This window comes from Mixophyes fleayi, chromosome 10 (assembly GCF_038048845.1).
Source record: "Mixophyes fleayi isolate aMixFle1 chromosome 10, aMixFle1.hap1, whole genome shotgun sequence".
Lineage (NCBI taxonomy): Eukaryota > Metazoa > Chordata > Amphibia > Anura > Limnodynastidae > Mixophyes > Mixophyes fleayi.
In genome coordinates this window covers 19,811,854-19,956,032 of record NC_134411.1, presented here as the reverse complement: position 1 = coordinate 19,956,032, position 144,179 = coordinate 19,811,854, and the positions used below count along the sequence as shown (strand labels likewise).

At 40.6% G+C, this 144,179-nt stretch overlaps 2 protein-coding genes across 2 annotated transcripts; both read left to right on the top strand.

Annotated features, from left to right (window-relative positions):
- Positions 1-994: 994 nt before the first annotated feature.
- Positions 995-22,050, top strand: LIN7C (lin-7 cell polarity scaffold C). Its single transcript, XM_075188010.1, has 6 exons — positions 995-1,101; positions 7,357-7,475; positions 9,087-9,158; positions 13,797-14,006; positions 16,588-21,148; positions 21,327-22,050. Exons 1-5 carry the CDS (start codon positions 1,065-1,067, stop codon positions 16,741-16,743), a joined length of 594 nt encoding a protein of 197 aa, XP_075044111.1. The 5' UTR covers positions 995-1,064; the 3' UTR covers positions 16,744-21,148; positions 21,327-22,050.
- A 30,525-nt stretch (positions 22,051-52,575) lies between these two features.
- LGR4 (leucine rich repeat containing G protein-coupled receptor 4) lies at positions 52,576-142,644 on the top strand. Its single transcript, XM_075188009.1, has 18 exons — positions 52,576-53,033; positions 84,479-84,550; positions 103,683-103,754; positions 104,882-104,953; positions 117,358-117,573; positions 119,042-119,113; positions 125,049-125,117; positions 125,586-125,657; positions 126,887-126,958; positions 129,352-129,420; positions 130,866-130,937; positions 131,036-131,101; positions 132,567-132,638; positions 132,987-133,058; positions 133,580-133,705; positions 135,372-135,493; positions 136,475-136,552; positions 137,676-142,644. The coding sequence occupies exons 1-18, from the start codon at positions 52,831-52,833 to the stop codon at positions 138,950-138,952; spliced, it is 2,874 nt and encodes a 957-aa protein (XP_075044110.1). The 5' UTR covers positions 52,576-52,830; the 3' UTR covers positions 138,953-142,644.
- Positions 142,645-144,179: the final 1,535 nt, after the last annotated feature.

Genomic DNA, 144,179 nt, shown 5'->3' with positions numbered 1-144,179 from the left:
AATCGCTCGGCATAAAAAGTTGGTTGAAATTTCTGTAGTGTGTAACCAGCTTAACCCCTGAAGTACTTTTCCAAAGATATGTTATAGACACCTCACTGATACTTCCTGATAACCAGGGCCGTAACTAGGGCTGTGCGACAGGGGGCGACCATCCAGGGCGCAACGCTGAAGGGGGGCGCAATTTAGGAATAATTTAAGTTAATTTAGTTAAAATTGAGGGCTAGGGGGGCGGCATTTGTCTTTCTCGCCCCAGGCGCTAGAATTCTAAGTTTCGGCTTTGCTGATAACAACATGGCTGAAAAGTGCAGTTCAGGTATGGAGTAGATTAAGGGGTTGTAACACTATACCTGTTATTTTACAGTGTACATTAGATTTTAGATTAGGGTGAAACTAGTGCAAAATTATGGGGTTTTTTTTATTTCCCATTAAATGTTTGCCTCTCAGTAAATACAGGGTCAATTCTTATCAAACCTGTTTGTCTAAAGTAGAAAATGTTTGGTTAAACTTTAAATAAAATGTAAATTGAAATCAGTAATTGTGTGGAGATGCATAGTGCACAGCCTGCAGTGAAGATCATTCCACATTAGCGTTTCAGGTCTGTGATTTGTGAACAACCAATTGGCTGTAATCAGCTTATATGATCTCACTGCAAACCTCTTCTCCTTCTGAACATAGAAACCATCAAATGCTCACAGATGCTGTTTTTATGTTACCAAGTTGTTCAAACTGTGGGGATAAGTTAATATAAGGTAAAACACAACCACAGTATTGTGGGACTAGAGTTAGCCCTGACATCACATGATATACACAATTAGTGCAGCTTCCTGGTGTCAGCCTAGAGTCAGGGCTCGTATGTATTTGTGCTTTCTCTTTGTCTAATTTGAATTTCAACACTAGGTCCTGAGTCATTAAAGCACACAAAGATAACAGATTATGCATTTTTTTTAAAAAAAAACAAACGCAATTTTGGAGCACGCACATAATAGGCAGACCGAGGGGGGTTTAATCTCAGCGCGTCACCTCCGCTCTGTGGCTTCCGCCCAGTGCTGTCTGCTGGAGACAAGATGGCGGTGTCCGGGGAACCTGTTCGGCTGGACAGAGGTGACTGTGTGGGGGGGACGGGTCGGTGACTGTTGTTATTATCTCAGTGACTGAGGTCTGTGATACTGAGCCCGGTACTAGCTGTCTGTGCCGGGTCTGGTCCCAGGTCCCGGCTGTCACCGAGCTGTGCGGGGTCCTATCAGGTGCCGCTGCCTCTATAGTGAGTGGTGGGGTCGGTGTAGTTATCCCTGGACTTCTCTTATAGGGGTGTGGGGGCTGTAATGGAGCCTCTGCTATAGTGAAGGTCTGTAACAAACCTGTTATTATTCAGTGATAGGGCTGTTTCTGAGCTGCTCTTGCTGGACAGTCTGTGCAGCTATCAGTGAGCCAATTATCTGGAGCCACCTCAATGTGGGTGTGCCACCTGTGCCCGTGGTCCACCTCAATGTGGGTGTGCCACCTGTGCCCGTGGTCCACCTCAATGTGGGTGTGCCACCTGTGCCCGTGGTCCACCTCAATGTGGGTGTGCCACCTGTGCCCGTGGTCCACCTCAATGTGGGTGTGCCACCTGTGCCCAGGGTCCACCTCAATGTGGGTGTGCCACCTGTGCCCAGGGTCCACCTCAATGTGGGTGTGCCACCCGTGCCCGGGGTCCACCTCAATGTGGGTGTGCCACCCGTGCCTGGGGTCCACCTCAATGTGGGTGTGCCACCCGTGCCTGGGGTCCACCTCAATGTGGGTGTGCCACCCGTGCCCGGGGTCCACCACAGCCGTGGGTGTGCCACCCGTGCCCGGGGTCCACCGCAGCCGTGGGTGTGCCACCCGTGCCCGGGGTCCACCGCAGCCGTGGGTGTGCCGCCCGTGCCCGGGGTCCACCGCAGCCGTGGGTGTGCCGCCCGTGCCCGGGGTCCACCGCAGCCGTGGGTGTGCCGCCCGTGCCCGGGGTCCACCGCAGCCGTGGGTGTGCCGCCCGTGCCCGGGGTCCACCGCAGCCGTGGGTGTGCTGCCCGTGCCCGGGGTCCACCGCAGCCGTGGGTGTGCCGCCCGTGCCCGGGGTCCACCGCAGCCGTGGGTGTGCCGCCCGGGGTCCACCGCAGCCGTGGGTGTGCCGCCCGTGCCCGGGGTCCACCGCAGCCGTGGGTGTGCTGCCCGTGCCCGGAGTACACCGCAGCCGTGGGTGTGCCGCCCGTGCCTGAGGTCCACCTCAGGTGTGGGGTGTGCCGCCCGAGCCCGGGGTCCACCTCAGGTGTGGTGTGTGCTGCCAGTGCCCGGGGTCCACCTCAGGTGTGAGGCGAGGCGCCCGTGGCCAGGGGGCTCATCTCAGGTGTGGGGCGAGGCGCCCATGGTCTGCCTCAGCTGAAGTGGTTAATGCTGCATTTCACTGTAAAAATGACATGTGTTTCTTTAACATCAATCACTCTGGTTACCTGTAACATTGATTTGTTCATTTCTCCTTAGTGCTTTGATTCAGGCTGCTATTACTGACTTACAGTTTGCGCAGCGTCCTCTAATTACCATGGTAACTACAGTCAAACTTCACATGATGTGGTGAGCAGAGAGGCTTTGGAATACCCCCCCCCCCCCCCTTCCACTTTCCCATCGTATGACCATCATGGAGCTCCGTGACTGACGCTGAGATCCAGTTACATTTTTTATTCATTATCTTCAGCTTTATGTTAAAAATGTACAAAATGCTGTTTAAATAATAATAGTGACTGTTTTAAAGGGGTTTATTAATTCCAAATCACTAATTTATTAGTTTAGATAAGCCACCTGAACTTCTTTCTTTGCTTTTCGGTCGTGTATTTATGTGAGGCAAGATTTATATATCCTTCTTTACCTGGGAAACTACACAAAGCTGGTCTTTTGATTCAATTAGGGCTGAGAGCACTATTTTATCTCAGGGTAGTGGAAATACAGCAATTCTTATTTCCTGTCTGTATGCTGGTTGGATACCACAGTTCGGACATTGTATGAAGACTTATGAAGTCAAATTACAGTTTAACCTGCAGCTGGATGTGCTATTTTCTGGCCAGCAGCAACACTGAGATATAACTACTGGAGGCAAAAAGACCTATTACACTTCTGCTGGATCGTAGAGTACTGTGTTTCTAATGGAACAATGCATGACAGGGCTCCATAGCAAAGCGGTCCTGACGTGCCAATTGGTCGTCCAACATGGGTGTAGGGATGAGACTAATCAAACCACCGGGTAGCTGGCTCCCACCAAACTTTCCCTGAGGCTAGCTGGTGCTCGAACTTTGTGAATTTGGCCATATAGTTATCGCCTCCCAACCCAACCCCACCTGGCTCTCTGTAGAGAAGAAGGGCACCAGGGAGAGGAGTGGGGGGTTCACCTCCGGGCCCTGTAGCCCACGCACCCTGTATTGTTACGGCCCTGATTACACTATGTACTACTAGTAGGCAGTACTTGTTTTTCCTTTGTCTTATGTGGAGAACCTCTTTAATATAAAACTTTTATATAATAAAATGAACACAGTACCCTTTGGCTATGTTTTATAATTTGTAAATAGTCGGTAGCTGCATTCAATGTAGAGTTAATTTCACCATCCCAAAGAATTAGTTTGGAACTATGTAGAGTATTTTCTGTGTGCAACAGATGGCTGCAAAATGAACAGATATTATGTGGGAGCTGTATGATTTTGGCCTGTGCACATGTAGCTAACATTATTGCATATTTTTATTAAGGAGATATAAGTTACCCAAAAAGCTAGTATGGGTGTCCTGCACAGAGTTGTTCCCAATTGCCTATGTTTAATTGTATTCTTCATTTACTCCCTTCTGAATGTCTGTCAAAGGGTGGTGTCGCACAATATTTTATTAATGAAGGGGGGGGGGGGGGGGAATTCTGCGTTTAAAGCTGCAGGTAATGTTTAGCCAGCAGGAAAACAGCTGAAGCAAATAAAAATAAGCCTCATAGAAGTAAATTATTTAATTTTTGTTACACTTTTGACACAAAAGGATAAACACATAAATATTAAAAGGTCCTTATTTTTTAGTTATACTGCTGATTGTAAACCGATTATGTAACGCCATCACGTGCTAGGGCCCTAGGTTCAATACTGACCAAGGTTCAGGAAAGGGCTGGCAAATTTTGGCCTGCGAGGGGAAACACAAGCGAGTAGCCTAGTCTCTTCTAGCAGTGCACTGCAATGGAAAATTGGGCGTGGCAAAAACCTTACGAACGTGGTTTGTAGTGGCTGTTGTTTTAATAGCCAATAATGTATCTGAAAATTTACGTCAGCGCTGTAAGCAAATACAACACAGCCCATTCAATGCAGAGATTATTCCAGTGATTGCTATACAGTACAGAGAGTATCCTAAAGCTACACTACTGCCTATGGAAATATTTATCCAGGGCTCCTCCATTCCTTTGAAAACTGGGAAAGGGGGGTGGGAGGACCAATCACAAACCGCAGTCTGTCGCACCCCTGATACGGCCTAATTTTTTTATTCTAAAACTTTGGGTTTTTTTTTTTAAATGGGAAAACAATAATAATAATATGGAATCTTTATATATTCAATGTCCTTAAGTCAATGAATCGCATTACAAATAACATCATCACAACTTTAAGTTAAACATATAACGGTATATTGATAATGATACCATAAACAATGGATGCGTTAACTTGTGAGAGGGGAAATCCAGCTTAGAAATTGTTTGAGCATATCAATCAAAATAGGTGTATTATGTGTGTAATGATGTATAATTATAATATTATGATGTATAAGAATAAAGGATTGCTTCGCCGTCAATTTAAAGATAGTAAGGTATATTGATTTGTTGTTTCTGTATTGCAGAACATGACCCCTACCCTAATCTTCCCTTTTTTGTATATTGTACTCCCCATCCTGCCATTGTCACAGATTAAGGTCCATATCCTGACTTCTCCACACTCGCTGCCCCGACAGCCCTCCCCTCATCAGTCCTCACCTTGTGCACCAGTGGCTCAATCCCAATTTCTCAGCGCAGGCTTGGATTTAGGGCTTGATCCATCAATAATCTGTTTTGCTGTTATCAATCATGTCACACTATGGAAAAGCATCCAAGGAAGTAGTAATGGTCATTCTAGAATGAGTATTTCCTACAGAAGTCACTATAAAGTTGATTTGTTTGAGGGGGGCAATATAAAAAATGGTTTTGTCCCTTTTAATGTTGCAAAATATATTGACATAAATGTCATGACTGCTAATACTATGTCGTTGAAAATTGATTGCTATTGTTAATGCTGTTTTAGTTGCATTATTTATTTTATGTGCTGGTCGGATCGGGCTTGTGACTTTTTAAGTGTGGATTAGGCACGTGAGTGGCTACTTTTACAATTTAAGCTGGGTACACACTACACCAGGGGTAGGCAACCTGCGGCTCTCCAGGTGTTGTGAAACTACAAGTCCCAGCATGCTTTGCCAGTAGATAAACAGCAGATAGGTGGCAAGGCATGCTGGGATTTGTAGTTTCACAACATCTGGAGAGCCGCAGGTTGCCTACCCCTGCACTACACTGTTTTCGTCCAATAATCGGCTCAATCAGCCGACATACGACCGCTCGTTCAAAAGTCGGGTCAGTGTGTGCAGTGACACGATGGTCGAAAGTCTGCCCAAATGGACGATTATCGCCTCATTTGGTTGGTCGTACCATTTAATATTTTCGTTCCAACTGGTTTTCGCTGTGTAGTGTGTATAAACTTCCGACCAATCCACAACAGTGAGTACGAAATTACAGTCATTGCTCACGACAACATGGCTGTAAAAAGTCGCTAAAGGGACGTCCGCTCTTCGCTTTATCGTCCTAAACAAGGCTAGTGTGTATGCAGTCCATGGACCGAGCGATCGGACCATCGATCGCATGTAAAATCGCTCAGCATAAAAAGTTGGTCGAAATTTCTGTAGTGTGTAACCAGCTTTAGTGTGCAGGAACAAGATTATGGGATTATTTAAATGAGATAAATGGATGGAGAAGGTATTTACAGGAGCTGGTCCTGATTACTCTGTCAACTAGGAAGTCCCGGAGATCAGATCTTGCGGCCATACTTCTAACCGGACACACTATGCATCTTCCAGCTTGTGCGGAATAGTGCATTTCTAGGTGCTCCTCAACCACTATAAAAACAATAATATCCCCTCTCACCTTATTAATTTAATTCTAAACCAGTATTTCAGGAGTAAACTAAAGTTTAAATGAATGAAGGGGAATCCTAAACTAGACACCCTTGAAATTACGTTTTTATTTCTACTGCATCAGCCAGTCTGGAAAACTGCAATCAACCCTGCAAGATCAGACTGCTCCCAAAGATCGTCCAGTTGGCACACGCCTTGAAATGTGCTTGTTGGACCAGTAGCCACACTTATACACATAAAGAATCATTGTGGTTATATTGAATTTGTGGTGTATAAATGCCCCTACAGACCTTCTCTTTCATCTTCTCTTCCCAGCCATGGGCTTTGGTGACTGGGGCAATACAAGAGTCTGACCAGGACCTGTGTGCATGTTCACCCCGTGTGTGCATAGGCTTCCTCTTGATGCTCCGTTTTACCTCCACAGTCCAGAAGCAGATTATTTGTAACAAAATTGACCCTAGCCTGTGTGTAAGCTACAATGAGGCAGGGACTGATGTGTATTTCTAGTACAGTGCTGCATAATATGATCGGTGAGATAGATATAGTGTTTGTAGGTATCGCTTCTGCCTCACAGCGCTGGGGTCATAAGTTCAATTCCTGACCATGGCCCTATCTGTGTGGAGTTTGTATGTTCTCCCCGTGTTTGCCTGGGTTTCCTTCGGGTGCTCCGGTTTCCTCTCTCACTCCAAAAACATACTAGTAGGTTAATTGGCTGCTATCAAAATTGACCCTAGTCTCTTTGTCTGTCTGTGTGTGTGTGTATGTTAGGGAATTTAGACTGTAAACTCCACTGGGGCAGAGACTGATGTGAGTGAGTTCTCTGTACAGAGCTGTGGAATCAGTGGTGCTATATAAATAAATGATGATGAGAGGTGGTGGAGAGAGCAGGGAAAGCAAAATAGTGCCCTCTCTAAAAGCAGGGAACACCTACTAAATGTGTCTCCTGTATCTTATCTAAATACACCCCATAAAAGAGTATGTATTCTCCTACTCCGCATTAAGCAAGGATTGCTTCCCATAAAATCGTGCATCCCGACTTATGCAGCATATTGGCCCACAAACACTATACATATATTAAAGATAAATTTTATAAAGTGTCTGCACAGCAGTAGATGTTTGGAAATGAGCCTTTTTAACTTCACTATCAACATCCTCTTCTATTTTTTTTTTTTCCAGATATCTCAAGGGCCATTGAGCTACTGGAGAAGCTGCAGAGAAGCGGGGAGGTTCCCCCACATAAACTCCACGCACTGCAGAGAGTCCTACAGAGTGATTTCTGTAATGCTGTGAGAGAGGTGAGAAGCACGAGCCTTCAGTGCTCTGTAAATGTAATGTGTGTCAGCTGTCCAACTGTTAATGTTACAGGAACAATAGAACAATACACAGGCGATCAAGCTCAGAAAGCAAACCGCTCCTGCAACAGGTTCTTGTGAGCTCACTGGCCCAGTAATCGATAAGAAAGCTGCCTGCTTGCCTCAGGCCAGTAGCGTTATCCAGTAGAGCACTGCAGTACCGTTTGAGCTTTCAGGGAACTCAGTGGATCTGGTCAATGTTGCATCAGAGTTTAGTTAGAAATAGCATTCAATATTTAGACGCTATACAACATTTCCAGTCAGTGGAGTTTATAAAGTATAGCCCATTAGGAATTTGTACTATTCAAATAATTTATACCATTTTTGTGGGGCATAGAATCCCATTCATACAGATATTTGTAACTTCAGTTCAAGGGCAACAAATGTAGAGCAGACAGGTTACTAGCCGTAATTATAAATAGTGATTGTTGTTTCGGCAGTCACACATGGTTTACAAGTGAACAGATCATCAAGCTGCCAGGTTGAATCAGATGATGTTACCCTACAGCATGTCATAGTTCCTACATGTAGAATGCACACTAGATCAGGTACGCCACATGCTGCCATATTGGGTGGGTATGTCAGAGTGCAGCTCTCTTTAACTTTCTTTCTGTAAAGTGGAATTAAACAAAAAAAATTATGAAAATACTGATATTAAGAAATCCTCAGAAAGGCTTTAATTCAGACACAGGGATAAATGGAAGATCTATATTGATTTGCATCATTTTTACAGTTTTAGCCTTTAGTGGCACGATAATGTCTCTAACATTCAGTGGTAAAGAATATATACTGACAGCCAAGACATTTCAATGATTATTGCTGCTAACGGAATAGTGTATTAATCAGTAGTCAGTGACTGGGTATGTGGGATGATTATCCATAGGAACTTGGTGGCACCCAGTGAGCAGCTGGTCTGTCATACAAAGAGAAGTCACATAATTCCGCCACCCTTTACAAAAACATTTTAAACAGATGACTTTTTTTTTTTTTTATGTCCTGGTCATCGGTGGTAATCACTTTAACGGTGCTGATAACACCGACAGTGACTACCACGAAGAAAAAAAACTAAACTAAACTGACTTGGCCGAATCCTAATAAATGAGGACTGACCTTTACAAAGAACGGCAGTCTGTTTTGACATCATTTTAAATTGTGATCTGTATGTCAGTATTTTTAAAGCGTCAATGCCGCTTCTCATCTGAGCAAAGTCTTACACTTAGCTTTACGTATAGGGTTAGGAATAAGGTTAGGGACCCGTCCTTGCCGCTTTAAAAATACTGACATACAGGTCGCAATTTAAATTGGCGTCAAAACTCACTGCCGTTCTTATTGGTGCTCGTGATTTGTGAACACACTGTCGGGGACTTGTTCTGTCACTGTAAAGGTCAGTCATCATTTATTAGGAATCGGCCAAGTCAGTTTCGTTTTTCTTTTAGCCCTACTGCCTGTCGCTTTTACCGCCTCCGGAAATTCGTACCCCACCCCTGGTCATTGGGGAAGTGTGGGGGGAGGGAACAGTCATGATATTCCTATTTTTATTTTATTTTTTTTCAGGTCTATGAACATGTTTATGAGACAGTGGATATCAATAGTAGCCCGGAAGTGAGAGCCAATGCCACCGCTAAGGTAAGACCCGTCAGACCTATGCGTACGTACTGGCACAGCAATGCCCCTACCTACAATCCTTTTTCCATCTAGATGCTTTACTGCAATTCATCTTCCTCCCATAGTGCGCTTTCACTAGGTCACCTCCGTACAGCCCTCTCTGCTCCATGTTGTCTGTATACAAAACTGTTTGGCTACTTACTGTTCCACTAGCTTACTCCTCCAGACCAGATATTAAAATCGCCCCCAATCCCATTATGCTGAATGTTTCCATGGTTGCAGGTGGGGCAGTTAGCTTTAACAATCTAAATTATCATTTATTTGTATAGCGCCAGCTATTTATATAGCGCCACTAATTCAGATGAGATTTGTCACTCCCATCCGTCCCTGCCCCATTGGAGCTTACCATTTAAATTCCCTACCAGACACAGATTAGGGTCAATTTGATAACAGCCTACTAACCTACTAGTATGTTTTTGGAGTGTGGGAGGAAACCCCTGCAAAGAAATAAATAAAATAATAAATTCAACCCGTTCCCTGGTCTGGCTATTACAGGGCATTGCACTACTTCCTACTACTGGGGCTGACATTTTATCATTAATACCCCATTTAGCACGTGGCCCTGCAGGAGAGACATTGCATGTTTAACTCAATACTGATGTTTACTAAGCTGAGCTGCAGTGTGCAAAAGCGATGTTTACCACCCTGTAGTAAGAGGACAGGAAAAACAGCTGTCATATTGTTAATTCTCCACTGGATGGCAGTAGGGTTTGTTTTCTTTAAATTTTCTACTGGATGGTCTATAGCAGTGTTGGCTAACCTGTGACACTCCAGGTGTTGTGAAACTACAAGTCCCAGCATACCCTTCCAGCAATAAGCTGCTATGTATTGGCAAAGCATGCTGGGACTTGTAGTTTCACAAACACCTGGAGTGTCACATGTTAGCCAACACTGGTCTATAGTTTTATGGCTGTATTGATTACAAAGTCACTAAACCTGTGATACTTTTTCATTTTAGAGCAACTTGTATCTTGTGACTTTTATAATGTATGGGCCTGATTCATGTCTGATCGCAGTTTGCACGCAAGTTGTGTTTTTAAAAGAGTGCGGGACTTGAACTTAGTTCCGGCCGTATTCAAATCCATGTCTCAAAATACATTTTTCTTTGAATCTTGGGGTACGTGCTCTTGGCCTCTGTGCTCGCTTTACGTAAGACCGAACTACATTTCTTTACATTAATTGCATAAAGATGACTTCAATTTGTACTGTACGTACAATGCGTTTTTATAGCCTATATTAGTTACATGCAGTTGTTCTGTGACGGCTATTGACATACATACGTGTCAGTCATCAGTGTTTCGGCCATGAACTGTGTTCCTTGGCATGATGTCAGTTTCTGTGCATGTGCAGATATATTTCATGCAAGGTATGTACAAATATAATTCAGGCCCTATATGTATAAACTCCCCAGACCATGTAACAACTGCAAACAATTCTCCTCTGTCATCTATTTTATCTTGCTTGTAGTTTCCTTCATTATGTTTGTAGACTACAAGTCTGCTGTGTGTCATCTATTTAGTCCCGATAAACTCCTGATACTGCAACATATTTGGAATTGGTCTGACTAGTGTTTAAGGTTAGTTAACCTTTAATAATTGTTTCTGTATCTTGGACCGTACCATTGTCCATTGCAGACAATAATGCCTTAACCTTGGGCGACCTGCAATTCAAGAAGGATTTTGGTTTCCAGCCAAATAGCAGCTTGTGATGCAATAATGGGTGCAGCTACACTCCTAGCACCTTGTGGTTGACAGGAGAAAGTATTTAAAAACAACTCCACAGTAATAACAGGATCTTATTAAAGCTTGGCTTTATTAGAATCCTAAGGTGCGGTTGTTGTAAATGTATCCTCAGATGTGGTACTTTTCCTGTGTAGTATTTAACGTTACTTTCATAAGTAAAGACTGCGCTGAGCCTGCTTAATATTAGGTATTTAATACAGTATCATTGGAATTTTTTCTACAAACAATATTACACTGTTTCTAGTCTGTTATCATGGACTTTAACCAACTCACTGCCACCAAAGTAGAATCTACTGCAGCACCTATGCTGCACACAGGGGGTCACTGATGTCGGTTTGAAATCTACTGGTATCTATTCCCATTACGCTGTTAGCAGCCTAGAACTTCAGTGAGCATCTGGTTCACATGTACAAAGTGTGATTTAATTGTTTTCTGAATATCTGATGGCTTCTCGGATATGGGAGAAAAGAGATTTCATTGGCATTGCTATCTCCGTGTATCATAAAGCATCTAGCGGTCTAGTATCATAATCCTCATCACCATTTATTTATATAGCGCCACTAATTCCGCAACGCTGTACAGAGAAGTCATTCACAGTCCCTGCCCCATTGGAGCTTACAGTCTAAATTCCCTAATACACACAGAGATAGAGAGAGAGAGAAACAGACTAGGGTCCATTTTGATATCAGACCTACTAGTATGTTTTTGGAGTGTGGGAGGAAACCGGAGCACCCGGAGGAAACCCACGCGAACACAGGGAGAACATACAAACTCCACACAGATAAGGCCATGGTCGGGAATTGAAATCATGACCCCAGTGCTGTGAGGCAGAAGTGCTAACCACTGAGCCACCGTGCTATAGCAATGAGAGTGTGTTCATAATCCGGCATCTGGAGGAGACTGTCTTGTGTATCAGAATATTAAATTACTGCTATTTACTTTATGCTATTTCTCGTTTAAAGGGCACATAACTCCTATTCAATATGATTCGGATCCTCTCTCTCCCTCAGTGCCCCTTGTGTTTTATGTGCTCTAACCAAACCTTTAGTGAAACTCAAGCAAGTAGCATTGCATGCTAATACTTGCTACACAAGAAAGTGTTTAAAAAGGTTTGATTTTATTCATATATTAGGAGCCAATACAAAAATACATTATACATATTCAGTGTCCCTGTAAACGTTAAAAGTAGCAGAATAAAATAAGGGGTGTATCTGGGTTTAATTAATCTTGCGAAAGGAGCTAAGACAAAAGTGCATTTTTAATAGAAGCAACAGGAAGCCACAGGCTGAGAATTGGATGGTGAAAGAAGCCAAGTCCTCCATCAGCACTTAGTAGTAAGAAAACTGTTGTATCAAATAAACTTCTAGATCGAAGGTCATGCATCACAATTGTTTCTATTCTTTTAATACCCAAACATTTAGCGCTGAGATTTAGCAGTGTAGCAAAGGTCCGTGGTGGGCAATTAAGAAACTGCAGTAAAGAAATGTTGGCGTTCTTTAAGAGTTCCATAATTGTATCTGTCAAACCCTCAAATAATACTCGCTCCTTAAGCTGGGTACACACTACAGAAATTTCAACCAACTTTTTATGCCGAGCGATTTTAAATGCGATCGATGTTCCGATCGCTCGGTCCATGGACTGCATACACACTAGCCTTGTTTAGGACGATAAAGAGAAGAGCGGACGTCCCTTTAGCGACTTTTTACAGCCATGTTGTCGTGAGCAATGACTGTAATTTCGTACTCACTGTTGTGGATCGGTCGGAAGTTTATACACACTACACAGCGGAAAACGAGATTGGAACGAAAATATTAAACGGTACGACCAACCAAATGAGGCGACAATCGCCCACTTGGGCAGACTTTCCACCATTGTGTCACTGTACACACTGACCTGACTTTTGAACGAGAGGTCGTATGTCGGCTGATTTAGCCGATTATTGGACGAAAACAGTGTAGTGTGTACCCAGCTTTAGGCTGGGTGCACACAACATTACTCCAGTTTTTCTTTAATCCGCTCCATAAATATCACTATTTGTTTTGGTTACTTCATCTGGCTCAGCTTTTATGTGGTATTTGCGCTGGAGTCTCTATCAGGGTAGTAGATAAAGGTAATCTTTAGATCTTTGATCTCCTGGCAGTAAATTTATCAAGCTGCGGGTTTGAATAAGTGTAGATGTTGCCTATAGCAACCAATCAGATTCTAGCTGTCATTTTGTAGAATGCACTAAATCAATGATAACTGGAATTGATTGGTTGCTATAGGCAACATCTCCACTTTTTCAAACCCACAGCTTGATAAATTTGCCCCCTGGACTCTCACTTAAACGGCTATTTTCATGGAGACCAGTTTTGCTTGAGAAACACAGACTGTCATGGACAAAATGGCACCTACACAAAAGTCAAAACGGAACCATAATCTATCCCCCATTGAAATCTAATGCTGCAGAGAGAGCTTAAGTTTTATTTATTTAGAGGGGGAGCAATAAATAGCGCTGCAGTAATAAATAGTTAGGGGTACCGCCATATTGTCTCTTTCTATTACCGCTGCATTACTGTAGGAGCTGTATATATCGCTCATCCCTACTAAGAGCTCTGTTTCTACATGCGCCGTCTGTGGATTAAAAGGTTTTGTATCGCCCACTGTACTAAACGGATTGCAGTACTCGATCATGTTAGACATACTGTTGTGCAGTGCATCCCAGGCCAAAGGGATTAGTGGCTAGATGGGACCTAGCAAATGCATGCTATAGTCAACCACCATCCAGACAACCTATTGCTGTATTCAGTCTAAAAGTGTGGTATATCTCCCTTTCTGTCTGCAATTCTGTAAGTAAAGTCTGACTCTTGTTTTGTAGGCAACCGTGGCTGCTTTTGCTGCAAGTGAAGGGCATTCCCACCCCAGGGTTGTTGAACTCCCCAAAACAGAAGAAGGACTTGGATTCAACATAATGGGAGGGAAAGAGCAAAACTCTCCCATCTATATTTCTCGTATTATACCAGGTGGGATAGCAGATAGACACGGAGGACTGAAGCGTGGAGACCAGCTGCTCTCAGTTAATGGTGTGGTAAGGAAGCTGCTCATACTCAGTCTTTTCACAATCCATGCGAAAGTTCTGCAATTAGAGGAACTAATCTCTGTTTGCTGTGAGTGTAAGTATATTAGTCGCAGCAAAGGTTGAAGAACATAATTAAACCTCTTATTCAATCGCAAGCTAATCCTTTTATATTAGAGGGTGACACTTGGCAATAATGCTTACTTGTTACACCCCCCTTACCCAACTAATTTAGGAGAAACTCACCACTTCAGTGCTGCAACTGATACTTATACTAGCCTAGTAACCGGCAGAGGTTTTAATATAAATTCCGGGTATTAAATGGTTGCTTATGCAATTGTTTAGATGTTGTGGCTTCTCCAATCAGCTCCATTGAAAACGATTCACTCTTTAATACATTGCTCAAAGGTGCAAATCTGCCCGAAAATCAGATTTTATCTGTCTAGTGCAGGCCCAGCCAACCTGTGACTCTCTAGGTGTTGTGAAACTACAAGCCCCAGCATGCCCAGCCAACTATTGGCTCTCTATCTATTGGCAAAGCATGCTGGGGCTTGTAGTTTCACAACACCTGGAGATCCACAAGTTGGCCAGGCCTGGCCTAGTGGAAGTTGGATCATGAAAGCAAATGTCTGATTGCTGTGTGTTTAGTGCAGATTTGCACATTTGGGCAATGATCTTGTAATCTGTTGAAGATGATGTTAATGGTGAACTGAAAGTTAAGCTGTCGCCCATGTTTTTAATCTGTTATTACAGCAGGATTTGTTTCCAGTGTAGCCACACAGAAAGTGGGTGAAATAAGTATTGAACACATCAAAATTGTTCTCAGTAAATATGTGGTTGACGTCACTTTCATGCAATACTGGGGGCTTGACTTCATATACAACCACATAATTGATTGGAGAATATCTGTAAAAAATTAAAGTGTATCGATTGATTCAATATAAATACACTTGTCAGTAAGAGGTCCCATGTTTGGTTAGTACATTGTCAAACAAGCTGTATCACAAGAAACAAAGAAAAGGTTAAAAAAGCAACAATCAGGGGGAAGAATAGAAGGATGATTTCAAAGACTTGTAATATCCTCGGACCACTGTGAAGTCCACCATAAAGAATAGGGAGAGCATGGAACGTCTGTGAAGTTGTTTATAACAGGCTGCCCTCCAAAGCTGAGCGTTCATGCGAGAAGGGCACTTGTTAGGGCTGATAACAATAGGCCTATGGACACTGACAGAATTAGTCTTCCATGACGAAGATGAGAAACTGTCCATCAACCAAAAATAGCAGAAAGCTACACTTCATGGGAGTGTGGCAAATAGAGAACCACCATGTGAGAGCCTCATACGGAGAGATATTCTGTGGTATGATGAGGCCAAAATGTAAAAGTAACCTGGGGGTCTCTGTGCTAGGTGCTGTGTTTGGAGTAAACTGTATATATACATTGCTCAGTGAGCAATGTCCAGTAGTCTCCCTCACCCACCCTTTAGTTTCCCTCACTGTTGACAACACTGCTGCTTGAAGTTTACTCCAGTTTGGACATTACTAATCCATTTACTCATCATTTCCCGCCTTGACTACCGCAACCCCCCTGTTTGGCTTTCCCGTCACATGTCTGTCCCTGCCTGGTACACTCTATCCTAAATGCAGCGGTGAGACTGACATGGCTCAGCGGTCACACAGATCTGCACTATTTTGCAAATCTCTACACTGGCTACCCATACCCCAGAATCCAACTCAGCCTACTTGCACTCACCTGCAAACCTCTCCCCAACAGCTCGCCCTCTTATATTTTTGACCTTGTTACCCCCTTTCTCCCTCACGCCCTCTTAGATTTCAGTGAACTGGGCCTCGCCTTCTCTTTGATAACCACCTCTCACGCCAACCTCCAAGACTTCTGTGCTGCTGCTTACTTATGGAACTCCTACCGCACCTGACCACATGCTCCACCAACATAACTAGTTGGCTGGCTCCCAAAACTAACTTCACAGTAGCATGCCCTACTCCTACCTGCTACTACTCCCCCTAGGTACAACCACCTACTGTCCCAATCTCCACTCCCAAGTTCCACTAGCTTGTATTGTTTTAACATTGCACTCTACATCTGTTAACCATCAAAAACAAGGCATTCTCTACCGTCTGTCTCATGACTTTTTGCATTAACATTATATGTACTTGTTATGTTTCTATATATGATTGTTTGTACAATTTGTTATACCACAACTCCAGTTTTAGAAGTTGCACACTTGTTGGTACTGGCTCCTAAATTTAGTTGGCTCTTAAACAGAGACTTAAAAGGGAGCTTGTCACAATACCCCTGTGGGTGGGCTAGGGGCAATAGGGAGCACATGGAGTCGTTTTGCGGTGATTGGGGCAGCCTGGAATTATAAGAGTCACTTTGGGAAAAGTTCCTCCCCAACCGTATCATTGCCCAGTATCAAATGTGTGAGGGAGCTGAACCAGCTGCTCCGCCCATTGCTAACCACTTGGTCACTGGGTGGGTGGGGAAATTGCCTGTGAGGATCTTAGAATGTACAGTTGTTAATCACGCAACACTGTGCCTAGACTGTAACTGTATGTCTTACTGTTTCCTGTACAGAGCGTTGAAGGCGAGCACCACGAGAAAGCCGTTGAGCTCCTGAAAGCTGCCCAGGGGAAGGTAAAGCTGGTGGTGCGATACACCCCACGAGTCTTGGAAGAAATGGAGTCCCGCTTTGAAAAGATGAGATCGGCAAAACGCCGGCAGCAGAACTAGGAGAGCGCGGTGTTCACACAAGACACAAACTTTCATTTATACTGTAGAATAAACGTAGTTCCCCTGTGAACTACCAATACAATGCTCGATCTAGGTTCAAGTACACAGCTGAGAATCCAATACCGTACAGGTTGTTCTCACAGGAATGTTCAAACGTTTACAGGGCAGCTTTTAATTACCCTCTTTTTTTAATCTCCGAAGAAGTAAAAATCAAAAAAACAAAACATTTTTAATATGGTGATGTAATTAGACATTTGTAAACTGTTTTTTCTTCAAACCTTATTCTGCATCATGTTATATTTCACTTTATTTGGAATAGGTCTTGTTATTTAAACCTTGTGATGGATGTAATAGAAGACATAGATTTAAAACAGTTGCTTTATTTTAAACCTTGTGTTGGTGGATTTGCAGAGCCCCATTCTTAACTTAAAGGGTAGCTCCAGGTAAAATGTAATTTCTACCCAACATTCTCCCTCCTCCATCTAGCAGAGTCATGGAGTCCCCACGATTTGGGAGAACTCTCCACTGCTGCAAACCATGAGCCGTACAGATTCTGCCATCTGTCCAGTCAGCACACGCTGTTTAACTGCCCGCTCCTAATGTCTGTTCTCAGTGCCAGGAGCGTTGCCACACTGGCAGGGGTGACTTCTGAACTGCGGGGGATCCCTGGTATGACGCCCACAGTTCTGCTGGTTGTAATGGGAATGCTGGTTAAAAATAACTTTTTAGCTGGAGTTAACCTCCAAGACATGGTTTGTACTGTGATATAATGTTTTGTGGGTAGAAGATGGTGCTGTGTTCCTTCCTGATTAGTGGTACTGGGCATTGATCATTTTTAAATGTTTTGTAAATTTAAATTGAAATCGAATGTAGTTTTAGTTGTTTCGTTGATGCGATCAGTAAACTATTTGTCACATAATGTTTTAAAGAATAATGAACGCTAAAATATATGTACGCCTTGTATCCTTTTTAGGTGGGTGCTAATGTCTCTGCTCTTTAACCTTTCTGCTGCTGGTGCTGAGAGGCAGTGGAAGAGGTACTGGCAAAGGTCTGGCCTTATAAGCATTATGAACGGGTTAAAAACACTATACTTCTAGGACCAAAGTTTTCAGAGTAAATCATAGTGAAGAAATCATTTGTACTTATTCATGCCTCTATTTTACTTTTGAGAAGGGCTTGTTCATACAGGTGTATTTGAATCCTGTGCGGTCCGTTATACTCTAGTGCATCTCTGAACAAGCCAAAGTGGTTCCTGTGTTTTATTCTGTATCTGTGCATTAACTACTAGGTGCAATGGAACTAGAGTACAAATATATCCATTGAGCAAGCTGCGCAGTTTGACACTTTTTCAGGAATTTGTACTCCTGCTTTGACAAGCGATGATAATATGGTTTAGGATACGGTTATATGTCCTGCCCTCTTTAGGGAGCAAGTGCGTCCAATATGAGATTATTTAGTAATTAAGGTGGCTATAAAAGTAAATTAACCCAATATATAAGTATGAAATGTCTAACAAGTGCAGAAGTGGATTTATCAGCAGTTCAGGAAGTCTGATGCAATTACCTGTGCTAATAATTAATCACCCTGCTCTTGTGAAAGAACATTATCTGCTGGCCTGATGAGGACTGGCTTATCATTGTCTGTTAGACTGAAGCTCCACTTTGAGCTTTAACGGACTAAGGGCAAACTTTAAACCCAAGTCTAAATCAGCACCTGTGTGGTCAAGTATAGGATGTTCCAGGCTGTTGTAAAGAAGCCCTGAATAAAAGTGTCTACTTTCACACATTTAGCTTAAAGTATATAAATATAGTATAAATGTTTGAGTTAATAATATCCTTTTTTGTAAAGACAACTTGAATTTTAGTATTGGCTTTTCTTTATTCCACAGTTACTATATGTATCCACTAGATGTCGCTCTTGCATCACAGTTTAATACACCTTGATAATACTATTCTACAGCTGGAAACCAGCTCTGATTTATAAGAGTGAAGCCTACCCATTAATTTGAAGCCTGTTACATCAGTGAGGAATGAGGCACTTTATACCTCTTGACTCGGTTGGGTCATTAGCGCCTAGTGAATTGATAGTCTGCCTATGTCTTCAGCCCAGTGAATGGATGTCTCCTCTGTGCGTAGGTGATTGGTACACTGTAGGTGTAGATTAAATTACATCAGGTACAAGTAAAATTTGTAAAGGTCTAATTACAAGTTTAGGATTTCAGTGACACTTGGTTTGAGAACTATACATTTTCGTTCCAGGATTATTTGCTAAATTTTAAATAAAATTTAAAAAAAAGCCATTCTCAAAAAAAAAAAAAACATAGTAAGTACAGCAAATTCTTAATATTAAAAGAGAAGTGCAATGTATTTTAATGGGAGAAAGTGTTTTTTTTGTTGGGTGTAGTACCTTTTCACTCCGTACAGGTGGCAGCGTTTCTCTGTGCTTATTATGGAGAATCTCTCATGTAGTCTCAAATCTTTGCCCTGGCATGTATTATGTAACAACACGTCAAATGTATTTTATTTAAAAAATAAAAGTATTGCTCTCCACTTATGAGGTTAATCAATATGAGTGAATCAATCAGCAATGAGGACACCCTCGTTTTAAAGAACAGCATTTGTTACATGCTTGGTGCTACATGAGAACAAGTTATTTAACAAAGACTTTCCAGTACTTCTCAGTTATATGGGTGTCACTTTTACATTCTGAAAGCTCCCATCAGCTCAGCGTACATTAGCTGAATTGAGTGAACCGCGTCAGATAAGCTTGTGAACATTTATCTGATAGCACATACTATATTGCGGTAAATTGACAGTGTAAGATCGCTAAGTGGTATTCAGATCTCCCACTGCCTGGCTGACAGTGTCATTTATTCACTACACACATACAGCAGGAGGTTTGAAAACTGTTCTCAGCCTGCACTGAATACCCTCTTGTCAGAGATGGCCTTGGATCGGGATCTCCCTCTTTGGGGGTTCAGAGGGGCTGTGCTCATTGGACCTCAGAGCTGATAGAATATACACATGGTACCAGTAAAGTGGCAGGGGTATCCTCATAAGACCTGGTGACGTTTTCTAATATTCTGTTTTAGTCATTCTTAGCCAAACACCAATTGGTTCGAGGAGAAGTGCAGGGTGTCACCAGGGGGTGCACTGAACTAGTGTTACTTTTCAGTGCATACTCACAGTTGACAATTGTTTAAATTTTACTTGGTTGCTCCAGTCCTCCACCCACTGCATGGCACAGAAAATGGAAATGATTGTGAGTTGAGGAACGGGACCCCCACCAGACTACGACTCCAGGGGATGGCTTCTATATTTTCTTCAAATAATGATGAAATTGAGTTTCTTTAAACACTGAACTAGGGTGTATGTTCTAGCCTATAGGCATTAATTAAGCCTATTTTAAATGAGAATAATGTATTATGTACAGTGATCTATTGCTTTTTTTCTTTGTGGTATGTTTATGTATGCCCACTGCTGTAGTGCTTATATATCGGTTCATATTACATAGAATGGTACTTTTGGGATCCCTGGTTTAAGCAGTTCATCCTGTACAGCTGTGTTTTTGTTTGTTTTTTGTTTATATGTAATATAGAATACTTGCCAATGTTATATACCCCCCCACACACTTCAATGTTTATATACCCTATACAATAAAATAATTCTATGGTTGCTGAATTGTTCAACATTTTAAGGCTTCTTTGTTTACAGTTTGTCAAACCGATCTTAGAGGATTATGTATGTTACAATATATCTAGAGGCAAACAAACCAACATATGCAAATCTGGTATTATTAAATGTACTTCTGTTAATGTCTAGGCAGTAAAATATGGACTCTTAATGTCATGGCTCCCTCATGCCTTTGTGTGAAGGATTGTATACTCCTAATCAACAGTGAGTGAATACTACTAGAAGTTATATCCCTATAGTTATTTTACAAGGTCAACTAATAAAGTGCACGGCAGTTGGTTAAAGGAAAACGGAACCGTTTCCAAGATTCTATCTCAAATATTTAAGCCAGGCCTGTCCAACCTGCGGCCCTCCAGGTGTTGTGAAACTACAAGCCCCAGCATGCTTTGCTGATAGACAACCAGTTGATAGCTGGAAGGGCATGCTGGGACTTGTAGTTTCACAACATCTGGAGGGCCGCAGGTTGGACAGGCCTGATTTAAACTATCATTTTTGTATTCGGGGATCACCTTTCTGGTTTCTTGTAGCTGGTTAGATGCTCTCTTTACTGCTGTGTTGGGTTAGTTAGTATTAAAATGGACCTGTCATCTACACGCAGTGGATGCATCCAGTTTGTGTGCTGAACAATCTACTTTGCTATGATCCAAGGCCTGATTTTGGTTCCTAGTGCATTGATAGGCTTCATTGTGTGTAGGTCCCAGGTACACATTAAGGCAGGGTTTCCCAAACCCAGTCTTTAGGGCTCCCCAACAGTGCAGGTTTTCCATATCTCCTTGCTGGAGCACAGGTGTATTCATTACTGACTGACACATTGTAACAGATCCACAGGTGGTCCTAATTATGTCACATGTTATCCAGAAAACCTGCACTGTTGGGGAGCCCTGCATTAAGGGGTATATTTACTAAACTGCGGGTTTGAAAAAGTGGAGATGTTGCCTATAGCAACCAATCGGATTATAGCTGTCATTTTGTAGAATGGACTAAATAAATAACTAGAATCTGACTGGTTGCTATAGGCAACATCTCCACTTTCTCAAACCCGCAGTTTAGTAAATATTCCCCTCCAGCTAGTAGAATGGACACCTTATTTTTCCAGCTCTCCAGATCTTAGCTTCTCATAGTAGAATAATTCTGCACTTTTCTGCCCACTAAGACTGGACTCCATCCTAGAACGGGCGCTGGCGTTATCACCCGCTCCATGTTATGCCTTGCTGCCCTGCTTTTGTAGTAAGAAGATATGTATTACAACTAACAAAGCAGGTGTTTCCTCCTGGGATAGAGGAGTTTCCATATTCAGAAGTATGAATTGCTACCTTCTATACAGTGTACGTTTGCAGACATTGTCATTGTACTAGTACCCATTGCCACCACCAAATTAATGCATGGCTTGTGATTATATGTATGTATTTGCAACTTCACAGTATTTTTATGTTATCCTAGCAAAAAAAAAATTGTGGATAAAGGGGTCACAAATTGAAGCAAACATTACCTGCGACCACTGTATGCTTCTATTGTCGTATTTATTTACATGTAGATTTGTTTTGTGATTATGTTTTAGAGCTTTTTATTATGAAAGGTATTTGGATAAAAATAAAGAATTCTAAAACTTCAAAAATGGTAAATGAGTGACTAACTTTTATCACCTAGATACAAATCATTGTTTGACTAATGACTGTTCTTATTTGTACGGTTATTTTAGTAACATGTTCTGCTAGACTATTTGTTTAACTCTTCAAGCTGCCCCAGAAAACACACTGATGGGTAACGTACCCCAAGAGGCCCCACAACACACTGTGATGACTATCCGTAGAGAGACTGATTGTAATGCTTAAACTGGGATACTAACTGCATGTGCTGTGTGTAGGATATATAATAATTGGTCAAAACACGACTGCAACATAGTTGCCAGCAAGCTTACTATTCCTCCACCAATTGATTATAGGTCTAATTCAGGCAGAACATAAGGGAAAATGGTCTGAATAGCTATACAGAGATGATATATTGGGCTCTATAAAAGAAGCAAATTCAGTTTCCCTAGACCAGGGGTCAGGGAACTGTTTTTACCTTTTGCCCCCAAATATATTTAGATACGCCAACGTTACCCCCTTGATTTCAAGGAAGGAAATCATATATTTATTATTGGAATTCAAAACTTTATTGAATCTATTCAAAATGTCTTTGAAAGCTTCAACTTCAAAACTTCAGGTTTTGGAGAAATGATGTTGCTTCATTTTTTTTATATGAGAGCATCAATATTGGGGCATTTTGATATCAGAATATCAGAGCAATTTGGATACGGTCTTCAGCGTCCGATTAATCTGCTTTGTTTTTATGTTCGTTAGAGTCGGAAATCCTTGTTCGCAAAGGTAGGTTGTTGCAAAAGGCAGCAACTTTTTGACTGCCTCCTCATGTGTAATTTTGAATGCCTTTGCAGCTGTTGACATCAAAAAAATATGACAGATCTGCTTTGTTTTCAAATGCAATATGGGCTTCATTATTGCATCAAAGCTCAAGAAGTGCCTCTGCCAACCCTTGAGGCTCTGCTGGTACAACAGCAATTTCACATTTAAAGGGGTCTACAATCCAACTGACAGCATGTGAATCGGCAGCATTAACCCCAGGAATTTCATTTTTACCCCATTTGGGGTAATTTACCCCTGTTACCTGACCACTGCCCTAGACACTCAAATTTGAATCAAAATAAGTCTGATCACGCGGTGAACATAAACCCTCTACTGATACAAGACAAGAGACAGTTATAGTGCATCCAGTAATTTTAATATACACATTTCGTCTATTCACATGCACATTTTTGTCTGTTATGTTTCGCTGGGTTTTTTTAACAAAGAAAATGATTTTAAGTACAAAATAATAAGTTAGATTTTAATTACAAGAAGACCTTCCACTTTTTTCAAAAATGTTGGATAAAAAAAAAACGGAGCAAGCTATGCATCATGACATAAAAAATCTCTGGGGTTTTTTCTGGAACTGATAACGTCTTGGTGCCAGATACCACAGGACACCTTCAGAGATCTTATTGAGTCCATGAGTCGACGAGGCAGAGCTGTTTTGGTGGCACAAGGGGGACCTACACAAAATTAGGCTGGTGGTTTTAGTTTGGCTGATCGTGTACAGATATAATACCAAAAATATTCCTTTGTGCTATACATTTGGGAAGATTATGAATAGAGACATACGAAAATGTACAGAGTGGCACAAATAATGAGCTTACAGTCTAAAAGGGTAAGTGTTGGACTTGTCGATCCACGCATGCTCAGTGATGACCCAGGCAGCTGGCGGGAGACTACATCTCCCAGCAGGCCAGGGAACTGAAAGAGGAAGGGGGAGCGTGGAGAGCCCATGCATGGAAGATAGATGTCGAGGCAGAGGAGAAAGTAGTTGAAGGAGAACAGAGGACAAAGACATGTCAGGATGATGAGAACTGTGATAGTGAAGCAGGGGGAAAACAAAACTAGCAGCATGCAATTCTTTGTGCCAACCAGAGTAAGAGAGAGTTTGAGTAAACTGCAGGAGAAAGAGCAGCCACTGTGATTTTGTGGGGATAGGGACGAGAGATTGAGCCATATCGGCGACAAATTGAACAAAGTGTTCTTTTGTCTAAATAATATTTGGAAAATAAGATATTTTGATTGACAAGGAGCATATTATATGGTTAACCTGGCATGGTTACTTTGATAATAGAAAACAAGTGAAGGGAAATATATAATCTAATATATAAATATCTAGTGGCGTGTGTTAGTCTGTCTGTGTGTGTGTGTGTGGAAAAAATAAAACCGAGCTGCAGCGCCACCTGCTGGGCGGAGTTATACACTGACCTACTAAATTCTTAGTGTGTGTGGAAAAAAAAATTCAGAAAGGGCTGAAATTTGGTATACTAAGATGTTTTTAATTTATTAATTTAATTTGTTAATTGTTAAAAGTGTTTATAAAGATTTAAAAAAAAATATATATATTTCTTGAAGGAGAAGTGACAGTTGGGAGTGGTTGGTGGTTGCCGGGGGTGACAGTTGGGAGTGGTTGGTGGTTGCCGGGGGTGACAGTGGGGAGTGGTTGGTGGTTGAGGCCTGGGCTATGGCCCAAATGCATGACAAGAACATTTTTAACACCTTCTGTAGCTTGATTTGACTAGAATGCATGAGTATCATGCACTGGTTAACTTGTGTGTGTGTGTATATAATATATATATATATATATATATATATATATATATATATATATATATATATATATATATATAATTTATTTATTATAGAATTAGCTTTCTCACAACTGTACTTCTACATTAAGTTGTGTGTATGTATGTGTGTGTGTGTGTGTATATATATATATATATATATATATAAAATCTCTATCTGTCCCTTTAGAAGCTAAGGCCTCAGCAATATATGTGCTGGTGTGGCTTTTAAAGATCACGTATATGTAATACTGATTTGTGTGTGCTTGTAGTCCAGTGAAGGGGGACGGAGGGGTCCTTGGTCTCTCTGTGCTGTAACTACATACAGAACAGTACCCAATGAAAACCCTTTGGTACCCAGACCAAGGTGGAGGCACTGCGCAACTCAGAATCAAAGGTACTGAATTAATTTGCAACCCACATACATACACATATACATACACATATACATACATACATATACATACACATACATACACATATACATATACATATATACATACACATATACATACATACATACATACATACACATATACATACATACATACATACACATATACATACATACATACACATATACATATACATACATATACATACATACATACATACATACACTTATACATACATACATACATACATACACATATATATACATACATACATACATACATATATACATATACATACATACATATATACATACATACATACACATATACATACATACATACACATATACATACACACATACATACATACACATATACATACATACATACATATACATACACATATACATACATACGGGGCTACGGACACCTTGTGGCGCCCTATAAATAAAAATTAATAATAATAATAATACACATATACATACATCATAACCACCAAAAGGGGTGTTGCATAAGACATGAGTACAGTTTGGGTTGGGTGGTATAAGTAATGGAGAGATGCGGTTGAGAGAGGATACAGAGACAGATGTAGGGTGGGTGAAGTATGCATGGAGTGAGAACAGGCTATAAACCGGTCATCTACACGCAATGGAGCCATAATTTTAGTGAGCTGAATCAATATGTGCTGGGAACTAGGGGGAACGCTGAGTCTCTGCCTGATAATTACTCATGAGGCCTGGCTTGCAGTCTTGAGACACTAATTGATAGAAAATATGATGGACTATATGCTCATGACTATTGGTTCAGCACAAAATGGCTGCTTCTGCTGTGTGCCAGGTATGCTTTACAAATAACTATCGAATACTTAGTTTCGTTGTAATCATAGTAGACAGCTCCTTATTAGCTGTGTACATATATAATTAATTTTCCTAAAGAACAAGCCCTTGCCTGATACTTTTCAGGATGGGTTATAAACGTCGATAATGCACTAATAGTATCACTAGGCCTAATATATTAAGTTTCCTCCTGTCTTGTCCCTGTGTGCATCCTTTGTTCTGACAAAATGTGCAATGTAAGCCTTTACATGACTTACTCTACACAGATTCCTTTATGGAATACCACAATAGGAAATTTAACCTCTCTCTCGATGGTGGGTTACAACAGCCCAACATCGAGAGGCAGGCCCAGTATGTCCAACTGCTACAACAGCTGGACACACTGGGCCTGAGTCATTAAGGAAAGTTATGCAAAAAAATGAGTAAGTTTTCTCCTGGACAAAACCATGTTACAATGCAAGGGGTGCAAATTAGTATTCTGTTTTGCACATAAGATAAACACTGGCTGTTTTTTCATGTAGCACACAAATACTTGATAGCTTTAATTGTACACAGAAATGGTATGTTGATCTAGAACATACCTTACTTACCTCGACTATAAATCTGCCATTACACTTTAAACGTACCTTCCCCTCCAATGCAACATGGTTTTGCCAAGGTGCAAAGTTACTCTTTTTTTCTTTTTCTTTTTTTATGCTTTGCTTTCCTTAATGACTCAGGCCCACTATCTCCATCTTCCATATGTGAAGGAAAATGGAGTGGGAGCAGAATTGGCTACTAAGGACGTCTTACGCCTGCCTGCTGTGGGCAAACAAATGCACATAAAAAATAGACAGCATTTTCACATTATATTTTCTTGCACACGACAAAAAACAAATAAAACCAATGTCCCTTTCAAGCAGTTTTATCACAGACAAAAACAATATTTTTCTAATGTGTCCCTTCTCCTAGCTGGTGTCCCAAGGGAATAGGGTCTATCTTACAGAAGCAGCAAATCAATTTAGTTCACCCATGGAATGGGTGTTAGTGGGAGAACTAATCACAAGCTGCAAGCAAGAGATTCACACCCCCCTCAAGGCGTACGGAGGAGCCCCGGGACAAACAGTCCCATGTCGCAGCCACTGGGGCTCTGGGTAAGAGGATGGGATATGTCGGTGGCAGAGCAGCTTTAATGAATAAGTACTCTTCAACAGGGCTGCCCCAGGTGCTGGTACAGATCACCCCTGCCCGGGCCCTCACAGCTGACTAACCATAGCCGGCTTGTGGTAGTGTGATGGCACAGGGTGCTTGTAGTATTGTGTGTGATGGCACAGGTTTCTTTATTAAATGTGACTGAATTAGTTAATGACAGTGATGGTTGTGGGGAAATAGGTATACTTATGAAATGTAAATACTATTAATTTATTGCTGGGGCTGTTTGGAGGGTGGAAAATAGGTTTATTTATTAAATGGGAATACTATTATTTTAATGTTGGGACTGGAGGAAGGCCTAATTATTACTCTTTGGTGCTATTGATTTAACGCCAGGGCTGTTTGGAATTTCCTAAATGTACCCATTTTTTTCCAAATAGGGCCCCCAACATTCCAGGACCCAGACAAGCTGCAACTAAAGAAAGCAGCAGCCACAGGTGGTGAAAGTGACAAGAACAGGTAGGAGAGAGCAGGAGAGTCTGTGAAATGTTGTGATTCTAATGGGACAATCCCTATTTTTGGTGAGTGTTCTGCCCAATGTAAGGGGCAAGTCAAGACTGAACTTTTTATGTACACATTGCATTCTTTCTTTACTACACTTTGGTGCTAGATGTCCTGAAAGTCAGGAGTGCTGGGACATATGTCATGCTCCGGCGAGCGGGCACTACACCCTTGTGGCAATGGTGTACACAATGCAGGTTTTTTTTCTTATAGGACAGTGACATAGCACTTTTCACCTACTTGCCACGCCCTTATGATGCATAGTCATGCCCCCAATTGTATGAATATACATAGTATAACCTTTATACCGCCAATTGCACCGTCAATTTTTTGACATGCTCAACTATAGGGGGAGGGGCTATGAACTTGTTGTACCGGGGCCCCCTGAATTCTACTTGGCAGCCCTGCTCTGCAAGTCTCTCAATTTTGAATCCATAAGAAGTTATTTTGTGATGCAAAGAGGTGTATTATGTACTGGAAATAATATTGAGCACATTTAACTAAGCTACCTTACGTAAAGTATTTACCTAAAATTGTAGACCCAATAGCCCTGCTATCTGATCATTCCTAGCAAAATCAAGTGAGGACTTCAGGGGAGTAAGGCTAGTTACACACTGGACCTTTTTCGTCCAATAATCGGACAAATCAGCCGACATACGACCGTTTGGTCGAAAGTCGGGTTAGTGTGTATAGAGACATGATGGTCATAAGTTGTTCCAAAGTGTCGATTGAAAGCTCATTTGGTTGGTCGTACGGTTTAATATTTTCCGCCCAATCACCTTCATGTAGTGTGTATACACTCATGCTCACGATCTCCATAGAGTTTACAGAGTGGGGATCTTGTCAGCGGATGTTAGCGATGAATGTCCCGGTGAATAAATGCAGAGAGTGCTGTACAAGGAATAATTAATTTGTTCGTTCTGAGACAGAATGTTTCATTTCAGAGTCTCAGAAGCTAACGAAATTCGTTAGGAAATGTGGACAGATATAACAAGGCGGATTTAATCAGTGTGACAAGAATGAATGAATGTAAATATCATGTCAGTGTGTACGCAAGAATCGCCAGACTGATCGGACCTTCAGTCGTAGGTACAATCGATTGTGATAAAACGTCAGTCGGAAAAAATTCTTCAGTAGGTGCCTAGCGTAAGCCATGGATGTTAGCTAACCTTTTGGAAAGTAAAATTGGCCATACAGTCAGATCTCTGTCCTTACATCTGGCCATACATGTACATAGACACTTGGTCATGTCTGAAAGATCCAGACGTTCATGGCCAGCTCAGACACACAACCATTATGACAGTCAGGTGAGCCACATACATGGACACAAACTCTGATTATCTATCTAAATTTACCGTCTGTCCCTACAGCTGATGCCTATGCATCAGGCGTTGCTATGGATCAGCTTTCTTTCTGGGCACAAGCTGCAGTTTGCAGTTATTTTGGCCTAAAATGGGTTCATTGGGTATTCAAGTCACAGTGTGTATGGGCACCTTAAGAGCTTGGCATGCTATGCATATTTTGTTCACACAATTAACAACTGTCTGGAGATCCCTTGAGCTTTTCAAGACTATAAACATATTCCGTGGCTCTGAGCTTTATAAGGAGACAAGATTTGGCCAATCTATGAATTTCTGTGTTTTACTGATTTTGAAGTATTTTGCAAATTTTGAGATTTTTTGCACAACAAAATGTAAAAATAAATAAATAAAATAAACTTGTATTTTAAAACGCATTTAAAACCTTAAAGCATTGGGATTCTGTGTTTAAACTGTTTACAAATGATTTGTAAATGAACTGATTACCTGAAAATAAAACCAGCTACCGCAAATCATTCTGATAAACAAACCACAATTAGTGCTTGAATGATCATCAATAGAAGTAAGTGATTTTTAAATCCTTTCAATAGGCATTTTGTTTTGAAGCCAGAGAGACATCTATTTATTTATTTTTGCATGCACAGTTTAAACTAGTAACCAATATTGCCACTTTAGGAGAACCACATTTTAAATATTTACATTAATCAGCAAAGTATCCACAAATTGTTCAGTCATAAATATCCACACAGAAGATTCAACTTGGATCTGGCATATTAAAATCACTGTTTTAAAACCTCAATTTGATTCCAAATTGATTGAAAACATTGTCCAATTGAACTAATTCATTTCCTGAGCAATTTGGTTAGTCAGATTTGATTGTGTTTATTGTATGTGTTTAATTTTTTTACAATTTATTTAAAAAACGATCACATTACATAAAACTTGATATGTTTACGGCATTGGTAATTAATCATTAGGCTTTTCTACAGGATCGTTATTTCACAGTGTCTGTAGCTCAATGAGAGGTAATCTGCAACACTAGCTTTTCTTTCTATTATCAGGAAAGATAAACCCATCATTGTCTAGAACAAAAGGATCTGGAATTTGGTTCTATTTACAAACCACTGTGAGACTCCCACAGCTCCTTATCCTAAATAATCTATTTGGATAAAGTGCAGAGTAGGGTGATGCTAGAGCCAGTATAGCTCTGGGGCTAAAGAGATATGTAAGTTGATCCTATGGGTCCTGTGTCCTGGAAGTCAACGGTCAAGTAAACAAAACAAAGCCCTGAAGTTTCTCACCGCTCCTCCAAGACCGCAGAGCTGAGCCAAGCACTTCTGAAGTCTTCACACGTCCATGTGCGCGTGTGTAACTGTGACAAATCCAAAGCTCCCGTCACCTTTATTTTTGCACCAAATTATGGGACCCCTGTGTATTTTTAAACATTTGCGACCTCATTTAGAGTCGGACGCAAAGTCTGTGTAAGAAGTGTATGAGTGGGAGTGTGCCGCAGCTTGGTAGGGTATTACTAGTGACATGCAACCCCAGTTGCGTCCCACTCTTAATACCCTATCGAGCTGCGAGCAGTTCCTGGAGCTAGCTAACCGCCTGCGCCACCTAATTCCTGCCGCACAGCTTTAGCCCTGTTTTGACGTGTGTTGCGTCTGCGCCTCACTGCGACTAGGATGTATTTACATGGTCACGCCTTCACAATTCCGTGTTCCTCGTGATTCTCTCGTAGTGAGTCGCAAGCTGTCGCAAGTGTTATTGTGTCAAAGATGCATGCGGATTTGGTGCTTTCTACACATGCGTGGTAGTGTTTTTATGCTGGATGCGCCTAAAACGGACTTTGCGTCCGACTCTAAATGAGGTCCTTGATATACAAACAAGTTAAGACATTAAAGGTCTGCCCTTTACTAAAAGGGCAGTCAATGACTTGCAAAAATAAGACAACATCAGGCGCTACAATAAAATGTGCTCACTTCCCTCGATTTGACTGCAGCTGGATATGGGGAAGTGATGACCCACAAAAAGGCTTTATTGCCAAGTCAATGACTTGTCTTGTTGCTGTGAACTTCTGAATCATTTTCTGAGTAAACAGCTGTTTTGGCATTCAAGGAAATGGGTTATAAGACTGTTCACCTTTCTCTACAATATATCAAAGGAAAAACTGTGAGACACAGCGTTGAAGGGTCAATCCAGTTTGATGCTCTTTCATAAACTTTGCATTGCTCTGCACAAAGAGCATATTGCAAATCACAATGCACAACCTAAGCTGGGTACACAATACAAAAAGTTACTGCAGATGCGATTACTGTAACGATGATCTGATGAGCATGCAGATTTATGTGTACATACCTACAGATGTCATAACCACCTGCTGAAAAGATGGTGACTCTGCACTCTCTGTAGAGATCTGCCTACACTGCTGGATGTGAGTGTGTACACACTGCCACATTTGCCCAACATCGTTCCGTCGTTGATAATGATATTTAATCAGTTTATAAAATCAAACGATACAGTGCGCTTTGGTATGATAAAACATGATACACCCTAATGCAATATCGGACCTAATAGTTGTTTATCGTGTGATTGGCACAATCCCCTGTAGTATGTACCCAGGTTTAGCAATGCAAGATTGAGTGTTGTGTCTATACACTTCCCTGATTGGTTAAACTGAATCAGCCAATCAGAGGTGCCCATCTGTTATATCACATATTTATTATTCCATTATTATTTAAACTTTGCCACTATTACATTATTTATTTTAACATTTGATATATTAAAGCTTTCATACTCTGTTTTTTCATTATGCTTTATGTATTTACTAATTTTCTGTTCCATTCTTATTTAGCTGACCTTATTCTAAGGTCCCGTGTTGCCAAAAGGCCAATTCTTTCTTATTGCAGTTATATTAGTATAATTAGTTTCAGGTTAAGTTCTATTTGAAAGATTACTGTTTCATTTCATAATGTGCAACTATTGTATTTCCCAGATAATGTGCATCTATTCCAGCATTTTCTTCCCTGTTTTGGGAAGCAGGAAGTACCCCACAGGTGCAGTCTTGATGTCAATGGTGTTGGATTGACAGAGGCCGAGCACTGCTGCTGGCTGGGGCTTTTAAAAAGTATCATGTACCACTTCAAAACTTGTCATGAAGCCATGATCTGGCCATTAAGCTCCAACAAGCCTTCCTCATGGCCCAAAAGTGTAAGGGAAAAAAAGCTGCTAAGAAAGTGGTTTTCAACAGCGAGGTTTTAGTTCAGACAACAGTTTCTATAGATCAGTGATGGGCAACCTGATACACTTCAAGGGCTGCATATTTGGCCCTCTGAGAACCGCATATTACTCTTAATTGTAATAAATTAAAACAACACATTTAAGTTAAAAATAAAAAGATACCACTCTGAAAAATGTGCCCCCCCTCCTGTATTAAATACACAATACATTTACAGTGGAATACAGATATCTTTAATATAGCGTTGAAAACATATATCATACTTACCTACTTTCTCCTTCCTTTTTCCAGGAGAGGGGCGTGGCCAATCGCATCATTTTGGCCACGCCCCCACTGCGGAAATGCCGTTTCGTTGCGGGGGCGGGAGATTTGCCAGCTCTCCCGGGAGTCCGTGAGACTGACCCGAATTTCGGGAGTCTCCCGGACATTCCAGGAGAGTTGGCAAGTATGACGTATATATGTCAATGCATCTCTGACATACCTGGCTCTTGTCCTGCTCAGTGCACCAGCCCCAGTGCTTGTGCAGGTTATCAGTACTAGTCCTAAAAAAATAAATAAAACAAATGTATTAGTGAAGTAGAAGGTCAGAAAATAATTGTATTACATAGTAATACACACGCACGCACACACACCTCCTCACTCTGCTCCCTCCCTTCTTCCTCCCCCCTGTGCATATCTCGCCTCCTGCAAAAATAAAAGATTTTTTTTTTTGAATGCCCAAAAATATCTCTGCACCCCACAAGCCCTCAGATCCGCAAATGGTATGAAATGCCCCTGCATGCCACTCAGACCCACAAATGCCCTCAGGTGTGCATATGCCACACATGCCACTCAGACCCACAAATGCCCTCAGGTGTGCATATGCCACTCATGCCCACACATGCCACTCAGACCCACAAATGCCCTCAGGTGTGCATATGCCACTCATGCCCACACATGCCACTCAGACCTACATGTTGCCCCCACATGCCCTCAAATCTCACATGTACTCCAAATCTCCTCACATGTCACTCAGAACCCTCTCCCACATGTTCTCACCCACTATGTAATAACTAATAACTACTAATTAAAAAGGGCAATAATTAACCATTAATTACCACTACACAATAAAGTTCACTTATGTTGTCAGTCAGAAAGATCCAGGTCTTTCCCGGGGAGCAAGGAGGGTGGTCACATGGTGCTGATTTTCTGCTGCGGCCTGATCTTCAGTCTGCACTGCCAATTCTTCCTGTGGTCACATTACACGCTGAGCTGAGGCTTCCTCCTATCAGCTCTTCATTGCACACAGCTACACCCGCGGATATAGGAATCTGTCAGAGCTGGGGCACCCCAGCAGCGGAGAGCAGCCCACATTGTGCCCACCACTGCTATAGGGTGTAAGCTTGCAAGCAGGGCCCTCGTGCCTCTTTGTCCATTTACTACCCAGTCTTGTTTTATTACTGTGTTTGTTCTTAATTGTACAGCGCTGGGGAGTATGTTGGAGCTATATAAATAAAGATTAATAAACAATAACCCTTATGCTACAGGTGATTGAAATGGTGCTCTGCACCCAAACATGCTCTAACTCAGAGCAACCAAAACAGGATTAGCAAACTACACAATTAGTGGGATGTTTGTTTATAGTACCAAATAGTTTGGATTGTTATTATACAAGCGTGTATCTATTAATGGAACCCCACTGATAACTCTGCTGTCAGGAAGAAGGTAGTAGAGTTAGAACCAATCATGAAAGACAAGGTGGGCATAGAGAAGATAAGGCTGGGCTAACGTGCATACGGGAGACAAGGGAGCAAACTACGGAAAGCCCCACTGAAGACTGGTGATTTCTTGCTGCCATGCAAAATGTCTCTGGACAAAGTCCGATGTGTGTGATGTTTGTGACAGCCATGTGTTGTTAATGGTGGGAAGATGTTCTACCACAGGCCCTATTTGCAAAACCTCAATGTAACATTCATCCCTATGTACAATATCTGTAACAACATTATCATTAGAAAATGATGAGTTTTGGGGCAGTCTGCATAGCAAAACCTCGTTAGTGACTCAGAATTGCTGATTAGACCATTTGTCATTTTTTTTAATGATTAAAAATAAAAGCAAATCACAGGTGTTCCTCTGTACGATATATGATAGATGGGGAAAGTGGCATCATTGTGGAGACAGACACAGTTTTGGAAACGACTGGAGGAGTTATAATTCACTGGTTTGAAAGGTAAGAGTAATGGCGACATTTAAATATCATAGAACACAACTGGAAGACATAACCCAACTTCAGCATAGAGCCCTTTTATCTTGTGTGTTTGACTTCCTGTTGCAGGAATTCCCTGAATCCTAATTATAGATAATTGTCCTCTGTATGTAAAGATTGATAGTAACACGGTAAGATACTGCTCAACGCACAGAAACTTCCTGGAATATAAGATACTTGAAGTCATTCTAAATTCTGACGTAACTGGAAACCTCATAATTATGTTATTAAAGGTCAATTACAGTAAAATTTGTCTCGGGGGAAAACATAATTGATTGCTTCCAATTGCCAGGTCAATTTCTGGTAAGATATAAATGTGCTCTTCCTAACCTTTAATCTGCTGGGTGAAGCGGGACAGGGGGTAACTACCCTAACTGCTTACAGCTATTAACCACAGTGGAGAGAACCTGACCTGTCATCTCTATTATGATGTCTCGTCTCCTGGTTGGTGTTTGACCTCACATGTGAAAATATCATAACGATGGCATAACCCCTTAATTGATCACCTAATTTCTGTCAGCAACAAATCCCCTGTTTAATTATAGGTTGAGGTAGCATGGGGGCTTTCTGCAGAAATCAAATACATTTTACACTATATGCAGTCTTTAAATTAAGGGGTTTGTAATTAAATACAGTGCAAAGTTTGTGGAATTAATAGAAAATGGATGTTGTTGATGACCGCACTTAATAAATATTCTATTGTATGTACTACATCATTGATAACTTTATTGTGAAATATATTCCTGAAAACACTTTATTTGATAATGTAAATATAAGGATATTAGAAATCACAAACAGTCGTGTGACCATATAAAGTCTCAAAGCCAGAGGTCGTGGGCTTTTATACATGTCACGGTAATAATAATATTTTTAATGATTAACAGTAGTGGTGCATTATTCTTTATAAGACTCCCAAATGAACACTGATTTATTACAATTAGAACCCCCGATTGTAAGACATGACATCAAAACCTTACATTTATAGAAGACCACCAGTCAAGACCATCTGTAAAATATTAACAAAAACTTACCTTTCAATATTGATGACCACTAGTGGCGTCGAGAGAAGGGAGCTGGGCACAGCTCAAGATAAGGTTAAGCCCACTGGCATTCCCTTTTGCCAGCCGCTGCTAAATAATTTATCTTAAAATGTATTACCCTATGTGTCCTTTATGTTACAAAAACACGGGTCTTTAAAGTGTTGCCAGGTGGGTTCCATATGTATAAATATATTAAATATATTCCTATCATTGGTACAGCATGTGATCCAGGATGAGGGGGGAAGGTATCACCAAGACAATTGCATTCATTCTGGGAGGGTCCTGAGTGTCTGTTTCCATATTTGTTAAAAAAAACTCATGGAGAAATATCCCAATTTTTAAGGTATTGTGTTAAAGCAGTTATTTTGGCAATCATAGATGCTGTATATTGTGTTTGAATCCTATTATTAGATAAGCATTACTCCATGTAACTAGAACCTCTGCTTTTAAACATTCATATGTAATATCTCTGTATTGTAAGTTCTCCTGTTGGCATGAACAGAGCTCTGCCCTCTTTGAAAGCCAGGGAATAAATGAGCTGGACATGCTCATAAAGTCTTTGCCCATTGGCCCAGTCAAATCTAGTCCTGATTGGTGGCCTTTGTATAGTCCCCCCACCACCAGATTGGCTATCCTGCTCAAACAACCACTAGGATTGGCTCAAGTTGCTCATTTGAATTTATGGCATGGGTGGAGACTGGCTTTGGCTATATATAAAGAGCACATGTTGTTGCATTAGGTGTGTACCATATCTTACTTCAGTACAACACTGACTAGAGGTCCTGTTGTGCTGGTCTAGGATCTCCAGGTCCCTGTGGGCTGTTGCTCTGTGTACCTGCCAGAAGCAGGAGGTCATCAGACTTGGTACCTGCCCGGCTAGCAGAGGAGTGAACAATTAGCTCAGTGACTGTGATGGTGCTCCAAGGGAATCCCACTTTGGATAGGGTTGTTCGGTAGGCTAAGTGTGCACTGAATCCACTGGCATTTATTTAGTGTCATTTATGCTTATTATTTTGTATGTGTATTATACAATAAAGTTCCTGTTGGACCCTTCCTTCCTTCTACGTGATTCAAACCTATAAGGAATTTGCAGGTGTCCTCAGCTAGTACATAAGGCTGCCTATGGGCAAACCAATTAGTCTTAGCAGCTAGAGAGCTGTTACTTCCATGGTATCCTGACACTAGGCTCCCACTTATCTCTCTTCTAGGAGTCCTATGCAACCAGTGGTTTCCAATGCAATCCCAAGGAAGCAACAGCTGGGTGCATGAATATTCATTAAGTGCCCAGCTGTCACTTGATCTAATTATTGGGCATGCTCAGTGTTGCTAGGTAACAAATTTCCAGGACACTGTGTGCGGAGTCTTGTGGATCTACTTGAACTTGTTGTCCAGGGGGGTGTGGTCGGTTACTCATACCAGCAGGTGAAGGATGTGAGCTGGTATAGAGATAGGTTATTCATGTATTAGTAGAGATGCAGAAAGAATGCAGCAGATGTTTATGGACATATGAATGGTAGTGAAAATAATCTAAAAGAGGAATATTAATAGAAACTACTTTTTCTAATTCATCTAGGTCAGTGTGGGCTAACCTGTGACACTCCAGGTGTTGTGAAACTACAAGTCTCAGCATACCCTTCCAGCAGTAAGCTGCTATATATTGGCAAAGCATGCTGGAACTTGTAGTTTTACAACACCTGGAGTGTTACAGGTTAGCCAACAGTGATCTAGGTGTAGGATTACCATGTTTGTAGTGCACACTAAACTTACACACTAGCAAAGTGCATAGGTGAACCCATTAGTAGTGTCTCTTTAGCCTTTGTTTGTCATTGGGCAGCAGAAAAAAATCAATACAATTGTTTGCAAATATTCCTATTATCAATTGGGGGGTTTATGCATTAAAAAAAGAAAACAAGTCACTTAGGCTAAAATAAAATATGCTCCCTTAAGAAAGTTATTCTAAGCCTAAAAACACATTGCACTATTATTTTTACTAATTTCGCTGTAGATCTCTGGGGAAGGGGGTTGCTTTAGTATTTAAAAAATATTGAACTCTGTATAAATGTGAGTAACCATCCAAGGCAGATAGATAAATAGTAAAGTATTATAATATTCCTTTATTTATATGGCGCCACAAGAGGTCCACAGCACCGAACAGTGGGATGAAGCAAAGAAATTACGCTCAGATTACATTCTACATACAGATTACACAGTGTGTATACAACAAACGAGTTACATAGTATGTTAGTGCAGAACAATACTGGTTAGGTAGTAGGGCAAAACAACTACCAAGTTACTATATATAGCTCACCAGCTACACAGCGCACCTCCTCCGAGAGCTCTCAGCCCCGGAGGAGGTGACTCCACTCCTCCAATGTCTTCGCACCTGTAAGTAGCTCTAAACCTGTTAGTTGCGCCCAGGACTGCCATCAGAAATTGTAGGGCCCAGTACAAATGTAACAGGCAGGGCCCCCTCCTTCCTTCTCTCACCCCACTCTCATTTTTAAATTATTCTCTACCCAATACTTGCCTGCCCCCCTCCCCATTCTCTACAGTCAGCCCCCATCCCTGGTTTCATCTAACCCCTGCAGTAGATTACTTACCTCTCAGAGTCTTCTTGCTTTTTCCTTTTTGAACTGCTCTCTATTGACAGCGCGGTGACATTATTAATTACATGATGTCAGCAATGCTGCAGGGAGTCTCTCTGCCTTGTTGTGGCTCTCTGTCCGGGAGCCGGGCATCTGGGGGCTGAAACTGGAGCAAATGGCGGCAGCTGTGGGTACCCAACACCTTGGGAGTAGAGGCAGACATGCTGCCTACAAAGGGGCCCGCTGACACATCCTTAATTACATGCACAGGTCTCTCCCCACACCATCACTCACATCTAAAGAGCAGTTGTTGCCTAGAAATAATGCCCCCTACCTCCCTTATTTCACATGGAGGCTTTCTCCCCTAATAAATATGTTTGGGCCCAGGACTGGTGGGGCCCCACTCTGCTGTTGGGCCCCATACTGCTGTACTCCCTGTACCCCCCTTGATGGTGGCCCTGGTTGCACCCACATTAATGGGCACAGGTTTCAGCTTATGGTGAATATTCCCTTGCACTTTATTACCCATCCAGGCTATCAGTAGCTTTGTTGAGATTTGAAGTGCTATTTGTTTACTATATTGTACTGTTATGCTATGTACTATCTTGTTGTTTGCCCTTTGAATGGCCCTGCTGGCCACATAAAGAAAAGGGATGCATGAGAACAGGGCATGCTTGAAGGCAAATGGGACAGTTCCAGAGGAGAAGGACAGGTTGAAGAGGTGAGCGAGGTGGAAGCAGGCATTGGGAGAGAGGGAATGGAGGAGATGTGATGGGATAGGGTTGAGAGAACATGGGGAAGGGTTAGAAGAAAAGAGAAGGGTACAATTTTTGTTCTCATATAACGGGTAATGAAGAAAAGCTGGGTAAGCTACTGAGAGAGTATAGAGTTGGGACGAGAGGAGCCTGCTGGCTAGAGATAGGGGGGGAGTAAGAGGAATCTGCTGACTAAAGGTGGGGGGAGTAAGAGGAACCTGCTGACTAGAGGTGGGGGGGAGTAAGAGAAGCCTGATGGCTAGAGGTGGGGGGGAGTAAGAGGAACCTGCTGACTAGAGGTGGGGGGGAGTAAGAGGAGCCAATTGACTAGAGGTGGGGGGGAGTAAGAGGAGCCTGATGGCTAGAGGTGGGGGGGAGTAAGAGGAACCTGCTGACTAGAGGTGGGGAAGGTAAGAGGAACCTGCTGACTAGAGGTGGGGGGGGAGTAAGAAGAGCCTGCTGACTAGAGGTGGGGGGGAGTAAGAGGAACCTGCTGACTAGAAGTGGGGGGAGTATGAGGAGCCTGCTGACTAGAGGTGGGGGAGGAGTAAGAGGAACCTGCTGACTAGAGGTGGGGGAGGAGTAAGAGGAGCCTGCTGGCTAGAGGTGGGGTGGAGTAAGAGGAACCTGCTGACTAGAGGTGGGGGGGAGTAAGAGGAGCCTGCTGACTAGAGGTGGGGGAGGAGTTAGAGGAACCTGCTGACTAGAGGTGCGGAAGGAGTAAGAGGAACCTGCTGACTAGAGGTGGGAGGAGTAAGAGGAACCTGCTGACTAGAGGTGGGGGAGGAGTAAGAGGAACCTGCTGACTAGAGGTGGGGGAGGAGTAAGAGGAGCCTGCTGACTAGAGGTGGGGGAGGAGTAAGAGGAACCTGCTGATTAGAGGTGGGGGAGAGTAAGAGGAGCCTGCTGACTAGAGGTGGGGGGGAGTAAGAGGAGCCTGATGGCTAGAGGTGGAGGGAGTAAGAGCAGCCTGCTGGCTAGACAGGGAGGGTGGAGATGGCTTTAGGGGAGCCTGTTGGCTAGAGAGGGAGAGTGGAGGTGGGGTGAGGGGAACCTGCTGGAGGGATAAGTTATTTCTCATGGACACGATTTTGGATTTGAACTGAGTAGCGAAGTCTGGGGTGGAGAGAGATGCAGACCTGTAGGAAGAGAGAATGAGTTTGAATGGAGGAAGAGCACAGGAACATAATTTCCACCAGTGATGCTTGGTAGTAAGAGCATTTTTAGATGTAGCGGGTCAGTTTGGAATGATAGGGTTGTGGGATAGACCAACGAAGGCTATGGTTGTAGAGGGAGACTGCCTGGTTAGTGCAGGAAAGTGGTGGATAAGTAAGAAAGAAGAGAGTCCAGTGAAGAGGAAAAGATGGCTGAGAGGAGTGCTTCAAGGATGCACTTGGTGAGAGTGGCCTTGAAAGAGGGGGAAGGTGAGAGGATAAAGGAGAGTAGATGATGGTCAGAGAGAGGAAAGGGGGAGTTAGCACAAAGGTGGCAAAAGAGAAGATCAAGGCAGTGACCGCTACAGTGGTAGGTGGGCTATTGATATAGTCTGAAAGAGGACGAGAGTGAGTGAATTTTGCAGGCAGCCACATCAGTGTGATTGTCAAGCGGGATGTTAAAGTCACCAAAGTAAATTGTCTAATAGGCTTTAAAGCAGTGTATATAACATATGACCCTCTAACTGTTGTGGAACTACAATTCACAGCATGCTCTGCTGGAACTTGTATTTCAACAAGAGCTGGAAATCAACAGGTTATTTTCATGGAATGAAAGTTATATATCTAGAACTGGGGTTTAAAACAAAGTGCTTGAGTCATTAAGGAGAGCAAAACATCTTCTTTTTTTTGCTTTGGTCTCCTTAATGACTCAGGACCAACGTGTTCTAAGTAACAAAACCAGCATTAAGTTTGATAAAAGTGTCAGTTCAAAATAAAAGCCAACCTTTCATCTAAAAAAACAAACAAAGCCTCTAATAATCAAACACAGTCATGAAAACATGGAACATTAAGTGGGGTACATACTGGTGCAAGAGCCTATCTGGACCTGGGGAACAGAACAAATGTTTCTCTGCCTTGCCTTTAGGCAGAACAAGACTAAAGAAAAGCCTTGGTACAAGTAACAGTTAAACCTACAATGCTTCATGCTGTGCAAGGAAAATCTAGCAGTAAAAAAGATACATGACCTGTGAATGAGTAATAATGTGATTCATAATGTAAAGTTAAATAAATAATAATAATTGGAAACAAAGAACATATTATGGGCTTGATTCACTAAAGAAATAGAAAATCAATGTTGCACAACTTTAATCCACTTCCAGAAGTCACAGAGTCCTTTAAACTGGTAGTTTACTACGGTATTTTACATACAGTCAGATTGTGCACCCTTACTGAAATTGCAAGGGTTTGTGATGTAAAGCTTAAAATCAAGATAGTTCATGTCAGACCTTTTCCACCTTTACTGTGAGCTTGCAACCAACAAAATTCAACTGAAAAACAAATGGACAATTTTTAGGAAGAGCAGTAAAAATAAAAATCTACAATACCCCAGCATAAGTTTGCACACCCTATTTCTGTAGGATTTCCTTTCAATTCCTACTTGGGATAGCCATGATCCACAAGGAGCTTTCAAAACATCTGAGGTCTCATTTTGAAATGTACAGGAGTATAAAAGAATAAAATAAAAGAGGTATAAAAGTGTACCATGGAACACTGAAGACTATAGTCAATAATTGGAGACAATGTCGCACAACAGGGACATTCATCATCATCATCATCATCATCAACATTTATTTATATAGCACCAGTGCTTTACAATTGGGAACAAACATTAATAAAACAATACTGGGTAATACATACAGACAGAGAGGTAAGAGAACCCTGCTCGCAAGCTTACAATCTTTGAATCTTTCATCATATTGCAAGGTAAAAGTATTGAGTGGGCTGTGTGTGTAGCAATGTTGGTCAGAGGGTTGTTGTCTTGTGTTTGCTGTGTAGAGGATGGTAATAGGATAACCTAGGGAGATTAAGATGCTGGTTGAGGAATATCATAACCTTGTCTGAAGAGGTGGATTTTCAGAGAACGGTTGAAGGTTTGAAGGCTAGAAGAAAGTCTTACTGTGCAATGGAGGGAATTCCACAAAGTGGGTGCAGCCCGAAAAAAGTCCTGTAACCGAGAATGGGAGGATGTGATGAGAGTGGAAGATAGACGCAGATCTTGTGCATTGAGGAGATGTATGTCGGTGCAATTCTGTTGACGACCTTGTATGTTAGTAGAAGAATTTTATATTGGATTCGTTGAAATACAGGCAGCCAATGTAGAGACTTACAGAGTGGCTCAGCAAAGGAAGAACGGTTTGCAGGGAAAATCAATCTAGACGCTGCGTGCAAAATAGATTGTAGGGCTTCAAGTCTGATTTTGCAAATACTAACAAATACTTGATAGCTTATTTGTACACTGAAATTTAAAGTTGGTATTTGTGTGCTACATGAAAAAACAGTCAGTATTTAACTTATGTGCAAAACAGAAAACTAATTTTCACCCCTTGCATTTTTAACATGGTTTTGTGCAGGAGACTTAAATAAGAAACTTCTTAATTTAAGTTCCTTAATGAATCAGGCCCGTAGTGTGTATGCACTCATGCTCACGATCCCCATAGGGTTTACAGAGTCGGGCTCTTTTCAGCCGATGCTAGCAATGAATGTCCTGGTGAATAAATGTAGAGAGTGCTGTAGAAGGAATAATTAATTTGTTCGTTCTGAGACAGAATGTTTAGTTTCAGAGTCAGAGAAGCTAAAGAAATTTGTAAGAACATGTGGATAGTTATAACAAGTTGGTTTTAATCAGTGTGACAATGTGACAAGAATGAATGAATGAATTAATATTGTGCTGTCATTCTCTGAAGACTAGGGGACCAGATGAAGGACCAGATGAAGAGCACAGATCTGAAGGTAAATCGTGTCAGTGTGTATGGATGAATCGTCAGACTGATCGGACCTTCAGTCGTAGGTACAATTGTTTGAGATAGCACGTCGGTCGGAACAATTCTTCAGTGTGTACTAATTTGGCTGCCACAAGCCCTCTATAGTCTGTGGTAGTTGCAGGCCGAGTGGATACAGCTGATCCTGTAAGGTGGGATGGGCTATTTGCAAGCACAGCTGTCCAGTGTTCCAGCCTGTAGGCCTCTGGCTCGGTGGGCCTGATTATATTGGGAATTGTACACATCCATTCTTCTGTTAAATGAGTGCCAGAGATTACCAGTAGCTGTTACTAATCTCCCAGGAGATAATAAAGCTACCCAGTTGTCTAAACAATTCTAAAATCACTTCAACATGACAAATCTGTTATCTTGGGTTATTTTTGATTCTGCTCTCTCTTCTTTGCTCTTCACATTTAAGACGTTTCAAACCAGGGTCACGGACATCTCTAAAATTTCTTTCTGCCCTGATCTCACACAATAACACTACTAATACCCCAATACATGCCCTCATCATTTACCATCTCAACTATGGTAATCCTCTGCTACTCCGCCTTCAATAAACCAAAATTTCACTCATATTTTGTGACAACTGTTAAACTGGTTTTTCTTTCTAATTATTTTACTATTTCTGCACAATCATTGAAACTACTGCAGTCGATACTCAAACCAGAAAATTCCCCACAGGCAGGTATCGCTCTTCTGCAATTGTCCCTGACACAACCAACACTCAACACCAAGGGGTAAATGTATCAAGCTGAGAGTTTTCCGGCGGGTTTGAAAAAACCAATCAGATTCTAGCTATCCTTTATTTAGTGCATTCTACAAAATGATAGCTAGAATCTGATTGGTTGCTATAGGCAACATCTCCACTTTTCAAACCTGCCGGAAAACTCTCAGCTTGATACATTTACCCCCAAATGTTCTATAAAGGATCAATACACTTAAAGGCAGTACCAATACGCAGCACCAAATCCCATACACAAGTCCACTCTCATTACTGAAATCAATCATTTGTGCATATCAGCTAAATACTTTACAACATTTATAATTAAACCTACAACCATTAACTTAATGATAGCTATAATTGATAATATCTTTCCCATACAACCATCTCCTGTTACCTCACTTATCTGTATACCGTACTGTCCAGCCACCATAACTACAATTGCCCTTCCAGCCCAGTATACCCCTTGCAGCTTGCAGCACGTTACCCTGTTTGACAGAATATCAAGTATCTGTTTTCCAACTTTCTTATCTCTATATAAACGGTGACAATCTGTAATAACTGTCAATCAACCAGTGTAGTACCCTATTGCCCATTTTCTGGTCTTCAGGACTTTGGCACTGATGTATGCAGGTATGAATGCCATACTGAGCACCTTCTATAGCTGGCAATTGTGGTTTAGTGTTAAGTGTATTTTAATCATACATCATAATCATGCTACATTTCTCAACATGTCTTCATATTGGCTAGCATGGCAGCCATGTTAACCTTTAATTTGCTGTCAACATGTTTTTTTTTTTCTAATTCTAGCCTCCCTGTTCGCTGGCCGAGTGGTGTATGTGCAACTCTCTGGCACCTACTTCTGGCTCCTTCACTTTCAGGCTACCTGAGTTCTCTCAGGGCTCTGGTAAGTTTAAACTGAACATGTGACCCTGCACAGAGGGGCGTTGAGAAGGGTGGGCAGGTATAAAGTACCCGTTCATTGGGGGCCTGTCGTGGCAAGATACTATCTTATTTGAGCTACGTTGAAGGCTGGGGAAAATGACTGCACAGACCAAATATTTCCTACGGGTCAGAATGTCCAGATACCTTCTAGGCTGTGTGCGCAAATTTTGCATTTGCGCACGTATATTTGGGGGACGGGTGTGCGTGCACAGTCACACTTCTTGAGAGCAGCCTGGGGGGACCTGAAAGTGGATGCATAAGGGCCCGAGATAACTCTTGGCAGACCTGCCTGCGAAGCCAGGTTTAATAACGTGGTAGTTGGTGAACATGCAGACACAGGTGTAGTTACAAGGTACAATCTGGGTTGTCAAAATTGGTGCCTGACCATTTTTCTTGATGAAAATATAACCCTTACTCTCTGCAGCACTGTTACCTGGTGAAGTATAATGATAAAGGTTAATCACACAGGTTGTCACTCTTTTCAGACGATGCCTCTCGACCACTCCTCTCATCACTACTAGTCTCTGTAGCTTAGCCATGCCCATAAAATACAAGGTTCTACCTACCTTTGGTTCTGCGTTAACCAGTTCCTGTGGATTCTCTCCAGGCTCTAGCGGTCCAGTGCTGTCATTGTTTGTCTTTCTACGCCAAAGCTTATTCAAACTAATATCTGCGTTGTCTATGGACTGCACCCATGATTTTCCCATACACATCACAAAACCAAAAACCACTAGAACAAGAGAACGCAAACAACGTCATTCCTAAGAATGATTGGATCTAAACTGATCAGTCACGTTCTCGTATGGCCAAAAATTCCAGTTGGCATTTTTGGCCATAGAAACATAGAATATGATGGCAGATAAGAATCACTTGGCCCAAATAGTCTGCCCTTTTTTTAACCAATGGTAACCTCCAAACCTATGGGTCAATAGATCACCCCAGTACATAGAATAGCCTTCTCCCCTGTTTCTTTGGTCACTCAAAGGGCCTCAGATTTTTTTTCAATACTTTGTGTTAAAGTAGTATTTATGATTTTTCTCACATGGATTGCTACCCCTCCTCCGATTCCTCCCACTCTGTCCTCCCTAATTCAGTTAATGTCGACAGCATTAGAGTCTGTAACCACAGTCAGTTAATGTGTGCAGTCATCTGCCAACCAGGCCACCATTACTTTTAGCTGCTCAAAGAGCTGAACAGCCAGATCTGTACATTTCCAGGCCACAAGCTTGGCAATATTTTGGAAAGGTCTCGTACCGCTCAGACTAAATAGTAGGACAGGTCTAGGTGTGGTCCGAATTACATACACTACATAATGAGCCGGGTGCATAAGCACATTTAGACTAGGGCGCAGAAAGTCATAGTTACGCCGTGAGTTTCATGCGCTGTATTTTTAATTTTGTTTTATATTCTTAAGTAACTTCTTTAGTGTCCTTTTATATCCTTGTATTTTACAATATAGTGTACATTATGGCATACTGTAGATTAAATTGACACATACCTAACATTGCTGGTGGTCAAAGAGGGACCCTGAAATTTGGCAGTAAACGCACACACATTTATTGTATTCACAGACACGCTGGACCCGACTGCATTGGTCTTTTAATAGCGGCATTGTGATTGTTGTCAATGTCGCCAATCACAATGACGACATTGTCAACCTGTCTGCATAACGTAAGTGTCGGCATTTAGCCCGCCGACATTTTCCTGTCGGCCGGTCAAGTGCCGAGATTAGCTCCATCGCAATTATATACCCTATTTATTATTATTATTATCATTTATTTATATAGCGCCACTAATTCTGCAGCGCTGTACAGAGAACTCACTCACATCAGTCCCTGCCCCATTGGGGCTTACATTCTAAATTCCCTAACACACACACACACAGACAGAGACAGACAGACAGACACACAGACAGACTAGGGTCAGTTTAATAGCAGCCAATTAACCTACCAGTATGTTTTTGGAGTGTGGGAGGAAACCGGAGCACCCGGAGGAAACCCACGCAAACACGGGGAGAACATACAAACTCCACACAGATAAGGCCATGGTTGGGAATCAAACTCTACCCCATACAAGCCTATACATCTCGCCACACTCTCAGATAAAAATGATCAGAAAACACAACTTATATACACAGTTTAACCTTACAGATTTATACATTAGTCACAAAGAAAATTGGAAGTAATGATGGGCTGTTGAGAGGCATGAACTAAAGTGTACTATTAAATCTTCTTTAAAATAGAAAGAACACATTCCTTTTTATCTCTTCTTTTACAGTAATGTATTTTAATGACATTTTGCTTAAATGGTATACACTAATATACTTCAACAAGGGAATAGGCTGACACTATTACTTAACTAGTAATAATTTAGCTGAAGAAAATAAACTCCTAGGATGAAGCACTTTATAGTTTGTTGATGTTAGTTTGGTTCCACCCTTAAAACATATTTATCGTCTGAGGGACATGAAAAGACATCTCAGAGTTTTAAGACAACCGGCGCATAAAAAAGCCTTAAAGCAATGCTAATTTAAAACATGGTGCCTGAATTAGAGATCTTATACATATATTTGGGTGGTTTAAAGCACAACTAAGCCCAAAAAATGTAAATTTGGAGACTGAAGGTAAAATTCATTGCTTAGTCTTTTTTTACACATCTGGGGGTAAATGTATCAAGCTGAGAGTTTTCTGGCAGGTTTGAAAAGTGGAGATATTGCCAATAGCAACCAATCAGATTCTAGCTATCATTTTGTAGAATGCACTAAATAAATGATAGTTAGAATCTGATTGGTTTCTCAAACCCGCCGGAAAACTCTCAGCTTGATACATTTACCCCCAGGTTTGTTGCAAAGTAAAGTTTAATTAAAAGGGAACAACACATTTTCAATAAAATGCATATCCCCTAATTAATAATCAGAATATTGTGCTAAAAAATGTATTTGCTACTTGTGTGCAGAAAATGTCTTTCAACATTTATCAAGTAATTTAGAAAAGATAGCAGTCTGAGCTTTTATGCCCCTCTCCTTTCCCTATTCAATACGGTAGCATTGGGAAGGCAGCCAAGACCACTATTAGTTTTTCTATTTAGAAGAAATGGTCATAAGCTCTGGTATTGTATCCACCTTTGGCACTAGCAATTGGTGCAGGCTTAGGCTGGGTACAAACTACAGAAATTTTCTCCTGATGTGTTATCTATAACGACTTTACCAACAACTGTTAAAAACAAAAAAGTCCCGATCAGCGTGCCGAATCATGTGAACACACTATACACGTTTTACAAGATTTTCCATCAGATCTGTGCTCTTCATCTGTTATAATCATCGGCTGAAAAGATCATGGGGTATATTTTTACTATACTGCGGGTTTGAAAAAGTGGAGATGTTGCCTATAGCAACCAATCAGATTCTAGCTGTCATTTATTTAGTGCATTCTACAAAATGACAGCTAGAATCTGATTGGTTGCTATAGGCAACATCTCCACTTTTTCAGACCCACAGTTTAGTAAATATACCCCCATGACTCTGTAGACTCTATGGAGATCCTAATCGTGAGTGCATTCACACTGCAGAATTGGGATGGCATTGTTCCATCTTTGGTTTAAAAGTCAAATGAATTGATACGATGTGCTTTGGAATGATAATCGTTCATCGTTTCAGTGTACACACTAATGCAATATTGGGCCGAACAATCGTTTATCGGGTGACTGGCCCTATAATCGGTTGAAGACACTATAGTGCAGTGATGGCTAACCTCTGACACTCCAGGTGTTGTGAAACTACAAGCCCCAGCATGCTTTGCCAGCTATCAGCTAGTTATCTACTGGCAAAGCATGCTGGGGCTTGTAGTTTCACAACACCTGGAGTGTCACAGGTTAGCCATGACTGCTATAGTGTGTACCCAGCCTTACAGGACAGTGGTTAGGACAGGCAGTACTAATTAAAGGTCAGAATAAGAGTTAAAGGTCAGGGTTACTAGCAAATAGCGCTAGTCAAGAACCAAGCAGAGTTGATAGACGTTGGACAAACCAGGACAGTCTGGAGCTCTATCAGCATGAGAGTACCCTTTGCTCTGAGAGTGATGTGTGCTTGCAAATACTGAACCCAGCACTTGTTATTATCAACAGATCTTACGCATGGCTGCATGTTCAGAGCTACACAGCATATGAAGGAAAAAGAAGCCTTGGGGGTATATTTACTAAACTGCAGGTTTGAAAAAGTGGAGATGTTGCCTATAGCAACCAATCAGATTCCAGCTATCATTTATTTAGTACATTCTACAAAATGACAGCTAGAATCTGATTGGTTGCTATAGGCAACATCTCCACTTTTTCAAACCTGCAGTTTAGTAAATCTACCCTTTGGTGCGAGCTAACACCATAAGTTCCTATACTATGAAAATTAGGATTTAACACCCATAATATATATGTAAGTCTTATATAAGGATACATAGCCCTCATCCATTCAATCCCCCTTTGTTCACTCACCATGATTCAGTAAATATTGAACGATATCCTTGCTCACTGAAAGTGCTGGAGGTTGCTATACAGGACAGGCAAATAATAAACCTGAAGTTTGAAGTTTCATTTTACTTGATGCTCCCTCTTAAATCCACAGGAATACATATAATCCTTGTGACTTTCCAGCAGCGGTTTTCATTAAATCCCTGCATTGAATATTAGCAGTGTAATAACACGTGCATTAATATATAAAATACAGAAATACGTCTGTTAGAACAATAAAATATAGCAACTAAAATCGAGGTGCTTTTCTGAATAATAAACATAAAAGACACATTAAAAAGGCAAAATTAAAAATGTAGATGATCATTAGCATGATTATATACTATGCTAACTGGCATAATGTTTGATTCTAGTCTTCCTTGTCCAGAATTTCAGGGCAATGAAAACCCCTATGATTAAAGGTCCAGCCAAAGAAAAATTTTACTGCATAATTCTCAGGTTGTGTGTTTCTCATTTGCTAATTCACCAGCCAGCTAGCCAGGGCCGGTGCTAGGGTCCATGGCGCCCTAGGCAAAATCGGCGCCCTCTCCCCCCCCCCCCTGCAAAAATCGGCGCCCTCCTCCCTCCTCTTTTCTTACCTTGTCTCACCACCGCCGCCTCTCTGCTCCGTCTCCTCCCCTCCACTCACTGACACTAGTGAGTGGAGGGGACAGAGCAGAGAGGCGGCGGTGGTGAGCAATAGCCTCTTTCCCCCCTCCCCATGCATCTGAATGCTGTGCGGCGGCCGTGACAGGTATTGTCAGCGGTCGCCGCACAGTTTTAAAATTAATTTCCAGTTCAGTGGCGCCCTCCAGGCGCCCTCCAGAGCCCGGCGCCCTAGGCAAGTGCCTAACCTTGCCTAATGGGAGCGCCAGGCCTGCAGCTAGCCCAATGGTGAACAGGTATTGTGTTAACAGACAATGAGACAAATTTAGAATGTAATCAGTGGTAATGCACTTACCTACCCTTTTCAAGTATATGAAAATATGGTAAGAGGGAGAAAAGCTACAAAGATAAGACCTCACAGATTTGCCATGTAGAGCTATTTTATTTCAACAATAATTTTGTAAAAATGTAAATGTTTGTTCCAAATATATCTATATATATATATTGGGCAGCACGGTGGCGTAGTGGTTAGCACTTCTGCCTTACAGCACTGGGGAGTTCAATTCCCGACCATGGCTTTATCTGTGAGGAGTTTGTATGTTCTCCCAGTGTTTGCGTGGGTTTCCTCTGGGTGCTCCAGTTTCCTCCCACACTCCAAAATCATACTGGTAGGTTAATTGGCTGCTATCAACATTGACCCTAGTGTCTGTGTGTGTGTGTGTGTGTGTGTGTGTGTGTGTGTGTGTGTGTGTGTGTGTGTGTGTGTGTGTGTGTGTTAGGGAATTTAGACTGTTAGCCCCAATGGGGCAGGGACTGATGAGTGAGTTCTCTGTACAGCACTGCGGAATTAGTGGCGCTATATAAATAAATGGTGATGATGATGATGATATGTATGGACCATAGATGACAAAAGTACCCTCCTTAAAGTGATCTTGTCACCAAAAATCTAACATCAGTAAACCACATATACCATTCTGAAGTCTGTCTCTCCATGAATGATGACAATATGCTCCTAATGTTAGACCATAGAGGCCTCCCTGTTTAAAGTGCCCTGTGCCCACTAAAACCTTAATCCAGCTCTGCACTAAGTTCATATGATTAATCACAGCCAATATGCTGCAAGCTGGCAGCTTGATGATGTCACAGGATGTTTCTCAAAGGTTCGTAATAATACTGAACAACATTGCCTTCATCCGGCATTTCCTATCTCAGGATGCCACTAACACCATTATCCATGCACTTATTTCCCATCTTGATTACTGTAACCTTCTCCTCACTGGTCTCCCCTTCTCCCAGCTTGCCCCCCTCAGGTCTATACTCAACACGCCTGCTAGACTCATCTTCCTCTCCCATCTCTCCTCTTCTGCCTCCCCTCTCTGCTTTGCCTTACACTGACTCCCCTTCCGCTACAGAATCCTTTTCAAACTCCTCACCCTCACCTACAAGGTCCTCTCCCACTCCACTGCCCCTTACATCTCCAACCTCCTCTCCATTCACACTCCTGTCCATTCCCTGCGATCGGCCAATGACTGTCACCTCTCCTCCACTCTGATCACCTCATCCCACTCCAAAATCCAAGATTTCTCCTGGGCTGCCCCCCTCCACTGAAACGACCTCCCACGCTCCATCCGACTGTCCCCTAATTTGTGCACCTTCAAATGGACACTTAAAACTCATGTTTCTCGAAGCCTACCAGCCATCCTCCTAACCTTCTCTAAATGCTCGATCTCCTCTCTCTCCCTCTGTCCTGCTACTTGCTCCTCTTGCGATTGATCCCCTCTGACTGCCCATTGTGCCTCCTGTTTGCCCTCCCTTTAGGATATAAGCTCTTACGAGCAAGGCCGTCTTCCCTCCTGTCTCTACCTATTCTTCTGCTCCAACATCACTGTGCAAGCTTTAAATGGAGCTTTTTAAATTCCTGGTATTTTTTGTTTATTGTTCTGTATTTTCGTACCCTGGTCCACTGTCTGTTTTCTGTATGGCGCTGTGGAAACCTTGTGGTATCCTATAAACAAAGATTAATAATAATAATAATAATAATCATAATAATAACAATAATAAACAAAATATATATTTATAGCTGGCAGAAAATGGTTATTGGCTATCTTTATGCAGACATATAATGTAGTAGTATGTAATGGTCACACAACCTCAAAGTTTTGTCCAGAAGCAAAAATATGTGCTACTGATTCGAAATAATGACAAGTATTTAAAATATTAATCTACCCCCCCCCCCCTATTTTTCTTTCTTTCTCCCTTGTTTATATTGTTCAAAATAAAAACAACATCTTCATGTTACTAGGTTAGCATGCAGTTAAATTTGTATTGTAAAAGTACTGTGAGAGAGTGTTGTATAGTGTGTGTGTGTGTGTGTGTGTGTGTGTATATGAGGGTGTGTGTACACACTATCTCGCTAATGTACCTTTGACAAATTTTTGTAACATTGTTCAAGATAAGATGTTATTAATAAAATGTATTTGCAAAAAAATATATATTAATCTATGTTCCATTATTCTCCGACAAATCAGTCTAAATATGAAGCATCATTACTTCTAATATATTTAATTATATTACTATGATACAATACACTATTGTATTGCTCTTTACTGCAGAGTTTCATGTATTTCTCTCTCCCTATACAGCATAAAGAGAATCTCCCACTTGCCCAGTGTCTATATAGAAACCATAATATATATATATATATATATATATATATATATATATATATATATATATATATATATATATATATATATATATATATATATATATATATATATATATATATATATATATATATATATATATATATATATATATATATATATACACATAAGTAGTGTGTACTATAGTACTATACTCAAGCTTCAGGCTGGACTAAAGATTACAACAATTCCAGACAAGAGAATCAATGTTGCAGTCAGTCCCTCTCGTTCTATTGCCACGCCCCCCGGACTGGAGGCCAATCACAAAGACGGACTTTGTGCCTAATGCTGAAATTTGCATGTGAAAGCGTGCTAGCCAATGAGAGCTCCCCCCCTCATTAACATGCACCTTGGCTCATTAGCATGTGGAGCAGGCTGCGTGCAGCGCTAGGAGGGGAGAGGAATGGCTGCAGTTACATTGTATCCATAGTAGAACGATCCCAGGAGGAGGAGGGAACAGGAGCCTTCCTCTTGTTTGTTTTAGCGATCGCTTGCAAGAAAGGAGAGGGAAAGAAGTGTTGGGGTCCTGGTGGAAGCACATTGCATGGAGTGATCCCCTCCTCAACCCCAGGAGGACTCGCAGCAGCCGGATTGTTGAGGTGCTCTGTACTGGAGAAGGGGCTTGTGGAGCCCTCATTGGTGTTGATGATGATGAGCTGTCCCGGGTGGCTCTTTGCTCTGTCCGCCTTCCTGCTGTGGATCTCCCCTTGCTCAGGTGGGCCCAGCGGGGCTTCATCGCCGCCCCCATGCCCCGTGCCATGCCGCTGCAACATGGAGAGAGGGGTGGACTGCTCCGGGAGAGGGCTGATTGCTGTGCCCGAGGGTCTCAGCGTTTTCACCAACATGCTGTAAGTATAGCAGGTTGGGAGAAGGTGAAGGAGGCTTCTTCTGGGACTATATTTCCCCTTATGGCAGTGTCAGATGAATGCTGAAAACTCCTAATTGCTCTGCCCATACTTAGGTCGTTTCTGTAAATATGACAGAATCCAGGGACTCCTAACATAGGGTCAGTGTGGTCCTTTCTGTCCAGTGCCTCTTTCTTCCATTCTTCCTATGCCTAGCCCAACTGGCAGAATTTACATTACTTTGTTGCACTAGATCACACCACTTACATCAAAACTTCATTGTTTAGGTAGCCACTATATTCCCTCCATTGAATAATTAAATAAGTGTGATTACTTCTACTTAAGGTGTTATTGTTGCTTTTTATGATAACCAAACTCCTGCTGTGCATCGCAGGGGACTGTAATGTCTATCACAGCTGGACCCCCACTGACCTCTCTCACCCTCAAACTGACATTGACCTGCTTATTCATGTGTTTTTATTTCATAAGGCTTGTCAGTAATCTCTGCATGTGAATATTGCCTATTAAACTTTGGACACTATTTAGTTGTGTAAAGCTTTTTAGTGATAGGGGTGATGTTAGTTATTTTTGTGGGTATGTGTATTTTTCGCTGGCAGTGAGACAGAAAATTTTATTGCATGCTTGATTATAATTTATTTTACATAACTTCATTTTTAGGCCTTTTTTTATTTATTTATTTTATGTGTTTTGTATTTGATGTCCTGCATTAGCAGTTAACATTGTTGCATTGGAGGAAAAATAAATAATATTATTCCTTGCACCAGTTATTCTGTAAATAAATAATGGTTGCACAGTGTCTAGAACTTGTTATAGAAAGCACCATGGCAGAGAAAATGAAGTCTGCATTAGCCGCTTACAAATGCTTTAGTTGTGCCCGCTGTTTGAAAAGTTTACTGCTTTATGAGCTCGGCATCAGACTTGCCACCAGTTGATTTGGTTTATCAGACTACAAAACTTGTGCAGTCATCTAAATTCCTTATTGTTGTTGTAGCAATTGAAATAAATAGACTAAGTTCTTTGCAGCTTTGACATTTGATGCATTTTAATGGAATAATCACATTTATTTTGCTAAGTATTTATGTTAATATTTCATTTAAATGTTTCTTAAACAATGTAAATAATTAAAAGAAAGCACTTACTACTCTATAGCGCCTATGTACAATTCTCACAAACGTTTTACTTCGTTTGTTTGTTTTGCTAGTCTGCCATTTAGAATGTAACCTCTTCTGGTCAGGGATCTGCAATTTCCTCTTGCTAGTATTGCATAACATATCATATATTATGCCTTTGTTGTGTCTTTATTTTTTTTTTTACTTTTTTGTCATATGCTGTGTACATTATTGGTTCTCATACATACTCACATGCCATGCATGTTGGTTTTCAGTCTAGTATGCTGTTTTGCTGTAGCCAGGTTTTGTTATGGTCTGTAGGCAGAGGGGGAAAACCTCGCTCCCTCCAGAGGTTGATACATGACAAAACCCTTCTGTAGAACACAATATTGTTGAAGTCCTTCTGCAATTACCCCTATTGACCTCTTCTTCTTTTTTTTTTTTTCCCACCCAGAAAGTCACAATGCTTTAGCTCTGTAGACCAGGTGTTTCTTCCAGCAGAACTGATAGACTTGGGAAGCACACAGCACTAGAATCTGTGGTATCTGATTATTGGAAAACATTCTACTACTTTATTCCTGTTGGTTACTGTTTGAACGGTTCTAATACTAAAGGTCTATAGCCAGGCAATGAGCTAAATCAGACTCCGACAACCTGTGGACTGGCAGGATGGTACATATAATTCCACAACTGGTTTAGAGCCATAGGTGGTCTAACTAGCAAAAGGAACATATAACCTAATGTGACAAGCAATATATTCACATCCACCACACGTTCTTGAGGCATTTCTATCTCCTGTGTCAATTCACTTCCTCTAGCAGTATAAACTTCTACAAATAAATCAGTTCCTTTGTTGTAACATATATACATGTATATATCGTGCTTGTTACTCATAGAGATTTAAGTCCTTGCTAGTGCTTTTTCTAGTGTATGTTTGATTGTTTTTTTCTGTTTTTTTGATGTGTGCCGATGCAGATTATGTTGATGATTTCATGATAGACCAACTGGCAAACAATGTTCAGTTTATTGTCTTAGGCGCCAGGCAGAGAGTTTTTTTTTTTCCTTTTGTTACTGGTTTATCAGTGAAATATTGTGGAATCTTCTGAGGGTCATTAAAGCGCTAGTTTATGGTCTACTGATCTAATATAAGTTGAAAGAATGTTTTGAACGTTGAAGGTATCAAACATTGACCTTGGGTGAGGAGTAAGACTTCTACACTTTATCGCTGGAAGCCAAGACTGTTATCTGTAGTATATAGCACATAATATATTGTCATTTTTCTACAAAGATATTGCAGGGTTTGTATTTTAAAGGTTTAGACTACTTTCTTATCCAGACAAGTCTTGGCTATAAATTAAATCAATATGAATCTTGTTCCTCACTCCAGATGCGATACAGGTCAACAGTTTGGCAAGAGTGAGCTTTTTTTTTTTCCCCCCATTTGCTTTCCAGCATAAGCCGTTCTCATTATCCTGTGGCTTTGCTCTTTCCCTCCTATATGGGAAGCTTATTTGCAACAATGTAATGTATGTTCACAGTTTATTTCACATGACCTAAATTAATAAATATATATATGTGTGTGTGTATGTATATGTATGTATGTGTGTGTATATATATATATATTTCTCCTTTAACTAAAGCCATAGGTATAGTTGTGAATGAGTTCTCTGTACAGCGCTGCGGAATAAGTGGCGCTATATAAATAAATGATGATGATAGTTGCACAAAAGATGGTTGTGGTATCTCTCTCTGCATTTATAGGAGGTGGGGGGGGGATCTTTCAGACTTTTTTTATTTTGTATAACCCATGGATATGAACTGCAAGATGTATCAAAGGTGTAATAAATGCAGTAAATAGAATATTAGAATTGAATTAACAAAATCTGTAATATTTTATAAACAATGTGTCCCGAGCTGCAAGAGTTTTTGTTTATGAAGTTTAATGTACCAGTGATGTTACAATGGTTAGAAACTCCCGTGAATAATATCTGTATAAATAATGAGGTTTCGTTTATAATCTGTGAGTTTTGATGTCACTGCGTTAATGTTCATTGTAAAAATGTAGTGTATTGTAAGAAATATTGTACCTCCTTCAGTAAATTGTTGTGGATATTAGAGGTAACCTCTGTTTTCTGTGACCTGTGTGAAAACGTTTGGCCTACAATCTATTATGTGGTCACGGAACGCCATGGTGCGTTTTGACTTTTGATATCCATATAATTTACAGGAGGTTGTTCATTATCCTATATAAACAAACAATTCTGTAAATGGCCGCAGCGTTCAGCAATAGCCGAATAATCCCCATCTTTAACATAGTCACAATGCTTATATATAACTTTACTGTGTTTTCAGTAGGGAATTAGATTGTCAAACTTCTTAATGTTTACCTGACAGAGTGGAGGCAGACATTTTGTATTATAACTGCTATTGTCTTTCAGTGATGTCACTGTTTGATGGGCTGCATTTTTAAGAATATTGGTTCAGCTCACAAAATGGCTGCTCCCGCTGTGTGACAGGGGCAAGGTATACTTATTAACTGTTTAGGATGCAAAAAATTGGGAAAACAATGCAGGACCATAATAATTTAGCTTTAATTGCACAAATCATGCAGTGTGTAGGACAACCAATGTAACATGCATGACATAGTGTGCAGAATACTATAAACAAGGCCTTAGTTCTAGGTCATAGGTCGGGAAACAATTGGCCCATCTTCCGTGATGTTCAAAAGACACCTGTACATATTCCACAATTGGGGCGACCTGTTATGCATTTTAAATAACACATTAGTGGATTTGTGTAAGGTTGTTGTATTAAACATAGTTTTTGAAGCCATAAGCTAAAAACCCTTAATGAGAAGTGCTGACACGATATTTTAATTGCTAAGTGTCCCAACCAGCCAATCATAGTTAATGGGAGGGGTGTTAATGTGTCTATAAATTATACTGACATATTGTAGGCTGGCCCGCTTGGTTCCTGGATCTTCCGATACCTCCCTTCCACCCGTCATAAATTTAGTTATGTTTCTGTATAATCATTTCCTTGTTACAGGTGAGGCGCAGGGGAGCTGTGCAGTCAGTGACTTATCGGAGGTGCTACCGTTGATTGGCCGCACGTCACTTTCCCCTTTCGCAGTAACACGACTCGTGGCCCTCTCTGGTGGAGGGTCCCTTGGCGTGCCTTTGTGCAGGCGCGTCAGTGCGAGTCCAGAGGGGGGAACAGTCGCGATGACGCCAAGTTTAGCACTGGCCAATGGTAAAGACTCCAGTCTTGGGACAGTGGTAATTGCCACTGTATTGGCTTAAAGATTGGTTGCTAGCTGACTGCTTTGCTCTCGCCGCCGCCAGATTTTAAGAAAGAAATATGTTAGTTTAAATAAACTGCCACCTTTAGTTTGTCAAATTTATTCTTCATGTCCGAGTGGTTATTTTAGATAAGTATGGTAATACATATAACCCTAAAAGGTATTGGGTGTAGTGACAAGAATCATTAACACTGAGCATTTTATACAATTCCTATATATTGTGTTTTAGAGACTGATATTCTTTTTCCCACTATGTGTGGTCTTGGCTTAAACTTGTCTACAGTTTGTTTTTATGCTTACTATTCTTCTCTTACTTACACCCCGATATATGCTGCGTTGTGGCTTCTATGTTGTAGGTTAATTTAATCTTTGTGTACAATACAATTACATTACCAGTGGGTGTTTTTTTGTTTTTGTGTTTTTGTTTTTTTTTAAATGAAATAAAGAAGCATCAGCTTTCACGGGACAATACAGGGAGACGTTATGTAATTACATTAGTGTAAATGCTGTATATTTTGGCGATTGTACAGACACGATTGATAACTATTGTGGCAAAGGAATTTGAAAGTAAACAATCAAGCAAGCAGCAACAAGTTGGGATATTTGGCTTCCTACATGTAATATCTGACAATGTAAACTCAACTCTATGTGTAGAGTAGGGAGAACTTGTCTTGTTTTGTTTTTTTATAATGTTTTTAATTACTTTATATATGTTTTTTTAAAGCTGATCAAGATGTCCCCCTGTATAACATTTGATTATTTTAGTCCTAAATGATTAATTCAACTTCATAATTCCACGAAAACAACATCTTTTGACAGTGTTAAAATGATGGTATATAACTTTTTTTTTTCTTTTCTTTATAATGAGCAGATTAAAATCTGTTTTCAAATGAAGCTACCATGTGTGTAGATGGGACAAAAAATGTGCTTATGTTAAATATCCTCTCCTGCTGGGTGCAGGCAGACATTCAGCAAGATGGATGAAATAGGGGAGAATATATTCACCTTCACGCCAAGGTGCAACTTTACAATTGTCGGCAAATGGGGTAGAAGTAGCCACGGAGAGGTTTATGCAACTGTTTCACAGGGTGCCACTGGCAAATTTGGCACCCAACTGCTTCGGACCCCTCTGGCACAGAATTGTTAAATGCCTCCTTTTGGTGGATGTGATATTAGCACAGATACTGATATATCCAGTAAGTACTTGTTTCACATTCTTCCATCCCAATAAACGGCCATCTATTTCTTGTCATCCAGAAGTGACCGGTCTTATTTACTGTCCATTTGGCATCGCTTCTATTTCCTGAAGAGGAAGTGGGTTGGGGGGGTCTTGGAGGTCATAATATACGTTCAAGTGGACAATCCATTTAGCAAACTAGTCTTCATCAATATACTCTGTTTGGCTACCGTTATACTTTTGTGCCAGTGTTCAATATGATTTCTCTTTAATGCATGAAAAGGCACAGCAGTATGCGTTTCATGTAAGCAGTACAAATATCACCCTGACCCACGGTCGCTCAGTAGTTAGCACTTCTGCCTCATAGCACTGGGGTCATGAGTTTGATTCCCGACCATGTCCTTATCTGTGTGGAGTTTATATATTCTCCCCGTGTTTGCGTGGGTTTCCTCCGGGTGCTCCGGTTTCCTCCCACACTCCAAAAACATACTGGTAGGTTAATTGGCTGCTATCAAAATTGACCCTAGTCTGTGTGTGTGTATGTGTGTGTATTAGGGAATTTAGACTGTAAGCCCAATGGGGCAGGGACTGATGTGAGTGAGTTATCTGTATAGCACTGTGGAATTAGTGGCGCTATATAAATAAATGGTGATGATGAAAGCCTTTACTCCCTGTTTAAACACAGTTAAAATGCAGGACCACTTTCTTCATCATAAGTGAGATTTTTTTCTTAGCATATCGGTCATATGACTGGACCATCACCTGTTTTAAATGCAGAATGTGCACCATTTTTTTTTTTTTTTTATTACTGAGAAATGCTTTAACCAGTATTCTGCAGCAATATATGTTTATCGGGTGTGCTGTTCTTTTCGGGGTCTGTCTGATGTTTCCATAGTAACCACTTGAATGGCAGCTCCCACTCTCTTTAGACGCATTCTTTTTATATTTTAACTTTTTAGTAAATCATTCTTATAGTTGGTATTGAAACCAACTATGAAAAGCTAGAGAACCTTGGTATTCAAACAGCTGTAAAAGATGGTGAACCTGCCACCTTACCGTAGCGGCGGCAGCCATTTTGTGTCCTGAGCATCTCTTCACGAGTGCAGCCTGTCCGTTCACTAGTCCGGTATAGTGCTTGTGCCTCTGTGATGTTCATAGACTGTATTCTCAGCAATATTGGGTCAAGCAACAAAATGGTACACTTAATTTGGTGTGATGGGTTTTTTTCTTTTTCTTTGTTTGTTAGTCTGTACTGTTGCGTTATCATGTCAACACAGGTACACCTTGGTAAACTAAATCACCGAAGACATCTTACGTTTTTGTAATGTGTGAGTAATTGTTCATTGCAGCTGTCCTTTCACTGATGTGCCGAGAACAGACTATTTGGTGTGGCTATGATGAGGGTAATTATAAACCTTTTGAACTCTACTAAAATGTTTTTCTTGTTTTGTGAGGGGCACTGTCAAATTAAATTGCCACTTTAATCTTTTTTTTTAAAATCCTTCGTAACAGGTGAAGATGAGAAGGTGCTCGAGAAAGATCTGAACGCTCCTATAACAGCTCGGTGAGGGTGGGAGCCGATTTTCTTTCATACGTATTAGTTTGAAGTACTCTTTGTTGATGGGCGTATTGTCTTATGTGTTGTAGTTATGTGAGGTCCGTACACGTCTCTGAAAATGATAGGAACTAATGCAATACATTCCCTTTCTGGAACAGAGCATTTCAGTTTTATATGGGGGTGTTCTTATATACCCGCTTTATCCTGAATCTCTGTATGTTAGAGGACAGCTAAACCACAGCTAAAAGTATTATGTAGGTGATGCAGTGCATAGGCAAACCGAGGGGGGGGGGGGGGGTTTCTTAGTGTGTGGAAAACCCCCTTCCAGAATGAGACACTCTATGCTTGAGGTGGCTTGCCCCGTGTATATGATTGGGATAAGAATTGCCTGTGTATATGATGTGGATTGGAAGCGTTGGAGAGGAGCCAAGCACTGTGTAAAATTTGTCACGCCCCCATGCATGCTGGTCACGCCCACTGGTGGCGTAGCGTGGAAACCCCCCTCTACAAATCCTGCGTGTGCCCCTGCAGTGGTATAGTGGTTGGCATTTGTTTGGGGCTGATTCCATCCCGGAGTGCTCTGTGGCCTTCATACATCTCCCCTGGATGGTAGGTTTCCTTGATGACACTGTTATCAAAATACCACACGTAAAGGTTTACCAATTTCACTATCTAGTCTTCTTTTTACATATTTTATTGTTTAGTAATCCAACCACACTGTTTTTGAGTTAAAAAAAAAATTGACTGATGGGTGCCTTGCATACAAATACGTAGTACTATGTGCTATAGATTTTGTATATGTTTTCCATTATGGCAATCATGAAAGACACTTTGTGGATCTGCTTCTCATGTCCACTCGTTTGTCTTTACAGATTTATGTGGCTAAGTTGTCCAAAGTTGGTGGTGTGTTATGCCTTTAAAGCAGATCTGTAATGTTAGCGCCTGGGGAAACTTGGAAATGTAACACCCCCCCCCTCCCCCAACCCTCAATTGTATCCAAATTAACGTAAAAAAATAATTCACAGCGCACCCCCCCCCCCCCCCTTCATACCTGTGCCCTGGGTGGCTGACCCTCTTTCGCCCAGCTTGTTACAGCCCTGCTTACAAGGCCTTTCTGTAGGTTAGATGATTTGACATTATTGGAGAGGTGTAAGAGTCTATTAGGCTGGGTACACACTACAGAAGTGTTCTCTAGAACGCTTTTACCAATGAGTGAGAGAAAAAATAAACATAATAAGGTCTCCCTCAGCATGCCAATTTATGTGTACACACGATACACATTTTACAAGATTTACCTTCAGATCTGTGCTCCTCATCTGTCATAACCATCTGCTGAAAAGATGGGGGCTCTGTAAACTCTACGGAGATCCTGATCGTGATTGCATACACACTGCAGAACCAGAACGATATCGTTCCATCGTTGAACAAGATTAAAAATCAAATGAAACAATATGATGTGATGTGGAACGATAATCGTTTATCGTGGGAGTACACACATTAATCCAATATTAGATCATACAGTCGTTTATCGGGTGATTGGCCCAATAATCATCTGAAACCCTGTAGTGTGTACCCAGCTTTAATATCCAGTTCACCCCAAGGGTAATAGAACTTCATATAGGACTGAACTTTTGAATTGTGTGTCTCTTCCCATCCCACATAATAAGAGCTTCTGCAAATGTTTTGCAGTAGGCCATAGGGTATCCATCTGGCCCACTGGCCTTGGCTGGCTTCTGAGATTTTAGTGTAGTGTTAATTTTGTTGGCGTTATATCATTATTCTGGAATTTGACAGAATATTGGTCTAAAGTGCGGGACTTACAGGAGTCTAAGGATTGTTTATAGGCTATCGGCCTTCTTAGATGTGCAGTTTTGTGGATATTGTACAGAGACTAATATAACTAAAATATATTGTTGATTGGTTTAAGGTTGTAGTGGTTTATTCCTTGTTTATCACAATGTCTGGGTGGCACTGAGAGTTTATTGCCTATAGTACAGTGATTGTTTTATTGTTTAGTACAGTATGTATGAATGATGTGCTTAAAACTTCTGTACTTGAGCAAATGAAAACGTAAATGAATGACTACATGTTTAGGGCTTACGGAACTGAGAAAATGCACTGTTCATACTTCTCTGGTTTTAAAGGATAGTTTATTACATCTACTAAAACTAGTTCTGCTTCTAACATTTCTGGTTCATCATTGTTGCAGTTTCATTGACCTAAGATGGTATATAATTTTTTTTAGTTTTTACAATTAGTATCTTGGTTACACATGAATGGTCTGACCCAGTCCCGCAGTAGGAGACTTATGTGGCTTTGCATTCAATAGTCCTCTTGTTGACAAAGCAAACATATGGGGTATTTTATTGCTGTCCTTATTGGCGAAGTGCGGAACAGGGGAGACAAGACATGCAGCAATTACAAATGGTTACCACATTATTAGTCTACCATATGAGTGTCTCTAGGCAGGAATCATAATGTATGTAGACCTTGTAAAAAATGAGAGTGTTTAATGCAGGCAAAAGTAGAATGTGTATATTATCACCTGCTCCTTAATTCATGCAATGAATTGACAAACTTCTAGGAAATTAACTGTGTGTTTAGTCCCACTAAATCTGAAATTCAAGTTTATTGGAAATGGAACGGCCTCTTGTAACATTGTATCCAGGTGCTAGCTGGTATCGGGTTTCCTGTGTCTTTTAACAGCTCTGCAGACAGGAAGGCTGAAGAGCATAGGACAAACTGTTCCCTGCGTCATCAGAAACCATCAGTTGTGATAAATGATTCCGCTCTTTACATATATATTTGTAAATATTAATAGTAGCTCTTCTGTATGAATCCGGTTGGATTTTTACTTTTATTAATCCTTTTTAAAAAAAATAAATAAATACAAAAAAATAAATAAATTCTGAGTTTGGGTATTAATGCAGTTGTATCACCAGAAACAAAATGTATTTTAATTGATTTATTCATTGATAGATTTTTGCACCCTATCTGCAAATCAAATGTACTGGGCCCCAATTTATCAGCTAATTCTGCCTATGTGTGGGCAGCATTACAGGGTTTATTTGGGGGAGCGGCAGCCACAAGTTGTCAAATTTTTTTTTTCTTCCCCTCCCCCTATCCCATTCTCTCTTTAATGCCTTTGATCATGTAATAAAATAAAGAAATGGCAATAAAAGCAGATAGCTTTGTATTTATCACTATCTGCTTGAGTATGCATCTGCACTGACATGCCCCAGTGTAACTTGGGTCAAGCAGCTGGTTCTCGTCCAGTTTGGCAACCTAGGCCTGTGGCAAGTTGGACATTGATCCTGTAACTCACTTGAACGAAACCTGTAGATATCACAAAAGCAAACTGTATGCTCTGAACTGTGTGTTCAGAGCTTATGTTAGCGCTCGACATCTAATGTCTTACATGTATTTACAACCATTTTTACCCTGGTTTTGTCAGCACATTTCCATCATGATGTCAAAATTATGGACACGTAATTTGCTGTGAGAAATGCATTATGTGAACAGGTTTCTTCCTCCTCTCCGGGACTGATGGCCACGTGTTGACCAAGCTGTTAATATTTCACTCAGACTGTGTAGGTCAGGTGTGCTTGAAGGCTTTCTCATTGTCCCAGAATGCATTGCACGGCACTGTAATCAAATTGTCTGTGGACTAGATTGTAAGCTTGCGAACAGAACCTTCTTGTCTGTCTGTATTACCCAGTATTGTCTATTACGGTGTTTGGCCCAATTTGTAAAGCGCTACGGTTTTTGGCTGGCGCTATATAAGTTGATGATGACTGTCGCTTTAGAATAGCAGAATTAGTTGCTGGGAAAAAACACCTTTTTGAGGTAATGTGGGTTAGCAGACTTTGGTGCGTCTAGATGAGAAAATGGTTAAAAATCAATCTGGGACCCCTCAAGTGTTTTACCTTATTAGTTGCCTCATGGGCTGCAAAATTTAGGGGCATATTTATTGACTAGCACATTTTTGACACATCTCGTCTTCATTCCTTATTGCAATGATAAGGAATGAAATATTGAGCATTTATTAAAAGTGTTCTGCCGGAACAGCAGTCCCTGTGAACACACAACTGTACCTATCTCCTATTTTCTCTGTGGTCACTGTGCCAAAGTGGCAACCTTTGTGATAGTAACTGGAGAGGAGAGCAGGTCAGATGTGGTGAGGGATCCAAAGATCCCTCTACCGAAATGCTCTCCCCATAGGGTTCAATGGCTAACGCCATGTTCACGAGTTTCGAAAATCTTTGATTTTCAAAACTTGTTAAATCACGAAAAATAGTCCCCATAGAAACCAATGGGGGCTGCTTTTGCGTACGATAACTGTGGGACCGCAGCAGATATCGGTGATCCCTTACTTATAACTCGGTAGGATACTTAAAAATGCGGTTATCGTTTTTCGAGGGATAGTAAGCAAAAATGAGCATAATAAATAGACCCCATAGTCTGATGCAGCTTCCTTACTACATTATATGCTACGGTCTCTCTATTTCCATTTACCTCTGAGCATTACGGATTTGTTTTTTACTGTGGTGCCGCCTTTCCTGATGACAAATGGTATAGGCTAACCATTTACCATAAGCATGGAAACATCTTCGGGTGTATGTGATCCAAGCTACATCCATCCAAGACACTCGGCCAAACCGTCTTATCTGTCTGAATCAACTAGAAAATAAACTTTGGCCACTGTGGGCCAGGCCAGCCATTCTGGAGGTAGTGCAACTCGTCGCAGCCAGCGAAGTCAAAATCTATTAAGGATCACCTTTGTGTCTGAGTATTATCTCACTTATAAACATTAATTTGACAAGTAGGGGGCCGTCCAATGAAAATCTTAGCCTCATTTAGACTACCACAAAATAACATTGCAGTTCCTTATGGTGTTACTGAAAAAAACGCTCTTCTCTAGAACCACATAAATATTATGTTTTAAATGGGTTGAAAAGCTCTTAAAAACACTGCAGTATTCTACCCTATCCTAATGGGTCTCCTCTTTGGGCAGAACACAAAGCCCTGTACCACGGAAATCCATAGCCAGCATTCCATTTTTTATTTATTAATAATAATAATAATAATAATAAATATTTTATTATTATTTTATTTTATTTGTTATAACATAATAAAAATATTATTATTATGATGATTTATTATTAGCAGCATATTCTGTAACTCTTTATATCTGGGAACAACACAGTAATAAAACGAGGCTGGGTATTACAAACAAAGAAGTAACTGACCCTGCTCACAAGCTTACAATAGAGGCAGCACGGTGGCTCAGTGGTTAGCACTTCTGCCTCACAGCACTGGGGTCATGAGTTTGATTCCTGACCATGGCTTTATCTGTGTGGAGTTTGTATGTTCTCCCTGTATTTGCGTGGGTTTCCTCCAGGTGCTCCGGTTTCCTCCCACACTCCAAAAACATACTGGTAGGTTAATTGGCTGCTATCAAAATTGACCCTAGTCTCTCTCTCTCTGTCTGTGTGTGTGTGTATGTTAGGAAATTTAGACTGTAAGCTCCAATGGGGCAGGGACTGATGTGAGTGAGTTCTCTGTACAGCGCTGCGGAATTAGTGGTGCTATATAAATAACTGATGATTAAGGTTGAAATTAAAGTTAAATTGCCAACTCTGCACCTCTGACTGTATCTTATTATTGATTTAGTGCCAATATTATGCAGCACTGTTCAGAGAATATGTAATGGTTCACATCAGCCCCTGCCCGCTAGGACCCATTTTGTCAACGGCCAATTAACCTACCAGTATATGTTTGAACTGTGGGAGGAAACCGCAGCACTGGAAAAAACCCACGCAAGCAGTGGTTTTAATCATACCTATGATCTCAGTGCTGTCAGGCAGCAATGCTAACCGCTGTGCCACACTAGTTGGCCAGCAGCCTGTATAATTGCGGGCAAGAAATTAGTAATTTGCATTTCACTATGTGGATTAATTATTTGCTTCTTTGGGGTTATGCTATTGGAATGTCAATACCTTCCGTTATAAGAAGCCTTTTTTTATAATTATGCACTCGGCTCTCTTGATTGTTATTAGCTAATGGGAGTTGTAGTAGGGAAAAGCAATTTGAGTGTCTCGCCAGCCAAGCACAATTTACCTTTCAAACCCACTGTACAATCACGTCTCCTCTCTACTACATGGCTTGGTGAGAGATTTCCTCTCGATAATTACCTTCTCTGCCCTTTGGCCTTTGTAACATTTGTTTGGGGAAACTTTGTTGCTCAGTGAGCGTTTCCAAACAAGGCAGTGCCTCAAGCTGTCTCTGGGATGTGATTTATGCTTTTGACAAAGTACGTTGGGCCTCACTGCCTCAGATACACACTCTGAACTGACTTGTAAAGTCCTCTTTGTGAAGGGAATACAAGCAAATCAATTTTTAGTAAAATATCTACCAGGAACAAACACTGACTAACTAGTGCAATGTGTTCCGCTCTGATAAATAGTTTGCACAAATGTTTCTATCCCTGCAGCATTGTTCGTGTGCTTGCTCACATGACTGTCCCCCCTTATGTTTGTGGTTTGCAGTTATTCTTTGCTGTTTTTTTATGGTGCAGATGCAAATTTTGTGTTTGCAATGCGGATGTATGAAATAAAAATGGTTGCACCTTGCATTATAAATTATTTTTGGGATATGTGGAGAAATACTTTAATGTGTTGCATACCTGGCTAAGTGGTGAGCCTCAAAAAAGTTTGTTAACCACCCCCCCCCCCCTCCCCCCATAGAGAATGCATTGCATATCTTACAGTCAGGACCCCCCAAAACAGCTTGTGGGACCTCAACCCAGAGGTTGCCCACTTATGTTCTGTAGTATAGTTGCTTTGACAACACTTGTTTTTTATTTCAAGTGTTGAACTTATTTTCAGTCGCTAGGACACCTGTAGATCTGTGATATGACCAGCTGACATTTTGGATATCGGGGGGGGCAGGGGGTCTAAACATTCTCTAGCCGTTTTTAAAGTCAGGCCACTACATGTGGTGATCTTAAACTAAAATACCCACTCTCATTTTGCATTAGCAGTCAATTAATATAGGGCAGCACGCTGGCTTAGTGGTTTGCACTTCTGCCTCACAGCACTGGGGTCATGAGTTCGATTCCCAACCATGGCCTTATCTGTCTGGAGTTTGTAGGTTCTCCCCGTGTTTGCATGGGATTCCTCGGGTGCTCCTGTTTCCTCCCACACTCCAAAAACCTACTAGTAGGTTAATTGGCTGCTATCAAATTGACCCTAGTCTCTCTCATTTTGGGGTTTGTGTGTGTGTGTGTGTGTGTGTGTGTGTGTGTGTGTTAGAAAAGTTAGACTGTAAGCTCTACTGGGGCAGGGACTGATGTGACTGCGTTTTCTGTACAGAGCTGTGGATTTAGTGGCGCTATATAAATAAATGATGATGAATTAATGTATTTCACAGAGAATCTGTAGTAACCAAAGTTCAAACACGACAAAATCAAGTTTCTCCCACTTGTACAAACCCCAGCTCTTTCAGTGAGAGAGTATGGAGTCTGTCTCCCTGAAGTCTGAAGGCAGCCATATTGTGGGTTGAGCCAGTAATGTGCGACTAAATTATTGCCCTGCTAATTGGCGACGTCTCTGAGGGAGTGATGGGCTGCATTCTTATGAATCTATTTGTAAGCTGTTCTGTGGGTCGAAAAACAATAATGTGAATGGAAAGACTGCATATATAATGTACTGGTAACCCCACTGACTGACCTGGATGTAGGATCTAGCTTTTTTTTTTTTTTTTTTTTTGTTTTCTCCTCAGTAAGTGATCATTTTCAGTGTGTGTGTGTGTGAAACAAATGGGATAGGGACTTATACTTATGCATAGACGTGTTTTCATGCACAAATTCACAAGGTGTGTCTCGTGTGTTTAAGTATTTCTGGCATCTGTCATGTTGATTATTGAACCTTCTTCTTGAAGAGTAATCATTTATTATCATGTTACAAAGCTAATGTCCTGAAATTCTTACAGAAATACAGTAGAATGCCTACATACAAGGTCATCCATTGGGGCAATCATCATCATCATCACCATTTATTTATATAGCACCACTAAGTTCGCAGCGCTGTACAGAGAACTCACTCACATCAGTCCCTGCCCCATTGAAGCTTAGTCTAAATTCCCTAATATACACACAGACTTTGGTCAATTTGTTAGCAGCCAATTAACCTATCGGTATGTTTTTGTAGTGTGGGAAGAAACCGGAGCACCCGGAGGAAACCCACGCAAACACGGGGAGAACATACAAACTCCTCACAGATAAGGCCATGGTTGGGAATTGAATTCATGACCCCAGTGCTGTTATGCAGAAGTGCTAACCACTATGCCACCATGTTGTCCCTTTTTAAGCTTAATCATCCAATTAAGCTTAAAACATTTATTCTAAAATCATACTTTTATCACCCCCGCCCCCCTCACTCTCCATGTTTTGGGGGCTGATGTAAAAGGACTGGGGCTGAGTTGGGTTGACTTCACCACATGTATACTTGCAGAACGACTACCGGACATGATAATGATAATATTGAGTGGCCAACAGAACACATTCAATTCTAGTATAACCCCAAGTGGGCACTTGGTTTACTTCTTTACATCTCCATCAGGAATTTAATATTTCAACAAGCAAGTACTTTGTAAAACATTATGGTTTTCTATCCGCTTCCCGCATGACTAAATACATTTTATCAACGTTTTTAAAAGATTGCAGACTGTTGTAATCTAAATTAGCCTTTGATTGATACAGGCACACCTCCCAACATGGGAGGTGGGGGGGGGGGTCTGAAACTCATGCAAATAGTCAGTGCAGACATTGGGATACCTTGTTCACATGATTTGTGTTCATTGGAGCTCATTAGCTGCAAAGAGGTGTTTAATGGTTTTACATCCCAGTCATATATACATCAGAATTCTGTGGAAATGAAAGCTGACATGTCCTCCAGTCATGGTCAGAAACCTGTTTGATTTATGTCTGGAAATTCTACTTTTTTTTTTTTTTTTTTTGCAAGCATTGAATGAACCTAATCCACTTTCTGCCCAGCCATTCTGTAATTTGAACCGATCTCCTCGGCTCCTTCCCACAGTTATCACAAGATGGGTGTGGTGGTGAACCTTTATCTGATAGTAAGCCCACACTACAATGTCATAGCCTCTGGCAGTGCTTCCTTTTTTTAGTGCATGCTTCTGTAAATGTATTTCTTCACTGCCAGCCAGCACTGAGGTTAATGTCTCTTTTATGACATATCTCCTTCACAAGGACGGCCTGCTCCCCCGCAAAATACATTAATAATGCTTCTATGTTGAAACATGATCTTTTATCAGGGCAGTCTTTGTTTGCCGTTGGGGTTTTTCTGTTTTTAATTTATTCACTTTTGTTGGCAAAAAAATACATGCATGCTTACTTGTGGCACATAGTAATTTAGTGTACAGTAATGCAGAGGTCGGTGTCGCCAGCTGTGGAACTAGACGTTTCCGCAAGGCTGGTAGCAATGCATGCTGGGACATAATGGTTCCACATCACCTAGACAGCCATTGCGTACATCTGCATTAATTTGCACCACAGGTCTCGGCATTAGCTATATAACCACTGCTGAGACGTAAATGCAGTTAAAGGACCAGTAAACCTTCCTAATCAATATATATAATATTATACACACTGTACAACAAAGTGCATCAGAAAATCACTTAATCATTTTTTTTTTTACATCCTACATAGCTCAATTATGCTACTGCCCCCTCCCATTGTGTATTGTTGCCCCTACAGCAATCAATTATCTGCTGAGTAACTGGTCATAGGTGTGTATAGTAGGCTGGGCAGACTAGAACATCCCTCTTCCAGCCTTTAGATGCTGTCTATCCCATACTTGCCTACCTTTGGCAAGTTGTATCCGGGAGAGGGGCGTATCTAGAGAGCGGGAGGGGGCGGGGCACGGTAAATGGCGTAATTTTGGTCCCGCCCCCACGTGAAATGTGCAATTTTTTTGTCGCAGGGGTCCAAAATGACGTGATTCACAGCGAATCCTGTCATTTTAGCCCCGTAATTGCAGGATGTAGGAGATTTGCTAGCTCTCCCGGGAGTCCATGAGACCAACCCGAATTTCGGGAGTCTCCTGGACATTCCAGGAGAGTTGGCCAGTATGGTCTATCCAGCGATGTTTGACCATTTCTGTGGGCTACCAGTGTTACCCAAACAGGGCTTTGCACTGGGGGGGGGGGGGGGGCAAATGTTTTGTTCCCAGGGCTTTCAACAAATTATTTTGGAGGTTACTGGTGCTTTGAGAGAACAAACATTTGCATTATAACCCCAAATGTTCAGCGTTACCAGTAGAATGTATTAATGTATTGTCTGTGGCTAGCAATATATTCAGAAATGAGAACCACTGGTAGCCCTCCATGGCTTAGTGTCTTCTAGACTACAGTGTCTACTTGTGTAGAGAACGTGCCACTTTTAAGGGTCTTAAATAACTGATAAGTGTAACTACGGAAGAGCCATTTACAAAACGGTCTTGTACTTCCTGGTTTTGAACATAACAAAGCTTTCGCATGCTTCAGGTATAAAGGCCTAGCATTCCACAGACTACCTCAGGCATACCATGTATTGGAGACCAAGCCCTGTAGGATTTGGTTCACATAGAGACCATTGAATGCATGTCCCCAATGCTCTGTCATATCCGCTTCTATTGAGATCCTTTATCATTTGTAAGGTATCTGTGAAAGACCAAACCACAAGAATCCCCTCCTTGGTAATATTATATAACACATTATGTACTATATATTTCCCACATTTGTTACAGTGGTAGTGTAGTAATCACTGAGGTGGCATTATTTTATTTCACACTGTGCACTGTCTGATTTCTCCTACACACCAATAGAAGTACTCATTAAAAATATAACTTAGAAAACAACATTTGAAAGCTGATAAAAATAATCAATTGGTCCATCGAAGTGGCCCATTTCAGTGCTTTGGTATTTGTTTTTCCAAATTGGCAGAGGGTGTGCTTGTGTGGTGGCTTCATATTGAATACTTGACAAGTTTTTTTTGTTTGTTTTTATATTTGTAAGTCTATACGAGACCCCACCTGCTGGGAGATTGTTAGGCTGGATACACTGGTACAATTATTATTTCAATTATTGGGCCAATCACACGATAAATGACTCTGTATCACATTAGTGTGTGTACTGCAACGATGAACGATTATCGGTCCAAAGCACATGGTATTGTTTCATTTGATTTTTAAACCAGACTAAAAATGTTGTTCAGCTTTGGAACAATGTCGTTCCCAATTCTGCAGTGTATATGCACTCAGGACCGGCAGTGTCCATAGATCTTTATGAAGTGTGCAGAGTCACCTTTTCAGCCGATGGTTATGATAGATGAAGAGCACAGATCTGAAGGTAAATCATCTAAAATGTGTTTATTGTGTACACATGAATTGGCATGCTGATCGGGACATTTATTTATTTATTTTAATCGATGGTAAAATAGTTAAGAATATCGCATCGGGAGGAATTTTGTATAGTGTGTACGCAGCCATACACGGGAGTACCACCTGTATAACTATATAATATAATTCTCCCCTACCCCATCACATTGTGCTCTCTCACAAGTAGGGGTCCTCTCTCCTTCTGTCGTCTTGGCTGCTTCCACCTGTGCATTCATGCATGTTCTGTTATGTTCTACCATTCATATTACCTGTTGCGTGTTATGCTTTGTGTTAATCTTTTGGTGTTTGTGCATTTATACTTATTGAATTTTCTGCATTTTGCTCTTGCTTGTTCTCTATCGTCCTCTTTGGACCTCTGTGTTTTTATGTGCTATGCTGTATTTCTCCAATGTACAGCGCGCAATATGGTTAGTGGTGCATGTGTGTGATATATATAATTTTAGTCCCCAGTACTGCCCTCCTGTCACCACAGTTCATACATTAAGAAATAAAATATAAGGAAGTAAATATGGTCACTGGTAGTCTTCTAAAGTCCTTAACCAGCAATAGACCTGTCTGGGCGTAAAAAAACAAAGAGCGCTGGTACTGTGGTATATTGAGTCTTTGATTAATAAGACTAGTAGAATATTGCATACTGTTATCAATTTATAGTGCTCTTATGTGGTTTTTACATAATAAAAAAAATTGTTCCCAGAATACACCTTGAAAAACTTTGTGTGCAAGAATTTATTAACATTGAAATGTAATTGCTAGACACTAAAGGACAGAACAAAACCGGTTCATTCACAAGAGGTTAGTCAATGATTTAACGTTTAATACCTTAATAAGATGACATTTTTATTATTCATTGTACACCCCTGGGTAATGTAAAACGACCCCTTTTTGTGCGTGACTCAATCAATGCTCTGAAGCGTCTGATTGTCTGGCTTTTCTAAAAAACCAAGCAAAGTCTTTTCGGTTTTTGTGACAAATAACATTTTATCGTGAAACCAAAGTTCACACAAAAGGTTCTGGTGTCTGATTTATAAACAGCTGCAGAGTACAGTTAGTGCTTCGAAAGAACTCTGCCTTTTAAAGCCCTTGTCATTGTACAGTCATTGTGTTGCTCTAAATATATGCATGTTTTGTTTTTTACTATGCAAACATGAAAGTTGGAGATATTATTATGGTGTGTTATGTAGAAAGATACTTTGTGAATGACAATGGAATTAGAAAAATAAGTTAAAGATTTGTTGTTGCGTTTTTTTTTGTTTTTTTAATTTATAGGGTATTTCTGGCCAAAAACTGATTATCCTAAGTGAAACCCGGTCCCCAAAATTTACTTACCTGGGGTCCAGCATTCAGGCTTTCTATTGGGTCTCCTGACAAGGAAACTGCGGGATACATCGCTGGCCAAATCTCTTGCCAACTCCAGATAAATAACTTTTTTGGACTGGGTCTCCCTTTCGAATGATCCTTTAAATGATATTCTGTTTCTCTGGGGGTCTTCAGGTGATGAACAATGTCTGCTAATGGGCAAAGCATCTTTTTGTAGAACCGTATGCAAAGGTGACTTTACATAATCCTGCCAACAATTTTATAAATCTGCCCTGACTGCTCATTGATGATCATTGGATCTGAGGCCCTTTCACCTGCAGGGAGTGATCAGCTATAACCCACAAAAAGACACAATTAATGGAATATGCTCAAAATCATCAGCACACCTTTATTCGGTTGCTTATTAAAAGTAGAGATGTTTACTGACCCCGTGTTTTGGTTTTGGATTAAATTCGTGTTTTGGCAAAGCCGCCCTCATGTGTTTTTGGTTTCAGATCCCTATTTGTTGTTTTTTTCAAATCACAAAATTTGGCTTTTTTTTTTTTTTTTTTGTTCCTACATTATTATTAACCTCAATAACATTAATTTTCAGTCATTTTGTCAAGTAACAAAAACAATGCTACCCCTTCTGTTTCTGTATGAGCAATGGCACTGAGCGATGTCACTGGAGACTGCAGAGTGACAAGAACTCTGCTACCCCTGTTTCTGTGTGAGCAATGGCGCTGGATCTCCTGGGGAGGGCGGTACTGATGGAATCCAAAACCCGCGAGATCCGACAACGCAACAATAACGTTTTGCCTCGATTCAGATTCGAGGACGTGCGAAAAGTACCGAGCCGGCTCGCGAGCCTACTCGAGTCCCCTAAATTTGGGTGGGCTCGGTTTTCAGAAAACGTTTTCAGAAAACCGAGCCTGAGCATCTCTAATTAAAAGGCATTTCCCCTTTAGGTGACTTTCATTTATTGGTTTGTACATTTTGAAAGTTTTTTTTTTCCTGTGGTTTGTTTTTTTTAGTGAGGGATCCATATCCTACGCTGATGAGCTCCCATAAGAGTGAAACTTCTGTCCCACTATGAATGTGTGTGGGTATTTTTGTTTTTGTATACAGCTACATGTCCTTTTTTAAACCTGTATTAAATACATAACGTACTAGTTTCTTTTTTTCATTTCACTAAGGTCTTTGTGGCTTCCATATTGCTCAGTCTTCTCTGCCCTTGAATAAACCACAGGCTCCATGTTCTGTGTGTTGCACATAGTTTTAACCACAGAGCAACAGCTGTGTTACTTCCTGGGGCAGATATAACACTCAAATCTTCCTGGATAGTATACACGCCAACATGTATGCAACAATACCATTACTTATTGGTTTCATTTAGATTCCCGCATCCACACCTCAATTCCTATCCGTTATCTTAACCTTTAACCTTTAACCTGTCTGCATTATACTGTCCATCGAAGACCTTTTTATGGATTAGTTCTTGACATTTCAGATTTTGGTGAGATGAATATATTTCTACTCTAAGGGAGGAAATTTAATAGGCTATATTACCTTAAGGTCGGTAATAGTGCGCAGGCTGTAATGGTGCGTGTAGTTACCGTTAATACGGTAATTTCAACACCTGCTTTTTGCTCAGGGAGCCACGAGCAGAAAGCAGGCTTAAAATTACCGTATTAGTTTTAACGCCATGTTAGTCTCTGAATGGAGATCCCCTATGGCCTCAGTCATTAAAGGAAAAAAAGGAAGAAAAAAAAAAAGAGTAAATGTTCTCTGGGGCAATCCATGCTGCAGAGCAAGGGGTGCAAATTAGTTTATTATTTTGTGCACATAAGTTAAATACTGGCTGTTGTTTCATGTAGCACACAAATACTTGATGGTTTTATTTTTACACTGAGATTTAAAGTTAATCTAGGACATGCCTTATCCCAACTATAAATGTGTCTTCACACTTTAAATTTACCTTATCCCCCCCCCCCCTTCCAATGCAACGTGGTGTTTTCCAGGTGCAAAGTTACTCCTTTTTTATGCTTTGCTCTCCTTAATGACTCAGGCCCTATAATTTTATCTCCATATAATATTCTTGTTCTGGTTTTTGATGTTGGACACCAGGATTCTTCTTTTTTTGGGGGGAGGTTGTACACGTTATTTTAGAAACCTTCAATATATCCCCCTTTCCCCACTCATTTTCTTTAAGTTTAGCAAAACAGGCGTGTAATTCGTTATTGAGCAGAACCAGTGGGGGTGCTTTGTGCACGTCTTAATTAAGGGCTTTGTAAGCCTCAACAAAAGAGGGCGAAAAAAAAAGCATTGCTTCCAGCTCATTGTTGTTTGTCCCCATTGGCCTGGCCTGCTGGCCAGCTATTGGTGCACTGTGTGCTTTCTGAACAAAACGGACACTTTTGTTCGTGGTTAACAGAGGTGAAAGAAGCCAATTATTGGCTTTTTTTTTTATTTTTGGGCAGTTTTTTTTTCTGATGCTGTTAAAGAACAGCTGCAAAATGCTGGAACTAATTACAAATATGGACTGAGCTTGCACTAGGTGTTGTGTTAACTTTAAAACCTTTTTTTTGTGTAATTGTTGCATTGCTCATGGACAAAAGGGAATTTATCGCCGCTTCATTTTTTTTTTGTGGGCCCAAACAGCACGTTGGTTATAAGTTGGTATAATGCTTCCTCGACCAATGGAATAGTTAGGACAGTATTGGCTAACCTGTGACACTCCAGGTGTTTGTGAAACTACAAGTCCCAGCATGCTTTGCCGATATATAGCAGCTTATTGCTGGAAGAGTATGCTGGGACTTGTAGTTTCACAACACCTGGAGTGTCACAGGTTAGCCAACGCTCAGTTAGGAGATCTTTGCACTACCTGGATTACCTGGGGATTTAAAGTGACGACGATACAGCTAGATGTGATCATAAATAGATTTGCAATCTGTATTCCTTTTATTTCTGAAGTATGTTTATGAGTTAGTAATACCTTGAGAGTAACCTCTAGTTGTCATGGATACATTATAAACTGGTGAATTGTCTAATGGTTATTGCTGCGAAATTACAATGATTTAAGTTTAAATCCAGATTGGCAGTTTATCGGTAATTTTATTATCTTCCAAAAAAGCAACAATTCAGCTGATGTCTGGTGAGTTCTGAGCCTTGTTTGAAGCGTTACACTTAATTGTGCATCATCATTATTTTTACAGTGTAGAAAAGACCGTATACATAAAATCAGGAACATACAAGGTAGACAAAATGCAGATGTGAAACCAAAGCGTTGTAAGGAGGGTTTATGAGACGACTTACAAGCTAGTAAATTGTGTATGATTGGAGCTTTGGCTCCGGTGTTCAAGTTACCCAGTTGGGGCAGACGTTTCCGATCCGTGGCTTTCTGGCCGCCCTCTGGAGTTAAAATTGCTCTCATAGTGATGTTTCCCACTGGTATCTATGTATAAAGCAATATCCCTTGGAGAGGTCACCTGTGGACTTAATACTGTGAACCCGTTAAATTAAATGACAGTTATTCCTCTTTTGTATTTTTGCATCTTTACTATGGCAGTACCTGCAGTTTAACCCTATAGTCTGGCAGGGCTGTCTTTCCGACTGGGCACGATGGGCAGGGGCCCTGCGGGCAAAGGGGCACAAGGCAGAACTCAACGCAAAGAAAAAATCCTGTTAAAAAAAAACAAAACAAAACCAAACAAAACTTACCTTTTGCGGTGACCTGACTGTTCAGGTCATGTGGACAGGTCAGGTGGCGACCCGGCTCCCTGCCTGGTCCCCTCTTCTGCGCTGCGCTCGCAGTGAATGTTGGCCGTGATGACGTCCTCACGCTCGACATTCACTGCGCGTGCAGCACGGAGGACAGCGACTCAGCGAGGACTGAGAAAAAAAGAAGGGGATCGGACTCGGGGTGAACAGAGGGCTATGACTTCATGATGCTTGTGCTATACCTGTTTTCTAAACACTTATAACTGTACCTCTCCACTTGGTAAAGAATATGGTAATCCTCTCAGTTATCATTTTTAGCTAAAGAATGTTGATGGCTACAATTTCAAGTTGCTCACGTAGGAAATAAAAGTTGTATTATTTACAATTATGTGTGGTTGTTTGTTTTTGAATATTTGTTAGACCTTTGTAACTTGAGTGTCCCATGCGAAGTTCCTGCCTGAGCTTGAGGATGGTCTGTAGATAACGGCATACATAGTGAACTGACCATATAACCAAATTCATCACTATGGTTTATTATGACCGTTTATGTACCTGCATGGTAAAGCACAGAAGGTGACTGTTTAAATTCTGAAATGTGCTTAATCACTACTAGGCATTTCTTCTTGTTTTCTACTGGGAGGTAAAGGAGGAAGAACAGATCAGCTACAGGGCAAATCATCCACTTACAATTTGACGCTTTGTGACTTGCTCCAGTTGACATTGTTTGTTTTGTACTTTGGCTAGAAGTCAGCTCTTCCCTATACTATACATGCCAATATTTATCTTCTCCTCACTGTTCCTGCCATCTTGGACACTTGTAAAGCTCGAGGTGAGTTAGTAAAGGTAAAGCAAACTATGGCACATGAAAAGTGGCAGCCACTGCCTGTCAAAAAACACTGAACTTGGCAGCTGTTTCTAACTGTCTTCTGTTTCTTTCTTCGATAATTACATGAATTTTTCTAGGGTTTTTAACCTTGGTACAGTGCATGTAAGTAACTATCAAAATAGAAGTCATTGTGTTTAATGATCCCATACCCACTTGTGTTTTCACTAGCATTTGGTTGCCCAGTGTCTCTACGGAGTTGTGTTCCATTCTCTTGAATTTACCATATGCACAAAGTGCATGCATTGAGAGAGCCCACAGGGAACACAGATTACCTTAAAATGGCAGGAACAAACCTTTCACTTGCACTTTAAACATGGCTTAAAAGTGGCTAAAAGCAGTGACTCTGAATGTGGGTTACTTTTTTTTTTATTTTATTAGTGTATTAATAGCTGTTTCTAGTTTTATTGTTTCTGACTTGTTAACTGCTGTATATATTTTTTTGTTTGTATATTGTATAAAATAAAAGCATTTAAGTTTGCAAGCAGGGTCCTCCTTTGTTTTGTTTATTAGTGCTCAGTCTTGTTTTATTATCTCATTGTTTCCAATTGCAAGAGATTTTGGTGTTGTATATAATGTTAATGGTAATCATTTTTTTTTCTTTTACTGTTTTGAGGCCTCTTAATAAGCCGGCGCGATCCTGTAGTTGTTGTCCTAGCACGGACTAGCCACACAGTTGGCACAGATGTTCACGGTAGATGTAGTTAAGGAACGTTCTGTATTGACCCTACTCACCAAACAGCTCTTTAGGTTGGCAGGAGATCATGTCGGGTTTACCACTGAAATGTTGTAAATGCATTTTATTGTCATCATATACCTAATTAGCATACTCTTTCTAGATAGAAAAGTGTACTCTCACTGGAACATCCAAAGAGCCACCTTTTCTCAAGGGAAGTTGCAGAGAATCATTTGTAATAATATGAATCTGCTCTTTTTTTTCCCCAGAGGGTATTTAGTGTTTTTCTTTTTTTCCTCTCTTGTTAGTCTAGTAATGTGAGTCTTATCTTAAATACCTGACCCTTGAATTCATTATCTGCAACCTTTACAGCAGCAGAGTGTGGTGTGAATGGAATACATTCACAGTGAGGCTCCTTAGGGTAATGGATGTAGGGGAGCCCTCCCCTCCACAGGAACTGCCTTTTAACCCTTTTGTAACCATATTCAAAGCTAATTTTTTATTTTATTTTTTCTTCGTTAAACTGCTTTTTGTAACAGTTACTGATAAATGCAGTGAGCTTTTCTTGTCTGGGGACTACTCGTAAATAGGCTTTATAGCAAACCACTTTCTCTATATAAAACGGTCTTGTAGACGTCTAAAAAGCATATTGAAGCTGCACTCCCATATAAACGTCACAAAGGTATGACGGAGGGGGAAGCTGTGTGATTGTGTCGTCTGATTGTGCCTCTTGTGCACATCCGTTTGAGATGAAACCCCAAGCCCAGAAAAGAAAAGGTTGCATGGATCAGCCCCCGGGGCGGGGAAGGACCATATTAGCACTAGGTGTTAATGTAGCTTTAAATCATGAGAAATTGACACATGACACTGACACATTTTATTTATTTTTTATAAATAACCCCAGCCTTTAAGGCAGTAATAGGCAAGATGACATACTTCAAGGGCCACTTGTGGTACTCTCGCACTTTCCATTGCGCTGCACATTACCTTTAAATTCAAGAATTAAATAAAACGACCTCTGGATCCCGGTCACTCATCCCAAAATGCTCCCAAATGCCCTTCACTTATTCCTGAATTCCGATATATGCCACAAAATGCTCCCACAAACCCTCACTTGCCATAAAATGGCTCTCCTCCACAGGCCCTCAGATCCCACATGGACTCCAAAACTTCCCCTCATGCCACGCAGAAGCTCCTGCTATCCCACTTCCCACCAAGACCTTCCCAAATGCCCCTCAAACATCCCCACTCTAGATAATCTAGTGATGGTTGGTCCAGTGCACGCAGAGGAAGGCGGGAGAGCAGCCGCTGCTTACTGCACCCCCTTCTCCGATTGGCTGTGCTTTGTGAATTCCCTGCAGTATGCAGAAGAGGTCATGTGATGCGGAAGCGCTGCGACTTATTCTCTGCCTTCTTATAAAACAGAGGATAAGACTGGATGGGATGTTCAGTCTTATTCAGAGCAGAACACAGAGCTGTGGCCGTAGACCCTGTTGCTCATCACCATAGTGTGTGGTGGTTGGTGGAGTTGAGGAACTTGTCACAATGAGGGGCGATGTTGACTTTATATGCACGCTGAGTAATAAAATGCTAATCGCTTCACTTTGCATGCTAAGAAATTGTGTATGTATAAATATATCTATCTCCATACACCGATACATTATATCAATTAATTTAGGGCTTGTAGCATTGTACCTCAGACATACATCACCTAACCTCGACTTGCCTCAGTGGTGTTGCTGGTTTCCGGTAGGCTATACTTTTCACTACTGTTGGTTCAGGCCACTAAATGGCTGCCTGCATCACAGGTAAGTGGCTGTTTAGTATAGTGTACACCTAACATTATTTTGGACCCCATTTATACTGGTTATGGCCTACGTTGAAGGCCTTTACTGACCACTGGGCCTTATCTCATTTCCCTTTGGGAATTCTACAGATAAATACTACATACTTGCCAACTTTTCCTCGTTGGCTCCAGGGAGATACTGGGGGAGGTGGGCGTGCGGGGGCGGGGCTTGGTAAATTGCATCATTTCGGCCCCGCCTCCTAAACAGTTGTCACAACTTTGGCCAATTACAGCTGGGATTGAGCTAAGATGACGCAATATTTGCATCATTAAGCCCCCCCCTCCACTTATCTATTGTGGGGGCGAGAAATGGGAGATTGCCCTGCTCTCCCGGGAGGTCTCCCAGAAATACGGGAGTCTCCCGGACATTCCGGGATAGTAGGCAACTATGCGTTAAAGAAAAGCAGCTAATGAATCTCTAGAGACTGAAGTGTCTTTTTTACATTTCTGTCTCTATTACTGAAGTCATGTGGTCTTACCTGTCAGTCTTTGATTAAATCTTGGTCTCCATGAAAATGGCCACCTCCATAGGCATCAATACATGGACATAGGACACAAATTCTGAACTGTCATCATGCCACAGATGGCGAAGCCAAACCACATCTTTTACTGGCTCAGCTTCAGAGAGAATGCCAGACTCTTCAGGGAGTGAGGGAGATCACCCCTATTTCAGGGAGTCTCCATGACCTTCAGGGAGAGTTGGCAAGTATGACATACTGCACAGGCTTACATTCCATGCAACAAGACAATTTGATTTGAGTCATGGAGTATTACTCATTTCAGTGCCCTTATCTTTGTTACTTCTGTCCTTGGTCTATTCATTTTAAATGTTTTCAAAATATTTTTATTCATGCTATGTACAGTGCTGAGAAATTACATATACATATCGGAAGGCTGAATTCAAGGCCTAGTTTATTTTCAGTCAGCACTTGGACCTTGAATTCAGCCTTCCGATATGCATACGTAATTTCTCAGTGCTATAATGAATAAAAATATCTTGCAAACCCTTTAAATGAATAGATCAAGGACAGACGTAACAAAAATTAATGTAATTTTGTCCATAAAGGACACGTATTATGCCCCCTATCAAAAAATTAATTTTAAGATCAAATGGCCTGCTGCTAGGATACAAAGTTAAAGGAACATAGCTAACCCATACATAATAAATAGAACCTTCTTTTATAGTCTTGTAGAACATATTTTTAGTGAAAAGAGTGCCAAATTTGTTACATGTTTTCCATTTTAAGGCTGGTGTATTCCTCGTGCTACTTCAGGCTATTTCCGTCCAGCATTCGGCTTTTCCAAACTGTCACATCTAATTTAAAAGTGGCAATGTGTTAGCTGGCTCGCATAAACCGAATGTGTTGCTTTATAGAATGTCTTTTCCAGAACCACAGAGTATATTTTGTGGTGGAAGCAATCGTTATTTCTGAATTGTGACCTCAATTTATATACATTTAATATTTTTTCATTTTATTCAGTCCCTGAAATGTATACGCCAGCTTCGTTAAGTGCTAGAGGCTCTACACTAAAAATTCGCTCAGTAAAGTAAAACATCTTTGTTTTGACATTGTCACAAAATGTATTATTCTTATGCAGCTGATTTCATAAATAACTGGTGTGCAGTCAATGCAGCATAAAAGTTCGTGCGTATTGTAAGTGTTTTGTGGATAGGAGTTCTAGAAAAGCACTTGGAACTCCATTCGTGGAACCCCTAATCATCATGACCGTTGGACCCACATGTTTAATAGGCTGGCAATGCTGTCTGGATTGCTGTGGAGTGACGCTATATAACTAGTTGAATTCAACCAGTGTCACTTGTACCCATAATCATTATATTGAATAATTAAGCTGTTTGGAGAGATATGGTTTTGATACCATCTAGCTAAATTCCAGAAGATGCTAATTGGTAATACTTGCAAAGTGTCAAGAAAATACGATGATCATCCCAGACTAATGTTAAACACTCCAAAATTAGCATGGGGGCTCACAAAATGATTGGTCATTTCTGTGGATGGTAGCATACTGCTGGGCATTTTCTAACTGCTGGCATGCGTCTGGTTATTTATTCGCTTATTACTGAATATTATTACTACTACTAACGCATTACTATTACTGCTGGAATATTACCCAACATCTCTACTCTTGCTTTACATATTGGCATCACTTCTACTGGCAGCTTTACTGCTACTGCTGGTATACTCTGTGTCGCTGATCATTTGGTACTTGGCAAGAACACTAATGAAGATCCTTTGTGCAGGTGGCTCACAGTAACAATATAAAATATATATTGACAAGCCTTTTTGACGTTGAATTAGTCCGTAGCCAATGACACTGGACAGGTGCATTCACTTCTTTCTTCAGTTTTGTTTTATATACAGCTGACTTTTTTATGGGAATATTTACAAAGATTGTGGTGTTAGAAGTGGCATTATCGACTCGCGTGTTCCAGATCCGTTCATTGCTAAAATCCATAAGAAACATAGTTACTTAATGTAGTTGTACATATAGAGATAGTATACCCATAGGTGTGTGTATGTGTGTGTATATATATATATATATTTATTTATTTATATATTTTTTTTTATATTTTTTTATTATTATTATAATTTAGTGTAATTATAGAGAGAGATATTATTTATCTTTAGGCTTGTGTGGTGTATGGTCTGCTATTTTTGGAAGAGTGCTTCTATGTACATGTATTCAATTTTTCATGGTGGGTATTACTTTTTCCACTAATGGTTGGTTATGAAAAATGTCCTTTCCATAAGACTAGGGGTATTTTGGCAGGGTCCCTTTATGTGATATGTACCATAGAGTTATAAACTTTAATATTGAGCCTTCAGGAGCATAAACACAATAAGGGGAGACCTTTGTAAAATTGGCCAGTCCATGATTGGACTGTACGCTTTACCGATTGAGTAGAGTTTATTGAATGGCTCACAGCGGCGCAGAATGTTAGTGATTTACAAAAGCATCCTCTATTCCACAGCAACTGTAACAAAATAGAGCATCATGAATGTTCCACTTAATCCTTAGACTTCATGTACTATATTCAACCTGCATGGTAACTATCAATATGTAATGAAGTACTGCAATTTACCATGCCAGGGCTGTTATGGGATTTCCAGGCCAACCCGCCCCTCCCTTCTTCTCCATGAAGTCCTCTTCTCCGCTTGTTAAATAGCATGTGTTGAAAAAGGTGTTACACTGGGGAAGCAAAGGGTTGGGCTATACTGAGCTTAGATACCATATATGCCTTGAAATTTCTTGTACAGTACCCTGAAATCGACACATCAGGAATAATCGCAGAAGGAGAAATTTTGTATTGTCATTTATGGAAAAGAGCAAGCAATATTTGTTATCCCATCTAGCTTTAAATCTTAATTGTGATCCACAGACCTGTACAAGAAGTCTGCTATAAAGAGATTGCCGCACAAAATCATACAAGTCCCCAATATGTCATTAGAGTGGACGTCTGTCTATTTTTACGTGGAAACCAGAAACACCAACACATTTCTAGGTCTCTCCAAAGTGTATATTACATTAATTCAGTGCCACAGCCCTATATTTACTTGGACTGTAAATCATAACTAGATACTTATTTGGGATACGGAACATATGTTTGTCCACAGCTGACCCTGGTTTTTATTTTTTTGTTTATCCTCCTTCAGTTTACAGTAGATTGCTGACTTCAAGATTTCATGTGTTCTATGTAATATTTCAGTCTTTTTTTTTAAAAAAACAAAAAAAAAAAACCTTTTTTATTTTTATGTTGTCAACGTGAAGTTTAAAGTATTTGTGAGTCGTCTCGTAGAAACTACTAATGACTTGCTTGCTTTGGTTGTTGCAGCCATTTTGTCAGAGTCCGCTGCATATGACCTACTTATTAAAGAGCTCTATGAAGATACTTGCATGCTCCCCAACTGGTTTATGTAACGATGGTCTTAAGTGCTTGTGTTAAACGATATTTAGGCGGCATTTGGTATGTTTTTCAGGAATTTGGTAAAGTGATGTCTGAACAGACTTTCAGTTCTGGTTTACCAGTTGAAAGATATAAAATTAAATTGTCCCTAACCAGGGTTAGTGATATCGCTAGTACTTGGTTAATTGTTAAGCTGCCTTTTCATGAACACTGACTCGGACCACAAGATGGCTCATCTTAGTTTTGTGGATTTGTGGTATACTAGGTTTGGATTGTAGTGCATATGCAATTTATGGTAAATGCCCATAGAATATATTGGCATTAATAATTACTATTAAGTAGTAGAATGCTGTATATTTCTTACAGTTAAGAGAGCGAATGTATTAAAACAACAAAAAGTAGTTGTGTGACGTGTGCTGGACAGACTATGTATTCTCTTCATGCTTCCTAAAGACTTTTTTTTTATTTTATTTACAGAGATATCAGCATGAACAACATCACCAAGCTGCCAGAGGGTGCTTTTAAAGGTTTGCCCTATCTTGTAGAATTGTAAGTATGTATTTGCTTATCCTTTTAATAAAACAAAGAACTTAAAAGCAAATCAGAAAATGGTGTATATACGTTTTAGTAGCCATTTTAGGTTTCAAGTGACTCCCAGTTGCAAAATATGGCTGTCAGATACAAAGATGTCAGTTCTCAGCTCTCGGCAGGTCATGTGATGGCAGAGTGGGAGGGGTCTACTGTGCACAGAGCAGACAGAGCTCAGAGGGGCCTTCCAAAGCCTCTCTGCTCACTACAGCATGTGACTGTGGTGGCAGTGGTAGTCCGTGACTGTGTTATCAGATTTTGTTAAGGATTTATAATTCTTCTGTAGAATCTAAGGTAAAAAGGAAAATGTCAACATTATTCTTATAGACTGTAGTGATTTATGTTAAACCTGACTAACTTTTCCATTGAATTGTTGCTTTAAGGGCAAAAACCTTTATTACCATATATTTTTTTCTAAGTCTGCTATTTTTCCACCCTGTCGGTAGTACATATGTGATCTATTATTATCCCAGATGCCTACACACAGTGGTGACCACAATCATTTTGGGGCTGAAACAAAATTCAGGCCCCTAGTGACCCCTCCAGGCTTGTTCCCATGTGTGTTGTACCACAGTACGTAGTTGGCTTTATTTTCATTTAGCATTTTAATATAATATGACGTGTATCTGTGTGATATGTATCGGACATACTGGTTTACTAAGCCATAAAACGTGCTGTGCTGGTTCAATTATAACCGTTTGCTATTATGTATTTGTACATGTGTTGTTTTTAAAATAATGTAAATTCGAACTAATTAGTGTTTACAATATCTAAGTGGGTGGGTGCTTGCTACGGTACAATCCGTGTATATGTAAAGGGATTTCAAAACTGCTTGTCCAACTGATTCCAATTAGGCCCCGTCCTGTCGGTGTAATCGGAAGGGGAGAATGTTGCTGATGTTTACATTCTGTCAGGAAAGTGGTTTATTCAATGTTTACAGGGTATGGAGAAAGATGGATATATATAGATAGGGCTATATATACATACACACACTAATATAATTTGTGCCTTACACAAGGAATTAATTATGGATTTCCGATTGGACAAATAATCGTGATTAAAATGTTGACGTTTTGGATTTCTATTTTTCAATCTCATACGCTGTCGCCCATTAACGTCATTAATCTAAGTTTGACAGTTGTGACCTAGTTATGCAGTTTAGAAATACCGCACAACAATTTGTGAGGAGTTCTCTTTTCATGCATAACAAAGGGTGTGACGAGGGTGGAATTTTTAATTAACATTTATTAGCAGTACAAATCTCTTAGCACGTAGAGCAGTTGGAGAATTTTATTACCATGTTTTGCCAAGTTTATTCTGCTAAATAAACCTTGGAAGGGTTTGCTCCCTTTTTATTGTGAATTATATTACTAATAAGGTGCTGCATTTATAGAACGTACCTCCCAATTGTCCCCATTTCAAATCGGGACCATTCCAGTTTGAGGGCTTTGTCCCACGGGTGGAAAATTTGGGAGGGGTCTCATTCACTGCTCTGCATGGCTGTGAACAGGTGTCGCACGTATTGGTGCACACAGCAGTGGGGAGTGGAGGAGAGTCCAGGGCACGCCCCCATCGTGATGCAGCCACGCCCCCTGTCCTAATGCCGGATTTCCAAATGTTGGGAGTTATGATATAAGGTGTTGGTGTTTCAGAATTAGGAGCAGATTTGGGATTAATTTGAATGGGTTTGTCTGGCCAACTGCATCAGTCTTATATCTGGGATGCTTGGGTTTTCTTTGGCCTTTGTTTCTCCAAAATTTGGAGCATTATCTCTAAAATACCCTAAATTTATATCTAAAAATGGCATTGTTTTCTCTACACACCTCTGGTATTCTCCTCACCACTACGTTGTTATGCATCAATTATCTACGGTTTTCTTTCTAGTTTTCTGAACCCTTTCTCTCCGCCAGCACAAATGACTTAATATACTTTTATGAATGTCTATAGATGTGACAAATCTTTTAAAATCTTCCTAAATGCAGTAAAACTAAAGCAGGGTACACACTGATGCAATTATCCTGCAGAGCACACGATCCACGACAGGTTTGGTCAGATATTGCAAGAATGTGTACTCTCACACGATCATGGTTTATCTTGGCAAAACACATTGCATCTGTTCATTTGAAAAATGGTGCTATATAGAATCTGCAAGTGTATGTACAACTGATGGGAGCCCAATGCATCTCTGTGCTTGCTTTCATCTGTAACAGTAAAAGTACCCTTTAGTCACCTATGCTATCTCAAGTGCGGTTAATAGATTATCCTCGTAAATCATAAAAATTATCGAAGGACAAGGTTGCTTGACCTGAATGCAGATTGGTTGACCCATACACATAGCCCATGGGGGTAAATTTATCAAGCTGCGGGTTTGAAAAAGTGGAGATGTTGCCTATAGTAACCAATCAGATTCTAGCTGTCATTTACTTAGTACATTCTACAAAAGGACAACTAGAATTTGGGTTGCTATAGGCAACATCTCCACTTTTTCAAACCCGCAGCTTGATAAATTTACCCCCAGGAGTCCCAATTTTCGTAACTGCTTTGAGAGGGGTGAATAGCCACGGTTTGGTTAGCACTGGGTTGTCTGTTTTGCCACAATTCTCCAGTTGCATGTTGGGAGATATTACTGTAATATTACTTTCTCTACCCATGTGTATAAGTGACAATGCATCATAGAATTCTGCATACCAAACAGAAACAACACATATCTAAACCATACGTTCCACATTCCGGGTAGGTCTCTCGGACTCCCAGGAAAGTCTGGCACCCAAACCCCCCCATCTACCAGGGCAGAATTAGATCCAAAATGCAGCAAATTTGGCACCGTCCACCGCTGTAAAATTCCGCAATTACGTCACTGGGCTGAGCCAAAATTGTGTGATTTGCATAGCCCCACCCCCGAAACTCCCACCTCCCCCCAGGCAGTTCCCGGACGCCATCTTCAAAAAGTCGACAAGTATGATCTAAACGTATTGTTCCATTCCCTGTGTATAGTTTTTTCTATATCCATCTTTTTACATGGCAGAATTAAATTAGCCATCATTTGGGAAGATATTAATATTGAGTAGTGTGAACTGCTTACGCAGGGGTGGGCAACAGGCTGCCCTCTACTCCTTCATCAGCGTCACCCTGGCTCCTTCCTGCATTGTCAGGTTTGTTATAGTTTGTAACACTTGTTTAGAATGCCTGCTGATATGTTATTACAGATGTCTTTCTTTGATTAAATGAATTGTTTTAGCGTATTAATGAGATTAAGGGTAACGTGTCTGCTGAAGTGGATCAGGTGACCCCTCACTGGCGGGAGCATGCTCACTGTGACATCTGCTGCCCACTTTCAGTACATTGGCTCTGCATGATCACATGACCTCTGTGGTAGAAATAGTTTCACCCTACAGCAAATTTAAATCATACCCGTAAGGCATTTATGACACCTAGTAGGAGGGACACCACCTTTTAGCTTTACTGTTCTTTACATAAAGGTATGTGTGTATTAATACCTGCACATTGCAATTGGGCGTTTATTAAGGCAATACTGTGGGCAACACAGTGGCTAAGTGGTTAGCACTTCTGCCTCACAGCACTGGGGTCATGAGTTCAATTCCTGACCATGGCCTTATCTGTGTGGAGTTTGTATGTTCTCCCCGTGTTTGCGTGGGTTTCCTCCCACACTCCAAAAACATACTAGTAGGTTAAGTGGCTGCTATCAAAATTGACCCTAGTGTGTATGTGTGTGTTAGGGGATTTAGACTGTAAGCACCAAAGGGACAGGGACTGATTTGTGTGAGTTCTCTGTACAGCGCTGCGGAAATAGTGACGATATATAAATAAATAATGATGATACTGTTATTGTAAGACTTTCCTGAGCTGCATGGCAAGTACACTTTTTTAAATTTCTGTTTCTGATCACGCATACCTATAATATTATACTAAATGCTCATTAAATCACAAACCTGTCAAGCATTTTAAGTAGAACAGTGCTTACCACACATCGTGTGCCTCCTATCTGATCTCAGCAAGGTGTGGCTGGTGAATTGTGGCCAAACACCGAAAGTTGCTTTTCATTACTCTCCAATCACCTCCCTGTGCTTTGTGTACTCATAGCTTAACGAGAGCCTCCTGCACCACAGCACACAGCTCATGGTGGTCCGAGTGTCTGTTTTGGCTGATGCAGTCTTACAGACATCTGTAAATTGCTTCCAGATGAGTTGTCTTATTGGACAGACAAAAGAGAAATGTTAAAAGTTTTTTTTTAGATTGCAAAATGCAGTCACTTAGTGGACTCCTGGCAGGTTGTGGTTTTGATAATAGATTTGCCCTTATTCATTTTTGGGTTATTGTCTAAAATATTCTAGTTAGATTGTCCTTTTAAACCATTCTGTGTATTGAACCAGTATTTACATGAGCCACTATCCCTAGTTCCTAGTACAGTGATGGCTAACCTGTGACACTCGAGATGTTGTGAAACTACAAGCCCCAGAATGCTTTGCCAGCTATCAGCTAGTTATCTACTGGCAAAGCATGCTGGGGCTTGTAGTTTCACAACACCTGGAGTGTCGCTGGTTAGCCATCACTGCCCTAGTATATTGTTTGGCTTCATATTGATTCAGCCCACAGAATCAGGGCCGTAACTAGGGCTGTGCGACAGGGGCGACCGCCCAGGGCGCAACGCTGAAAGGGGGCGCAATTTAGGAATATTTTAGGTTAATTTGGTTAAAATTGAGGGCTAGGGGGGCGGCATTTGTCTTTTTCGCCCAGGGCGCTAGAATTCTAAGTTAAGGCTCTGCACAGAATAGCTCCTTTCATTGTGTATAGACAATAGGGTACATGTTAAATGGTCCATGCTGTGTCTTTCAACAGGTCTGCAGAAAGGAATTCTGATGTGTCTAGCTAGAAAATCTTCCCTATGATCAAACCAGTATTTTCAATATCTTCTTCATTTTGATGAAGTTGGGTATCTTTTCCTATATATTTTTCAATGTTCCATAAAGCATCTTGTATTTTAGGTTAACCCCCCTCTCAAACACCAAGCAGCATGATGTATTTTTCTCAATCCATGCCGGGGCTTAGCAGTATTGCCCCTTCAAACCTTGCAGTTATAACTGACAGTACAAGCTGTGTCTGTCCATAGCACTGGGCTTGCTAGTGTGAAAAATAAACCATTCAAGATTAGGCCTGGAGCCAGTCGGGGACTAAACTTTACACCAAGCTGTATGTGAACATTCTTCCAGCCATTTAATTTCAGTTGACTATTATACTGTATATTGATTTTTTACATTTCATTTTGCAACTTTTAGTAAAACATTGCTTTTTCTTTCTAGCATCATTCTGTTTTTTCTTGTAGTCAGGTCTTTATATCATCAGGGAATTTATGTGTTTTTGTTGGGATGTGACACACTGCCGGTTACTGAGTAAAATTGTGCCCAACACAAAGAGCACAGCACAGGTCTACAAAAATAAACTGATTATGATAAAAAACATGGATTAAAAGCACAAAACAAAGCCTAAAAGTAATGTTTTTAGTAAAGTTGCTTACGGGCATGTACCAACAAGCCAGTGAGTAAATGTGGACAAGCCCTCATACCCTCCATCCCTTTTTTACTCCTCCCAACATTCATAAGTAATCTCGGGGCAAAATAGGCAATATGTGCAGATAGGAGTCCACCCAAATCCACCCCAATCTGCGCAGAAGAGCCACTTTCTGATAAAAATCCACCCATTTGCCTGCAAAACCCACCCCTTTGGATGTTCGCGATTTGGGACAGTTGGAAGGTATCATCATCACCATTTATTTATATAGCGGCACTAATTCCGTAGCACTGTACAGAGAACTCAATCACATCAGTCCCTGTCCTGTTGGGGTAGACAGACAGACAGAATTTTTTTAGCAGCCAATTTACCTACAAGTATGATTTTGGAGTGTGGGAGGAAACCGGAGCACCCGGAGGAAACCCACGCAAACACAGGGAGAACATACAAACTCCACACAGATAAGGCCATGGTCAGGAATTTAACTCATAAACCCAGTGCTGTGAGGCAGAAGTGCTAACCACTAAGCCACCGTGCTGCCACTGGCCCTTATTTCTGATGGTGAACAGTTTCATTCTCTAGAAGGGAAGGTGTTAAGTTTTAGCTCAGGTCCTCTCGGGCTAAGAGTTGTTCTGATGGTGCCTTGAATATTTGCCTTTAGTTTCACAATATGTGCAGAGCTATTTCATCCCAACATAAGTACAAGTGTGTACTTATTACATGCTTCTACGCTTTACACATTCAGTTTGTGTCTTTCCTTGAACACTAAACTGATCTGTACTCCTCACCTGCCAGGTGCCTGTATGTCCTGTCCGTCTTTGAAACGAGTTGGGGCTATTTAATAATTATCACACACAGAACTGGTTCAGCTTTGTTTTTCTGTAAGAACAACTTTAACCTTTTTTATGTTCATTTTGCATTTGTTTAAGAACATATTTTGCTGTTGTCTTGTACAGTGTCTAAGACAATGCACAAATTAAGAGAGTTTGAATGTCTGGAACAGGCCTGGACGACCTTGGTTCTCCAGGTGTTGTCAAACTACAAGCCCTAGCGTGCTCTGCCAGCAGATAGCCAGCCGATAGCTGGCGTGGTGTGCCGGGACTGGTAGTTTCACAACAACTAGGGCTAGATTTACTAAGCTGCTGGTTTGAAAAAGTGGGGATGTTGCCTATAGCACCAATCGGATTCTAGCTTTCATTTATTTAGTACTTTCTACAAAATGACAGCTAGAATCTGATTGGTTGCTATAGGCAACATCCCCACTTTTTCAAACCCGCAGCTTAGTAAATCTAGCCCATAGTCTTTGATTAGGTGGTAAACAGCTCCATCATGGGTGGTATTGGTGCTTTCATGCTATAATGTGATCTGATGCCTTTACATAAGGTAATGATCATCCTCCTTGTTGGAGGGCCACTTGTGGGGCCTCTGAAAAAAATCTTGCACCCCCCACATGGGCAAACGCTGGATTTGCAGAGGGGGGTTTCCACACCACGCCACCAGTGGGCGTGACCAGCATGCATGATGTCGTGGCTATAATTTTAGAGAGTGCTTGGCTACTCTCCAACTCTCTCTATCCCCATAATACACATGGGGAAAGCTGGGTGCACTACTGTTAGGTGTACGCAGCTCTCTCTTTAGAGCCCTGTGATGTGCGGACAGGGTCCAGCCACCTCAATAATACAGTACCCCAGTCTTGGAAGGGGGTTTCCAGCCACTAGGAACACCCCCCACCTCAGTTTTCCTAATCTAGATTAACTCTCTTTCACTATATTATTAAGCAAATCAATATCATTCATTTTCATTTACATATTACTAGATTTAATTGTGTTTAGCATGTTGCTTTAAAATGTATTCTTTACGTGCTTCTCTATATGTATAACTCTACTTGTATCAGGCAGGAGTAGGACATACCGGGGACTTAAAAATCCAACTGGAACATACTTCTTTCTACTTAGTTTCTGTGTGCATTTCACTCCCACCATTGCCAATTATGTACAAGCACCTGTTTATTTTTCTGCATTGCGCTCGCTCTGTAATTTCAGTTTGTCTGATCTGCGCTCTGTCTATTATTCTGGTCTTTGGTGACTGTTTTGTTTTCTCTTTTATTGCTTTTGGATTCTAAAATATAAATAGACTACTTAAATTTTCAACTGGGAACTGTGTGCTGTCTAAAGATCAAGGAAGTAGATACAGACAGCAGCATAGCCGAACACGCTGGCCGAGGTCAGGGACTGAAGAAGGTTGGACATCCAGGGTCACAAGTAGAGTTCAGGATTGGAGACGGCAAAGAGAGCGCGGTCACTAGCCGAGGTCACCGGTTGCACAGGGTGATCAGGTGTGCAAAGGTTCAACAATTAGTGTGACTGGCAATGGCATTGACTTAGTAAAGGCTCAGTGGTAGTAATTGGGCACTAATAGATCAGAGCTGGGCTTAGTTAACGACCATGACAAATATTTATAAGATATGTTGAAAAAAGGTCTTTCTGATGAAGTAGTACCAAGAGCAACCTATACTATAATTAATATGGTTATTTAACCATCTTAAAATATTTTTAAACTCCTGCCCTTCCATATGCATCTTCAACAGCAGGGAAATCATGTTAACTTTTCTTCCCGAAACCTAAAACGATTGCCACAGTTTTGCTAATCCCCATTCATAGTTCAGCAAATTACTCAGCTGGGTAACTCACTGCAAAATAATGTTGACACTTAGTGTGGAAATTGTAGCCCAGCTGTAATAAAACACTTGAGTAATATGTGCAGTGAGCAGCCTAGATATGGAAATCGTTTGGATTTTAATCATTTTTAGCCTTTTAGAAAGCTGTTCTGCACCAATTTTATTTATAGCATGATTTAAAACAAACCTGCTCATATGTAGGTGATTTATTGCTGGACCTTAGTACATGACTGTGAGCTCTGTACCAACCTGTAGTGTAGAAAATCCACAAGATTTTGTGCTTACGGACGTATTCATGGACCAGAGAATAATTCTTGGCAGGATGTCATCTTGAATATGGAGTATATACAAGGCACTTTTTTAAAGGTGAACTCCGCTCAAATGACGTAGTGTATTAGTCACACCCATCTATTAGGACCATCGTGGTTTGAACCCTCACAAATCTGGATTAACCTGTAATAAGCACATCTAATTGGACAAGATGTGCAGCCATCCAATCGGCAGTGGGTGACAGGTCAACACAGACTGTAATTTCAATCTTCTGTGGGATTACATGCACTGAAAAGGAACCAATGGGAGAGCAGTTTAAATGCTGAATCAATGCAAGGTGTGTGTGTGTGTGTGGGGGGGGGGGGGGGGGTATTCATAAAGACCCTGATTCATTAAGGAACTTCTTAAATTAAGAATTTTCTTAATTGAGTCTCCTGGACAAACCCATGTTACAATGCAAGGGATGAAAATTAGTTTTCGATTTTGCCCATAAGTTAAATACTGACTGTTTTTTCATGTAACACACAAATACTTGATAGCTTATTTGTACACTGAAATTTAAGGTTGATATTTGGGGTGAGACATATCACATACCAAACGTTTGGCATAATAAATACTATAATCAACAAGTGTCATCAATGTCCAAAATAACAGTCCTTGGGGCATATTCAATTGTTAGCTTTACTGGCAAAAGTAACACGACATGCGCACTGTTACCGTCATTACGGTAATACTGCGCGTAAATAGGGTTATTACGGTACCTTTCACGCTGGATTTCATCCGGCTTAGTATTGCTGTGATAACGGTAATACTTTTAACGCCGCGGGGAAATCCAACAATTGAATATGCCCCCTTGAGTCAGACCCAGAATGTATGGTGTGGAAGACCAATCAAAGTCCTCTATTTGTACATTCATTTAATTTCTACGTTCATTTCTCCCTACTCCAAGAACGCAACATTCATCCTCTTTCTGGTTACTTCTACACCCCATCTGTGAACGCCGTCTGTCTCACACCACACACAATCCTAATAATAGAAACGAAAACACACATTTATATGTACCTACAATAGACAGTTACACCCTCATGTCTGCCAATTCAAAGGGGACATGTCACACCTACACCTTTTCACAACCATTTCAAAAGAAAGCTATAACTTAACAAAAAGGCACAGGAAAATGCTACTTTAACACTTGCAGTGCCTTAAGGAGGCTGTACCCCTCTTTGTTTGTCTTCTAGTTTAATAAGAAATTCTAGCTTTTTCTGAAGTTGTGTAAGGTTAAATTTTGCAAACTTAATGATGACATTACCTGTGCTACATTTATTCATACTTGCCTACATCCCGAAGTTAAGCGGCTATACCAACACGATTTACGTCATTATGGCTCTGCCGCCATGCTGCAGAGAAAACAAAAAAAAGATTTGCGCTGTCATTTGAGTCCTAATGGTCCCACTCTAGTTGTGTGCCATCCTCAAGACCCCACCCACCTCCAAAGGAGGTCATGCAGGTTTCCGGGAGGATGACCGAAACTCCCTGGAGTCCAGGAGAACTCTCCGAAATTCGGGAATGTTTCAGATATTCTGGGAAAATAAGACAAATGTATTTTATAACCCCAATGAAAAACATTTTACTTGACTCCATTTCCCCACAGTCCACTATTGATCAGAGTCGAGGGTCATTTTGTGGACATTACGTAAATGGCTAGCTGCGTTCAGTTTTGGTCTAAGACCTAATTGGCCATCTTAATTGCTTTGTTTATGTGTAGTTGAACTGAAAGGGCTAGATTTACTAAACTGCGGGTTTGAAAAAGTGGAGATGTTGCCTATAGCAACCAATCAGATTATAGTTATCATTTATTTAGTGCATTCTACAAAATGACAGAATCTGATTGGTTGCTATAGGCAACATCTCCACTTTTTCAAACCCGCAGTTTAGTAAATATACCCCAAAGTGTTGTCTACATGCTAGGTATCCTGATCCTGGTGACATTATTGTTTGGAGGGAGAGATTTAGCTGCTCTTATACAAACACAGTGAGTCTGCACAGGTACAGAGAGGAAAATAAATTGCTTGATATTTTCTTGTTATAATTTTGACAAGACCGTGCCCTATATTTCAAAGCTTAAAACATTAAACACATTTTATATATAGTAGGTATTCATGAAAGCTCTTCAGGTGTAAATTAGTCTAGAAATATAATTAACCCCAAATCGGGTAATTACCTGAGCGCTAATCCATCTGCTACGGATATGTGCGCCCAGGTAAGGCCTTGATGTTGAAGGTTTAATATGTCATTTTAAAAACTGATGTCTGTAGGCTAAGAAATGTGTAATCTTCCGTTCCCTCATCCCTGCAGGCATTATTTATATCCTCTGAAGAGTTTGTGTTTAGTGCTAATAGTGCACATCCCCTCCCCGCCCCTAATTATGAGGTTCTTGACCCTTATAAGCAGTAAGTCCGTCAACGGCCCACGAATATTTGGCAGGCATGTTAGAAAAACCTTTCGCATACTCGGCCAGTTGTATCCTGTTTCCTGGAAGATTGCCAGAGTGCGGAAAAGCGGATGCTGGTTGAATTGCTCTTCTCTGTTAGTTGCTGAATAAACAGGAGTTGCCTTGAGGTAGGCAGTTCATCTCCACTTAAAGTCACGCAAACGCTCATGGTTTCGGCATGTTCCTCCACAATAAACTGGGGACATTGGTTAAATGTGTGTCTGGTTTTTTTTTTCTCTCTCTTCTTCTAACATAGACTATATTTACTTCCATCCCTGCATCAGCCCTGTTATGTCTAGTCTATGTATAGGGAGATCCCAGTGATAAAGGCAGTATGCAATTTGGATGCACTTATAAATGTGCTTTATATCTTACTGTTGGGTTTCTTTAAACTTTACATGTTCTAACTATGGAATATTATTTTAAATATAGTTTTTTTTAGTTGCTGTTGCGTTAAATATATCAGCATATGTTAGCTAGCACAAAGAAATGTGCAGTATTGCAGTTATTACATACTTGCCTACTTTGTAGAATCTTTTTCTGATTCCGAGAGAGGGGTGGGATGGGGCAGGGTGAATCGTGTCATTTTGGCCCCGCAACAGAAATGCCGTTTTGTCACGGGGCGGGGCCAAATTGACGGGATCTACCGCGAATCGCATCATTTAGTTGTGGCTGTAGCAGGATGCGGGAGATTTGCCAGCTCTCCCGGGAGTCCGTGAGACTGACCTGGATTTCGGGAGTCTCCCGGATATTCCGGGAAGGTTGGCAAGTATGAGTTTATTAACAAGAGTGGAAGCTGTCGTTTATCCTCTGCCGAGGTAAAATTACATCCAAAAGAGCATTCTCTTTGCATATACTAATCCTGACACATCAAAAGCTCTAAGGATTGGTTTTTGATACAGCAATGGGCAACAGTCGGCCCTATGAGGGGGGAGGGGGGCAGGTAACACTTGGCAGGTTATAAATCAGAGTAAAATTAATGTTATTCTATGCAGGGACCAACCTGTATCCGCATCAGAAGAACTGCTCCGCACAAGCGGATCATCTGGGATCAGAAGCGTGACGTGCAGTCTGCATCATCTGGTCTCTCTCCTTCCTCTTCCGTAAAGAGCTGCGTGATTCCGGGTTACTTGTTTAAAGCAGGGCCCAGCCAGCCACTAGCCTGATGCAATGTTGTTTCCTATTTTTGGTCCCACTTTCACATGTGCACAGACATTTTCCATCATGGGGCACATTAAAAACAACCGGTTGACAGATAGAAACTTCTGCAGAATCGCACTATGCCCATACTTGCCAACCTTGCGTTGGCCAGGTTCTGGAGGGCAGGAGGGGTGTATGGGTGGAGCGGGCGGGGCTGCGTGACTCACATAATTTACGCCCCACCCCCGTTGACGTAATGCCTGTTTTGGGTCTTTTTACAGCCCCAAGCAAGCATTACATCACCGGGGGCAGGGCAAAAATTATGCGAATTGTGAAGCCCCGCCCCCTCCACCCGTACATTCCGGCACTAATTTTATGTAAGTGGCCAGATGCGGGAGAATTGCCAGCTCTCCCGGGAGTCCGTGAGACCAGCCCGAATTTCGGGAGTCTCCCGAACATTTCGGGAGTCTCCCGGACATTCTGGGAGAGTTGGCAAGTATGACTGTGCCTATTCCAGGCTTACAGCTAACTTTCAAAAGCTGATGGGTCACCCAGAAGTCACATTGAGCTGTCAGATTTGTTTGTTATTGCTTGTAACACTTGTTTATCTTACGTTATATGCATATTGATATGTTTGAAAAAGTGGATATGTTGTCTATAGCAACCAATCAGATTCTAGCTGTTATTTTGTAGAATGTACTAAATGAATGATAACAAGAATCTGATTGGTTGCTATAGGCAACATCTCCACTTTTTCAAACCCGCCGTTTAGTAAATATACCCCTTAGTGACTTTACAAGGGCATAGTACTGCATAGTTATTCTTTACTATCCTTATTATACATCTTTTACACACATCTACTAACTTTCCAAATGTTGCAATTTCTCATGTTGTTCCTGCGCTCCAATCTTTATTAAACTAATTCTAAAATTTGTCAAATAAACATCATCCTTCATATACACTTAAAGGGACATTAAGCTGAAACAAGAATGTGCTAATTAAACAAACCCAGATATTTATAGATGCTTTATTCAAAAGCTGTGGTTAAAGTGGTTTTCCCTGTTTTGTTTTTGTTTGTCCTTTAGGGTTACATATGTTCATCTTTCCCATAGACCAGTATAGGAGCGATCTCATGCGTTGACTGACATAAGGTCCTGCAATACGGAGATGACTCCTTTAATTTAATACATTATTATACATACTTGCCAACACTCCCGGAATGTCCGGGAGACTCTTCTGGATAGATCTCCCCTGGGAGAACAGGCAATTCTCCCGCATAATGCCCACTTCCTAGTGAAGCCGGCAAGATGTGAGCCTCAATGATGTGATTGATGGGGAATCGTGTAATTTTGGCACAGCCGCCCGTGACAAAATATTAATTTTGTTGTGAGTGACTGTGATCCGCCCCCTTCCTTCCGCTCAACCCCCCCCCCCCCCCTTCCAGGAGCTTTCAGAGATGGGGGGGAAAAAAAAGTTGGCAAGTATGGCATTATATCATTCCTCTTGCAACTCTGTCATTGATGCCTAATATACAAACGAATGATGCATTGTATATATAGCGTGGGGTCATCATCATCATCATCATCATAATAATAATCACCATCTACTATATAAAAGCCTAGTGGCGTGTGTCTGTGTGAAAAAAAAACAAAAAACAAGCTGCAGCGCCACCTGCTGGGCGGAGTTATACACTGACCTACTAAATTCTTAGTGTGTGTGGAAAAAAAAACTCGGGGCTGAAATTTGGTATACTAAGATGTTTTTAATTTGTTAATTTAATTTGTTAATTGTTAAAAGTGTTTATAAAGATTTAAAAAAAAAATATATATATTTCTTGAAGGAGAAGTGACAGTTGGGAGTGGTTGGTGGTTGCTGGGGGTGACAGTGGGGAGTGGTTGGTGGTTGCCGGGGGTGACAGTGGGGAGTGGTTGGTGGTTGCCGGGGGTGACAGAGCAAGAGGAGTGTGATACTCAGGACCGCTGAAAGAGATCCCTGTGTCTGGATAGACATCTGGATAGATGTGGCAATAAAATGAAGGATGAGGTGATGGAGAAGAATGATGAGGTGGTGACGTGGACAATGCCACGTTAAAAAAGGGCGCTTGCGTCGGGAAGTAACGCTCTTCCCCTGAGGAGGCCTGGGCTAGGCCCAAATGCATGACAAGAACCTTTTTAACACCTTAAGTAGCTTGATTTGACTAGAATGCATGAGTATCATGCACGGGTTAACTTGTTTGTTTATATATCGCCACTAATTCCGCAGCACTGTACAGAGAACTCGCTCACATCAGACCCTGCCCCATTGGGGCTTACAGTCTAAATTTCCTAACATAGACACACACACACTAGGGTCAATTTGTTAGCAGCAAATTAACCTACCAGTATGTTATTGGAGTGTGGGAGGAAACCGGAGCACCCGGAGGAAACCCACGCAAACACGGGGAGAACATACAAACTCCACACAGATAAGGCCATGGTTGGGAGTTGAACTCATGACCCCAGTGCTGTGAAGCAGAAGTGCTAACCACTGAGCCACCGTGCTGCCCTAAGAGAAAGGACTACCACTAGTGAAATAGTTTGTAGTCACTAAAAAACGAAAGTTAAAATGATCTGTTCATATAAATTTTCCTTTTAAAAATTGTACCGATTTAGCGTTTGTAACACACCCCTCTTATCAGCTAAATTACCTTTTACTTTTTTCTTGCCGACTTGTGTGATTAAATAAGGAATGCTTACTTACTGCTGAATTGAGGACGTGTTAAAAAAAGGTAACTGACAAACAAGAGATAAGACCGGAGAACATTCTAATCTGAGTAATTACCTGTTATTTTGGCGTAGTCGTTTGTTTAATAAGTTTGAAATGCAAACATGTTGGACCAGTAGCCAAATATGGCAGGGTACACTTTCCCAGACATTTAATGGGAGGTATCTTTGTTGAAAAAAAAGATTGCTTAGAAATGTCGGCTAGGAATATTTGCAGAAAAAAATACATATGTTTATATTGCTGACTGTCGCCATGATCTTTAAGAGCAAGTGACCTAGTTTTGGACATATAATCAAAGTTTATGTAGTAATGGGTGAAATTATATAGCTGTTATGTAAATATATCCATCATTCTGTCTGCTTCTTTTAGATTAATGAGTAATTGCTTAAGAGTTTCTGTCTTGCATCACTCTGGGGCAATTGTTTCCTTTTCGGTGTCCTAGGTAACAGAACTGCTTTGTCCTTGCTAGTGGACACAACAAGGTGTAACCAGAGATGATGTGGCAAGCATAACTGAACTGCTATGCTTTATGCTTGAGCTATTTGTCCTACATCCGTTCCCTTTTGTATGTTGTGGACAGGAGATATTTCACCAAATTTTAGCAATTTTACGAAGCTTTACTAGAAAGTCAAGATTGAACAATATATTTTGGCTTATGTTTGCCCCTTTAAATTACCTACAGTACCTGACTGGAAAAATTCCTTGGCTAGATGTTGGTGCAAGAGGAGAGAACTTCTCGGGCAGAGATGGAATTAGCTTTTCATTCCTGGTTTGATTTTTCAACCCCGTGAAAGAATGTACTGGGCCTTGGTTTTGCGATGGGGCGCCCAGTACACATGAATGTTGGCGTCCACTCTCTTTTGCAAACTAGAAGTGTGCTAAGGTGTGCAGAAAGGTGAAGGTGTGAAGCCATGTGCAAAAGTGTGAACATCGCATTAAGTCCAACCTCCTATTACTTTCGTTAAAGTATTGCTTGGGTTAGTCTCCTTTATGGCTTATGAAATCTTGAGTGTGGTGATATTAAAACTTTCATTTTATTAAGTGTGTGTGTGTGAAACTCTTCATTATGTTGCTTGGAGAGGTCCAAGAAATTGGCTAACAGTCGTGATTTTAATGTTACAAGTGGGTTAGTTGGTGGGGGCGTGTGTGTAAGTTATACTTGCCTACTTTCAAATAGTGGAGTCTGGGATATCCTGGACAGGGGGCGTGACTAGAGGGTGGGAGAGGGCGGGGCACGGTGAATTGCATTATTTTGGCCCCACAACAGAAAAGATGTGTTTATCGCGGGGGGCAGGGCCAAAATGAAGCAATTCACCGTGAATCACATTATTTTAACTAGCAAATTGCGGAAGACTTGCCTGCACTTCGGGGAGTCTGGGAGACCTACCCAGATTTCGGGAGTCTCCCGGACATTCCGGGAGAGTTGGCAAGTATGGTATACATTGGTGTGCTTGTATGTAACTCATGTATAAGTGTGTATATGTGCGTGGGTGGGTGTGTATATTGTAATATGTATGTATGTATGTATGTATGTATATATGTATATATATAAATTATTTAGTGTGTAGGCCAATGGCTGAGCACTTTTATTATAGTCTATTCAAAACCCAAGTTACAAACCTGCAATAAAATATCTAATCTACATTAGTTGTCATTGAGCTCTATTTATTTTAACATGGTTAGGAGGAACTTGCTGTTAAACACCAGATGTAAAACCAATTAGCCGGCAATTATCTGCACACCCCCTTACTAATAGCCATGTAAAATGTGAAGAGAGCTCTGGGAGAAACCCTTACAGCCCCCCTCCCTCCTTCCACATGGAAGAAGCCATACAGCCTGTGCTCAGCTTACCGTGTAAACTGATCTCATGTTGGCAGCCCGGTGGCAGAGATTACTAGGTGTGCCACATTTTAGCACTTGTCTGATTCTGCATTCAGTAGAGGGCTTGTGATATTTAAGCCTCGGTGCAGCAAAGGTTGGACCACACAGAAAATGTTTATCAGGAAGTAGCACAAGCAGAAGAAAACAAGCCGGGAGGAAAAACACATCCCAGGAACGCACCTCTAGAAGGGATTCTGTGTTTTCTTAGTGTTGATCCTTAGACATTGCCAGAATCTTGCTTTGTGGGGTTTAAGTGTCTGACACTTTTGATTTGTGTGTTGCTTGGTTTGATTTGTGTGTTGCTTGGTATGTATTGCTGTCAATAGATATCATAATCCATTCTTATATTAAAATAAAAGCTTTAAAATATACTGAGTAAACACAACTGCTGTCATTTGATGTTATGCACAATTAAAAGGGAAAAAGCACTTGGATGTATAGATGTATTTTCATATAGAGACATGTTACACACATCTGCTGTGCATCTCCTATATGCAATGGAGGTTAAAAAAATAAATAAAAAAGTAGAACCCCATTGAGTCTCAATAGACAAAGTACATTAACAAATATGATGTATGGATTTGGTGCGTTTGTCAACAGTCTTCCTGAGATGACCACTCTGCTCTTAAGTGTCCCTGTTTTTCCCACTCTCAAACGCTTTGTAGCTTCCTGCTTGTCCCTGTTCCCCATCTCGCATCACAACCATGTCACAAGCAGCCCTGTCCTCATTAATATTGGCCATACTTGCCAACTCTCCTGGAATGTCCGGGAGACTCCCGCATTTTGCGAGAGTCTCCCGGACTCCCGGGCGAGTGTGGCAATCTCCCGAATTCTGCCCACTTCACTAGGAAGTGCCCCACTTCCTAGTGAAGTGGGCAGAATTAGGTCCCAAACGTCGTGAATCGCGGCGTTTGGTCCGAAATGACGCAATTTTTGTCGCCCCGCCCCCTCACGCCCTCCTCCACTGTCTGGCTCCCGGAAGAGAGCTGAAGAAAGTCGGTAAGTATGATATTGGCTCTATATACAGGTCACCGACACCTATTAGATCAGCACAATCTGATCCATACTTGCCAACACCCCCGGAATCTCTGGGAGACTCCCAAAATTCGGGTCGGTCTCACGGGCACCTGCAAATCTCCCGCATTCCGCAATTGCGGGGCTAAAATGACGTGTCAAATATGGCATTTTATCGCGAGGGCGGGGCCAAAATGGCACAATTCACCGTGCCCCGCCCCTCCCGCCCTCTAGACATGCCCCTCTCCCGGATACAACTTGCCAAAGGTAGGCAAGTATGGGATAGACTCTGTCTGCTGTGAACATCTAATGATCTGATTGGCTACATGTTTTGTTTCCACCCACCTAGTCACCTATTTAAACTGCATTTTGCAGCTTTCAACCCCCCCCCTTCTTATTTTTTTGTTTAAAGTAGTGATCTACATGGACCTCTGTTCAACACTTTAAAAAGTGCACATTTGAGGCACAATTTTTAAAAATGGCAACATTGACGTCAGGGACCTGAAGATGACAGTAGGCCATACTGCAATAGGAGGATATCCTAATGTAATGCACCTAATTGTGAAATTGTCACTGTACCAATACTAATACATCAAATTAGCCCTTTGTCAGTCATTTTACAGTTTATGAAAAGACTGAGGGATATATTTACTAAACTGCGGGTTTGAAAAAGTGGGGATGTTGCCTGTAGCACCCAATCAGATTCTAGCTGTCCTTTTGTAGAATGCACTAAATAAATGACAGCCAGAATCTGATTGGTTGCTATAGGCAACATCCCCACTTGTTCAAACCTGCAGGTTAGTAAATATAAAACCTCATTTTAAAATTAGACATGTCACTAGGCATAGATTTTTTTTTTTTTTTGGAGGGGTGGTGGGGGGGGGTTATGGGTTGATGGGAGGAGGTTGTTTGAGAAAAGGAATGACAAACTCAATATTTGTATGGTCACCTAATAATTCCTTTCGGCTGTATATACTAAACTAGGTCACTCTCCACCTCTTGTAATGACCACTGGCACTATACAAGAAAAACAAAAATGATAATGGTCTGTCCGAGGATTTGTCTGATTGTAAGAACTGTCCTTATTGTACACTCTTCAGGACTAATTAATGTAGAATGTCTTTTGGTTTTACAAGTCTCCATATTCTTCACAATCAATTAGCGATGGCTCTGAAGATGACTAATGTGTGTGTGTTTTTGTCTTTTATCGCTGGGGGTGAACTCATTAATATAATAATTTTAATAAATTCTCACTTTTATCTATTTTTTTTTATTTTTTATTTTTTTTCCCCCTCTCTGTGTCTCAATTATTATTACAATTTTTCTTCCAGGCGGCTGGCGGGCAATGACCTCTCTTTCATCCATCCCATGGCCTTGTCTGGCCTGAGAGAACTCAAAGTTCTGTAAGTAATTGTGCAGTTTTGTTAGTAATTACATGCTTGCCCTGCTGTCAGCACAGCAAGCCTTTCTGTTTAACCCTTCTGGACCCAGAGGGAATTTATTGTCACTCTTTTTCAAATACGCCATATACCCCCTTTTACAAACGCTGCATTTTAGAGACTTGTCCTGTATTTATTCATAGACCTTTCTAGCGTTTGGGTAAATATGTCACAGGTGATTGATTACATGTAAAAATTAAACCTTCTGTAATTTCAAATACCTTCAGCTCAACGTAGAAGCTGCACCTGTAGAGAGAGCGTTTTGTGATATTTATGGGACATTTGTTGTATTTAGTGAGACAAGGAAGTATTTACCGATCAGCCCTGATGAATGACATCTCTGCAACGTATGATCATACCGTTCAGTTTTCCCTACAATACAATTTAGCGGAGTTTCTATACTTCCTGCTACGGTTTAATAAATCTCTAATAAAGCTTCCTCATTTGAAGAACAGGAATCTGGTGTGCAAAGAAAAAAATGTTTTCCCCCATAGAACACAGGATTTGGGGAAACCTGTGTGTATGTACAATAAAATATGTTTAGTGGGTTGCTCACATAAAGCAACTTCTGTTTAAGACCGTGGATCCAAACTTTTTCAGTTCAAGTCACCCTTAGGGTATCCATAATTTTTTCAAGGCACCCCTAAGCCAAAATAATTACGAAGTTGTCCCCCGCCTTGTTTACAACTGGCCTTGGCCGAGGCACCCCTGTGAGATCCCCGAGGCACCCCAGGGAGCCTAGGCGCACAATTTGGGAACCACTGGTTTAAGAGATAAAAGTATATTGTAATTTTACTCAGCATCTGCAAAATGAATAGAAGGAACCTTTATTTATATATTTATTAGGCCACATTATCAACCCTGGCTGCCAACATTTTTAATTTAGACTATGCTTATGACTAATTATAAGAATTCTAAAGAGGGGTTCTGTAGAGCATTGTATGAGCTGGGAAAGATTAAGCATTGGAATGATAAATTCTGGAGTATTTTCATGCCCTGTGAAATTAATGTGTTTGCTTAAAACAAAAAAAAATGGCAATACAACGTTCTCTGCGCACTTCATAATACTGTCATACATTTATATTTTGTAGGACTCTTCAAAATAACCAGCTGAAAACAGTCCCTAGTGAAGCTTTGAAGGTCTTGGGATCCCTACAGTCTCTGTAAGTGGCTCAATTTTTTATTTTTTTTTATTTTTATCCTTTCACATTTAAACCGGTTTGTTCAAAATGCATATACATCCATAGCTGGTGAAATCATTTGTAATCATGCAGCTCTGTCCAATGGGGGTATTCATTTTGGATGGCTCTTTAATATACGGTCCACACAGGGCGTAGTATTTGTAATACAAGTATTTACCCTGCTGCAACCAGTAGTTACACATAATCCCCAACCAGAGGCAGAACTACTGAGCTGTGGGCCTCAGTGCAGGGAGAAGGGAATTGGGGCCCCCGATCCTCTGCATTTGCTATGCACCGGGCCCCATTAACCCCAGGGCTCCGGTGCACTGCACCTGCCCGCACCAGTGGTAGTTCCGCCACTGTTCCCAACCACAGTTTGGTATCTGCTTAAAATAGTTTCTGCTAAATATGAGAGGGCCACGTTCACTCCTCTGCCATGGAGCTGAAGTTTCACTGATTGACAGTACCGGCACTACTGAACTATATAGGTCTGGGTCTGTCAATTAGCCTGATATCAGAACTATGACACAGGGGTCCAAGGGCCCTTCCAGAACTGCCTGGTCTTTTAGCACTAGCCACAAGAGGATACAAGTTTAAATAAATGCCTGTCCAGGCAGTAGTTATAGATAGCGTATATGGGGACACTGGTCTTGTACAAAACGTCTTGTAGAACTTAAGTTAAAAGTTAAAGTAACAGCTGTTGGACTCTTATTGTAGTTTGTGTTCACTTATAAGTCCAAAGGGATTTGTATTTTTTTCTCGCGCTGTTGTCATTTTCTGACAGTTAAGCATTAGTTTTGTTTTTTTGTTTTTTTTATTTTAGGTTATGTATTTTTATGCATGTATTATACATTATATTTAGCGTGAGCTACCATCTGCCCAAGGTTAGTATCACACAGGTGTTTTGAGTGCCGGCACTTTCCCACAACAAAAAACAAGCAAAAAAGTGCTCTCATTCAGTGCTCATATCATTCAGTCTTCCCCAGTTACGGCAATGGGAGAACGCTCATTTTCTGTCACACAGGAGCACTTATGCGTGCAAAGTTTAATGAGCAAAAAATGCTCCTGTGTGAATAGGGATGAGCGTTCCCCCTTCACTGCAGTATGTCAGCAAATGCATTAGTGCTTTTTTGGAGGGTGGAAAAGCACCAGTGTTAGTCGATCCTAAAGGTGGTTCAGTGATTTTTACTCGACCCAGTTGTCACTAATTTTTCCACCAATTAGAGCAGAGCTTGGAGTGGCGCTGGAGTCTTGCCTGAAGATACCTCCAACGTACTGACTTGGGGACTGCGATAGTGACTTTTAGTTTTTGTAGCCCAGAGCGAACATTATGCAGTAACACTCCCTCTGAAACACCCGAAACACCTTGGTCCAGTGCCTGCCACTTGTACGATTCCCAAGCCCCGGCACTGACTTTCCACTCTCCTTCCATAGCATAAAAGAGAATTTTGAATTTCAAATGCTGCTGACAGTACAATTTTATTTCTGGATGGAGTTCTATTTAAATATTATAAGACTGTGAAACAGTTGTGTTACTCCATTATGGATATCAGAACGCTGTATGTCAATGTGTGTATACGTACATACAGATGCCTACACACAGTACCATGGCATTGCTGAAGAAGAAATAGATGTGACGACTCTGGTGGACTGCTGCCTGTTTCTTTCTTTTTAGCATGTACACTTTCAGTACAGAAAGATGGTTCTGAGGATACCAAACCCTCCGAACACTATAATTTAATCTATGCAAAGTTCTATTTTTGTATCTTAAAAGTGGTCAGTCCTGAAACCTCTACGGCGTGTGTCATAAACACTTTAAAGGGAACCTCTCAGCTTTGGGCCTTTATAACTTGGTGCCTTATGCATTATGCTCATTCAGAGGGGGGGGGGGGGGCTGGAGAATGTTGTGGTGTAAGGATGAAGCTGTCTAGGAGCAAACAACACAGTATGTGACCTGTCATTGGAGACTGGGCAGACTGTCTTTCCTACGGTGCTGATTGTCTTTATTTTTATGTTCTGTCTTGGGTGAATGGGGCGTAGAGAGTATTTTGTTCATATGCATCATGTACAGGTCACTATATCAAATTCAAAGCTGACAGGTTCTCTTTTTAATGAACACATTTTAGCTGTTCTCTTGCAGTGAGAGGGCAAAAATAACGTAAAAATTCCCAAACCAACATTTTATAAGTCAAATAATTTTTTCAATCTAATATTATGTCTGTTGACCTCTAATGCAGTACCAGTCTCCACGGGTTTTGGGTGCATTATAGAGAAGTCCTGATTTCATCATCCAATGGGTACATAGCCCTCCTGAAAAAGGGTGTAGCATCACCTGAAATGAGCGTTACTTAGCCAGGTCTGGGCATTAATTACTGGCATCTATAAAATATACCCTGGCAACTGAAGGAGGGCATACCGGACCACTTGCATTAAAGTCCCAAGATGACAACTAGCCTATTAGGAGCAGATTCTTGCATCCTGGAAAGGGTAGGCTCAACTGATGCCAGTTTGTGAGAGCGATGTCTTGTTATCCAAAATGCTAAGTCGCCCACAGTCAGAAGAACTCCGTATATCTCCCAAGATCTGCCTTGAAGTGCCAGGAGCCAGTTCTAATAAACACTTTTCTATTACAAAGCCCCCCCTCTGCTACTCTACCTACCAGGGGGAACTTTTGTACTGAAAAGGGCACTTGCAATTAGAAGCTTCTGGCCATATAACAGAGCATGGGGAGAATGAATAAACATCTACTGCATTCATAGGCAAACCGAGGAGGGTTTCCTAGTGCCTGGAAACACCCCTCCAAGCCTGGGGCACTGTATAATTGAGGTGGCTGGACCCTGCTCCCGCTTCACCCAGTACTGCTTGAAAAGGGAGAGCTGCGTGCACCTAACAGTAGTGCAGGCAGTATTCCCCATGTATATTATGGGAATAGGAAGAGTTGGAAAGTAGCCAAGCACTGTCTAAAATTATAGCCATGCCCCCATGCATGCTGGTCACGCCCACCGGCGGCGTGGTGTGGAAACACCCCTCTACAAATCCTGCGTTTGCCCCTGGCGTTAGGCACTGCTAGCCCATTGCTGAGTACTTTTGCTACGTGTTGGGCAAAACCACTCCTAACAATTTTGTACACTATCCTCTTACAAACTCTCTCCTAAGTTTTGGTCTCTGCCTCCTAGTTTGAGGAAGTTTGTCAAAGCCTGTTGTACAGCTATCTGGCATCAGTCGTAGTGATCTTTTTAATAGCAGTCGAGTGGATCAAACGAAGAAGACTCTTCTTGGTTTCATTATCTAGAAGCTTGTTGTCCGATAGTGTGTCTACAGGCCTCGGTGATGTATTGCACTCATAAACAGCATAATTGTTAATATTGGTGCAACCCACAAAATGACTGCTCCTAATAGGTATAGATCACGTGTACATTTGAAGGGTACTTCTGGCCCAAAATTGAGAGAGACTTACCAGCAGATTTTCAAGACGTTTGTCATAAGAAATATGAATTACTTTTCTATAAAGGTATATTATATGTGGATAATACTCTGAATTTTTGCACAACACATCCTCTTGTACCCAATGTTTTTGTACCCATCCACTGTACACACACCTTGACATCCGTGGTATCCTATGAGGACTTGTCGGTTGAAAGGTGCTTTTGTGTAGAATGAGAGGGAGTATTTATGTTAACAGGGAAATGTTGAGCCAACTGTTTTAAGATGGTAGGTTTGGCACGTTGGGTTGTGTTCCATGAGACCTACCAGGTTGTCTGAACTGAACCCAAATCCTCATAGAGGTTTTGGTGTTTGAACAGCTACTAACTGAGTCTCTTGGCAAGCAACAACGGTTGAATGCACAATGGAAATTATTGAAATGAAATTTCAGTGTCGTTGAATTCATTTCTTTGCTGTACAGACACAAATGTAGGGTCATTTAACTTATGTTTTTAGGCCAAAATTGCTTCTAAATACATATGTGATATTTATAGAGGTAATTTCAAATATCCCTATTGTACAATAGAGATTAGACTATTCCTTGCCATACACCCATACACGAGTTTTAATTTGAAACAAAGCAAGTTGCTTGCATGATGGGATTATTATATATATGTGCGCGTGTATATGTGCTATGTCTGACCGGGGCATGAAGGGCCCACCAGGGAACTGCAACGCTAGGGGCCCACCAGAGGGGGTGTGGCCAGCCATCATAGAGGCGAGACCAGACACTAGAGGACTAGTGGTCAGCCCACGAAGGACAGCTAGCACCATAGTGTAGTATATAAAGAATGCAGTATTTATATAAGGAGTACACAGTTTTGACTTGCCCCTTAGATTGGGCAGAACAGTCACCAAAAATTGAGATTGTCCCACTAGACTCAGAACATTTGACAGACCTGTTCTTGTCACTTTCACCACCTGTGACTGCTGTTTTTTTAGTTGCGGTTTGTCTGGATCCTGGAATGTTGGGGGCCTTATTTGGAAGAAAAAAAAATTGTGCATTTAGAAAATTCCAACCAGCCCCGGCGTTAAATCATCAGGACCCATAATTAATACTTAGGCCTTACTCCAGCCCTAACATTAAAGTAATAGTATTCCCATTATATTCCTAGTGCCCGGAAACCCCCCTCCAAGCCTGGGGCACTGTATAAATGAGGTGGCTGGACCCTGCTCCTGCTTCGCACAGCTCTGCTTGAAAAGCAAGAGTTGCATGCAGCATTGCCCATGTATATTATGGGGATAGGAAGAGTTGGGAGAGCAGTCAAGCACTGTCTAAAATTATAACCACGCCCCCATGCATGCTGGTAACGCCCACTGGCAGCGTGGTGTAGAAACCCCTCTCTACAATTCCTGCGTTTGCCCCTGTTCTTTATCTTCTCTGATTTCTTTGCTGTTTGGCAACCTTTAATATGAATTCTTACAGTGCAGAACTCCCAAATCCTTCCTAGTTAAAGGAATCCTGCCCGAGGGGGGAAAAAATGGTTACGTACGTTTTCTTGGGGTGAAAAATCATTCTGAAGATGCTTGCTGAATCTGAATGTAATATTAGACTTTCCAAGGATCGTTGGTTAAGCTGGAACATAATGACATTTAAAAATGTGGTTACTGCCTGAAACATTTCCCATTTTGTATTTTTAGGAAATCCAAGCTTTGAAGGAAGGCTAAATGTGAATAAAAAATCACTTTTAAAATGGGATCTAAGATCCATTTACTCGTGGGCGAAAGTGATAAACTGATATTTTAAGGTGCACCCGTCTCTTGCTCACATTGGAGGCAGACATTTTGTGGGTGGAACTAAAATTTATTAGTATGCAGCTTATTAATTCTGCTGAATATCGGCCATGGTGATGTTACTTATATCTAGAGAAGTGATTGGCTGCAATCTCATGAATATTCCATACTTGCCAACTTTTCCTCATTGGCTTCAGGGAGATCCTGGGGGAGGTGGGCATGCAGGGGTGGGGCCTGACCAATCGCTAAAATGACACAATATTTATCTATTGCGGGGGCGAGAACCGGGAGGTTGTCTTGCAGTCCCGGGAGCCTGGGAGGTCTCCCAGAAATGCGGGAGTCTCCCAGACATTCCGGGAGAGTAGGCAACTATGCGTTAAAGAAGAGCAGCTAATGAATCTCTAGAGACTGAAGTGTCTTTTACATTTCTGTCTCTGTTACTGACGTCATGTTGTCTTACTTATCAGTTTTTGATTAAATCTTGGTCTCCATGAAAATGGCCACCTTCATAGGTATCAATACATGGACATAGGACACAATTTCTGGACTGTCATCCTGCCACAGATGGTGAAGCCAACCACGTCTTGTACTGGCTCAGCATCAGGGAGAATGCCAGACTCTTCAGGGAGTGAGGGAGTCTCCCTGACATTCAGGGAGAGTTGGCAAGTATGGAATATTCAGTCCTCCAAATGGCTCTGAATGTATGTATTTGATAGGTGAATTATAACCTTACTTAGACCAGTTCTGGGTGCCAGTATTATTTAAATGCGAGTTGCCATGATGTCGCAATGTGAGCAAGTCTATGTATTATATGAGAGCCAAGAGAATTGTACAGTTATGGCAATCCGTTCTCCCTTTCTCTGTAGTCCATTTTTATTTTTGTAAACTTCTTTTTCTTCTCTTATTTATATAGATTGTTAGGGAATAAATAGTCTGTTTAAGCACATTTTGATGATAATAGGGCGATATATTGTTTTGAGGCAGTGACTTTGACACAATTATGGCAGATGTCAATTAGCAACTTGGAATTGCAAGCTTATACCCCATTCACACTGCCTAAAAAAAATGTTTTTTTTTTGCCAGGGTGAGCTCCAACGACCCAGTCAAGGCTCAGTGTGAAAGAAGGGTCAGTACAAAATCCCGGGATTAATTAAATTAATGAAATTAATCCTGGGACTTTTGCAGGGTTATTTCCGTGTCTGTCCTAGGTCGCCTACCGTGGGAACGGAACGACCCCGGTTTTTCAATCCGTGTCTCAGTGAACACCATTGAAAAGTTAAAAAAAAAATAAAAAAAAAATCATCATCACAAGAGGAGCCAATCGGAGCTTCCCCTTGTGCCAGGAAGACCCAGAAAGACCCATGTTCAGTGTGAACACGATCTATCCAGGAATTTGCCGGGTCCAAGGTGCAGTGTGAACGGGGTCTCTGAGCTGGGATGCTCCGTGACACGGCAAAAACCCAACTTGTAAAACCCGGGAAATTTCAGGGCCAGCAATATGAAAGTGGTATTGGTAAGTGATTGTAGAGTTTACGTTACTTCTGCAACATATCAACTTATTTTGTCAGTAATTCTACGGTAAAATTGTTAAATATCTCTAAAAATCAATGGTATTCACGTGGGGTGTAGTCAGGGCCGGATTAAGGGAATGGAGGCCCCTGGGCTAAGAGGCCCTCCATTCCCCGCGAGGCCCCCAATGTGAGCTGTCCGCCGCCCCCCACCCCCCGCGAGGACCCCCCCAAGCACTTACCTGTCAGTGCAGTCCTCCGTCCCGGCGCGCTGTAAGCTCCTTACTGAGGAGATCTCGCGAGAGTTCATGAACTCTCGCGAGATCTCCTCAGTAAGCAGACTACAGCGCGCCGGGACGGAGGACTGCACTGACAGTACTCAGCAGCATCGATCGGGCCGGGGGCGCCCCCGCCCCCGACCGATCAATAATGCTGCTGAGGAGTTTGAAGGGCCCCCTGGATGCCTGAGGCCCCTGGGCTATAGCCCAGTTAGACCTCGGGTTAATCCGGCCCTGGGTGTAGTGTATGGTGTTATAGGTGAAGGATGCAGTGTTTGTGTTTTGTAGTGTCTACGTGATCATGTGCAGACTAAGCAGTGGGTATTTGTGCTGTACTTGTTGATCTGGCTGCTCTTACTGATAGTGTTTGGACGTGCTTTGTGTTGAGAATGTTTGGATGGACTTTGGGTGGACTCCTGTAGTATGTACCTACTTAGCTCATGTTAGGTCAATACGCTGCTCCCTGTTTGTCTATAAAGAAATAACGAAGGCTTTTTCTTGACGTTAAGTTTATCCCACCGGAAAATCTTCCTTTTGATCTTCAGGGGAGGTTTATGAATCTCGAATAAGAAGACAAAAAAAAAAAAGACAGGTATTTTCTAGTTCATCTCAAATGGAGCCTCGGGCCTTTGGTATCCTGGGATATTTTAATGCACCTCTGTTTAAATATCCCTTTTCTCCTGTGCAGGCAGAAATGATTCATCAATACAGGATTATTTATTTGCATTAGGTAAGAGGCATGCAGGTGGCATTACGTAAGGAAAAGTAATTTCTCAGGTCACTGCTTTGCATCAACAATGTATTTTGAGAATATCTATCTCTCCTTGTAAAAATAATTCTGACACGTTCATAAGCCTCTAAGCAACTTGTCAAGAGTGACAGGAGGATTGATGTGGAAGAGAATTTGCATTTCTAGATGGTGTGTACTGTTTGAGCAGAGAATGCTACGACGACCTTAAGTTCTTTTAGTTATTTACCATCAAAATAATGATTTATGGATGATTTGGAGTTGTCATCTAGTTGCAACTACAGTTCAAAATACTGCCAGCCCCTCCTCATTATTTGAATTGCCATCAATTTACAAGTAATTATGTAAAAGCCCATAAATGTGTTGTTTTTTTAAATTTATATGTAATGTAGTAAGTTTTCATAATAATTTCACCTCTGGGTGGCGCTGTTCCATTGATGTTTATAGGTAATCTTTCACTTTACCTTGTCAGAACAACCATATGTTTTCAAATCGACATATTCTGTACAGAATAATGTCTGCTCATATGGTTTACAGTATATTAAACAGGAGGTTAAATGCAGAGAAATTAAGTGAAAACTGCTCCTATCTATATAAAAAAAAGGATTTATTTTGCTTTAAAAACATGTGACCTATTTCTGAGGCAATTTAAAAAATAATCATAGAACCATATGAATACCTAATAAAACTACATAGAGCCCTGAAGTGTGTGTGTGTGTGTGTGTGTGTGTGTGTGTATGTAAATTTACTTTTTGATAACTTAAGCATGTCTTAGCCAAGCCTAATTTTATGAAGAATGAAAGGGAAAGCCTGTGAGAATGTATAAGCTTGACCAGGAATCACATTTTCTGCCTGTTTGTGTTTTAAAGTAAGTGGAAGCTGCCATGTTTACAGGTTTGGTGGAGATTAAATTAAAATGCAACGGTAAACTACATTTTGTGGGCTGAACCAACCTTCCTGAGAAGACGGCCTGTTCACTGTGTGACCCAGTGACCTCACTGAGGCAGCCATTTTGTGAACTGTACCAATATGTTCTGCTTATCCATTGGTTACTAATGAACTGATAGGCTGCATTCTCAGGAATATTTGTTCAGTCCACAAAATGACTGCCAAGCTAGAAGTAATATTCAATGTGTGGATTTTCACGGGGTCATGAGATACATATTTCTTTAGTCGCCGACCACCTAGCAATGACCAGACTATACGTAGACCTCAAAGTTGTCGCCTACGTAAAACTTAAATAAAAGTAAGATTTATTTAAACACAAAAATCTGTTATGATGGGAAAAAGCCCAATGTGTGAACAGTTGTTCATGGATTTCATAAATCCCCAGTGAAGAAATTAATAGGATACACAGTTACCCGATTTTTGTTTTCCTTTTGAGAAAGAAAATAAATTGCAACTGTTGCTCATTTTAAGATCATTTTTCAAGTGACAGCTACTAACTAGCCTAGAAAGGCAAAAGATTGGGGATCTGTAACTGATCTCTCTCCTTGCTTTGTTTTGAGAAGCTTAATGCATCGGCAGCTCGGCTATTAATCACAAACCTGACAGGAAAGTGCAGGTGTTTTTTGTTTAAATAGGAGGGAGTCTGTCCATTTATGTTTAACCTACATTATGCCACAGGGACATCAGTCCAAGTCTCCCCTTAACTCTTTTCACGCCAGAGGGGCCCGTGAGGTACTTTTTTTTTCTTTTTTTCTTTTTAGTTTTTTTGTTTTGTTTTGTTCATAACTTCACTTAAGGTCTTAAGCAACTGTAAGATGCATAGTTTAGCAGTTCAAAGTATTCTGTAAATGGAGATTAATTAAGCATCCCCTGAAACCTGATAGTCTAGGTGAGGTGCTGGTTTAAAGCTTATTTCTTTGTTAGAAACTTTGCTACGAATGATGATCATTCAAACTCTACTCCTATTGATGTTATTTATGTTGCAGAACACAAATAAACAGCTTGCTGGGGAAAGGAGGCGAGAGGTGCAAGAGGTTAGGATTGTTCTATATTAGTAGGAAAGTTCCGAGAACTCTTAACCCTCCACATTGACTTATTTCCCTGTGGTACAAAATGTTCTGTTCTTGAAAGTTTTTTGTTTTTTCTGGGTTTTTTTTTGCTACTACAAAAGCCCAGGTTAAATATGGCTTTATAGTTTGAGTTGATATGAAGCAAGCAGTGTAGTAAAATTCAGTGTGAAAAAGAGTGGCTTAATTGGTTGCATAGGAAGAGGTATTAATAGCAGGAAGAGGAAGGTTGTAACTTTATAGGTCACTGGAAAACCTCACCTCTACTAATGTGTGCAGTTATTGATGCCCAATCTCTAAATTACAAATTATAATACATTTTTCCAAAACATTGCGATAGGCCCATGGAATAGTCTCCCAGCAGTTTTGGCGGGGACTTCTACAGTAAATAACTGTAAGAATACATGGGACAAACCAACTACTATTGTCAAAACGTTGGTTGAAAATATTAAGACAGCTCCCGCACACCCTTTAAAAAATCAACACCCACAAAAAAAAGAGCAGATTATATGGATCTGTAGCTTCTTTTCTGCCATAGAGTACAGTTGCAAAATGTGGGAAAAGCAGAAGCTGGCTATTAGACCTTAAACAGGAGTCTGATTAGCCGATATGCTTTGGCTGGCAGTATATGTGGGAATTTATTCTTCAACTAAAGCTTTGCATTCCATGGTCTATTTTAATGTACAAGAAACAAAATGCTGTACTTTGTAATTTGACAGTGAATGATTTTTACTTTGGCTGTGCAGCTACATTTCCCTCACAAGTCCCAGTGATTGGATTAAAACTCTCTAGACCAGGGTATTAAAATTACAGTGCATGGTGACCAAGCAGTTTATGGTGATTGAATAACTATAGAGTCTTGGTGATGCAATCGTTGGGCATGCAGTACGCTTGACTGCTGTATGAGAAACTGGGTCCATAAAAACACACCATCCAAAGTACTTGCAACACGAGAGTTGCATTAAACATAATAATATGTAATGGTGAATGCTTGTGCAGTGCTATGTACCCAAGTATTAAATCTGGTCTAAATGCATTATGCTTAAAAGGATGCTTAGTCACTGCTTAAAGGTTGCCCTTCATGTTCGCTATAGGATATATTTAGCTCTACTGAAAAGTCACTAAAGTGGATCTATCATACCAATATAAAATCACAATGATATGTCTGAAAAGACCTTACTTGTGCTACAATTATTTTGGTGGGACACTTAATAACTAGGGGCCTGATTCATTAAGGATCTTAAATGAAGAGGATTCTTATTTCAGTCTCCTGGATAAAACCATGTTACAATGCAAGGGGTGCAAATTAGTATTCTGTTTTGCACATAAGTTAAATACTGACTGTTTTTTCATGTAGCACACAAATACTTGATAGAATATTTGTACACTGAAATTTAAAGTTGATATTTGTGTGCTACATGGAAAAACAGTCAGTATTTAACTTATGTGCAAAACAGAATACTAATTTGCACCCCTTGCATTGTAACATGGTTTTGTCCAGGAGACTGAAATAAGAATCCTCTTCATTTAAGATCCTTAATTAATCAGGCCCTAGAAGTGGATTTGGCAGCAGAGATACCTGACATAGGGGGATTTTCTGTAAGAGTGGAGGAATCTGAAAATGAGTCTAAAAATTGCCATTCATGGTTAAAATGCAATATATTTCATTTAAGCAGATTTTATTTAGGGTTTAATTAAATTTAAAGTCCAATTCTAAAGATAATTTGAGACAAAATTATCACCCCATTCTTAAGAGTTAGAGAAATGGTGTTTATAAACCTAAATAGCTTTCGGTTTACATCAGTAATAATAGAACAAAGGGGTTCAAAATGGGGGGAATGTAAATTCAGAGACCAATGGTAAAGTAATGGTTTGCCAATAGGTAAACCTTACGGATGTAATGTGCAGTAAATCTTACCGTTTGTTTAGGGATTCTTATAAGTTCACCTTTTTTATGTGTACGCTGGACGTTAGCCGTTCTATTGATTGTGCCCTAAGTTCCTCATATATTCTACTGATGGTAGCTTACATCCTGGGTATAAAACGTTCATGAGTATTCATAGGAGTGTAAACTTCCCATATATTAGCAGGAGAACACTCAATGTGCTCCCGAGAAGCTTTCTGGGCTTGATTTACTAAACTGCGGGTTTGAAAACATGGAGATGTTGCCTATAGCAACCAATCAGATTCTAGTTGTCATTTTGCAGAATGCACTAAATAAATGATAACTAGAATCTGATTGATTGCTATAGGCACCATCTCCACTTTAGTAAATCTGGCCCTCTGTGTTTTTTTTGGGGGGGGGGGGGGATTTTTCCCGCTCAGATAATTTTCTCATGAATGATACTATAATAATTGCATATGCTCTACTCTGTATTTAGGCTCTTGGGCTACTAATAATGTTAGGTCATTCGGGGGAAAAAAATTGGAAATATTTTAGCAGTTTTAAGATTTATTATGTTAACAGAACACAGTAATAGATTATCTTACGTGCCAGGTTTTATAGTTTTGCTTGTCAAACTTTTTTAGCCTCAAAATATTTTATCTCTTCCCTTTCAGTAAACTCGCTCCTGGTCATGACACTAAACTATTTTGATGAATCGTGTGTTTTCTCTTACAGGCGACTAGACGCTAACCATATTGTCACCGTGCCAGAGGACAGCTTTGAGGGTCTCGTACAACTTCGATATCTGTGGCTGGATGACAACAGTTTAACAGAGGTCCCAGTCCGCCCTCTCGGCAACCTCCCGTCCCTCCAGGCCTTGACACTAGCCCTGAACAAAATCACTCACATACCGGATTATGCCTTCTCCAATCTCTCCAGTCTTGTTGTTCTGTAAGTATTTCCAGGTCATTTTTCAAGTTAATGGGGAAACTTAACTTCTATGAAATATTTTCTAGTAATAATTTAATGCTAAAGTGTTTCTGGAATGTGTTGGGATGGAAGATATCGATATAGAGAGAATATATTTTCAAGGTTATTAAAAAGCAGACTGGATGCTATGGGTATCCGCACTTATTTTATGGTTCTTGAAGCAGGCTGCAAATTCAGTCTCTTACGTATAGAGGATTATGGCGTTCACTGGTTAGCGAGACCTTAAAACTACACGTAATATTGATACTTCACAAACAACGCTCCGCTTTTTTCTTAATTACAAATAAAAACAGCCCATCCGTTACATAAGTCTTCACCCCTTTAATACGTAATGTCTTGGGGTGGCCCAGAGCTCCATCCCATTGAGAATCTGTGAAATGATTTGTAAATTGCTGTTCAAAAGTCACCATCCAGCCTGATGGAAATCAAGTAATATAACCAAGAGGAACAGGAGACTGATGCAGCGTTCAGATGTACAAATGTAGCCAAACAGTTGTATTTGTAGCTGTAGTTGCTTCTACCAACTAATAAAAAAAAAATGAGGGAAATGTCTATGTCATCAATCAACTTTATTATTTATATTTAACTAAAAGCTTATTTGTTTTTTGGTTTTTTTTTGTCACTGTTTGTGTTGATCAGCGGTAAGATTTCACAAAAAAATGAATTTTAGATTTTCTGATGTAGAAAATAAAATGAGACAAATGCCAAAGGGATACATATATTTTTATAGCTACTGAATGTTCAGCAAACCTATAGAGTATTACTTACCTGGGCTGTGGTGTTCCCCAGAACTAGCGGGTTTGAACGTCTAGCTCTGTTCCCCTATATGCTGCTGGCTGGCCCTGGTGGTGGTGGTCACATGAATGTGAAGTTTATCAGGGAGGGGCTTTGACAACCCTGCTGAAGGGTTGTCGAAGACCAGTACGAGCATAGAGGACAGCAGTATCAGTCTATTGGAGAGGTGGAGTTACCCACCACATTGGTCCAATGTTGAACCCCAGGTAAATAATACTCTATTGCAGAGGTGTCCAAGTTCAGTCTTCAGGGGCTACCAACAGGTCATGTTTTCAGGATTTCTGTCTCTAGAATCAGGTGGGATAATTACTGACCAGGCCAAATAGATGAACACATCTGTGCATGATTAAAGACATCCTGAAAACATGACCTGCTGGTAGCCCTTGAGGACTGAACTTGGACACCTCTGATCTACTGTTTAGTTTATCATGTTGAAATCAACTAAAGTTAACTTTTCAAGACTTCATTTTTTAAAAGACTTTTGGGAATCTACAAAAACCTGTATTGCGCTCCCCCCCCCCCCCCCTTTCCCTGTATTTGTCCTGGTTTTTTTAAGTAACTTAACTATTCCCTATTGCAATTCAAAGTGTACTTTTTTTATTTACCAAATTGTTTTTGTTGTTTTTGTTTCCAGGCACCTTCACAACAATAAAATCAAAACTCTAGGACCGCACTGCTTTGATGGCTTAGAGAGTCTGGAAGCACTGTAAGTATTACATCTTACATCATAGACCTATCCAATTGTTCTCCACGGGCTTATTCCTTACCAGGGATTAAAGAGCTGATGGCGTGACACAAGTGTTCCTGCAGATTGTGTCAAGGAATACTTATTTCATGATAGATCTCTTGCTGGAGGGGGCTGCTGCTGCCAGGATGGGTTTCATCCACAAAACATTTAATTGCTCTATTAGAAAGATACAGGATGTGGGCAGAAGACAGATACGACATGCAGACTTTGAAGCATTCCGATTATAATGGGAGTTTGTTCTTCCTAGAAGACGTAACTTGCAGAATCTTAGCTGGATAGCTTGTCTGTAGGCGCAGTGTCATACTTGGAATACTGGAACTTGTATCTGAGAAGTGAAATGTGTGAGGGTTTTAGGTACAGTGAAACAAACTCACTGAAAGCTGATACAGCAGGAGTTACTGGGGATAGGCAAAAAAGCTTTTCACAAAACCTGGTGCCCATCATCAATTGTCTCTGGGAGAGGCATTGACTGACTAACCTCTAATAACATTTATGTGGGGTCACTGGGCTTCAAATAACAGGTCCCCCCCCCCCCCCTTAATTGATATATATTCTCTAGTGTCCTCAGAAATGTTTGGTAGCTTATGATATCTTCAAAATGCTTAAGTAATGTTTTCCTAGAGATTGTACAGTAGTTTAAATTAAACCAGTCACCTATACACCATACTGCCAACTCTCCCGGAATATCCGGGAGACTCCCGAAATCTGTGTCAGTCTCCCGGACTCCTGGGAGAGAGGGCAATTCTCACGACTCCCGACCGGCTGTGGAAAAGCAAATGGAGGGGGCGGGGCTTATTGATGTCATGGGTGCGTCATTATGGCCCCACCCCCTTGGTCGAAAAGGGTGGTAACAGCATTGGGGGTGGGGCTAACAGCACAATTGTTATAGCCCCGTCCCCACACACACACCTGCCCACCGGACCTCCTGGTACACAATGTTGGCAACTATGCTATCTATACACAGCGGAGGCAGCCATTTTGTGAACTGAACTAATGTTCTGAATTTTTCAGACTATCCTTTTCCTAGCAAATAGTGACATGAAAAACAAAACAAAATGGCCACTTGTTCATGCATTACAAGTTCAGTATTTGTGTCACTTTTTGAAAATATCCTAATATACAATTATAACAGGAATGAATGTATTTGTACATATGACCATTTATATCGTACACTGTTAGAGTATTTCTTGTATGTGATATTTCATTCAGAATGTTACGTGAATGAGCTACAAGAAAATCTTGGTGTAAAAAGAAGTGTTTGTTGGTATCTCAGATGATTGAAAACAGTCAGGCTTATTAAAAAAGTAACAGTGAAATGAAATTCAGACCTGTTCATCTTAACATCTAACATTTAGAAACAACAGGTTTTATAAATATTCTCAGCACTTCTTTTTACCACTTTATGGCATTTTAGCACTTTTCACGACAGTGACAAAAAGACCCTTTACACATGCAGTACTCCTTACACATTCCTTATTAACTTGGGATACTGTCTGTCGGCTGTTCTAAAGCTGTGGACTGTTTTGTATGCGTCGGTGTGGTTTGATTTCACAATTGTGCTCACGTCTGCTTTAAATATGGCAGCTCCCACTAAGACTTTGACAGATTCCACAGTTTGTCAAGAAGATGAGTTTTGTGTACAGAAAACTGCCCCCATGTAGTCTAGTGTGAAATGTTATCATCAGATGTATGGATGCAATAGTAATGAAAGAGAAACTCACTTACCCAGTTGCTGTTTTTTTCTATACACTTTGCAGGTCTTGTTATCTGCAGAGTAACTTAAGCTCATATGTGTAGCTGAAACTAAGATAAAGTAAACTGTAATTATAAATTTATATACCTTACATCATAGTTACCTACTCTCCCGGAATATCTGTCAGACTCTCAGAAGAGCAGGGCAACCTCTCTGTCCCTGGCCTTTTCATTAGTTAAGTGGCGGGGGCTGGGCTTAAGACGTGATTCACCTGTCACTGTGTCCCCACCCATAGGCAAACCGAGGGGATGGGGGGTTTCTAGTGCCTGGAAACCCCCCTCCAAGCCTGGGGCACTGTATAATTGAGGTGGCTGGACCCTGCTCCCGTTTCACACAGCTCTGCTTGAAAAGGGAGAGCTGTGTGACTTAACAGTAGTGCACGCAGCATTGCCCATGTATATTATGGGGATAGGAAGAGTTGGAGAGCAGCCAAGACTGTCTAATATTATAGCCACGCCCCCATGCATGCTGGTCACGTCCACTGGCAGCGTGGTGTGGAAACCCCCCTCTACAAATCCTGCGTTTGTCCCTGCCACCCCCTGCTGTAATAGTCTAGAAATTATGATGCCCGTTTAGGGGTGGGGCCAAATGATGCGATTAACTGAGCTCCGCCCCCTCATACCCACCTGCCCTCGGACCTCCTGGAGGCCAACCTGCTAAAGTTGGCAAGTGTGCCTTACATCAGAGGTGCTCAACCAGTCCTCAAGAGCTACCAACAGGCAGGAGAACTACTGACACAGCCACATAGATTAGCTCACCTGGATGTGATTTTAAAGAAATCCTGAAAACATGAACTGTTGGTAGCTCTTGAGGACTAAGATGGGGCACTTTATACATCTGAAAAACAAATTATATTAATTTTAGAAGAAACTTCCCTCTAATTCGTTTGGATAGGGCATCTGTTACAAGACCAAACTCGCAGGTTTTGAGAGTAATGTTTTTAAACGTCTTTGTTTCTAATGAATTATCAATGTGTCCCCTTTCTTGGAACCTCCCTTGTAACACTTACATCTGATACAGCTCCGTTTTTAAGTCGAGCTTAAAGACATTTGTTCCTCTTGACTTGTTAAGAATAAATGTATCTAGCTTAATTTCCTTCCCCTTATCCTGTGTTGCTGTTATCAGTTCACAAGGATGGAGGGTTTGTTGTATTCTTTCAAGGAAAGAAAAATACTGAATAGTTCTATTATGTAAAAATAAACCCATTGTTATCAAACCATGTAACCGTAACGATATGGTCCTTAATTCAACATGAACAGGTATTCAAACAAAGGAGGGAGGTATGAAAGAAATCAATAAGAGTGGCTAACTTTTGTTTAAAGCAAACAGGTCCTGCAGATATGATCAGTAAATACCCCAGTGTGGTGCCAGTCACGTCTACCGGACGCAGATTAAATTGCAAATGGCGTCTCTTGTCCTGATGATGATTTTTAGTAGCTCCCTGCATCTGCGCGAACATACGTTTCGATTTCACAATTTCTTGTTAAAATGTCATGTGTGTTGCAAAATACTTTTTGTGTGCCTGCCAAAATAAGCATCTTTTGTTCCTTCGCCCCAGGGAAAATGTGAGATATAGCATTGGCACTGGTGCTTTTATTTCTGGATAGAAAAATAAAAACAACGTGATCATTTACTTCTCTTTTCACTCTACTTTTAAACATGACTGCATTTTTGTGACACTTTTACAAGACGTAGGTCATGTCGGCTTTAAAAGTGTTGTTACAGGAGGTGCTGCATTCTTTTTATCCATTGGCAAGTTGAGGGTAGCTTTGGGGTCTGTACTCCCCTGTCCCCCCTCCTCCAGAGCAGGAACTATATATAATTGCTATATATTACTTACATAGTAGATGTAAACTATGTAAATACTATCAATATAAATCATTCTTGCCAACTCTCCCGGAATGTTCGGGAGACTCCCGAAATTCGAGTAGGTCTCCCGGGAGAGCAGGCAAGTATCCCGCAAACGGCAACCTGCTGTCAAAATGACATTTTGGCCCCGATGCCCTGCGGAAAAAAATGGCATTTTGTCGCGAGGGAGGGGGGAGGGGGCAGATGCCGCGATTCACAGTGCCCCGCCCCTCCCGCCCTCCAACCACGCCCCCCCTGCCCGGGATCTCCCAGAATGAAGTTTTCAAAGGTTGGCAAGTCTGATATAAATATACTGGTTAAATACAAAGTTGGAATCATCCCTATAATAATCCTGAGCTTTCCCCATTCATCTCTCACCCCTGTTTGTCAGACTGTCCCCTGCTATTCTAACCAGGACTGCTAAGAGGAATTTCGGGCCCACAGTACAGCAACATCTTGGGGACCCTCCCATAGATGTCGAAGGGGGTGGTGGCCTCACCAGGCTGGTGTCTCCTCCCACTACACAGGTAGCTCAGGGACCCCAGGCAGGCTGGGCCCCGGTACTTTGTACCTGCTTCCTCTCCCCCACTCAACGCCCCCGATTTTAGCTATTTAGCTGCATAAAAATTGAAAATTGCATGTGGTTGTCGTCCATCCTACTATGTAAAGCCGTTTGATCGGATGGGTAGCAGTCCTATTAACTATTACAGCCGTTGTCCAATCACTGCTCTTTTCTAAAACCGCTTATGTAGTTATTCCTATTTTTATTTATTTATCCAAAGTGGTTGTTGTGGGTTATTTTTGTTCATTTAAAGTCAGTTGGTCAAGTCACCGTGCCTTGCTAGTTCTTTGCATTGTTGTACAGCAGGCTGCTGGGTCTGAACTGAACTGACCTCTGTCCGTTGTTTTGCTGGATCAGATATAAATTGCACACTGAAGGAAGTAATTAAAGATGGAAAGACAAATACTGTGGTGTAACTAGGGGATGAAGAATACCACTGATTTTGTTAACATGCCAACTGTTTCACTGTTTTAAAGGGATGTTTAAAGGGACACAACCTTCAAAATAAAGAAAAAAAATACTTTGTGTTTAACATACCGCTAACAATTGTTTTTTTAGGTCTGCAGGCCCATTTAGGAAATAATCTGGTGTTCATGTCCATTATACTGTAAAAAGTTTGAAATAATCACACCCATACGTGCATAGTGGATCTGAAAGCCCAAATGTAAAAAATGCAAACAATGAAAGATTAAAATATTTAAAATAAAAAAAATTAAATATTACTGGCCATGGAAAAAAATCTTATTCTAAGAATGAAACCTTTTTTTTTTTTTAATTCATTTTCTGTTATCGACATCCTGAGATGTAACAGACGTAGGATTGCTGCTGTACTTGTAACTCTGTGATCCTTGTTAGAAAAGTTCCCCTATTGGTAACTCTTGCTTTCACCAGAGAGAGGTTGAATTTTACTGCTTGTACAAAGTTTTTTTCTGTATACCTAGCCTTAAAGGGATTTTTCCACCTCCAGAGGAGTTTAATTTATAAGCTTGTACCTTCATTCCTGTAGCTTTTACTAAATATCTTTCTGCTTGTCTTATCTGATTTTCAGTGTAGTCTTTATATTATCAGGCACTTGTTTATTTTATTGTTCTGACATAACAAATGTCTCTGCATACAGTTATATCCAATGCTGAAAGTGTAGCAAAGACCTGATATGTTTGATATGACAGGGTAAAACCAATAAGCAAATCTGACCGATAATATAAATACATGGCTAGAAAGCAGAGAAGAAATTTTATTAATAAGAAAAAAGATTATTGCCTGCCCCTTCCAGCATCGACTTCTGGGGTGCTCAGTGAATTTCCCAAGATGCAAAGAACAATTAATAAAATTGATAAATAGTACTCTCCATTCTGATGTTGAAAAGTGTCTTTTTATGCCGAAGTTTTGCCTATAATTAGACCTTTTTCAGGGACATATTTGAAAGTTTTGGACAGTGTAGGAAGTTTTTTGTAAGATTCCACTGTGTGTGACATTTTCATAGTTGCTATAAATTAAATCTTCCATATGAATATAAACAAAAAAGTGGAATCTTTAGATGTTCGAAGAGATAATTGAGGCCACTAAAGTTTTTTGGGGAGATGTTTGACATTGTGTTCCATTATTTTAGGACACAATACATTTTGCTTTGTCGAATCAGTAGTGATTTTCAAAATGATACTTTATGGGAGTAATTTATTACATAAATGTGCTATATTAATTTATACCTTTTTTTTCTTTTATTATTTTAGTGACCTTAATTCTAACAACCTTATGGATTTCCCTGATGTTATAAGGCCCCTGAGCAATTTAAAGGAGCTGTAAGTACAATATATTTTTCTTTGCTCACAAAGCCTGGTTGTTTATATATTTATACATATACAAACTTTGATAGATATATGATAGATAGATATATGATAGATAGATAGATAGATATATGATAGATAGATATATGATAGATAGATAGATATATGATAGATAGATGATAGATAGATATATATGCCCCATTTTACACAGCTCGTTAAAGAGAATATTTAATCATTTCCATCAGTCCCTAATCTTTTGGAGCGTTCCAACACAACATTTTGTCAGCAGCCCATTAACCTACCTGTATGTTTTTTGTACTGTGGGAGTAAACCAGAGCACCCAGAATAAACTCTCACACACACTGGGACAACATACAAACTCTACAAATAGGGCCCTGGAACTTACATGTTGCAAAATAAGTGATTCATTGCGATCCCAATATTTAGAATGTTATTAAGGTTTCTTCTGTATCATTTGTTCAGAGGCTTCCACGGCAATTCCATTACAACGATACCCGATGGCGCATTTGAGAAGAATCCACTGCTAAAAAGCATGTAAGTAGCGGGCTGGAAAATAATGTTATGATAATGTTGTTCGTACACCTACCTTGCCAGCTGTTTCTCTTTGGAATTCAAATTGATTTTAAACATTTAGGAGCTATTGAAACTTCATAGGAATTATACCTACCAAAAGTCCAGAATTTCATGGGATAGTTATGATTTTTGCTGGCCAGAAATGGGTGTAGCTTTGATGAACCTTTAGCATTGTAGTAATGGCTTCATTTTTTATATGGGCTAATGTTGGTAGGTGTGACGTGATGTATAGTGGCAGTGTTTTTAGGGTACCTAAATTGACAGATATGCTATACATTGTATTGGGTACCACCCAGAGTAATAATGGCACATTTGACACTTGGGGGGTATATTTACTAAACTGCAGGTTTGAAAACGTGGCGATGTTGCCTATAGCAACCAATCAGATTCTAGTTATCATTTATTTAGAACATTCTACAAAATGACAGCTAGTACCTGATTGGTTGCTATAGGCAACATCTCCACTTTTTCAAACCCGCAGTTTAGTAAATATACTGATTGGTGCCCCAAATGAAAGACAAAAAAAAGCATCTTCCGTTTTGGTAGATGGTTTTTTTGGTTGTGAAAAATGTAGAGCTGGAGACTCTCATCGGCAAACTTATGTAGCCAATTCTCTTTGAGACTGGCCCATGCTTAGGCTTGTCATTTCTGCAGAGCTTACGCCTGTTCAAGTGGACGACTTCATCTCATGCACTGGTGCAGATCATAATTGACCTCGATTTTATGGGCCAGTATGACCCAAATTTTCCACGTGTGGATTTCCATGATTACTGGTGGGAGAGGATTGGCTGCTGACTGCAGTGTCTTTGATTTTCGTTATTAGGAAAATATAATCTTTGAGATCCATGTAATTTGGCCACTTGGTCTGATCACTAAACTACCAGACAAGTCCATTTATTGTTTCAACCATTGGTGGGAAAAGTGTATGCTATCACATGGTGTCTGTTGCAGAGTCATACCCTTTAAGTGTCAGAAAGGTTGTCCAGGTTTGGTTAAAGCCTCCCTATGTGTTTTAGTAGCTGAAAAACATCAAGTAACATCTGTTGGGTTACGAAGTGAATTTAGTGTCATTTAGTCCTGTAATAATCGGTTTGCCTTAGCCAAAACAGCTTTCTTCTGACCTATACTCTTGTTGAACAGTTCAACTAACCGGTTGTCTTTTTTTTATTTATTTTTTTATATTCTCTTAGACAATTGTACGATAATCCGTTGTCTTTTGTCGGGAATTCGGCTTTTCAGAACTTATCAGACCTCCGCTTCTTGTAAGTACTTGTCTAGCCTTTAGTAGAATGTGTGAAGTGAGATACTTGACACGGCACTAGTGGCTTTGTCTGCTTTCTATAATTACACTGCTTAACTGTACTCTGACCCACTGACCTCCTAAAGGTTAAATAAGAACATAAAAAAATGTAGTTGGACTTAGAAAATGACTTATTCTCTGTTTGTGGTCTAAAGGAACACCTATTGAGTGCAAGATCTTTACATAATGTGATTTAAATATTGAGAGTTCTGAAATCCCAGTTTTAAAGGGCAACTAGAAGCAAATACGTATTTTGAGATGTTGAAAGTAAAACATACAACCCAACGTCTTTGCTTCTCAGCGCAGATTTGTTGACCTCTTCTTATTCGTGTTATAGACCTCGTACTAACTGTTTTATATTACTACCTGCTGGGTATTGTGTAAAACTAATTTAGAACACCCATTCATCACCATCATCATTTATTTATATAGCGGCAACATATTCCATAGCGCTTTACAATTGTGGGCAAACACAGTACACTAATAAACAAACTTGGTAAAACAGACAAAGCGGTGAGAAGGCCCGGCTCGCAAGCTTACAATCTATGGGACAATGGGAGTTTGATACATGAGGTTAAGTCTACATTTTGCATTTCGGCCCAGCCAGACTGCAAAGGTAAAAGTGACTCATAAGCTAAATGATCCTGTCACACAACAATGTTGGTCATGGGGTAGTTGTCTAGTGTGAAATTGTGTAACGGGTGGTAATAGGGTAATGTAGTGAGGTTAAGAGGGTGGTTGAGGAATATTATAAGCTTGTCTGAAGAGGTGGGTTTTCAGAGAACGCTTGAAAGTTTGTAGACCAGAGGAGAGTCTTATTGTTCGAGGGAGAGAATTCCATAGAGTGGGTGCAGCCCGAAAAAAAAGTCCTGTAACGGGGAATGGGAGGATGTAATGAGGGTGGATGACAGACACAGATCTTCTGCAGAACGGAGTTTCAGAATTGGGAGATATTTTGAGACAAGAGAGGAGATGTATGTTGGTGCAGCTTTGTTGATGGCCTTGTAGGTTAGTAAAAGTATTTTATATTGGATCCTGTAGAAATCAGGCATTCTTTCGATTTACAAAAAATAATCACTTTAAAGCTAGTGTTCTGTTGTCATGGAAACTGTTTTGCTCACACAGTATGGCTGTATGCGAATTAAAGCATTGCTTCCCAAAATCGGTTGTCAGTGGGCGCACACAAATTGTATTTGAAATATCTGTTTCTGCACATAGGTTAATCACTAGCTCAGTGATTAGGGCTACTTCTAGTTAAGCACCTAAAGCCGTGTACAGCTACTGAAGCCTGAACTTGAGAAGCGGTGAGCTACGGGATCACCCACATACATTATCTTGACAGCTCACACTCACTATGAGACGTGTGGAAGTACTGATGGATGATGAACATGCCAGACCTTATCAAAGCATGAGGACATGTCTCTGACGTTATTTTTAATATACATTACTTTTATTTGTAAATTAACTGTTTTTTTATTTTTTAATAATCTGATGTAAACCATGCTGTAACCAATACAGGCAAATTTTAAAATCCTTTTCAAGAGGCACTGCACAGATCACAGATGTGAGATTGCTATGGATTTAAATAAATGCTGTGAATGACTCTTATGGAGGCTGTGGTACCTGACTTTGATCCTGGACTGACTGACCATAGTATGAGGAATATTGAGGCTAACTTTAGTGTTAGCCCTCAACTAGCAGCCGATAGAAAACTGTCATATGTTTTGTGACTTTCACTATCCGCTTTCTCCAAATCACCACGGGCCTGATTCATTAAGGATCTTAAATGAAGAGGATTCTTATTTCAGTCTCCTGGACAAAACCATGTTACAATGCAAGGGGTGCAAATTAGTATTCTGTTTTGCACAGAAGTTAAATACTGACTGTTTTTTCATGTAGCACACAAATACTTGATAGCTTATTTGTATACTGAAATTTAAAGTTGATATTTGTGTGCTACATGAAAAAACAGTCAGTATTTAACTTATGTGCAAAACAGAATACTAATTTGCACCCCTTGCATTGTAACATGGTTTTGTCCAGGAGACTGAAATAAGAATCCTCTTCATTTAAGATCCTTAATGAATCAGGCCCCACATCCCTGATCTTGGATATGGCAATATTTTTAAATATTTACAATTACGTAAGCATTTACATACACATTTACAGTTTGTACACTGTCCTATATCATAGAGCTGAAAGCTGTATTTCAACAAGTTTTTCTGTAAGAGCAACTTTCCGCACATTCAAAATTGTTAGTGTGCGTATAGAGTGCTACTGTTCAGAGCTGCTTTTTTTAATACTGTGCTTTGTAAGCTGTGAAACTGAAGCTAATAGACTTTGTTTTCTGCTTAGGGTGATACGAGGAGCATCTGATATCCAGTGGTTTCCAAATCTAACAGGAACAGTTAACCTTGAAAGCCTGTGAGTATTCAATAAGAGAGTTAATAAATCCCACTATATTAGACACACCAAAACTGGGATACCCCTTTTGATATGAACCATGGTTGGTTTAAAAGTGTCACATAAAACTTTAACCTTCTACTGTTACAACTGCAGAACAATACAGTTTGCAGAATAGAAGGAATGGGACTGTCAATACTGAAAAATAGGGATATTTTCAGGGACTCTTCTTCAAAGCCTGGGGCAGTCCCTGGAAATTGGGGACAGTTGGCGGTTATGCTCGCTGTATCAAGCTTGGTTGTTCCCTTAAAGTATTTTTTTTCAGCAAGCATTTTGGAATGTATTGGAATCTGTATTGTCAGTTTATTGTAGTGTTAGTATATAAGCGTGGACATATAGCTGGAATCCTATTATCCGTTCCTGCTCTGCCCCTAACTAATGGCACCAGGTTGGTGTAGCACAGTGATGGCTAACCTGTGACTCTCCAGGTGTTGTGAAACTACAAGCCCCAGCATGCTTTGCCAGTAGATAACTAGCTGATAGCTGGCAAAGCATGCTGGGACTTGTAGTTTCACAAACATCTGGAGTGTCACAGGTTAGCCATCACTGGTGTAGCATTATGCATGATAGTGATGTGCATAAGAATATTGGCATGTGAACACTAAGGGCTAGATTTACTAAGCTGCGGGTTTGAAAAAGTGGGGATGTTGCCTATAGCAACCAATCAGATTTAAGCTTTCATTTATTTAGTACCTTCTACAAAATGATAGCTAGAATCTGATTGGTTGCTATAGGCAACATCCCCACTTTTTCAAACCCGCAGCTTAGTAAATCTAGCCCTAAGTGTATGCCAGGGCTGAATGATATTACGGATATTTATTTTCTCCATAAGTAAATATTTCATCCTATGCCTGCTTATGGATAATTGGTAAAACCAAAGATGGTTCCTTGGTGGTGAAAGGTGCACTTAAAAATTCATATTGTTAAAAAGCAGACTTCTTTTGGGAAAACACATTGAAACCCTAGTAATACACCTAAATGTATCAAGCTGTGAGTTTTCCGGCGGGTTTGAAAAGTGGAGATGTTGCCTATAGCAACCAACCACATTCTAGTTGTTATTTATTTAGTTCATTCTACAAAATGACAGCTGGAATCTGACTGGTTGCTATAGGCAACATCTCCACTTTTCAAACCCGCCGGAAAACTCTCAGCTTGATACATTTACCCCCGAGAGAACTTAGCAAGTCATTGTAGAGATCATTAATTACCATCAGCACTAAGGATTATGGGAGATGTAGTTCAGAGACATCTCAACAGCTATAGGTTGCAAGTCTCTGGCTTACCTATTGGAACTGACATGAATGATGTTTAAATGTAAAGCCAATAGTAAAATTGCCCCCTATGTATCGGCATCTGTTCCTAGATCTATAGATAAGGTAATAACACATTATGTATTTGTTGTACAGCACCTTGACTGGCACCAAGATAACAAGCATCCCATTGAACTTATGCCAGGAGCAAAAGACACTTCGATCTCTGTAAGTTCACATTGGTAATCTGCTTTATTTTTATTTTACTTTTCACGTATTCGGTTTAATGAATGCTGATGTTTTTTTCTATATTGATTTCCCTCCAGGGACCTTTCCTACAATGAGATCACCACGTTGAATGGATTGAAAGGATGCCGTTCACTCGAGGAAGTGTAAGTAGCAGCATGTTTATTGTTAGTGGGAAATTCTGTGATTAGACTCAAGCGAAAACTTTCATTAAACAATAAACTGCCCAAACAGACCCCAGTGATAACTTAGGTCATCTGAAATGCAGTTGATTGATCAATTCGATGAATATAATGTATAAACCCCACCACCCTTTCTCAAATCTGCTGGTAACACCTGATTGCGTTAGATGTGTGAAGCTGGGAACACACTACAGGTTTTTCAGCCAACTATCGTGCCAATCACACGGTAAACAACTGTTCTATCTGATATCGCGTTAGTGTGTACGCTCCCACTATCATGTTTTATCCATACCTGCCAACTCTCCCTGAATGTCAGGGAGACTCCCTGAACTAGGGGTGATCTCCCTCACTCCCTGAAGAGTCTGACATTCTCCCTGATGCTGAGCCAGTACAAGACGTGATTGGCTTCGCCATCTGTGGCGTTATGACACAGTTCAGACATTGTGTCCTATGTCCATGTATTGATGCCTATGGAGGTGGCCATTTTCATGGAGACCAATATTTAATCACAGACTGACAGGTAAGACAACATGACTTCAGTAATGGAGACAGAAATGTAAAAGACACTTCAGTCTCTAGAGATTCATTAGATGCTTTTCTTTAACACATAGTTGCCTACTCTCCCGGAATGTCCGGGAGACTCCTGCATTTCTGGGAGACCTCCCAGTTCTCACCCCCGCAATAGATAAGTGGTGGGGGAGGGGCTTAATTATACAAATATCACGTCATCTTAGGCCCACCTACTGCTGTAATTGGCCAAACTTTTGGCAATCATTTAGGGGGCTGGGCCAAAATGATGCAATTAGTCAGGTCCCATCCCCGCATGCCCACCTCCCCCTGAATCTCCCTGAAGCCAACGAGGAAAAGTTGGCAAGTATGGTTTTATCAGACCAAAGCACATCGTAATGTTGGATTTTATAAACGGACTAAAAATCACGATCAATGATGGAACGATGTCGTGCAAATGTAGAAGTGTGTAGGCACTCGCGATCAGCAGCATAAGCAGATATCTGTATCGTGTGCAGAGTCACAATCAGCAAATGGTTATGGCAGATGAAGAGCACAGATCTGACAGTAAATCGTGTAGGTGTGTAGACATGACTCTGCATGATCATCAGAACTTTCAGTTGTTGGTAAAATCGTTACCGAAATTGCATCTGCAGTAATTTTATGTAGTGTGTACCCAACTTTACCCCATATACATTTTCAAGACTCAAAAAATGTTTTATTTTTATTTTAATTCAGGCTTTCTTAAAGCATGTTGGATACACCCTTGTGTATACTTATGTGCTACTGTAATTTTTTTATGTAGCATTATGATGGTTTTATATTGTATTTATAAAACATGAGTGTCATTTGTTTGGCATATAATTATTTTTAATAGTAGGTTAGTGTTTGTAGTTTAACGACTTTTGCAATCTTTTTATAGGTACTTGCAACATAATCAAATCACAGAGGTTCAAAACGAGTCTTTACAGGGCTTGACGTCTCTACGTGTGCTGTAAGTATATAAAGTTTATTAAAAGGGTTTTGTTTTGTTTTTTATTTTTATTTTTTGTCGATGGTAAAAAAAAATAAAAAAATCCTTGCTTATAATGATTTCTGACTCTCCCTGGTGTGATTGTTATGGATGTAATCTGGACAGGCATGTTTTAATTACCCCAGCCACACTGAGGATTATTTAATAACTTAAATCTCTTCCTTATGTTTGTGTGCAACCATCAATTTGTTATAATGCAAATGTACCTTTTTATCACAGCCACAGAAAACTCTTTAGTTGTCTACCTACGAGAAAAATCAAACCGTGCTTTCCTGAATCTTAATCATGTATGTTCTGTAACTCTTACAGCGATCTCAGTAGAAATTCAATCAGCCAGATTCACAATGAAGCTTTCACCACGCTGACGTTGACATCTAAACTGTAAGTGACCTATCAAGTACATCATTCCCATCCGCCAGAGATAATCCCCTGCCCCCTCTTTAAAAAAAAAAAAAAATTGAATACATTTTTTTTTTCTGTGTTTCTTTGTATGCTAAGAAGATTGACTTTCTAAAAGTATTTAATAAGATCATAGACCCCCGGGGGGTAATGAGCAGAAATCAACGCAGTTTACCATTAAAATAACAACCGGGCTTTGAAGTACATTGTAGTCAGATTAAGATTTTTGTGGTGATATAAGAAATGTCAAGTGCATTTGCAGAAATGAATGTTGTAATAGTTAAGTATTCTAAACCGTGGTTAGAGAACATGAATATACAGATGTCTGGCGCCCAAGTGTCAAAATTGTGCTAAGATGTTAGGATGAGTTACTGGTTTTTGTTTGTTTTTTTTATTTGTTTTTTTTTCTTTTAGTTCTTTTGCCTGCTGGGTAATATTACATAATCTTACTTTTTATAATTCAATAACTGTCTATTAATGTCCTCTTCTCGTGGTGTTTTCAGAGACCTGAGTTTTAATCAGCTGACAACCTTTCCAACTGGAGGCCTTCACTCCTTAATCCAACTAAAACTCACGGGGAATCCGGCATTCAAAGATTCACTGTCGGCAAAGGACTTTCTAAAACTCCAGTAAGGGTCCTGCACTTAAACCTTGTTGTTGTTCTTGTTGTTCTTGGTGTTCGTGTTGGTGTTGGTGGTGGTGTTGGTGGTGGTGTTGGTGGTGGTGTTGGTGTTGGTGTTGGTGTTGGTGTTGGTGTTCTTGTTGTTGTTCTTGTTGTGACAAATATTCTACACTGATATTCAGCGGTGTGATAAGACAAACAAGCATTTTTATACAGTATAGGTATGATTAACAGATCTTACAATCTAATCTCTCGTTTCAGTGTTTTATTATATTTATACTACACAAGGTATTAAAAATAAATATTCTCATTTTAATTATAGAGACCAGCAAATTGACCTCAATGCGAATCACATTTGACTTCCATGATCAGCAATTTAAATATGACACCTAACAAGGGGCACTGCGTCCTATGGATATGATAACATTTAGCCGGTTTAGATGTATTTATTTGGATTGACTATAGTAAATAATTATGTAAAAAGAGGATTCTTTAATGATCTTGTGTAAAGAGCAGCAATGTGACCTATAGCAGATATTTGCTTATAGCAGTATAGTGTACTAAGATTAATGAGCGCAGATATCTAAGAACTATTGTGCTACAGTCAGTGTTTTATTAAATAAGCCAATTAGCTTCCCGTGCGCATATGAAATGTATTTTTCTGTCGAGGAAAAGATGTTTATAAATACCTGACCTGTAAAACGTAGCCACATGTATAGAACCTATTATTTGGAAGGCTCGGAGCTTTCTGAATAATGTTTTTTTCCCTGTCATTTGGAGCATAATGTCTAATTAATCCTAAATTACATTTACAAAGGACTCCACTCCACAATGTCTCTGGCATTACCTGCTTCATTAAATTGTTTAGCAATACTCCTCCCTGTGGGCTTGACTGGCGCCACATAATCATGTCACAAGTTTGTATTATACATTCGCTTGGAGAGGCGGGTCAGGGGCGTGTCTGAGTAGGTTCAATACAGTAAGAACGTTGCGCTGCAAGTTAATCATATATATCTTTAAGATGCACCTTCAGGATTGCACATCCAATGGGCCCTGATGTAAGTGTCCTAGTTGATAATGACGGATGCATTTATTGCACCAGACATAGCTATACGGCTGATTTAGGGCAGCACGGTGGGTCAGTAGTTAGCACTTCTGCCTCACAGCACTGGGGTCATGAGTTCGATTCCCGACCAAGGCCCTGTGTTTGCGTGTGTTTCCTCCAAGTGCTCCTGTTTCCTCCCACACTCCAAAAACCATACTGGTAGGTTAATTGGCTGCTATTAAATTAAACCTTAGTCTCTCTCTGTTTGTATGTTAGGGAATTTAGAGTGTAAGCTGCAATGGGGCAGGGACTGATGTGAGTTATTTCTCTGTACAGCGCTATTTAAATAACTGATGATGGTGATTTAAAGTTGCACATATATTAAGTTACGTGCAACTCAAAATTCTATCATAGAAATGTAAGTGTACAGATGCATTTTTGTATCCCGCCCTGCGATTGTATCAGAAGGCACTCAATGGTGCATGACATTTTGGCAGGACAGCAACAGCTACAGGGTTTAATTTTGGCTTTTGTAATTATTTGCATTTTCTGAAGAGATCCTATAACTGTATATCATTTCATGTGCATATTGGACTGACATGAGTTTTATTGCTTATCCCTCCCTAAGGTCAGTGTCTGTTCCCTACGCCTATCAGTGCTGTGCATTCTCTGCATGTGACTCCTACATGACCTCAACTGTTGAAGAAGATGCATCAAAGTATCAGAAATTACAATTGGACCATGAGAAAGGTAACATCAAACATGGAAAAAAAAAATTGCCTGGGTCCTACAGAAGACATTGGAAATGGGATAATATACTAACTGCTACTGCTAAAAATAGAATACAATTATAAAACTACATATAGTTATTGTAATATGATATAGAGAGGACTCCTTACAGATGGCATGGTGGCGGTTGCCATTTTTAGCCAAAGACAATGGAATAATGTGGTTGTCTGATTTTCTGACGATGTGTACTCCATAAACTGGTTCCACCTAGTTGCATGCCATCACAGCATGTAAGTGGTCAAGGTGAAATTCAGAACGAACCAATGGAGGCCCAGCTAGATTTGATGGTCACCTCAAATAACAAACCTATTTAATGAACAGTACTTTAAATTGACCCATGTTCGACAGATTAAATGTAGTGGTCTATTCAAAACATTTAAATATGGATTTCTTGACTGTGGGGACCCAAAAAAAGTAAGTTTTTCGTTTTTAAACAATTTATTGTATTCCTATAAAGCTAGAGTAAAGCGTTCCTCTTTTTAAATCACCACAGTGGTTATTAAATGTAACTTCCCTCAAGGCCACTGTCAAATTGGAGGGCTGCTAGCACCGGGCATCACGGTGGCTCAGTGGTTAGCACTTCTGTGCTTGGGTTATGAGTTTGATTCCCGAACAGGGTCTTATCTGTGTGGAGTTTGTATGTTCTTCCCGTGTTTGCGTGTGTTTCCTCCCATGTGCCAAAAACATACTGGTAGGTTAATTGGCTGCTATCAAAATTGACCCTAGTCTGTGCGTGTGATAGGAAATTTAGACTGTAAGCTCCAATGGGGAAGGTACTGATGTGAGTGAGTTCTCTCACTCACTCGTACAGTACTGTGGAAATAGTGGTACTATATAAATAAATGATGATGAGAGTGCAGAGGAAACGAACAATGGCTATAAAGCAGTCACAACTGTAGTACATTGTAATTGCCGGTTGAATAAAAATGTCTTCTTCCATAGGAGCCAATGAAGATTATATGATCCCAGAAGACGATAAAGAACATGTGCAAACTGTTGTTCACTGCAGTCCATCCACAGGTAACGGCCATTGTACTTTTATTGTCTTTTTGTTTCTTTGTGTGTTGGATTTGACAAAAACCACGGTCGTCTCATGCCTGGGTGATGCACCTCTAAGTGTACCGAATGGGTCTCCTGTCGAGCATGGGGAAGAAATGTATACATTATTATAATGGGTCTAGACTCACAAACAAGAGCAGTACATATTACACAAGTACATACACCACTTAAGTATTGACAACGGTGAAAGATATCTTTCGTTATTTGGTGTTCTCACTTTATATATGTGGTTGTTTACTAATCAGAGGAGATCATTTACAAAGCATAAAACATCTGAGGTGCCGCACAAAATCCAATTTGGCCCTACTATACATCTCGTTTAACACACGGGCGCCTAGATTTTCTCCAAAGCACATAGGTTTACATAGCATATTGGCAGTGTTTTTGCAGAGGAGCAGGGTCCCAGAAAGCTTAAGCCACTTTTGCCCCAACTACACCCACCTTTGTCATGAGGTGCCATAAAAAGCACAGCACAGTTATGTGGCATCTCTAATTTCCTTGATTGATTGAGAGAAAGATTTCTAATTAAACTGCTATATCTGTTTAATTAAAACTACTAGTAATTTTTTAAAAAAATGCTACTGGTTCTGTATTATACCAAATAACTCACCTGACAGATGTCCTCAATGGCTTCTAATCATATCCTTCTATTTCACAGTAGGGGGTGTATTAGCCCACTGCCCCTTGTTGGACACAGATCTGAATTAAAACTTCATCACTGTTTTGTCACTATGTCTTACCATGTTCCGTCTAACGCAGTGGATCCCAAACTTTCTCAGTTCTAGGCACCCTGAGGCTCTCCATGATTTTTTTTCAAGGCACCCCTAAGTAAAAATAATTACCAAGTAGTCCCCTGTCTTGATTATCACCTGTCCAGGCCGCGGCACCCCTTTGAGATCGCTGCGACACCCCAGGGAGCCGCGGCACACAGTTTGGGGACCACTTGTCTTACGCCATACATTTCTATAAGGAATCTGTTTTTCTTTACTCTAGTCCAATATAATGATAAGTTACTTTGTTTTGTGGCTAAATTGTTGGTAGATATTATTTGACCAATGGATTGATTCTTTTATATGTCTTTCAGGTGCTTTTAAACCCTGTGAGTTCCTGCTTGGCAGCTGGATGATTCGGCTGACTGTATGGTTCATCTTCCTGCTAGCAATCATCTTCAACATCGTTGTCATCATGACCATGTTCGTTTCCTGTTCCCCTTTGTCATCCTCCAAACTCTTCGTAGGTCTCATATCTGTGTCCAATCTCTTCATGGGCATTTACACTGGTATTTTGACTGTGCTGGATACGGCCTCTTGGGGACAGTTTGCGGAGTTTGGCATCTGGTGGGAAACTGGCAGTGGATGTAAAGTGGCCGGGTTCCTTGCAATTTTCTCTTCTGAAAGTGCCATTTTCTTCTTGACTTTGGCAGCCATTGAGCGGAGCTTGTCTGCAAAGGATATAATTAAGAAGGAAAAGAGCCAACATATAAAGAAATTTAAACTTGCTTCAATTCTTGCTGTGTTTCTTGCTATAGCAGCAGGATGCTTGCCATTATTCCATGTTGGAGAGTTTTCCTCCTCTCCGCTGTGTTTGCCTTTTCCTACAGGGGAAACACCCTCTTTGGGCTTTACGGTTACCCTGGTTCTCCTTAACTCCTTGGCATTTTTGGTGATGGTTATAACCTATACTAAACTGTACTGCACTTTGGAGAAGGAAGACCTCTCAGAAAATGCTGAGTCCAGTATGATCAAACACGTTGCTTGGTTGATCTTCACCAACTGCATCTTCTTCTGTCCTGTGGCCTTCTTCTCATTTGCGCCACTCATCACCGCCATATCCATCACTCCTGAAATCATGAAATCGGTGACTTTGATATTTTTCCCATTGCCAGCCTGCCTCAACCCTGTGCTGTACGTCTTCTTCAACCCCAAATTTAAGGAAGACTGGAAGCTGTTGAGGTGGTACTTGACCAAAAGAAGTGGCTCTGTTGCAGTTGCGACCAATGCTCAAATGGGATGTGTGACTCAAGATTTCTATTATGACTTTGGAATGTATTCCCATCTACAAGGTAACATCGCAGTGTGCGACTACTGCGAGTCTGTTCTCCTAAAGAATCCTCTGCCTTGCAAACACTTAATAAAGTCTCATAGCTGTCCTACCTTAGCGGTAGTGCCATGCCACCGATCGGAAAACTACTGGTCAGACTTTGGTACTCAGTCCGCCCACTCGGACTGTGCAGATGAGGAAGATTCGTTTGTGTCGGACAGCTCCGACCAGGTTCAAGCCTGTGGCCGAGCCTGCTTTTATCAGAGCCGTGGGTTTCCCCTGGTCCGTTATGCCTATAATATACCCAGGATGAAAGACTGAGGATATACTGGTGGACATATTTGTAAAGGAACATAGCATTTGTCAGAAAGCACAAATCATTAAGGACCTAACGGCAAAGGGAGCACTTTTGTAAGCATGTCACTTATAAGAAGGGAAGTGGACAAAGGACTTCAGAACTCTTAACCGAAACCCTTTGTTGGCTGTGGGACCGTGTGTTTTGCGCTGAGAAGCTCTGTAAGCAGTTACGCGCCTCTGCTGGAGACAAAAAAAAAGGCTAAAGACTGACTGTCCGGACGATAAATAATTTGTAAACCAAAATTGTACCTGCATATGTTTTTGTTTGTCTGTGTTTTAATCTATGTAATGCTGTGCGTGCTTTATTTTTATACAATATAATGTCCTTATGTTAGCCCTTTTCCATGTTGTATAGGTCTGTCACCTACCGCCGTGTAGGTATTGAGGGAATGTCATTTGATGAAGACAGTTGTTGATTTTCTTCTGCAGCAAAATAAGGTGTGTGCTTAGTAACTCAGGATAACTTAACTGCAGGGCTAAAAGGGAGATCCTCCCGAAATGTCATACTGTGATCCGAAGTATGTCTAATCAGGTTTTGCTGCGGAAGAATTCACTTGTGCCAGTTATTACCTTGCCCTGATATGTCCTTAATATGATAGGCTACAGACCGAGTAGGTTTGTTTTACACGAACCGTGCAAGGAAGTACTCATTGCCAAGCCCATTGGGTGCATCTGCCAGCTCCACCCTCGCTTGGATGATTGTCCATAGCGCTAACGTTTGTGCGCATATTTACGTCAATTAGTCAAGCACAAGAGTTGGGACGTTTATCCAAAACAAACGTCTGGATGGATGTTAACAGCTTTCAGGTGAGTCGAAAAGGAAATGCAAAACTTACAGTATTATATCATATATTCAGTTACAATAGCTTAAAACTCGCCAGTAAATTAATCATTAGGCAAGGATGTGCCACAAATAATCAGTACATATTGCCCTCTAGACATTGAGAGGTACATTTGTTATAGTAGTGGTTAGTCTGCAATTATTTTCTAAATCCATCGATATAGCCACAATTTTGAGCTAATGTTTAACTTTTTTTTTTTGTTTAATAACTGTAGTCTGGTGTCAGAATACGTTTTAAAGTGTTCTGTCACTAACAAACAGTGCAGACAATGGTATTGTGGGCTAACCCACTAGTCTTCTCAAATCACTCAAAACCATTTACATCAATGAAACATAACGCACAAAATAGTTCAGTCCTCAGTTTAGAAGTGTGTGTATGTAAAATATATTATATACGAATAGTTTCCAACTTTCTATATATTTGGGGAAGTGTTTGCAGAAATGTTTCCTTTGATGTCTGTGCCATCTCTGTACATTGACAGGATTCCATAGTACAAAACCAGAAGTTTAAAAACGGTTTTGCATAATAGTTTGCTTTGTGTCCTCTTTAAAACGAATTGAAATCGACAGCATATTGGAGCATTTCTGAAATCCTCATTTGAAGGGTTTACATTGTAAACTAAAGCGGAGTACACATCTATGTAATCTTAGGCTAGATACACATTGGCCCAATGATTGCACGAAAAAAACCTCCAATCATCCAACCGTTTGGTCAGATATCGTGTCGGTGTGTATGGTGACACGATCTAAAGTCGTCCCAAAGTGCCGATCATCGTTTCATTTGGTTGGTCGTACTGTTCAATATTTTCCGACCAACCACCGACTGATCTTGTAGTGTGTATACACTCATGCTCACGATCTCCATAGAGTTTACAGAGTCGGGCTCTTTTCAGCCGATGCTAGCGATGAATGTCCCGGTGAATAAATGTAGAGAGTGCTGTAGAAGGAATAATTCATTTGTTCGTTCTGAGACAGAATGTTTAGTTTCAGAGTCACAGAAGCTAACGAAATTCGTTAGGACATGTGTATAGCTATAACAAGGCGGATTCAATCAATGTGACAAGAATGAATGAATATTGTGCTGTCATTCTCTGAAGACTAGAGCACCAGATGAAGAGCACAGATCTGAAGGTAAATCGTGTCGGTGTGTACGCATGAATTGTCAGACTGATCGGAACTTCAGTCTTGGGTACAATCGTTTGAGAGAACACGTTGGTCAAAAAATTCTTCAGTGTATACCTAGCCTTACTTATTTCGGATGTAATTTCTGTAAAGATTTCACCAATGATTGAAAGTCCCAATGAGCATGCCAATACATGCGTACACACCTACACGATTTACCTTCAGGTCTGTGATCTTCATCTCTCAACCATTTGCTGAAAGGATCGTGACTCTGTAAACACTCTACATTTAACAGATATCTGCCTACACTGCTGGTCATGAGTACTTAAGCTGGGTACACACTACACGGTTTTCGTCCAATAATCGGCTCAATCAGCCAACATACGACCGCTCGTTCAAGAGTCGGGTCAGTGTGTGCAGTGACACGATGGTCAAAAGTCTGCCCAAATGGACGATTGTCGCCTCATTTGGTTGGTCTAACCGTTTAATATTTTCGTTCCAATACCGTTTCCGTTTTGTAGTGTGTATAAACTTCCGACCGATCCACAACAGTGAGTACGAAATTACAGTCATTGCTCACGACAACATGGCTGTAAAAAGTCGCTAAAGGGACGTCCGCTCTTCCCTTTATTGTCCTAAACAAGGCTAGTGTGTGTGCAGTCCATGGACCGAGCGATCGGACCATCGATAGCATGTAAAATCGCTCGGCATAAAAAGTTGGTTGAAATTTCTGTAGTGTGTACCCAGCTTTACACATCTGCCTGACATTGTTCCATTGTTGATAGGGATTTTAAGGAAGCTTATAAAACCAAGTCAACCGATAAAATATGTTTTGGAACGATGAACCATGATCGTGGGAGCGTACATGCTTTTGCAATATCTGACCAAACTGTTGCGAATCGTGTGACCTGCTTGATAATTGCACAGGTGTGTACCCAGCTTAACCCTTAAGACTCCACTCTGAAGCGCAGGCATCAAACAAAGAAGTATTCACAATGTATCTTAATAGAATTGAGAATTCCATGGCAGGAAATAATTATCTTCAACTAATCAGCCTCCTGTGAGTTTAAAGCAAACAGACAAAAAAAAAAAAAGTAGTTGGCCTTTCCTGCTTACAAGGTCTGTCAACCGTGCTCACAAATTAATTATGAGCACTTTGCTGCAAAATATGTTTTTCATCCAAGTCTTTAAAATGTGATCAATTTTGGAATAAAAAAAAAAAAAATATTCTGATTTTTGTTAAACAATATTGTTTTATGCTCTGGCACTTGTCAATTACAAGTAAAATATGTTTGTGGTGTTGCCTGCTCAAAGAGCTGTTAAATGTAATTAATCATTGTACACACAAAGCACAATTTGTCAGATGCTACCCCTTGCCGCAACTCCCTCCCCCCCTCCCCCTTTTAGAGACATTCCGGTTTTAACAGTGAAGCTAGATTAACGTTATACAAATTAAGCTGTATATATAGTGAGCATATTTTTTTTTATCTTTGTATTATAAATTATTTGATAGAGCGCAAGGTTGGGTTGTATAGCTTCAGTTTATTTTGTCAATTAAAGCTACCTCCTAAAACTATATTGGCTGCCAGTAGCAGAATAAATTGGTTTATATACTTTTTTTTTTTTTTCTTGCATTGTAAATAAGCTCTTTTGTACATAGCCGCTGTAATAAAACAAAGTTGTTGTATATTAATCATGGGAGGTGTCAATGCTCTGACTCTATTGTAATTTTTTTTCATATGAAAAGGCTTTTAACAAGTAAAGAATTGCTTTTCTTTTGTGTGTTGAGTTATGGATATTATAATTGCTTAATAGTATAATGCACGGTCTAGTGTAAATTATATGGATTGTACAGGTCACCTATGAATTCTGTTGCTATATAAAAACACAGTGGTAGGAGTGGTACAAAAGTCAAAAGTGACTTCTAATATGCATAGTAATTTACAGTAGTGGTTTAAAGTGATTAAATCGGAAATCACAGATTTTAAGACATTTAAATCAGAAATCACCGTTTATAAAAATTATAGGCGTTTATGCATATTTTAATATCATTGTGAATTATACAGTTAAATCAGTCGCCAATGGTCTTATTTTGGCCCCACCCCTGTGGTGCAATCACACAATTGCGCCATTTTTCCAAAGGAGGAGGGACCATAATGACGCTATTCACTGCAAATTGCATAATTGAGGCCACAGTCCCACCCACTTCACTAGAAGTGGGTAGTTTCTGGGTGAAAGACCTGCTCTCTCGATGGTCCAGGAGAGCTACCAGAAATTCTGGAGTCTCCCAGATATTCCGGGAGAGTGGGAAAGTTAAAACTCCATTTTTATGTTTAGTTTTTTCAAGAGACCAGGCAAAGTTGATAGAAACTGATGGAAATATTTAAAAACTGAGGCAATCTGCAATTAAACATGCTGGTTAATTATCTGTCAAACGCGAACTTTAGAAAGAAAAAAAACAAACTAGTTTGTTTGTGAACAAATATATACAGGTTCGCAGTCCTTGGAGTTTATTAGGACAGTCCTCTAAAAATCAGCCACGCAGACATTTAAGAGGAATGTAGTCGTTAAAATCATTATTTTCAGTAATTCCATAACTTTGATTTACTAAAACATATATTACATCTCTCAAATGTATACTTCAGTAATTCGCAAAGTACATTACTATGACCATACAAAATATTGTGTCTGGGTAGATTTGGTGGGAAATATCAGAGAAATGGGCCGACTAAAATTCATTAAGGTTTTAGGGGGTTGAGCGTAAAGATGTAACTTAAATCCTCTAAAGCAGAACAGAACAAATCCTAGTAGCTATCGGCAGACAGATTGTCAGAGTTTTGCAATATATCAGAACATAATACAGCATCGAAGAATTCCAGGTTTTCCCAGTTATTTTCCTAGAACTCAGACAGTTAGGGATAGATTTACTAAACTGCAGGTTTGAAAAAGTGGAGATGTTGCCTATAGCAACCAATCAGATTCAAGCTGTCATTTATTTAGTACAGTCTACAAAATGACAGCTAGAATCTGATTGGTTGCTATAGGCAGCATGTCCACTTTTTCAAACCCGCAGTTTAGTAAATATACCTCCTGATGTATCTTGATTGAAAGTATCAAGCACAATAAGGGTTTCATAAAGTTATTTTGGCAACCAAGAGTAAACATTTTATCTATCCATTGAAGTTCTTAGCAGAGACATAGTATGGTATTTTATATAATAACATGGTA

Coding starts and splice junctions, on each gene's coding strand:
- LIN7C (XM_075188010.1), top strand. CDS start 1,065: ATGGCGGTGTCCGGGGAACCTGTTCGGCTGGACAGAG. Junction 1,102..7,356: donor ACCTGTTCGGCTGGACAGAG/GTGACTGTGTGG, acceptor TTTTTTTTCCAG/ATATCTCAAGGGCCATTGAG. Junction 7,476..9,086: donor TCTGTAATGCTGTGAGAGAG/GTGAGAAGCACG, acceptor ATTTTTTTTCAG/GTCTATGAACATGTTTATGA.
- LGR4 (XM_075188009.1), top strand. CDS start 52,831: ATGATGATGAGCTGTCCCGGGTGGCTCTTTGCTCTGTCCGCCTTCCTG. Junction 84,551..103,682: donor TTGCCCTATCTTGTAGAATT/GTAAGTATGTAT, acceptor TTTTTCTTCCAG/GCGGCTGGCGGGCAATGACC. Junction 135,494..136,474: donor ACAATTGGACCATGAGAAAG/GTAACATCAAAC, acceptor CTTCTTCCATAG/GAGCCAATGAAGATTATATG.